General features: G+C 53.7%; 2 protein-coding genes and 1 pseudogene across 6 annotated transcripts; 1 reads left to right on the top strand and 2 right to left on the bottom strand.

Moving 5' to 3' along the window:
* Positions 1–45,607: 45,607 nt before the first annotated feature.
* HDAC7 (histone deacetylase 7) lies at positions 45,608–103,539 on the top strand. Of its 4 annotated transcripts, none has more exons than XM_079329274.1 (25): positions 45,608–45,776; positions 88,857–89,047; positions 90,469–90,559; positions 91,159–91,270; positions 91,670–91,782; positions 92,287–92,409; positions 92,865–92,971; positions 93,429–93,545; positions 93,733–93,916; positions 94,185–94,390; positions 94,687–94,896; positions 95,749–95,959; positions 96,319–96,452; positions 97,008–97,128; positions 97,223–97,272; positions 99,039–99,146; positions 99,457–99,512; positions 99,645–99,732; positions 100,206–100,325; positions 100,818–100,915; positions 101,287–101,405; positions 101,600–101,733; positions 101,993–102,077; positions 102,339–102,477; positions 102,985–103,539. In XM_079329274.1, the coding sequence occupies exons 1-25, from the start codon at positions 45,758–45,760 to the stop codon at positions 103,019–103,021; spliced, it is 2,973 nt and encodes a 990-aa protein (XP_079185400.1). In that variant the 5' UTR covers positions 45,608–45,757; the 3' UTR covers positions 103,022–103,539. The 4 variants fall into 4 exon arrangements, with proteins under 4 accessions (XP_079185400.1, XP_079185401.1, XP_079185399.1 ...); XM_079329275.1 differs by lacking the exon at positions 45,608–45,776 and adding an exon at positions 62,758–62,876; XM_079329273.1 differs by lacking the exon at positions 45,608–45,776 and adding an exon at positions 69,100–69,522.
* Positions 103,540–105,550: 2,011 nt separating this feature from the next.
* On the bottom strand, positions 105,551–109,958 carry LOC306813700 (twist-related protein 2 pseudogene; annotated as a pseudogene). The gene is made up of 2 exons (XR_013777864.1): positions 109,109–109,958; positions 105,551–105,689 (listed from the first exon to the last, which is right to left on the bottom strand). The product of XR_013777864.1 is annotated as a twist-related protein 2 pseudogene (transcript).
* Positions 109,959–110,945: 987 nt separating this feature from the next.
* On the bottom strand, positions 110,946–120,971 carry SLC48A1 (solute carrier family 48 member 1). Its single transcript, XM_079329233.1, has 4 exons — positions 120,785–120,971; positions 117,072–117,239; positions 116,397–116,575; positions 110,946–111,204 (listed from the first exon to the last, which is right to left on the bottom strand). The coding sequence occupies exons 1-3, from the start codon at positions 120,921–120,923 to the stop codon at positions 116,439–116,441; spliced, it is 444 nt and encodes a 147-aa protein (XP_079185359.1). The 5' UTR covers positions 120,924–120,971; the 3' UTR covers positions 110,946–111,204; positions 116,397–116,438.
* Positions 120,972–123,703: the final 2,732 nt, after the last annotated feature.

Here is a 123,703-nt window from a genome sequence, read left to right on the forward strand (position 1 = left end):
ACATTGGCACTTTTCGCTTTGAAAAAATACTCACCCTCCCAGTTTTCCCATACCAGTCTGAAGGAGGTCTTTGTCACTCTAAAGGTAGCAAGTCTTCTAAGTGGTGGCAGCTGGGGTTTGGGTAAACACCAGATTTGTTAATACTTGCAGAAGACAGAGCCCACTCTCGAGCACAGGGACCTGGACACAAACAGGGGCTGATTTCCCTGAGAAATAAAGCTCACATCGATACTTTGGTAATGTCAGTTTAGAGCAGGTGTTTGGCACTGAAAAAACAGCCAGGCTTCTAAGTGGTGCCAGATTGTGCTTGTGAGAGACCCTGAACTGTTTGGAATTTTAGCAGGCAGAAGCCATGTTTAATTCACTGGGCACTGGAGACAAAGAGAGGCCTATTTCTCTGTGAAATGCAGCTCACTTCACCACTTTTGTAAGATTTGTTTAGAGCAGGTGTTTGGCAATGAATGAACAGCCAGGTTCTAAGTGGTGCCAGATGGTGTCTGTGAGATCCTAAATTGTTTGGCATATGAGCAGGCTGAAGCCCAGTCTCGGGCACAGACAAAAACGGGGCTTATTTCACTGTGAAATAAAGCTCACATCATCACTTTTGTAATGTATGTTTAGAGGAGCATTTTGGTACTGAATGAACTGTCAGGGTTCTATGTGGTGTGTCTGTGGGTGATCCTGGACTGTTTGGAATTTTAGCAGGCAGAAGCCGTGTTTAATTCACTGGGCAGCTGGAGACAAACATGGGCCCATTTCTCTGCGAAATATTGCTGAATTCAACACTTTTCTAATGTCTATTTAGAGGAGGCTTTTGGCACTCAGAGAACTACCAGGGTTCTAAGTAGTGACAGGTTGTGCCTGGGAAAAATTCTGATCCGTTCGAAAATTTAGCAGGCAGAAGCCCAGTCTCAGGCTCAGGGCCCTTGGCAAGAACATTGGCACTTTTCGCTTTGAAAAACTACTCACCCTCCCAGTTTTCCCATACCGGTCTGAAGGAGGTCTTTGTCACTCTAAAGGTAGCAAGTCTTCTAAGTGGTGGCAGCTGGGATTTGGAGAGAAACCAGATTTGTTAATACTTGCAGAAGACAGTGCACAGTCTCAAGAACAGGGACCTGGACATAAACAGGGGCCTATTTGACTGTAAATTACAGCTCACTTCGACACTTTGGGTCATGTTAGTTTATAGCAGGTGTTTGGCACTCAAAAAATAGCCAGGTTTCTAAGTGGTACCAGACTGTGCTTGTGAGAGACCCTGAACTGTTTGGAATTTTAGCAGGCAGAAGCCGTGTTTAATTCACTGGGCACTGGAGACAAACATGGGCCCATTTCTCTGCGAAATATGGCTGAATTCGACACTTTTCTAATGTCTATTTAGAGGAGGCTTTTGGCACTCAAAGAACTACCAGGGTTCTAAATAGTGACAGGTTCTGCCTGGGAAAAATTCTGATCCGTTCGGAAATTTAGCAGGCTGAGAACCAGTCTCAGGCACAGGGCCCTGGGAAAAAACATTGGCACTTTTCACTTTGAAAAACTACTTACCCTCCCAGTTTTCCCATACCAGTCTGAAGGAGGTCTTTGTCACTCAAAGGTAGCAATTCTTCTGAGGGGTGGCAGCTGGGGTTTGGGTAAAATACAGTTTTGCCAATATTTTCAGCAGACAGTGCTCAGTCGCAAGCACAGAGACCTGGACACAAACAGGGGCCTACATTCACTGTAAAATAAAGCTCACATCATCACTTTGGTAATGGCAGTTTAAAGCAGGTGTTTGGCACTGAAAAAAACAGCCAGGCTTCTAAGTGGTGCCAGATTGTGCTTGTGAGAGACCCTGAACTGTTTGGAATTTTAGCAGGCAGAAGCCATGTTTAATTCACTGGGCACTGGAGACAAAGAGAGGCCTATTTCTCTGTGAAATGCAGCTCACTTCACCACTTTTGTAAGATTTGTTTAGAGCAGGTGTTTGGCAATGAATGAACAGCCAGGTTCTAAGTGGTGCCAGATGGTGTCTGTGAGATCCTAAATTGTTTGGATATGAGAAGGCATGAAGCCCAGTCTCAGGCTGACACAAAACAGGGGCTTATTTCACTGTGAAATAAAGCTCACATCATCACTTTTGTAATGTATATTTAGAGGAGCATTTTGGTACATGAATGAACTGTCAGGGTTCTATGTGGTGTGTCTGTGGGAGATCCTGGACTGTTTGGAATTTTAGCAGGCACAAGCCGTGTTTAATTCACTGGGCGCTGGAGACAAACATGGGCCCATTTCTCTGAGAAATATTGCTGAATTCAACACTTCTCTAATGTCTATTTAGAGGAGGCTTTTGGCACTCAGAGAACTATCAGGGTTCTAAGTAGTGACAGGCTGCGCCTGGGAAAAATTCTGATCCGTTCGGAAATTTAGCAGGCTGAGGCCCAGTCTCAGGTGCAGGGCCCTTGGCAAGAACATTGGCACTTTTCGCTTTGAAAAAGTACTCACCCTCCCAGTTTTCCCATACCGGTCTGAAGGAGGTCTTTGTCACTCTAAAGGTAGCAAGTCTTCTAAGTGGTGGCAGCTGGGGTTGGGGTAAAAACCAGATTCGTTAATACTTGCAGAAGACAGTAGCCCAGTCTCAAGAACAGGGACCTGGACATAAACAGGGGCCTATTTGACTGTAAATTACAGCTCACTTCGACACTTTGGGTCATGTTAGTTTATAGGCAGGTGTTTGGCACTCAAAGAACAGCCAGGCTTCTAAGTGGTACCAGATTGTGCTTGTGAGAGACCCTGAACTGTTTGGAATTTTAGCAGGCAGAAGCCCAGTCTCAGGCACAGACAAAAACAGGGGCTTATTTCACTGTGAAATAAAGCTCACATCATCACTTTTGTAATGTATATTTAGAGGAGCATTTTGGCTACTGAATGAACTGTCAGGGTTCTATGTGGTGTGTCTGTGGAGAGATCCTGGACTGTTTGGAATTTTAGCAGGCAGAAGCCGTGTTTAATTCACTGGGCACTGGAGACAAACATGGGCCCATTTCTCTGTGAAATATGGCTGAATTCACACTTTTCTAATGTCTATTTAGAGGAGGCTTTTGGCACTCAAGAGAACTACCAGGGTTCTAAGTAGTGACAGGTTCTGCCTGGGAAAAATTCTGATCCGTTCGGAAATTTAGCAGGCTGAGGCCCAGTCTCAGGCACAGGGCCCTGGGCAAGAACATTGGCACTTTTCGCTTTGAAAAAGTACTCACCCTCCCAGTTTTCCCATACCGGTCTGAAGGAGGTCTTTGTTACTCTAAAGGTAGCAAGTCTTCTAAGTGGTGGCAGCTGGGGTTTGGGTAAAAACCAGATTTGTTAATACTTGCAGAAGACAGAGCCCACTCTCGAGCACAGGGACCTGGACACAAACAGGGGCTGATTTCATTGTGAAATAAAGCTCACATCGATACTTTGGTAATGTCAGTTTAGAGCAGGTGTTTGGCACTGAAAAAACAGCCAGGCTTCTAAGTGGTGCCAGATTGTGCTTGTGAGAGACCCTGAACTGTTTGGAATTTTAGCAGGCAGAAGCCATGTTTAATTCACTGGGCACTGGAGACAAAGAGAGGCCTATTTCTCTGTGAAATGCAGCTCACTTCACCACTTTTGTAAGATTTGTTTAGAGCAGGTGTTTGGCAATGAATGAACAGCCAGGTTCTAAGTGGTGCCAGATGGTGTCTGTGAGATCCTAAATTGTTTGGCATATGAGCAGGCTGAAGCCCAGTCTCGGGCACAGACAAAAACAGGGGCTTATTTCACTGTGAAATAAAGCTCACATCATCACTTTTGTAATGTATGTTTAGAGGAGCATTTTAGTACTGAATGAACTGTCAGGGTTCTATGTGGTGTGTCTGTGAGAGATCCTGACTATTTGGAATTTTAGAAGGCAGAAGCCGTGTTTAATTCACTGGGCGCTGGAGACAAACATGGGCCCATTTCTCTGTGAAATATGGCTGAATTCACCACTTCTCTAATGTCTATTTAGAGGAGGCTTTTGGCACTCAGAGAACTACCAGGGTTCTAAGTAGTGACAGGCTGCGCCTAGGAAAAATTCTGATCCGTTCGGAAATTTAGCAGGCAGAAGCCCAGTCTCAGGCTCAGGGCCCTTGGCAAGAACATTGGCACTTTTCGCTTTGAAAAACTACTCACCCTCCCAGTTTTCCCATACCAGTGTGAAGGAGGTTTTTTTCACTCTAAAGGTAGCAAGTCTTCTAAGTGGTGGCAGCTGGGGTTTGGAGAAAAACCAGACTTGTTAATACTTGCAGAAGACAGAGCACAGTCTCAAGAACAGGGACCTGGACATAGACAGGGGCCTATTTGACTGTAAATTACAGCTCACTTCGACATTTTGAGTCATGTTAGTTTATAGCAGGTGTTTGGCACTCAAAAAACAGCCAGGCTTCTAAGTGGTACCAGATTGTGCTTGTGAGAGACCCTGAACTGTTTGTAATTTTAGCAGGCAGAAGTCCAGTCTCAGGCACAGACAAAAACAGGGGCTTATTTCACTGTGAAATAAAGCTCACATCATCACTTTTGTAATGTATATTTAGAGGAGCATTTTGCTATTGAATGAACTGTCAGGGTTCTATGTGGTGTGTCTGTGAGAGATCCTGGACTGTTTGGAATTTTAGCAGGCAGAGGCCGTGTTTAATTCACTGGGCACTGGAGACAAAAACCGGCCCATTTCTCTGCGAAATATGGCTGAATTCAACACTTTTCTAATGTCTATTTAGAGGAGGCTTTTGGCACTCAAAGAACTACCAGGGTTCTAAATAGTGACAGGTTCTGCCTGGGAAAAATTCTGATCCGTTCAGAAATTTAGCAGGCAGAAGCCCAGTCTCAGGCACAGGGCCCTGGGGAAAAACATTGGCACTTTTCGCTTTGAAAAAATACTCACCCTCCCAGTTTTCCCATACCAGTCTGAAGGAGGTCTTTGTCACTCTAAAGGTAGCAAGTCTTCTAAGTGGTGGCAGCTGGGGTTTGGGTAAACACCAGATTTGTTAATACTTGCAGAAGACAGAGCCCACTCTCGAGCACAGGGACCTGGACACAAACAGGGGCTGATTTCCCTGAGAAATAAAGCTCACATCGATACTTTGGTAATGTCAGTTTAGAGCAGGTGTTTGGCACTGAAAAAACAGCCAGGCTTCTAAGTGGTGCCAGATTGTGCTTGTGAGAGACCCTGAACTGTTTGGAATTTTAGCAGGCAGAAGCCATGTTTAATTCACTGGGCACTGGAGACAAAGAGAGGCCTATTTCTCTGTGAAATGCAGCTCACTTCACCACTTTTGTAAGATTTGTTTAGAGCAGGTGTTTGGCACTCAATGAACAGCCAGGTTCTAAGTGGTGCCAGATGGTGTCTGTGAGATCCTAAATTGTTTGGCATATGAGCAGGCTGAAGCCCAGTCTCGGGCACAGACAAAAACGGGCTTATTTCACTGTGAAATAAAGCTCACATCATCACTTTTGTAATGTATGTTTAGAGGAGCATTTTGGTACTGAATGAACTGTCAGGGTTCTATGTGGTGTGTCTGTGGGTGATCCTGGACTGTTTGGAATTTTAGCAGGCAGAAGCCGTGTTTAATTCACTGGGCGCTGGAGACAAACATGGGCCCATTTCTCTGCGAAATATTGCTGAATTCAACACTTTTCTAATGTCTATTTAGAGGAGGCTTTTGGCACTCAGAGAACTACCAGGGTTCTAAGTAGTGACAGGTTGTGCCTGGGAAAAATTCTGATCCGTTCGAAAATTTAGCAGGCAGAAGCCCAGTCTCAGGCTCAGGGCCCTTGGCAAGAACATTGGCACTTTTCGCTTTGAAAAACTACTCACCCTCCCAGTTTTCCCATACCGGTCTGAAGGAGGTCTTTGTCACTCTAAAGGTAGCAAGTCTTCTAAGTGGTGGCAGCTGGGATTTGGAGAGAAACCAGATTTGTTAATACTTGCATAAGACAGAGCACAGTCTCAAGAACAGGGACCTGGACATAAACAGGGGCCTATTTGACTGTAAATTACAGCTCACTTCGACACTTTGGGTCATGTTAGTTTATAGCAGGTGTTTGGCACTCAAAAAACAGCCAGGCTTCTAAGTGGTACCAGATTGTGCTTGTGAGAGACCCTGAACTGTTTGGAATTTTAGCAGGCAGAAGCCCAGTCTCAGGCACAGACAAAAACAGGGGCTTATTTCACTGTGAAATAAAGCTCACATCATCACTTTTGTAATGTATATTTAGAGGAGCATTTTGCTACTGAATGAACTGTCAGGGTTCTATGTGGTGTGTCTGTGAGAGATCCTGGACTGTTTGGAATTTTAGCAGGCAGAAGCCGTGTTTAATTCACTGGGCACTGGAGACAAAAACCGGCCCATTTCTCTGCGAAATATGGCTGAATTCAACACTTTTCTAATGTCTATTTAGAGGAGGCTTTTGGCACTCAAAGAACTACCAGGGTTCTAAATAGTGACAGGTTCTGCCTGGGAAAAATTCTGATCCGTTCGGAAATTTAGCAGGCAGAAGCCCAGTCTCAGGCACAGGGCCCTGGGAAAAAACATTGGCACTTTTCGCTTTGAAAAACTACTCACCCTCCCAGTTTTCCCATACCCGTCTGAAGGAGGTCTTTGTCACTCTAAAGGTAGCAAGTCTTCTAAGTGGTGGCAGCTGGGGTTTGGGTAAACACCAGATTTGTTAATACTTGCAGAAGACAGAGCTCACTCTCGAGCGCAGGGACCTGGACACAAACAGGGGCTGATTTCCCTGAGAAATAAAGCTCACATCGATACTTTGGTAATGTCAGTTTAGAGCAGGTGTTTGGCACTGAAAAAACAGCCAGGCTTCTAAGTGGTGCCAGATTGTGCTTGTGAGAGACCCTGAACTGTTTGGAATTTTAGCAGGCAGAAGCCATGTTTAACTCACTGGGCACTGGAGACAAAGAGAGGCCTATTTCTCTGTGAAATGCAGCTCACTTCACCACTTTTGTAAGATTTGTTTAGAGCAGGTGTTTGGCAATGAATGAACAGCCAGGTTCTAAGTGGTGCCAGATGGTGTCTGTGAGATCCTAAATTGTTTGGCATATGAGCAGGCTGAAGCCCAGTCTCGGGCACAGACAAAAACGGGCTTATTTCACTGTGAAATAAAGCTCACATCATCACTTTTGTAATGTATGTTTAGAGGAGCATTTTGGTACTGAATGAACTGTCAGGGTTCTATGTGGTGTGTCTGTGGGTGATCCTGGACTGTTTGTAATTTTAGTAGGCAGAAGCCGTGTTTAATTCACTGGGCACTGGAGACAAAAACCGGCCCATTTCTCTGCGAAATATTGCTGAATTCAACACTTTTCTAATGTCTATTTAGAGGAGGCTTTTGGCACTCAGAGAACTATCAGGGTTCTAAGTAGTGACAGGTTGTGCCTGGGAAAAATTCTGATCCGTTCGGAAATTTAGCAGGCAGAAGCCCAGTCTCAGGCTCAGGGCCCTTGGCAAGAACATTGGCACTTTTCGCTTTGAAAAACTACTCACCCTCCCAGTTTTCCCATACCGGTCTGAAGGAGGTCTTTGTCACTCTAAAGGTAGCAAGTCTTCTAAGTGGTGGCAGCTGGGGTTTGGGTAAAAACCAGATTTGTTAATACTTGCAGAAAACAGTGCCCACTCTCGAGCACAGGGACCTGGACACAAACAGGGGCCTATTTGACTGTAAATTACAGCTCACTTCGACACTTTGGGTCATGTTAGTTTATAGCAGGTGTTTGGCACTCAAAAAACAGCCAGGCTTCTAAGTGGTACCAGACTGTGCTTGTGAGAGACCCTGAACTGTTTGGAATTTTAGCAGGCAGAAGCCGTGTTTAATTCACTGGGCACTGGAGACAAAAACCGGCCCATTTCTCTGCGAAATATGGCTGAATTCGACACTTTTCTAGTGTCTATTTAGAGGAGGCTTTTGGCACTCAAAGAACTACCAGGGTTCTAAATAGTGACAGGTTCTGCCTGGGAAAAATTCTGATTCGTTCGAAAATTTAGCAGGCAGAAGCCCAGTCTCAGGCACAGGGCCCTGGGAAAAAACATTGGCACTTTTCACTTTGAAAAAGTACTCACCCTCCCAGTTTTCCCATACCAGTCTGAAGGAGGTCTTTGTCACTCTAAAGGTAGCAAGTCTTCTAAGTGGTGGCAGCTGGGGTTGGGGTAAAAACCAGATTCGTTAATACTTGCAGAACACAGAGCCCATTCTCGAGCACAGGGACCTGGACACAAACAGGGGCTGATTTCACTGAGAAATAAAGCTCACATCGACACTTTGGTAAGGTCAGTTTAGAGCAGGTGTCTGGCACTCAAAAAACAGCCAGGCTTCTAAGTGGTGCCAGATTGTTCTTGTGAGAGACCCTGAACTGTTTGGAATTTTAGCAGGCAGAAGCCATGTTTAATTCACGGGGCACTGGAGATAAAGAGAGGCATATTTCTCTGTGAAATACAGCTCACTTCAACAATTTTGTAATATCTACTTAGAGGAGTATTTTGGCACTCAATGAACAGCCAGGCTTCTATGGGTTGGCATCTTTAGTCTGGGAGAAATCCTGATCTGTGCGGAATTTCAGCATGCAGAAGCTCAGTCAGGCAAAGGATCACAGACATGAACATTGGCCTTTTTACTTTGAAAAAATATTCACCCCCCAGTTTCTCAATACCAGTTTCGTGAAGGCCTTTGTCGCTCCAAAAGCAGACATAGTTCCAAGTGATGACAACTTGCGTCTGGGAGAAAGATTGATTTGTTTGTTGTTTGAGCAGGCGGAGTAAATCCTCAGGCCTTGGGCACTGGACACGAATACTGGCCCTTTAACCTGTGAAACAAAAACCCCGCCCCCACATTTGTAATGTCAGTTTAGATAAGGTGATGTCACTCAAAGAACAGCCAGGCGTCTAACTGGTGCCAGTTAGTATATGGGAGATTTTTCAACTCTTTGGAATTTCAGAAGACAGAAGCCCTGTCTCAAGCACAGGGCCCTGGACACAAACAGGGGGCTATTTCTCTGTGAAATGAAGCTCTCTTCACCAGTTTGGTAATGTCTATTTAGAAGAGGTGGTTGGCACTCAAAAAACAGCCAGGGTTCAAAGTGGTGCTAGTTTGCATCTGCAAAATATGCTGATAGTTTGGAATTTTAGCAAGCAGAAGCCCTGACTCAGGCACAGGAACCTAGTCACAAACAGGGGTCTATTTCACTGTGAAATAATGCTCACTTCACCACTTTTGTAACGTCTATTTAGAGCAGGCTTTTGGCACTGGAAAAACCTCCAGGGCTCTAAGTGATGGCAGTTTTAGTCGGGGAGAAATACTATTTGATTTACAATTCTAGCATGCAGAAGCCCAGTCCCAGGCAAAAGGACATGAATAAGATCATTGGGCCTTTTAGCTGTGGAAAAAAAACTCACCCACCTAGTTTTCTGATACCAGTTTGTAGGAGGCCTTTGTTACTACAAAGGTAGCAAGCCTTCTAAGTGGTTGCAGCTGGGGTTTGGACTAAATCTGGATTAGTTCATCCTTTTAGCAAACAGAGCCCAGTCTCATGAACAGGGACCTGGACAAAAACAGGGGATTATTTCACTGTGAAATAAAGCTAACTTCACCACTTTTGAAATGTCACTTTAGAGGAGTATTTTGGCACTCAAAGAACTACCAGGGTTCTAAGTAGCTCCCATTTCTATCTGGGAGAAATCCTGCTCCGTTTGGAATTTTAGCAGGCCGAAGCACAGTCTCAGGCACAGGGCCCTGGGAAAAAACATTGGCACTTTTCACTTTGAAGAAGTACTCACCCTCCCAGTTTTCCCATACCGGTCTGAAGGAGGTCTTTATCACTCTAAAAGTAGCAATTCTTCTGAGGGGTGGCAGCTGGGGTTTGGGTAAAATACAGTTTTGCCAATATTTTCAGCAGACAGTGCTCAGTCGCAAGCACAGAGACCTGGACACAAACAGGGGCCTACATCACTGTAAAATAAAGCTCACTTCAATACTCTGTTAATGTCAGTTTAGAGCAGGTGTTTGGCACTCAAAAAACAGCCAGGCTTCTAAGTGGTGCCAGATTGTGCCTGTGAGAGACCCTGAACTGTTTGGAATTTTAGCAGGCAGAAGCCATGCTTAATTCACAGGGCACGGGAGGCAAAGAGAGGCCTATTTCTCTGTGAAATAGAGCTCACTTCAACAGTTCTGAAATGTCTAGGTTCTAAGGTTCTAGGTTCTAAGAGGAGGATTTTGGTACTGGGCTCGATGTATAGGTACAGGATTCTAAGAGATTTGTCTGTGAGAGCCCCCGAACTGTTTGGAATATTAGCAGGCAGAAGCCATGTTTAATTCACTGGGCACTGGAGGCAAAGAGGGACCTATTTCTGTGAAATACAGCTCACTTCACCACTTTTATAAGATGTACTTAGAGGAGGTGTTTGGCAATGAATGAACAGCCAAGTACTAACTGGTGCCAGATGGTGTCTGTGAGATCCTGGACTGTTTGGGATATGAGAAGGCAGAAGCCCAGTCTCAGGCTGACACAAACAGGGGCTTATTTCACTGTGAAATAAAGCTCACATCATCACTTTTGTAATGTATATTTAGAGGAGCATTTTGGTACTGAATGAACTGTCAGGGTTCTATGTGGTGTGTCTGTGGGAGATCCTGGACTGTTTGGAATTTTAGCAGGCACAAGCCGTGTTTAATTCACTGGGCGCTGGAGACAAACATGGGCCCATTTCTCTGAGAAATATTGCTGAATTCAACACTTCTCTAATGTCTATTTAGAGGAGGCTTTTGGCACTCAGAGAACTACCAGGGTTCTAAGTAGTGACAGGCTGCGCCTGGGAAAAATTCTGATCCGTTCGGAAATTTAGCAGGCTGAGGCCCAGTCTCAGGTGCAGGGCCCTTGGAAAGAACATTGGCATTTTTGCTTTGAAAAAGTACTCACCCTCCCAGTTTTCCCATACCGGTCTGAAGGAGGTCTTTGTCACTCTAAAGGTAGCAAGTCTTCTAAGTGGTGGCAGCTGGGGTTGGGGTAAAAACCAGATTCGTTAATACTTGCAGAAGACAGTGCCCAGTCTCAAGAACAGGGGCCTGGACATAAACAGGGGCCTATTTGACTGTAAATTACAGCTCACTTCGACACTTTGGGTCATGTTAGTTTATAGGAGGCGTTTGGCACTCAAAGAACAGCCAGGCTTCTAAGTGGTACCAGATTGTGCTTGTGAGAGACCCTGAACTGTTTGGAATTTTAGCAGGCAGAAGCCCAGTCTTACAGACACAAGCAGGGGCTTATTTCACTGTGAAATAAAGCTCACATCATCACTTTTGTAATGTATATTTAGAGGAGCATTTTGGTACTGAATGAACTGTCAGGGTTCTATGTGGTGTGTCTGTGGGAGATCCTGGACTGTTTGGAATTTTAGCAGGCAGAAGCCGTGTTTAATTCACTGGGCGCTGGAGACAAACATGGGCCCATTTCTCTGTGAAATATGGCTGAATTCACCACTTCTCTAATGTCTATTTAGAGGAGGCTTTTGGCACTCAAAGAACTACCAGGGTTCTAAGTAGTGACAGGCTGCGCCTGGGAAAATTCTGATCCGTTCGGAAATTTAGCAGGCTGAGGCCCAGTCTCAGGCACAGGGCCCTGGGCAAGAACATTGGCACTTTTCGCTTTGAAAAAGTACTCACCCTCCCAGTTTTCCCATACCGGTCTGAAGGATGTCTTTGTTACTCTAAAGGTAGCAAGTCTTCTAAGTGGTGGCAGCTGGGGTTTGGGTAAACACCAGATTTGTTAATACTTGCAGAAGACAGAGCCCACTCTCGAGCACAGGGACCTGGACACAAACAGGGGCTGATTTCCCTGAGAAATAAAGCTCACATCGATACTTTGGTAATGTCAGTTTAGAGCAGGTGTTTGGCACTGAAAAAACAGCCAGGCTTCTAAGTGGTGCCAGATTGTGCTTGTGAGAGACCCTGAACTGTTTGGAATTTTAGCAGGCAGAAGCCATGTTTAATTCACTGGGCACTGGAGACAAAGAGAGGCCTATTTCTCTGTGAAATGCAGCTCACTTCACCACTTTTGTAAGATTTGTTTAGAGCAGGTGTTTGGCACTCAATGAACAGCCAGGTTCTAAGTGGTGCCAGATGGTGTCTGTGAGATCCTAAATTGTTTGGCATATGAGCAGGCTGAAGCCCAGTCTCGGGCACAGACAAAAACGGGCTTATTTCACTGTGAAATAAAGCTCACATCATCACTTTTGTAATGTATGTTTAGAGGAGCATTTTGGTACTGAATGAACTGTCAGGGTTCTATGTGGTGTGTCTGTGGGTGATCCTGGACTGTTTGGAATTTTAGCAGGCAGAAGCCGTGTTTAATTCACTGGGCACTGGAGACAAACATGGGCCCATTTCTCTGCGAAATATTGCTGAATTCAACACTTTTCTAATGTCTATTTAGAGGAGGCTTTTGGCACTCAGAGAACTACCAGGGTTCTAAGTAGTGACAGGTTGTGCCTGGGAAAAATTCTGATCCGTTCGAAAATTTAGCAGGCAGAAGCCCAGTCTCAGGCTCAGGGCCCTTGGCAAGAACATTGGCACTTTTCGCTTTGAAAAACTACTCACCCTCCCAGTTTTCCCATACCGGTCTGAAGGAGGTCTTTGTCACTCTAAAGGTAGCAAGTCTTCTAAGTGGTGGCAGCTGGGATTTGGAGAGAAACCAGATTTGTTAATACTTGCAGAAGACAGTGCACAGTCTCAAGAACAGGGACCTGGACATAAACAGGGGCCTATTTGACTGTAAATTACAGCTCACTTCGACACTTTGGGTCATGTTAGTTTATAGCAGGTGTTTGGCACTCAAAAAATAGCCAGGTTTCTAAGTGGTACCAGACTGTGCTTGTGAGAGACCCTGAACTGTTTGGAATTTTAGCAGGCAGAAGCCGTGTTTAATTCACTGGGCACTGGAGACAAACATGGGCCCATTTCTCTGCGAAATATGGCTGAATTCGACACTTTTCTAATGTCTATTTAGAGGAGGCTTTTGGCACTCAAAGAACTACCAGGGTTCTAAATAGTGACAGGTTCTGCCTGGGAAAAATTCTGATCCGTTCGGAAATTTAGCAGGCTGAGAACCAGTCTCAGGCACAGGGCCCTGGGAAAAAACATTGGCACTTTTCACTTTGAAAAACTACTTACCCTCCCAGTTTTCCCATACCAGTCTGAAGGAGGTCTTTGTCACTCTAAAGGTAGCAAGTCTTCTAAGTGGTGGCAGCTGGGGTTTGGGTAAACACCAGATTTGTTAATACTTGCAGAAGACAGAGCCCACTCTCGAGCACAGGGACCTGGACACAAACAGGGGCTGATTTCATTGTGAAATAAAGCTCACATCATCACTTTGGTAATGGCAGTTTAAAGCAGGTGTTTGGCACTGAAAAAACAGCCAAGCTTCTAAGTGGTGCCAGATTGTGCTTGTGAGAGACCCTGAACTGTTTGGAATTTTAGCAGGCAGAAGCCATGTTTAATTCACTGGGCACTGGAGACAAAGAGAGGCCTATTTCTCTGTGAAATGCAGCTCACTTCACCACTTTTGTAAGATTTGTTTAGAGCAGGTGTTTGGCAATGAATGAACAGCCAGGTTCTAAGTGGTGCCAGATGGTGTCTGTGAGATCCTAAATTGTTTGGCATATGAGCAGGCTGAAGCCCAGTCTCGGGCACAGACAAAAACAGGGGCTTATTTCACTGTGAAATAAAGCTCACATCATCACTTTTGTAATGTATGTTTAGAGGAGCATTTTGGTACTGAATGAACTGTCAGGGTTCTATGTGGTGTGTCTGTGGGTGATCCTGGACTGTTTGGAATTTTAGCAGGCAGAAGCAGTGTTTAATTCACTGGGCGCTGGAGACAAACATGGGCCCATTTCTCTGCGAAATATGGCTGAATTCACCACTTTTCTAATGTCTATTTAGCGGAGGCTTTTGGCACTCAGAGAACTACCAGGGTTCTAAGTAGTGACAGGTTGTGCCTGGGAAAAATTCTGATCCGTTCGGGATTATGGCAGGCAGAAGCCCAGTATCGGGCACTGGCACCTGGACACAAATAATGGCCTATTTCTCTGTGAAATACAGCTCACTTCACCAGTTTTCTAATGTTAGTTTATAGCAGGTGTTTGGCACTCAAAAAACAGCCAGGCTTCTAAGTGGTACCAGATTGTGCTTGTGAGAGACTGCACTGTTTGGAATTTTAGCAGGCAGCAGCCACATTTAATTAACTGGGCAGTGGACACAAACAGGGGCCTATTTCTCTGTGAAATGCAGCCTTAGACTGGGCTTCTGCCTGCTAAATTTCCGAACGGTTCCGGATTTCTCTCAGACTAAAGATGCCGCCGCTTAGAACCCTGGCTGGACTTGGGCTGCCAAAACCCACCTCTAAATGGACATTACAAAAGAGTTGAAGTGTTTCACAGAGAAAGTTCTAATCCTTAACCTAAATTTCTGACCGCTTTTCTTCGAAAGATACTGTACAGTATGTTGTCCAATAATTAAAAATTGCACAAAGAATAAGATTCCCAGACCAAACCCAACCACCCCCTTCACTGCTCCATCTTAATTTTGGGAGAAAGAGCTATAGAGTTTATAAATGCTCTCCTTCCATGCTATTCAGTCCTTTGCTGCACATCTCCAGAGAGGCTTTACTCCTGCTTTTGTTCCCAACACCACCTCTCTCTCCAGCACAAATCCCACTGGTCAGACAGAGATGGAGCAGACCTAAGGCAATGGTTCTGGCAGCACCTGCAATTCCCAGCTCCCTGTTCCCTGGAATGCTCATCCAAGCGCTCGTGGCAATCTCGCTTCAGCCCAGACTCCCTCCTCCCCAGAGGGAAACGCAGCCTGATGGGACACGGCTCTGGCACCCCATTTCCTCTTGCTGGAAAGCCCTAGGTAAACGTAGTCCCTCAGACCTTGCATCCCTGAACACCAGGAGAGCTGGCATTTCACCCAGATCCAGGATTCCCTAGGCAGCCAATCCCAGCAGGGAGGAAAAGAGGAACGCAGCATCCCTGTGACTTACCCCACAGCACAGACAGGACCAGGAGCCCTCAAGCACAGACCCCTGATGCTGAAGTCTCTTGGCTTTGGCTGTTCAACCACCACAGCTTTTGGCAAAGATGCGAGCAGCGTAATGATTTTTCCTGTCCTGAAAGAGAGGAGGAAAAGAAAAGAAAATTAAGTCCCCTGCAGAAGTCAAAGAATCCTGGCTTTCACATTTCTGCTCTCATTGCTCACTAAGGGGTTTTATCCAGGTGACACCAATTCAAATGCAAAAGTGCCTTTTCCCAGCATTTTTATTCCAAACTATTTCAGAAATTAAAAGGATGCTCATCTTTCTTATTGCATTCTTTGCTTGATTTTAACAGAACCATTTTCATCCCAGACCCTGCTTGTCAGTCATTCAATCCTTTACCACTGGACTTTGCACAAAGGGACACCCCAGGTGCTGCATCACAAGAAATCCCAAAGAGAAACCCCCCCAAAACCTGACAGAGAAAGGTTTCGAGGCACTCCAGAACACAGCTGTTCATTCCTTGTCAGGCCACACCAATCCTGTCACATCCACCTGAGCTGTGCAGGTGAGACAAAGGCTCCCCTTCCTCCTAGGGAATCACTGTCTGAGACCACACATGTCACTCCAGGGCAGGACCTGAAAACAACGTGGGAAAGGAAAAATGAATATGTTTTCTGTCAAAAAAAAGTGTAATAATAATCATCATCATCAGAATCTATGGATACATTTAGTAACATCACTTTCATATGATAAATACAGGCCATGCCCATCCTTCCAGCCCAGGTGAAAGCAGGAAGGAGAACTACAAAAAGAGTCCCTTTTATGGATGCATTTCCTAAACAATCTTCCACATTGTAAGCTCTTTGTGTTCTTTTAAAAAATGGATTGCTGCTAAAAACATCTGAGGGGCCAGAGGCACCAGACAACCCAAAACTATCAGCATTCACACCGATTGCTACTGCAGATATATTCACAGTCCATCTTTGGCCAAACAAATCCCAGGATGGTTTTGCTTTCCTGACAGACTTGGCCAATTTAATTCCCACTTAGCAAGGCAACAGACCCTGTGTGGCTTGGGGGTCAGAGCCCCCCTCTGGCACAAGAACTCCAAAAAAGATGGGAAAGAAGAATCCAAGAGCAAATTGAAATCCCACCTATGCAATGAAGGCCTGCTTCTGGCAGGTTCCTTGTGGCTTTTGGGGCACAAGAAAAGCCTTTAGACCAGAAAAACTGACATGAAAACCCCAACCCGAGCACGTGTCAGAAAGATGTAGCGCTTAAGGTGACAGATGTGGCACTGCTTTCACCGGGACCCGGGCGAGGGGAAGCGGCGCGGAGCAGATGCCGGTGCGGGGAGGGCGGAGATGCCGAGCGGGAGGCGGCGCAGAGCGGCGGAACGGGACGCTGGCGCGGAGCCGAACCGAGCGGAGCGGCGCCGAGCCGCGCAGCGCCGAGCGGAGCCGCGCGGCGCCGAGCCGCCGAGCGGAGCCGAGCCGACCCGCGGCGCCGAGCGGCGCCGAGCCGAGCCGACCGCGCGGCGCCGAGCGGCCGAGCCGAGCCGACCCGCGCGGCGCCGAGCGGCGCCGAGCCGAGCCGACCCGCGCGGCGCCGAGCGGCGCCGAGCCGAGCCGACCCGCGCGGCGCCGAGCGGCGCCGAGCCGAGCCGACCCGCGCGGAGCCGAGCGGCGCCGAGCCGAGCCCGACCCGCGCGGAGCCGAGCGGCGCCGAGCCGAGCCGACCCGCGCGGAGCCGAGCGGCGCCGAGCCGAGCCGACCCGCGCGGAGCCGAGCGGCGCCGAGCCGAGCCGACCCGCGCGGAGCCGAGCGGCGCCGAGCCGAGCCGACCCGCGCGGAGCCGAGCGGCGCCGAGCCGAGCCGACCCGCGCGGAGCCGAGCGGCGCCGAGCCGAGCCGACCCGCGCGGAGCCGAGCGGCGCCGAGCCGAGCCGACCCGCGCGGAGCCGAGCGGCGCCGAGCCGAGCCGACCCGCGCGGAGCCGAGCGGCGCCGAGCCGAGCCGACCCGCGCGGAGCCGAGCGGCGCCGAGCCGAGCCGACCCGCGCGGAGCCGAGCCGACCCGCGCGGAGCCGAGCGGCGCCAGGCGAGAGAAGCCGTTGCCGAGCCGCAGCGGCTCGGCCCCCGGGGCTAAGGCTGCTCCTCTGGCGGGGGCTGCGCCGGGAGAACCGCGCCTGCCCCTGCCCACCCAGCGGGGCCGGCACCGGGCCCGGGCGGCCCCCGAGCCCCCTCCGGAGTGGACGAAACGAGCTCGGTTCTTGCCGCCGCTCCCGCCTGCCGCTCTGGCACAGCTCGGCTCGGCTCTGCGACTCGGCTCTGCACGGTTCACACTCGCCCGCGTCTGTCAGTCCCCTTAAAATCACAGCTGGAGGACTATTTCCCGCAGTTTAAACACATACAAAAATGGAAGAAGTGCCTCTCCCCTCAATTTAAATTTCTTTTGTCCCCATAGCCCCCCTTTTTTTCCTGGGGGCACCAGGGAGGGATAGCCAAGAGAAAGCTGACTAGGGAAAAGAGACAAGTTCCCACTACAAAGCCACACTGGCTCACCTGTTCAGCAGTTGCTTTGTCGCACAGAAGTGTCCCTCAGCACCTCGCTGAAGCAGTGCTCCACATCCCAGCATTTCCCCAGATCCTGTGAGGTGCTCTCACCTCCGTTCCACGAGGTACCCCCGGGAACCCACCATAAACTGCTCTCCCCCAGCAGCTCCATACCGAAGAGAGCAGTGAAACCCTCCCCCTAAAACAGCCCCCAGCAGGACCTGCTCATCCTCACTCTCATTGTGAACACCTGGGACTGCTCACCCTAAGTGCTCACACCTGGGGCTGCCCTGTTCTCTCATCACCTTAAGTGCTCACACTGGAGGAGAGGCCACACTCACCGGGGAGGGGACCACGCCCCCAGGAGAGGAGATCCCTTCCACCCCCAAGGAAGGTGGCCCCGCCCACCAGGGAATAGCCCCTTGCCTCAGGAAATGAGACCACGCCTACAAAGAGGCCATGCCTATGGAAGAACAGCCCTTGCCTTCCAGGAAAGTAGGCTGCACCCACCAGGGAGGGGACATGTCCCATAGTCTGGGGGGCGGGGCTTCACCCCCAGGGGCAGGGCCTCCTCTGCTGGAGGTGGGGCCTCTGGCTCTTGGGGCGGGGCCTCTTTTCCTGGGAGCGGGGGGGGTGGGGTCACTGAGAGACATAGAGAATTAGAAAAAGAAACACAGAGACAGAAAGAGTTAGGGTGAGAGAGAGAAAGCAAAATACTTAGGGGTTGAAGGAAAATAGTAATACACAGTTAGAGAAACAGAGAAGAAACAGACTTACAGGGAAAGAGTGGTAGAGGGAAATAAGGATATAGTGATAGACTTAGAGAACCAGAGAGACGCAGAGAGTTCAAAACAGAAAAGCAAAGCCAGAAATAGACTGAAAAGTAAAGTGAGAAGCAAAGCAAGAAAGACAGTGAAGAAAATGAATAAATCATACCAAACAAAGACAGGAGCCAGGGGAAGAGGGGGGAGAAGGACTGGGGTATCTTTATTATATTCAATTTTATTGAATGAATTTTTTTTTTTAATTTACACTTCATCAAACACAGCCAAACAATGTATACAAAGGCAAGTACAGATACAAATTGATTTACAAACACAATCCATATACACGCTGTTAAATGCAAATTTACATATAGAGCAATACCTGGAAATGCAGCAGCAAATGCACAATAATACCATTGACTGCAAGTCAAATACATATTAATGCAATATATCCATCCTCCTATTTCAAAACTGCTCACCGTAGTTTGCTTTATTTATACAGGAAATCCAAAGGATAGTCAGCACACAGAAGACTCTCATCTGCCACATGCACCTCCTTATGCTTACCTGCGACTCACCGTTGCTCTCCTGGTTCTGTATAATGTGTGCTTTATTAATGTATTAGTTATCATCAATAAAGTATACATATATATTATGCTAAAATATAGTTTGCACAGATACCTTTGTAAATTCTGAAAGAAGCTGGCCATTAGGTAATGCTGAACAATCAGCATTCATCTGGATAAAAACCCCAGGAGCAGAGCTGAAACTTGTTTTCATTGGCAGCTGTACCTTCCTGCAAGTTGTGTTATCGTACCTACGTAGCACACACAAAGATTTCACCCTGCTTATAAACCTTCATGTACTCCCCCCTGCCCCCCACTTGTGTTGCTACAAAGATGGAAACTGCTAATGGAAGGTTTCAGAAATACAAACCAGCACCATCTGTATTTTTCACCAGGTATGAATGCAGGATGAGCATAACTTCATCACATATGACAGGTGCTAAAATTCCAGATGCTCCTTCAACTTTCTGACTATGGACTAATCTAAGATGCTCCTTGAGCTAGAAACCAACAATTTATGCTAGAAAAGGAAACCAGGTTCAGAAGAAATTATTTTCTTCTATTTTGCCCTAATGATAAACAGGAAGGTTACTGAAACACAGTAATGCACATCATGCTAAAACTCATTTTGTTCCTATTTTCCATCTCTTACTAGCTTAGCAAAAAGTGTGTCCACAGATAGAACAAGATTGCTTAAAATGAAAAGGACAAAGAACTCAGATATTTTAAATGAAGAGGCTAAAACAAAAATGGTTCACGCAGAATGTTTTAGGTGGAATAATTCTGTTCCATTACTTCAACTTCTTTGCGCTTTGAAAGGACAAGGACTAACAGAGTTTGGAATGTAGGAATCACCATGTCATTATTCAATTTTATTGAAATAAAACTGATTTTTTTCTCCAGTACTAGAGAATCTCAGCTGCTTATCAATGACAATCTATTCATATCAATAGTAAATACTTTTTTACAAACCTTCACAATAGCTTCCCCACAGCTGGATCTCTGCAAACACTTTTGGAAAATATTTGTGTTGATTCAAAATCCCAGAGCACTGCCTGGCTCCGTTCTCTAACCTGTCACCTGGAGGAGAGGCCTCCAGCTGGGGCAGCCCTGAGCTCCTGGGGCAAAAAGGAAAGTCCCAATCCTAGAAAAAATTCCCCTAAATGAATGCCCCAAAAAAAGCCCAACCACAACTAAAAAACTTCCTGCCCCTAACCAAATAAAACAAAAAAAGAAACCTTTAAATACAGAAAACTTATACCTATTTCAATATTTAATTTCTGGTCCTATTCATATTTGACATTATATATACTACATATATTACTCAATAAATTTTATGGAAATTACATTACAACATATACTACACTTTTATTATTTATTATCTACATAATGTTTACATTACTAGATCTTTTTTCTATTTTATGTATATATATCTTTACATATATTTGTATGTTTATATTTTTAATATTATTTTTTAAAAAGCTCTGACTCTAACCAAATAGAAACAGAAAAACCCTTTAAGTATATTTAAATGTATTTTTCTATATTTTTTTCTATTTATATATATCATACTCATATATATTAAGTATATTATACACTATAATATATATTATATTATTTATATAATATCCTACATATATACTTCTATTTGTTTATATTTTTATTTATATATATTTACACCTACACCAGAAATGGAGACCTCGGCAAAAACAGCTGCTTCTGTAAACAGGTCACTGCTCACCTTGCCCACTTCAACTTCACTGCAGATAGCCAGCTTTAATTCCTATGAAAAGAAGACAAACAAAATGCTGTAAACACACTCATCATTTACTCTAGCCCCGGTAAATGCAAACGGTGACTGACCTTCTCAGGGGTGCAGCCTCAACTGCGATGGGCCCTCTGCCTCAGATTGAATCCATCTGCAGCTGAAAAATAGGTAAGACAAAAGTCAAACCCCTGCAAAACAACTTACTACCTCCAGACATCTTGGCTTTAATCTGCATATTATCTTCTAGAGCCCAGCTAAACCCCACTTTACATACTGCAGATCCCTAGGACCGGTCCTATCCCACCTATGCCCAGACTACGCAGCAGGGCAGAACAGCTCCGGCCCAAATAAGTGCGGGCACCCTTTGACACGCAGGACATGACAAAGGAGGGGAAGATGCTAGCTAAGATAAAACTCTGACTGAAGAATGACTGAGAAGAAGAGAATGCAAAGCATATCACTGAGGGGAGACTGAAAGAGAGCCATTGAGACTGGAAAAGGATGCTAGCAGAAGCGTTTACTCCAAGAACTGCAGAGATGGATCCCGAAAAGCTTCTCCCTATCTTCGCATTTTTTCAAGCCCCAATTTGATGGAATGGATCTTTGCAGTGCACAGTTGTCAATACAGCTCAGAAAAAGGTCTTGAAAGACATCTGACTGGATGCTTCAAAATAGAGATGAGATTCAGATGGCTGTCCAAGCTCCTGAGTCAAAGGCTCAAAGGCACAGGTGCCGGGCCAAGGAATGAAGATAGTGCAGGTGCTATGAATGACACCAGGATGTTTGATACTGCACTCAAAGGGCTAAGGCAAGACACGTACAATACAACACACACACAAGACGCAGACTGCACCACGGACAAGTGAGGTGACACCCACCGGAGCTGCTCTACCCTGTGCACCTCAGCAGGGAGATCAAATTGAGACTTGCCCCTTATAGGGCCTAAGGGGCTGCTTTATGGATACCCCCGCCTCTATAGCTGCCTTAAGAATCCCTCCTGACAAGTCCAGACCCAGCATCCCCCTTTCCTCCCCTCAGGAAGTCATGCCCCTTCACTTATCTGTCTCATATCCAGGGAACCAGGGAAGAGAATCCATGTCAGGTGTGAGCAGAAGCCTCTTGCAAGCTGGAGAATTCCTGCCAGCACCAGGATGCTGCCTCTTAGTCAGCTACGAAAAAGAAAAGTAAACATCAGTGTATCCTCTTAGCAGCACATTGACCAACACCAGATAATGCCACTACTCACCGCCTCCCAAAAATGCCCAGGTCCTAGGGGCGCTTTAGCCGCTCTCAGTGCCTGATGCCATCTTCACAGGCTAGACCTGCAGTAAGAGGAGACAAGGTGATGTGGCAGGGCTGAAACTAGACCGGACCCACGCTCCGCCCCCCAAACTCCCCGACTCACCGCAATAGCTCGGCCGATGCCAAAGGCTGCCCGGGTGGCACCTCCAAAGAGGAAAAGGCAAAGGGTTCGTCAGACATTCTTCTGATACTTCTGGAGAGCTCCCATGAGCGGTGAACAGAGTCTGTTGCCAGGTCAGTGAGGAGATCTCAGCTTAATAAAAGAGCAAACACAAACACTAATGGATACTTAGAGTCACACCAGAAATGGAGACCTCGGCAAAAACAGCTGCTTCTGTAAACAGGTCACTGCTCACCTTGCCCACTTCAACTTCACTGCAGATAGCCAGCTTTAATTCCTATGAAAAGAAGAAAAACAAAATGCTGTAAACACACTCATAATTTTCTCTAGCCCCGGTAAATGCAAACTGTGACTGACCTTCTCAGGGGTGCACCCGCAGCTGGGATGGGCCCTCTGCCTCAGATTGAATCCATCTGCAGCTGAAAAAAAAGGTAGGACAAAAGTCAAAGCCCTGCAGGAGAACCCTAACCCTAACCCTAACCCTAACCCTAACCCTAACCCTAACCCTAACCCTAACCCTAACCCTAACCCTAACCCTAACCCTAACCCTAACCCTAACCCTAACCCTAACCCTAACCCTAACCCTAACCCTAACCCTAACCCTAACCCTAACCCTAACCCTAACCCTAACCCTAACCCTAACCCTAACCCTAACCCTAACCCTAACCCTAACCCTAACCCTAACCCTAACCCTAACCCTAACCCTAACCCTAACCCTAACCCTAACCCTAACCCTAACCCTAACCCTAACCCTAACCCTAACCCTAACCCTAACCCTAACCCTAACCCTAACCCTAACCCTAACCCTAACCCTAACCCTAACCCTAACCCTAACCCTAACCCTAACCCTAACCCTAACCCTAACCCTAACCCTAACCCTAACCCTAACCCTAACCCTAACCCTAACCCTAACCCTAACCCTAACCCTAACCCTAACCCTAACCCTAACCCTAACCCTAACCCTAACCCTAACCCTAACCCTAACCCTAACCCTAACCCTAACCCTAACCCTAACCCTAACCCTAACCCTAACCCTAACCCTAACCCTAACCCTAACCCTAACCCTAACCCTAACCCTAACCCTAACCCTAACCCTAACCCTAACCCTAACCCTAACCCTAACCCTAACCCTAACCCTAACCCTAACCCTAACCCTAACCCTAACCCTAACCCTAACCCTAACCCTAACCCTAACCCTAACCCTAACCCTAACCCTAACCCTAACCCTAACCCTAACCCTAACCCTAACCCTAACCCTAACCCTAACCCTAACCCTAACCCTAACCCTAACCCTAACCCTAACCCTAACCCTAACCCTAACCCTAACCCTAACCCTAACCCTAACCCTAACCCTAACCCTAACCCTAACCCTAACCCTAACCCTAACCCTAACCCTAACCCTAACCCTAACCCTAACCCTAACCCTAACCCTAACCCTAACCCTAACCCTAACCCTAACCCTAACCCTAACCCTAACCCTAACCCTAACCCTAACCCTAACCCTAACCCTAACCCTAACCCTAACCCTAACCCTAACCCTAACCCTAACCCTAACCCTAACCCTAACCCTAACCCTAACCCTAACCCTAACCCTAACCCTAACCCTAACCCTAACCCTAACCCTAACCCTAACCCTAACCCTAACCCTAACCCTAACCCTAACCCTAACCCTAACCCTAACCCTAACCCTAACCCTAACCCTAACCCTAACCCTAACCCTAACCCTAACCCTAACCCTAACCCTAACCCTAACCCTAACCCTAACCCTAACCCTAACCCTAACCCTAACCCTAACCCTAACCCTAACCCTAACCCTAACCCTAACCCTAACCCTAACCCTAACCCTAACCCTAACCCTAACCCTAACCCTAACCCTAACCCTAACCCTAACCCTAACCCTAACCCTAACCCTAACCCTAACCCTAACCCTAACCCTAACCCTAACCCAAACCCTAACCCTAACCCCTAACCCTAACCCTAACCCTAACCCTAACCCTTGACCCTTTACCCCTGACCTTTGACCTTTGACCTTTAACCTCTGATTCCTGACCTTTAACCTTTGACCCTTGGCCTTTGCCCTTTGACCCCTGACCTTTGACCTTTGTCCCCTGACCTTTGACCTTTCACGCTCCTGACCTTTGACCTTTGACCCCTGACTTTTGACCCCTGACTTTTGACCTTTGACATTTGACCCCTGAACTCTGACCCTTGACCCTTGACCCCTAACCTTTTACCCCTGATATTTGACCTTTGACCCCCTGACCTTTGACCTTTGACCCTTGACATCTGACCCTTGACCTTCGACCTTTGACCCTTGACCCCTGATTTCTGACCCCTGACCTTTGACCTTTAACCATTGTCACCCTGACCCCTGACCTTTGACCTTTGACCCTTGACCCCTGATCTTTGACCTTTGAAAAACCTCCAGGGCTCTAAGTGATGGCAGTTTTAGTCGGGGAGAAATACTATTTGATTCAGAATTTTAGCATGCAGAAGCCCAGTCCCAGGCAAAAGGCCATGAATAAGATCATTGGGCCTTTTAGTATTGAAAAAAAACCTCACCCTCCCAGTTTTCTGACACCAGTTTGTAGGAGGCTTTTGTTACTCTAAAGCTAGAAAGCCTTCTAAGCGGTTGCAGCTGGGGTTTGGGCTAAATCTGGATTTGTTCATCCTTTTAGCAAACAGAGCCCAGTCTCATGAACAGAGACCTGGACAAAAACAGGGGATTATTTCACTGTGAAATAAAGCTCACTTCACCACTTTTGAAATGCACGTTTAGAGGAGTATTTTGACACTCAAAGAACTAGCAGGGTTCTAAGTAGTGCCCATTTCTGTCTGTGAGAGATCCTGAACTGTTTGGAATTTTAGCAGGCAGAAGACCAGTCTCAGGCACAGGGCCCTGGGAAAAAACATTGGCACTTTTCACTTTGAAAAAATACTGACCCTCCCAGTTTTTCCATACCAGTCTGAAGGAGGTCTTTGTCACTCTAAAGGTAGCAAGCCTTCTAAGTGGTGGCAGCTGGGGTTCGGGTAAAAACCAGATTTGTTAATACTTGCAGAAGACAGAGCCCACTCTCGAGCACAGGGACCTGGACACAAACAGGGGCTGATTTCATTGAGAAATAAAGCTCACATTGACACTTTGGTAATGGCAGTTTAGAGCAGGTATTAGGCACTCAAAAAACAGCCAAGCTTCTAAGTGGTGCCAGATTGTGCTTGTGAGAGACCCTGAACTGTTTGGAATTTTAGCAGGCAGAAGCCATGTTTAATTCACTGGGCACTGGAGACAAATAATGGCCTATTTCTCTGTAAAATGCAGCTCACTTCACCACTTTTGTAAGATTTACTTAGAGGAGTATTTTGGCACTCAATGAACAGCCAGGCTTCTATGGGTTGGCATCTTTAGTCTGGGAGAAATCCTGATCTGTGTGGAATTTCAGCATGCAGAAGCTCAGTCAGGCACAGGGTCACAGACATGAACATTGGCCTTTTTACTTTGAAAAAATACTCACCCCCCCAGTTTCTCAATACCAGTTTCGAGAAGACCTTTGTCGCTCCAAAAGCAGACATAGTTCCAAGTGATGACAACTTGTGTCTGGGAGAAATATTGATTTGTTTGTTGTTTGAGCAGGCGGAGTAAATTCTCAGGCCCGGGGCACTGGACACGAATACTGGCCCTTTAACCTGTGAAACAAAAACCCCGCCACCACATTTGTAATGTCAGTTTAGATAAGGTGATGTCACTCAAAGAACAGCCAGGCGTCTAACTGGTGCCAGTTAGTATATGGGAGATTTTTCAACTCTTTGGAATTTCAGAAGACAGAAGCCCTGTCTCAAGCACAGGGCCCTGGACACAAACAGGGGGCTATTTCTCTGTGAAATGAAGCTCTCTTCACCAGTTTGGTAATGTCTATTTAGAAGAGGTGGTTGGCACTCAAAAAACAGCCAGGCTTCTAAGTGGTGCCAGATTGTGCTTGTGAGAGACCCTGAACTGTTTGGAATTTTAGCAGGCAGAAGCCCAGTCTTACAGACACAAACAGGGGCTTATTTCACTGTGAAATAAAGCTCACATCATCACTTTTGTAATGTATATTTAGAGGAGCATTTTGGTACTGAATGAACTGTCAGGGTTCTATGTGGTGTGTCTGTGGGAGATCCTGGACTGTTTGGAATTTTAGCAGGCACAAGCCGTGTTTAATTCACTGGGCACTGGAGACAAACATGGGCCCATTTCTCTGCGAAATATGGCTGAATTCACCACTTTTCTAATGTCTCTTTAGCAGAGGTTTTTGGAACTCAGAGAACTACCAGGGTTCTAAGAAGTGACAGGTTGTGCCTGGGAAAAATTCTGATCCGTTTGGAAATTTAGCAGGCTGAAACCCAGTGTCAGGCACAGGGCCCTGGGCAAGAACATTGGCACTTTTCAACATCCAGGCTTCTAAGTGGTACCAGATTTTGCTTGTGAGAGACACTGAACTGTTTGGAATATGAGCAGGCAGAAGCCCAGTCTCAGGCACAGACACAAATAGGAGCTTATTTCTCTGTGAAATACAGCTCACTTCAACACTTCAGTAATGTCTATTTAGAGGTGGATTTTTGCACTCAATGAACAGCCAGGCTTCTGAGTGGTGGCATCTTTAGTTTGGGAGAAATCCTGGTCTGTTTGGAACTTCGGCATGCAGTAGCTCAGTCTCAGCCACAGGGTCACAGATATGATCATTGGCCTTTTTACTATGAAAAAATACTCACCCTCCCAGTTTATCAACACCATTTGGAGAAGGCCTTTGTCGCTCCAAAAGCAGACATAGTTCTAAGTGATGGCAATTTGCGTCTGGGTGAAATATTCAGTTGTTTGTTGTTTGAGGAGGCGGAGTAAATCCTCAGGCCTGGGGCACTGGACATGAATACTGGCCCTTTAACCTGTGAAACAAAAACCCCACCACCACATTTGTAATGTCAGTTTAGATAAGGTGATGTCATTCAAATAACAGCCGGGCGTCTAACTGGTGCCAGGTTGTGCCTGGGAAAAATCCTGATCCGTTCGGGATTATGGCAGGCAGAAGCCCAGTATCAGGCACTGGCACCTGGACACAAATAATGGCCTATTTCTCTGTGAAATACAGCTCACTTCACCACTTCTGTAATGTTAGTTTATAGCAGGTGTTTGGCACTCCAAAAACAGCCAGGCTTCTAAGTGGTACCAGATTGTGCTTGTGAGAGACTCTGTACTGTTTGGAATTTTAGCAGGCAGAAGCCACGTTTAATTCACTGGGCAGTGGACACAAACAGGGGCCTATTTCTCTGTGAAATGCAGCCTTAGACTGGGCTTCTGCCTGCTAAATTTCCGAACGGTTCCGGATTTCTCTCAGACTAAAGATGCCGCCGCTTAGAACCCTGGCTGGACTTGGGCTGCCAAAACCCACCTCGAAATGGACATTACAAAAGAGTTGAAGTGTTTCACAGAGAAAGTTCTAATCCCTAACCTAAATTTCTGACCACTTTTGTTCGAAAGATACTGTACAGTATGTTGTCCAATAATTAAAAATTGCACAAAGAATAAGATTCCCAGACCAAACCCAACCACCCCCTTCACTGCTCCATCTTAATTTTGGGAGAAAGAGCTACAGAGTTTATAAATGCTCTCCTTCCATGCTATTCAGTCCTTTGCTGCACATCCCCAGAGAGGATTTACTCCTGCTTTTGTTCCCAACACCACCTCTCTCTCCAGCACAAATCCCACTGGTCAGACAGAGATGGAGCAGACCTAAGGCAATGGTTCCGGCAGCACCTGCAATTCCCAGCTCCCTGTTCCCTGGAATGCTCATCCAAGCCCTCGTGGCAATCTCGCTTCAGCCCAGACTCCCTCCTCCCCAGAGGGAAACGCAGCCTGATGGGACACGGCTCTGGCACCCCATTTCCTCTTGCTGGAAAGCCCCAGGTAAACCTAGTCCCTCAAACCTTGCATCCCTGAACACCAGGAGAGCTGGCATTTCACCCAGATCCAGGATTCCCTAGGCAGCCAATCCCAGCAGGGAGGAAAAGAGGAACGCAGCATCCCTGTGACTTACCCCACAGCACGGACAGGACCAGGAGCCCTCAAGCACAGACCCCTGCTGCTGAAGCCTCTTGGCTTTGGCTGCTCAAACACCACAGCTTTTGGCAAAGACGGGAGCAGTGTAATGATTTTTCCTGTCCTGAAAGAGAGGAGGAAAAGAAAAGAAAATTAAGTCCCCTGCAGAAGTCAAAGGATCCCGGCTTTCACATTTCTGCTCTGATTGTTCAACACGGGGTTTTATCCAGGTGACACCAATTCAAATACAAAAGTGCCTTTTCCCAGCATTTTTATTCCAAACTGTTCCAGAAATTAAAAGGATGCTCATTTTTCTTATTGCAGTCTTTGCTTGATTTTAACAGAACCTTTTTCACCCCAGACCCTGCTTGACAGTTATTCAATTCTTTACCACTGTTCTTTGCAAAAAGGGACACACAGGGTGCTGCATCACAAGAAATCCCAAAGAGAAGACCCTCCAAAACCTGACAGAGAAAGGTTTCGAGGTGCTCCAGAACACAGCTCTTCATGCCTTGTCAGGCCACACCAATTCTGTCACATCCACCTGAGCTGTGCAGGTGAGACAAAGGCTCCCCTTCCTCCTAGGGAATCACTGTCTGAGACCACACATGTCACTCCAGGGCAGGACCTGAAAACAACGTGGGAAAGGCAAAATGAAAATGTTTTCTGTCAGAAAATGTGTAATAATAATCATCATCAGAACTTATGGACAAATTTAGTAACATCAGTTTCATATGATAAATATGGGCCATGCCCATCCTTCCAGCCCAGGTGAAAGCAGGAAGGAGAACTACAAGAAGAGTCCCTTTTATGGATGTATATCCTAAAGACTCTTCTGCATTGTAAGATCTTTGTGTTCTTTTAAAAAATGGACTGCTGCTAAAAACATCTGAGGGGCCAGAGGCACCAGATAACCCAAAAGTATCAGCACTCACAACCACTGCTAGTACGGACGTATTCATGGTTCATCTTTGGCCAAACAAATCCCAGGATGGTTTTGCTTTCCTGACAGACTTGGCCAATTTAATTCCCATTTAGCAAAGCAGCAGACCCTGTTTGGCTTGGGGGTCAGAGCCCCCCTCTTGCACAAGAACTCCAAATTCGATTGGAGAGAAGAATCCAAGAGCAAATTGAAATCGCAGCTATGCAATGAAGGCCTGCTTCTGGCAGGTTCCTTGTACCTTTTGGGGCACAAGAAAGGCCTTTAGACCAGAAAAACTGACATGAAAACCCCAAGCGAGCACTTGTCATAAAGATGTTGTGCTTGAGGTTACAGATGCAGAATTGCTTTGGCATTTCCTGCACCCACACAAACACATTAAAATAATTAAGTGCAGAGTCCTGAAGCTCAGTTCTTCCAATCCTATTTTGGTGGTGTCACTTGACATACCAAAATCCACAGCAATATTTCAAAAAATGGAAAGCAACTCCCACCCTGTTCCATTTTCCAGTTGAAGAGTCCTCTTAAGAACAGGTTAAAAAAAAAAAAAAAGAAAAGCCCAAGACCTACTAGCAACTGGTGTACCAGCCACCCACTTTCAGTAAGTTTTCATTACATCTGCTGGCTTTGCTAAGAAAATTAATTTGTATGTGTAAAAACCCATCCAGAAGGGGCAAGTGTTTCTGAGCCCACAGCTTGCAGGTAAAGGATCAGAGGGATCCAAAAGTGCCCAAAAAAGATTCAAGTTCACGGGACTGGGGCAGCATTATTTGAAACCAAAGTGCTCTGCAGCTGTCCCAAGCCAGGAGTTCACAAACAAAATGAGCTCCTCGTCCTGCCTCCTCTTCCCCTTTCTTCCCTTTCAGACACGCACAGTCTGAAGCTGACTAGCCCCAGGTGTCCCTAACGTCGCATGCTGGGATTCGCTCTGGGGCGGGCGTCGCTCCGCGGTGTGGGGGGACCGTGGCAGAGGCGGCACTCGGTGCCTGGCACGGCCCCGCACTCGCGGCGCCGGGCGGGAGGCGGAGCCGCGAGCAGCGCGGGGCGGGAGGCGCGCGGCGGGGGGCGACGGGGGGCGGGACCAGGAGCGGCGCGCGGAGGGGGGGGGGGGGGGGCGGGATCGCGAGCGGCGCGCGGAGGAAGGGGGGGGGGGGGCGGGATCGCGAGCGGCGCGCGGAGGAAGGGGGGGGGGGGGGCGGGATCGCGAGCGGCGCGCGGAGGAAGGGGGGGGGGGGGGCGGGATCGCGAGCGGCGCGCGGAGGTGGGGGGGGGGGACCCCGAGCGGCGCGAGAGAAGCCGTTGCCGTGCCGGGGCAGCGCGGTCCCCCGGGCTAAAGCCGCTCCTCTGGCGGGGGCTGCGCTGGGCGAACCGCGCCCGCCCCTGCCCGCCCAGCGGGGCCGGCACCGGGCTCAGGCGGCCCCCGAGCCCCCTCCGGAGCGGACAAAACGGACTCGGTTCCTGCCGCCGCTCCCGCCTGCCGCTCTGGCACCGCTCGGCTCTGCACGGGTCGCACTCGCCCGCGTCTGTTAGTCCCCTTTAAATTACAGCTGGAGGGCTATTTCCCGCAGTTTAAACACACACAATAACGGAAGAGGTGTCACTCCCCTCAATTTAAATTTCTTTTGTCCTCATAGCCCCCCTTTTTTATGGAGGCACCAGGGAGGGATGGACAAGATAAAACTGACTAGGGAAAAGAGACAAGTTCCCACTACAAAGCCACACTGGTTCACCTGTTCAGCAGTTGCTTCCTCGCACAGTTTGTCCCTCAGCACCTCACTGAAGCAGCGCTCCACATCCCAGCGCTCCCCCAGATCCTGTGAGGTGCTCTCACCTCGGTTCCACGAGGTACCCCCGGGAGCCCCACACCGAAGAGAGCAGTGAAACCCTCCCCGTAACACAGCCCCCAGCAGGACCTGCCCCTCCTCACTGTCACTGCGAACACCTGGGACTGCTCACCCTAATCGCTCACACCTGGGGCTGCCCTGTTCTCTCATCACCCTAATGCTCACACCTGAGCAGAGGCCCCGCTCACGGGGGAAGGGGCCACGACCCCAGGAGAGGAGATCCCGTCCACCGGGTAAGAGACCTCCGCCCCCAAGGAAGGTGGCCCCGCCCACCAGGGAATAGCCCCCTGCCTCAGAAATGAGACCCTGCCTACAAAGGAAGAGGCCACGCCCACAGAAGAGCGGACCTTGCCTTCCAGGAAAGGAGGCCCCACCCACCAGGGAGGGACCACGCCCCACGGGCGGGACCTACTCTGGGGGGCGGGGCTTCACCCCCAGGGGCAGGGCCTCCTCTGCTGGAGGTGGGGCCTCTGGCCTTGGGGCGGGGGCTCCTTTTGGGTGGGGTGGGGTGGCTGATTAAGGTCCCTATATGGTATATATAAAAAGATTATTTTTTTTTTTAATTTAATGTTTTAAAAAGTGCCTGGTGCAGCAGTAGAAACTTTCAGGCTCTCAGGGAGTAATTTTTTTTTTATTTAGATGTTTAAAAGTTTTTTTAATTTACTCCCAGGGAGGCTGAAAGTATCTAATGCTGTTTTTTTAATGCTAGAAAGGAAAAGAAGGTTAGAAAGAGAAAGAGAGAAAGGGAAATAGAGAGAGACAGAGAAGGAAAGAGTTAGAGAGAGCAAGAAATAGGGGGCAATACAGTGAGAGGGAACTAGAGTTATAGGGAAACAAAGGGAGAGAAAGAAATATAGTTACGGAAACAGAGGGGGAGAGAAAGAAATGCAGGATATGTTCTGTCTGGATTTTAAACAAGATTGCAGCCCTGGGAAGAAAGATTCCACTAGAGAGAATAGTAGAAAATACTTTTAAAAACAAAAAAGTAGCCTCAAGTAGTCTCTAAACAGAGAAGGAAGAAACCACCAGCCTTAGAATCATATTCCTTCCAGCAAAGAAGAAAAAAAAAACTCCCTCAGGGTGCTGATGAGTCACTGCAGCAGCACAAAGGAAGGAGGAGAATTTACTGCTGGAGGAGCAGGGTAGATGCTTGTATCCTCTGTGTTTATTTTTTTTCTGTTGTTGACAACCTTAAAAAGAAAATTAGTAATTTGGCTATTAGTGTTAGCACTGCTGGATGAGCAATGAGTGATTGATTAGGCTGAAGCATTGATTAGACATCCAATAACATGTAATTCTTGAATCCTCACGTCAGCATCTTCTTTCAAGATCTTTCAGCATCTTTCTGTACATCCGAACTCCACCAAGCTGCTTCTCTCTTGCCTGACGTGGCCAGGATGGGGCTGTGGCAAATGTTTTGGCTCCCTGGGCTGGGGCAAAACTGAGAGGATGGAGGAGAAAATTCACTGCTGAAATCCCTCAGGCCTTGACAACAGTTCTTGGCTACTCCTGCTAATATTAGGGCTGGATTGAGGATGATTACAGTTCTGTGCAACAGCTATTAATATCATACAAAGCTTGGATGGAAGTCAAAAATAACAACAAATGAGAAAACTACCAACCAGCAGCCAAACAGGAAGCACAGGCAAGGCTTGGTGTTGTGAAAGATAAATGGTGGAAGGAAAAGCAAAAAAACTGCAATAAGATGCAGAGGGGAAAAAAAAAAAAGACAAGTATTTTTGTTGGTGATTTGACAACATAAAACATTCTGTTACATCAAATATTGCTGATCAAATTCTCAGCTGATTGAAAGGAAATCCTGGTTTATTTGGGCAGAAAACCACCTGTTTGTTGTAAAGTTCCTTCAGCTGATTCTGGGTCACAAGGAAGGGGCTCTGAACCACCACAGTGAGCTACAACACGGAGCAGGGAAGAAAAAACCTGGAAATGCTGCTCTGCAACCTTCAAGAAGCTCCATCTGAGTAGCCAGAACTAGAAATAATTCGAGGTGTGGCTGCAGAATTTCCCTGGCAGAGTTTGAGTTCTGGCTGAACATCATAATTCTTTCCCTGTTAATTGTCTGTAACTTCCTTGCTGGCATTCAGGTGCAGGTGAGGCTCCTGTGAGTAAGAAGACAGGGAATGAGGAGGTGTTTTCAGTTTGTCACAGTTTCTATTGCACTTTTTCAGCTCCCAGTGCTCACTGCTCTGCAGGTGAGTGCAGAAACCTCTCTGAGGGAAGAAGGTGGCAAAACCAGACTTTAAACCTTATATTGGTACTTATGAAGAGATGTTTAATTCATGGCTTTGTACAAATCCCTGGGGAAACCTGGCTTTTTCCCCGTCTGTGGAAACTTGTGGAGAGAATGCTTCCCTACCAAGGTGCTGAGGCACTGGCACAGGTCACCCAAAAAGCCATGGCTGTGTCTATATCCCTGGAAGTGTCCAAGGCCAATCTGGATGAGATTTGGAGCCACCTGGTCTGGTGGAACTGGATGATTTTTAAAATCCCTTCCAACATAAACTTTTCTATGACCTCAGTATTTTTGGTGAGACCAAAACAAGTCATGTTCCTCCTAGAAAAGGGCTTATAAACTTCAAAAACGCCCCTTTCCCCCTCCTGTCTGTTCCCTGAGTCTCTCCTAAGTGCAGGATTTCCTGCAGATGGCAGAGGCTTCCCACAGATGACACTGCGATGCTTTTGCACCACTTTTTTTTTTTTTTTTCTCCACTTTTAGATTTCTGCCTCGCAGCTGAGTTATTGCTTAACAATATTCCAACCTCCATCATTTTATTTGGATGAAAACGTCTGTATTTGGGAAAGTGGTGATTTCTGGAAACAGGGAGGGAAAGCAGAGCTGGACTTTAGAGATCATGTGCTGCCTGGGGAGGGTGCTCATCCTTCTCACAACTGGGCTGAGTTTTCAAAGGGAAGGACTGCGCAGCATTTAAAATTAAAAATGAAATAAAATATTTTTTCTGTAATACAGACAGAAACTGTGAAACCAATATTATTGCCTCAACACAATATTTGCCCTCCTTGTTTGCAAACGTTTTGGATCTGCAGCCTCTGCGCACACCCTGTTTTTCCTCACTCTGACAGTGGGACTTGGATCTACTGATTCCTCCAGGTAAAGGTGGCCTGGACTTTGTGCCCTGCTCACAGCTGAGTGTGAGTCAGGTGCCACAGAGCCACCAGAACCTGGATTTGGGGTGAGGCGGGGAGCTCTGGCTGGGGCTGGCAGGGAACATCTGCACTCCAGACACTCCCACCTCCCCCCAAACCAGGCAGAGGATGATTGTGATGCTTTTCTGTCCTGAAACCTGCAGTGAGAGCTGGGCAGCCACTCAAGCAGAAAACAGAGCTGCATTTCAAAACCTGAGGCTGAAATACCTTCCTGAGGCGCCTTTCTCTCCTGAGCCAATCCATCTCCAAAAACCACCACGAGGCTTTTTTTGCCTGTTTACAGCTCAGTGAGGCAATGAGGTCACTGCAGAGGCTCGATCATCACGACAGGAACGATCCCAGGGAGCAGAGCAGAGATGATAGCAAGGGCTTCAGTTAATGCCCAGGGACCCAGGGTGTGTCTGCAGGGGCTGCAGGTCCCTGAGATACCAACGGCCTCCCCTGGCTGCTCAGGGAGGGCAGCTTATCTCCCAGAGCAAAGCCTTCCCTGCTATCAGCACCCCAGAGACACTCAACTGTCTTCCAACTGCTCTGATGGGTTGATAAGCCTGGAGAATTTGCTGCTTAGCCAGGCTGGGAAGCTCCAGAGCACCGAGGGCTCATCTGGGGCAGGGAGAGCAGCAATATCCTGGTGGTGAGCACTGGGAGAGGTTGGGATGTTGAGAGTTCTTCACCCTTCTTTTTGATTCAGCTCCTGCCTTGTGAGGGGCTGTGGCCTTCAAACTCATCTGTGCAGTCAAAGTTCAAGAAATTCAAAAAGTTAAAAAAGGCAGTGAAAATTCAGGAAGAGTTTCTTCATGGAAAAGGTGGTTGGGCACTGGAGGTGTCCAGGGAATGACTGGTGTGGGTGATAAGGTGGCATCAGGCACAGCTTGATCTCAGAGGGCTTTTCCAACCTGAATAATTCAGGGTTTCTGTATGAAATGCTGGAAGTGGCTCCTACAGCTCCACTTGAATTCTGTCCCTGGATTCAGACATCACTCGAGGGTGTCAGCGTGGTGGGAGCATCCAGGACCTGCTCAGTCATTCTCATGGTTCAACTGGTATTTTCAGCTCAAGCTGGGAGCTCAAGCAGGGCCACAGAGAGAGTGTTGTTCACTCCAATAATGAATAAATGAGGGTACAAGAGAATCCATGGCATTTTTGGTGTTGTTAACTAATGAAAGCCAGAGCACCAGGGAAAATCAGATCCTCTGATCCCAGCAGCTGGTCCAAAGGCACGTGGCCCTGCTGTCATGGCATAAAAATAATGAAAAATTGCAGTATTCAGATTTTGATAAGATTGCGGCAACAGCAGTTCTTAATGGAAAATAATGGAGGAGTTTCTGCATGTGGAAGGAATCAGTGGATCTCAGTCCTTCTCCAGACAAGAAGCTGATGGGGGGTAATGCCAAGAAAGCTGAAATATGTCAAAACTTCAAAGGGTGATGGAACAGATGAGGATTATAATTGACAGGGGGAAGAAATCTCAGTGTAGTCAAGAAAAAACAGGGTAGAGATGCAGTAGAATTCATGGCAACCTTTCAGGTGATCTGGGCAAGATTAAATTCACTCAGCAGGTGCCAGAAAGCCAAGAAAGGAACTTTAACCCAGAGAGGGTGGAAAATGGTCAAGGAAAAATGCCAAAGCTTTCTCCTGAAACAAAGGCTGAAGATCAGAGAGAATTATGTGGTGCTGGGATCTGGGAAAACAGTGGAACAAGCTCTTAACCATGCTGTTTGTCAGCACCAAAGGGAATGAGAAACTGCAACGGTAATTGGGCACGATCCAACCATCCCAAGCAAAGATAATTGAGCTAATTTACATCTACAACGAGGTTCTGAGCACTGTGCTCCCAGAAGAGGCTGTAAATACATAAAGTTTTATGGCTTTTGGTAATGTTCCACATGGCCCATGAGGAAGAGAAAGAAACACTTTGGGTAAAATCATTACAGAGCGTATCCAAGACTGCGACAAGCTCTGCACAGAGGAAAATTGTCTGTGGTTGCCTTGCAGAAGAGAAGGGTGGAAATAAAGTGTGGTTTTGAGAGGCTGCAGAGTTGGATCAAGAATGGTGAAACAGATCCTGGATTGGGCAGGAGAATGCTTCCTCCTCACCTCTATTGGTGGAGGCTTCTGGACACAGCTAGGAAAAGAAGGTAATTTTAATTGTCATGAAATAAATAATAAATAATTGCCCTCCCAATTGGGTATTTCTGCAGATTGATCTTGAAAAATCCCTGCTCCCTCAAACTCTGTGTTTCTCTTGGGCTGTTGCTCCCTTCTGAGGAGGATTTTATCCTTTGCCAAAGTCCCAAACAAGAGATTACATGATGTGATTTCCTGTGCGAGCAGGACTGGCTCTAACGACCCACGGAACCTCTCGGCCTTGAAGGTTGAGGTTTTGTTTTCTTGAGCTTTAACTTGGCACCAGCCCAGCCAAGCCTTTGTGTCCTGACTTTTATCTAAACACGAGCACAAAGAAGGGGGAGAATAAAAAACACACGGTGTCTTCTAGAAAGAGAAAACAAACTGCCTAATTCTGAGTTTTCCTCCATCAGCTTTCAGGAAACAAAGGGACAGAGGTGAGTTGTTTTCTCCAAACTGTGATTTTCCCCCAGTGAGATGACAGCTCGCTGCTCACTCCTCTGTCAGGCAGAGCTGGAGGTGGACTTCTCACCCAGGCACATTTAACAGCCTCACCCATTCTTTTCTTGTGGCCTTTTCTCCTATTTTCCAGCTCAGAGCACCTGAAGCTGTGAGAAGGCTTCAGGAACCTTCCTGAGTGGTTCATTTTTAGCACACTCCAGGCCCTGGGGAGTGCCATGAGTGATGTAAAAACACTTGAAAATACCAAACTCTCCCTTTTCCACACAAGTGAGCTCTTAAACCTGCCCAGACTCCCTGATGGCTTCATCCAGTCCTTGAGGTCGTATTTCATTCTGCAGGGTTTTATTTGATGTCTCAGTCCCGAGATGTTTCTCCCCACTGAAATGTTTATCAGATCCCTCCAATCCCTCTGCCTGAAGCACCAAAATCCTGAAATTTCTTGCTTTGAGTCCCATGGCACTGGGCTGGTTTTGGCCCCAGTGACCCCAAGGAAGGAGAGCCCCTGATTGTTTTCCCAGGGAAATGTTTCCAATTTGTTCCTGGGGAGCAGCTCCTCTTCTGTGTAGGCTTTTCATTTCATCATTTCACTGTTTTCATTTCATCATTTCACTGCTTGTATTGCATCATTCCATCATTTCAGCCAAGCAGAATTTCCTTTGAGCTGAAGATCCTGGTGATAGGGAGGGCCCTGCTCGAGCAGCCCCTGGGGTTCCAGCTTTAAGAAAAGCCTGGAGGGCTGGAGGGGAAGAAAGTATTTAATTCTGTGGATATAAAAGAGAAGAACAACACCCAGAGATGCATCAGCTTTAAACATATTCCCTGAGCTGCCCAGGGCATCCCAAAGAATTTTTGGCATTCCAAAGCATCCATGGAGCTGCAGCTGGGTTTTCTAAGGCTGTGTCTGGTGAGAATTTCTCAGCAATTGGCAACAAAGAGTCAGCAAGCCTCGATCAGCCGTGGAGAAAGCAGATCAAGTATTGAAAAATCAAAGTTTCCTTTGTGAACAACATGAGTGATCAGATTACAGAAAGCAAGTCCCTGGGGAAAAAAACCCAAACAAACAAAAAACAACGAAAAACCAAAACAATTCCAGGCTCTTCACTGAAATGTGTCACGGCATGCCCAGCATTGCTTCTTAGAAATCACAGCTCTTCTCAGCATCAGCGGAATTTAAAAATGTCATCATTTCCATTTCCAGAGAGCAGAGGGAAATGACACCCGGTGTCATTGGAAAGATGGACAGGATAACAAAGCTGTGGTCAAACCTAGCAGAAAATGCTTTTGGTCAGATTGGTCCTCGAAAGAAAATCTTAGAAAAATTGATAATAAATCAAGCCCAGAATAACAAACCAACACCCCAGCAGAGGTGACAGAGGGTGACAAACCTGCTGAGCTTTTTTGCTTATTTGTCTTGTTTTATATTTGGATTTAGATGTTTATTTACATTATAGTTCTACAAATAGTGAGATTTATAGTACTTTAAGCTAACAAATTGAAAATGGAATTTTAGTTTTTATAAGGTCTTTTAGGGGTAAATTGTTAAATTATGAAAGACTACTTAAATAATTTTTATTTTTAATTTAATAACTAAGTACTTGTGACCTGCAATGTGGATTTTTTTATTTAATTGCACAATATTACTTAAACTTATAAAGAAGAAGGTGAAGAAGAAGGATTAGCTTTTTCATTAAAACTTTTATTTTGCTTTATACATATTATATTTTAACACTAAACTTTTTTTACTATGTGATATTATACACTTTTATTTAAACTTTACACTTACAATTTTATTTCTATTGTTTAATTTTGGAAGGGTTTTTTATGACTTCAGTTTAAATGTAGTGGGGGTCAGTGCTTGTTTCCACTTAGGAAAGGAGAACTATGGATTCATAACCTTGACTTTTCTGGAAAGGTTTATTTGTTCTGTTTACTTTATAAATAACCCAGAATGCAGCAGTTTTGTTTTTCATGGTCTCAAACCTCATCCAAGCTTTGGTCCTGGCCAGGGAGAGCAGTCCCTGTGTTTGTTTTATGTCTCAGAATTAAACAAAATAAATCCAAACACCCCATGAGATAAGGGCAGGGAGTGGAGTCAGGGACTCTGTGGTTATGGGGACAGCACTGGGGACCCCCTGCTCCTCCTGACCCTGGAGTCTCACCAATCATCCTCCATCCCTTCTGGGGATCCTCCTCATGCTGTGGCTGGACCTCACTGTTGTGTCTGAAGGGAGGGAAAAAATGGGTTAAAAAGAAAATGGAGCAATTTAGTGGAGAAGGAAAAAGGTTTGAGTTCAAAGAGCAAAGTGTTCCCAGAGGGATTCACCAAGGGAACCTGTGGAGACACCAAAGAGAAACCAGAAAGGGAGAGACAAACCCTGAGAGGGAAATTAACCCTGTGCAGGCAGGCAAACCTGGCATTTTAAATCTGGCAGCTGGGATGGTGCTGCAGCAATCCCGTTCTGCAGGGATGAGGGACCAGGGATGTTGTGGCAGCAGAAGTCATTGCTTGCCCCACTGAAGGCTCCTTGCTGCTCCCACTCCCAGCCCTGGAAACACCAAAATCCCTCCTGTGCTCCATTCAAGTGTGGGGACAGAGAACAACCTCAATGAGGATAATTTTTATCACAAGGGATGGTCCCAATATCTCCATCACACAGTTATTCTCCTTTTCACAGGAACAGCTCCAGCTGCTTCTTCTTTAATTGCAGAACCTGAGTGCTGGAAAGTGGTAAAGATTCTTTTACACCAAATGATGCTGAGAAACCTGGGCTGGGCAAGGTCTGACAGAGATTCTGCAGAGCTAATGAGCCTGGAAACCCTGCCAACCTGAGTGGAAAAAAGGCAGGGGGGTGAATAGAAAAACCATGCCCAGTACTTGGGGGATGCTCAGCCTCCCTCTCTCTTTGCAAAGGGACCTTCCCCAGGTGGCTTTGCCTCCCCCCAGCCTGATCTGCAGAGCACTCAGGATTCCAGCAATTCTGGAGAACTGGATACTTTCCTTGCCCAGCCCACTCTTCCTTCAGCCCTTATCTGCCCTTACCTGTCTCCACTAGGTCGCTTTAAAAGTCCCAGACACTTCCTTCCTTTGTTTGTCTTGGCCTGAAAGGGAAATGTCTTGTGTGTCAAAGGTTTAATGCAAATTCCTGTCCAAGCTCTTTACTACCTCTGGCCTTGGTAAATCAAACTCCTTCTCCCATCTGGGAATTTGCACAGTGAATCAGATTCTCTCCCTCTCCTGCCTGCACATGGGATTCAGATGGAGCAGCAAAACAAGGGGTTAAATGCCTACAGGCTGCTGCAAATTTGGGATGGAAAAGAAGTTCTGGGTTTCAAAAGTATTTGCACAGCGTTTCTCAAGGGCTGTGCCACTGTCCCAACTCTATTTTCTCTTGGGGAAAATCACCTGGGCTTGGAGACCCAAAGCAGGACATTGGTGAGCAGGGGGCACAGCCCTGCTGAGCTCTGCCTGGACTCTGAGGAAGAATATCTCCATGGAAAGGGTGCTCAGGCCTTGGAAGGGGCTGCCCAGGGAGGTTTGAAGTTCTTGGAATGTCCATTGAAGGATGGGATGTAGGGCTGGGGACAAGGTGGGGACTGGACACAGCTTGGATTCCATGATCCTGCAGAGTTTTTCCAGCCTCAGGGATTTTGGGATTCTGTGACTTCTCCAGGACCCACAGAGAGAACCTGACAATTCCTGTCCCCCTGAAAGAGTGAAAATCATGGCAAGCCTGAGACACCTCCTCCAGAGGGAACCTGCTCCCCATCTCCACCCTAAACCTCTGCCTTCGGCTGAGGAACAAACCAGGAGCTGTGGCTGTGAGCAGGTGCAGAAGCAGAGCGTGGGGCCGGGGTTGCTGCTGCCAGCGAGAGCTGGGCTGGGTGGCCACAAGGCAACCACGAGGGGTTGGGAGCCCCTTCCTCTGCAGATGAGCACCTTGATGTGAGCTCCCCACCTGACTGCAGCTGCACAAACCACAGCCTGGGGGAAGCCAGCTCCCTGTGCTGCATGAAAACAACCCCAGCCCAGCCCTTCCCACCCCAAGCTCACCGGGCAAACTGCAAAATACCAGCAAGGGTGGAAGGGCTCCAGGAATGGACCCCAGACCTCACCTGTTTTCCAGATCAACTTGGGTTTATCTGGCCAGCTTCATGCCTTAAATTTGAAGTTTTTCTGTTCTGCTTGGGTGTGCTTTTCTGTTGTGCTTGAATGCTGAAGGCAGAGCAGTTCTATTCCAGCTGAGGACTCAAGGACAATTTCCTCAAACTTCAGGCCCTAAGCATAAACAACATGAAAAGAGGAGGGTGGGCAAGCAAGGAGGACAAAACTGCATGATTTGAGGCTATAAATTGGACAGTTGTGCACAAATGGACTAAAACCTATAAAAATGTGAGATCTTGTGACCAAGCTCTCTTTTGCTTCCATCTTGGAGCCATCCAGGCAGTGGCACTGCTGCTGCCAGGGAGTGGCTTTTGTAGACCTCTCAGAAAATATCAATTTTATTCCCCTAAACTCTGCCTAGCCTCTGTCCCAGCTCCTGTAGGCATCAAGTGCAAAGCAGGGCAGGAGCTGGGCTCTGACATTGCCTGCCCTGAGCTGTGCCTTGGTTAAAACGTTGAACTGTGGCAGCACCTGCCTGCTCAGGTGCCAGCGCTGCCGTTAGAGCCACCAGGAAAACTGGAGAGGAGCCAAGAGCTGAGGCCGGCCCTGGCATCTCCATGCCTGTACCAGGGCTCCAGAGTCACTCACATTCCCTCTCGTCATCCTCAGTGCCCCTCCCAACTCTGAACTCCTCCAGGAATGTGGAATAAATCATAAAATCTCAGAGTGGTTTGGGTTGGAGGGGATTTCAGGCTCATCTCGTTCCATGTCCCTGCTACAGACAGGGTCAACCCAACTATACCTGGGTGCTCCAAGCTCAGTTTAGCCCAGTTTACCAGTTTTGCCTGGTTTAGCCCCTCTTTGATAGCTCCAAAATGAACCAGGATGAGAAAGAAGAGCCTCACCTGCTGCTCTATGCCAGGATCTGTGGCTGGAGGGGACAAGAAGAGGACACTGATTCTCAGCAAGGCACCTCCATTATTTTTCCACCTCTATTTTTCCATCCTGGTCCTGTCCTGCACTCCCTTAGCCCATGGGAATGTTCAGTGTGTTTCACCACCACTGTTCAAAGCTTTCCATAATTGAAATTGCCAGAACCAGCCCTGGAGCTCCGTTGGTTCTGCACCTGCCTGTTGGTGTTGTCTCATCCCTCCGTGGTGATTTGGGTCTGGCACAATGGCCCAGCAGGACGTTGCCGATGGCAGTGCAAAACCAAACAGCGAAACTTTTGTGACTGTTCCTTCTGAGTCCATCCTGAGATGCCCCTGGCACTCAAAGGCTGTGGCAGGAGCCAAAAGCCACCAGGGGACAAAAGGGACACAGGGGGTATGATGGATTAGAAAAGTGGCCGGGAAATTTCTCATACATTTCCTGCAAGATTTGAAGTCAGTCCTCCCTGTATAGTACCTCATCCCTCCTCTTCACAGCTGCTTCTCATTTCCCAACCATAGCCTTCCTGTTTTCTTAGCTTTATACTCTTTATTTATTTAAAAAATAATTTTTGGGAAGGTTGGGGGCTGTGTTTAACAGCTGCACACAATTCCCCCAGCCATGCCTACCCATCACTATATATAGCCTCAGACAGGCCAAACAAATGAGCAGGGCTGGGGTTAATAATCATAAAATGGAGTTCAGTTGTCTCTGAACTGTGATTTACTGGGACCCAGGCCAGGCAGGATCCTCCTCACACCCTGGCTGCAGATCTTCCACAGGGACCAGCCCCTTCAAAAGAGGAGCAGTGATTTGAAATGCCTTTCCTCCAGCTGAAACTCGAGATGGGAAATGGCTCAAGCAGATTTGCTGCTGTGTGAGGCCTCCAGGGCAGCGCTGGATGTTGGTGATGCCTCCTCCACCCCTGGAAGCTCAGAGCAGGAGAACAGGTGAATTCATCCCCGTGGTGGCTGAGCAGATCCACTGGGAACACAAAACCCACCAGGAATTTGTGTAAGGGCTGCTCCTAGTCAATAAATGCACCCCATTGGGGAGGTCTCTGGAGTCAGAGGTGTGAGGGGCACAAACATTTCATAACCAAAACCCTCTTGGTGTTTGTTGTTGCTATTGGGCTTGGAGAGCGGTGAGAAGGATTCAGCATCAATATTTCCTTCATGCAGAAGGAAATCCTTATCCTTCCCAACAACTGGGCTCTTGCCAGCACATCAGGGCAGGTGAGATGGGTCTGGCTGGGCTCAGGACCCTGAGACTCTGCAGTACAACCTGGACTGGAAGGTAGGAAGGAGATCCTGAAGGAGATTTGGGCACTGGGGTTTTCAGCAAAGTTCAAACTCTTACATAAAGGTTTTCCAAAATCTATCTGCCCCTTTTCACTCCTAAACAGCACCTGGGACCTGCTCTGGGCTTGTTGGTGACAGGAATAACAGTCTGGATTTTCCAGCATATGAGCAGGACCTGCTCACCCCAGAACAGTTTGGGTTGGGAGAGACCTGGGGGTCCATCTAGCTCCTGGGCAGGGGCACCTCCCAGCCTCCCAGGTGAGCTTTCCTGCTCTCTTCACCTTTCAAACACAAAGATTTTCATCTTTCACCCTCTTTCTTCCTCCTGGGAGACTTTGGTCAGTCATCTCAATTAGCCAGGGTTGCCTCACTTCCTCAGGCCTGGAAAAGTCTCTTTGTTCAGCAGGGCAGTGTCTCTTATCTCCCACTGGCCTTTGAGCAGCTCCACTTTCAGCAGTTCCTGCCTGTCCTTACACCTGACATGCAAATGATGCAAAGGTCCAAGTAGGCAAAAGTTTGTGGCTCTTTTACAGGGGCTGGCTGAGCCCTGGAGCAGCAGTGACCCTGTCCTGGGCACTCAGTCCTGTGTGGCTGCTGGCCAAGCTCCTTCCTCAGCATAGCCACTGCCTTTCCCCCCGTGATCCTTATTTTATTTTCTTTTTTCCTGTTTCATAATACCAGCTTCTTTTATCTGAGAACAGTGCCGTTAAAATGCCACGAACAAGCTTTTTCACCATGTGCAGAGCTGCCATCACTTGGCTTTTAGAGGTGGGGGAAGGATGAGCACACTTCTTTCCCACTGCCATTGTTCCCATTGGCATGAAAGGATAATTAGTGCTTGGGCTGGAAATTGCCAGGACAGGTTGAGTGTGATTCTCCAACCCAGGAGCAGGGCAGGGAGCCCAGCTCCTCTCTCGGGAGAGTTTCTGTACTCTGTGCACAAAGCCTCGGAGGAAGGGGTGGGGTCCATCCCTTGGAAGGCTCCCGGGAGGATCCTCCTGGCTGCTGGAGGTTTTCTTTCCCTCGGACAGAGGCAAAACCTGAAGCCAGACCCACACGAGGCCAGCTGTGGATGGAGCTGGGGTGAGGCAGGAAGAGCATCAGGGCTCAGAGCTGAACCCTGAAGGTCCTTCAGCAAGGTGAAGGGAAGGTTTTCACCTTGGAAAGGTTTTGGGGGGTGGGAATTCCAGGTGGAAGGAGCCCCTCCTGGAAAGACTCAGGTTTGCAAGCCTTGCAGGACAGACCCTCGGTTTCCTCCCCACTCTCCCGTTTTCCTTCTCTCACTCATCATCCTCAGGGACTATTCCAGGCTGTGCTCCCAGCGGGAGAGCAAAGCTCAGAGCTGCAGGGTCTGAGCTGCGGCCCCAACTCCCGGCAGATCCAGCAGATGATGCTGTGTCCCTGTCCCTCAGCATTTCTGTCCTGTGTCCCTGTCCATCAGCATTTTTGCAGATCCAGAGCAGACGCTGCTGGAAGAAGCTGGACCCAGGATTGTTGCTGTTTTGGGTGGAAGTTCCCATCCCAGGCTGAGCCTCAAGATTGTCAGATGAGGAAACCGCATTTTTCTGCCCCCAAAATCCCCAAACTGAGCAGTTGTGCTGCAGGAGCTGAGCTCTGTCCCTGGCTGTGCCCTGGGATGGGCTTGGAGTCTGATTTAATGGCAGGGGTGGAACAAGATGAGCTTTAAGGCCCCTTTCCACCCAAACCATCCCGGGATTTGGTGTCTTTATTTCTCTCTGGCTCTCATTTCCCACCTGCTCTCTCCGACTGCCCCGTTTCCCTTCGTTTCTCACCGAACAATTTCCCTTCCCTTGGGGCCGGGAGCGCCGGGTTAATGCCACCGTCATCGGGTGTCAGCGCTGCACAAGCACTTAACCCTCTCCGGGATGGGAAAAACAAAAGGAAGAAGAGGAAGTACCGAATTCTGTACCGATGTCGCTTTCTCCCGGCCAACAAACAAAAGTTTCATGAGCTGAACCCTTTGGATGCTGCATTCCAGCTTGGTAACATTTCGGTAACACATTGCAAACGTTTGACTCATAGAAATTTGGACGGCTGGAGCCGGGGGAGGGGGAAGAGCGTCACATTCCCATTCCCGGGCAGGGTTTGGTTGTCTGATTTGTGGTTTTTGTTTTTTGTTTTGTTTTTTGGGTTTTTATAAGAACGGAAACTTGCCTCTGTTTAATTAAAAAAAAAAAGAAAAAAAAAGAAAAAAAAAAAAGTGTTTGAGCCTGACGGACGACTTCCACTGGCACTCACATTGTGTTTGGGAGTGAGGGGCTGGGTGGGGGGAGGGCTCCGCTGCCAACGGAGGGACCCAGGGCAGCTGAATTCGCTTTTCTTCTGCAATTTTTTTTGTTTGTTGTTTTTTGGGGGTTTGGGAGTTTTATTTCTCCCTCTGTGTTCCCAGGGCATGGTTGGCTTTCTAGGTTTGATAAAGCATTTCCTTCCATTGTCATTCTATACAGCCTCTGGGACCTGCGCTGGTCCCTCCCCTTTGCCGTCCTCTCTCTCTCTCTCTCTCTCTCTCTCTCTCTCTCTCTCCCTCCCTCTCCTCCTGAACTTTAGTGAATCTTGAGATATAAAGAAAGCAGCTGCCTCCCTTAAGCAGAGCTTGAACAATGAGACCTCGTCTCCAAGGGCTTTAATTCCTCTGGATGCAAGGACAAAGCCAGGGTGAGTAGCCAGGTCCCCGGTGTCCGCTCCCGCAGCTCCGGCTCCTCTCGCTGTCCCCGGCTCCGGAGGGATCAGGTAGCTCAGGAGCCGATGCTGCGAGTGTGAAATCCCCAAGAACTCAGCCAGCACCTCCCGGGCAAGAGCTGGCATTGTCCCCACGGACGCTGTCCCCATGGATGCTGTCCCCAGCTTTGCCACCCGGCCGTGCCCCTGGATTTGGGTCACCAGGGGTAAAACCTGGCTCTGGGCAAGGTGGGAGGAATCCCGACCTCCAAAGCAAAGGAAAAGAAACATGATGCAATCAGGCGTGACTGAGCCGAGCTGCGGGAGGGGAAAATCGGGGGCTGCGCTCTCCAGGGATGCTGAAGTGGAATTTGGGAAGGTGCTGAAGGGAAAACACCTCGTGCGGGTGCTAAGGGTGCAGGAGGAGGGCAGGAGTCGCTGCGTGTGCCCTGGGGTCTGACTTTGCCCCGGGGATCTCTTTGCATCGTTTCACCCGCAAAAAAAAAAAAAAAAAAAAAAGCAGTAGGCGAAATCCGGGACAGTTCGGCAGGAGCTGGCTCGTGTTAATGAAGGGAATTCGGGACAAGTGATGAAGCTGCTGCTGGATGTGCCTCTCCCAGGACGGGATCCCTCTCTTCACTGTCCCAGAAAACTCGAACTGGTTCCCATGGGGGTCTGTATTGTGCTGGTTCATCACATAGTCCGAGTGGGATGAGCTCCAGGCTGAAAAGTGAATTTTGTGCAGCCAAATCCAGCCCAGATGTTGTTATCTCGTGGCTCCCCCCTCCTCTGAGTTTCTCCTCTTCATCCCGTGTGTCTCCAGCATCTGGTGGATGGGATAAAACATGATTCACAGGATCCTGGGCCTCGTAAACAGGGAATGATCAAACAGGGCCTAAAAGAACATTTTTATTGCTCATTAGGGCTTTGCTAACCCCGTCTGGGGCTCTGTGTTGGTTCAGGTGGCTGCTGGAGAGCGGCGTGTTCTTGTGGTGCAAATGTCAAAATTCTCCTGTGTTCTGCAGCACACAACTGCTCAAAACATGACTGGAAGTTCTCTGCAGAGCTCGTGGTTTGTGCAAAGTCCTTAGAGTGCCTGTGCAGTCTGTCATGGTGCAACTCAGAGTAGGTTTGATAGAGTTTTGAGTTTTGCTCTGCAATTTCTGCTCTAACTGGGACCAGTTCCTTCTGTCCCAGTGCAGCTGTGTTTGTTTGTATTGCTTGTTCTTGATCTCTACTAAATCCAGCTTTTTTGGGCAGCTCTCTGGTTTCTGGTGTTATGGGATTTAAGGTGAGTGTGGCAGGTTGACCTTAAATCCCATGGACTAAGCTGAAGGGCGTGGATAAAACTGTACTTTAAAGCAGGATGAGGTGGGTGAAAGGAGTGTGTCCAGGTTTAGGATCGACCAGAGCTCAGCTCCATGGCTGGAGGAACTCTCCAAAACTGTTGCGACTCGTGTCTCCAAAACTGAGGTGACCCATGTTAATATAAATGCAATATAAACCTTCAGATTTAATGAAGCTTTTCAGAATTCTGTTCAGAGGCAGAATTCTGTTCAAGGCAGAATTCTCTTCCCTCACTTTTCGGGAGGCAATGAGAACCTCACCACCAAATTCCCCCCACCTCTGTGCCCTGCTCCCCTCCAGGAGCTCATCCACGCTCCTGGCACTCACACAATGAGGCCAGCATTTCCGTATTAGCAATCATCTTTCCAGGAATGCTGCATGGATTTTCCAGCCAGGGGTAGAACACCATCAGCCACACTTGGATTCACCAGGCCAGGGCTGAGGTGCTGCAGAAGGACTATATGAGGTTTGGGGAGCCTCAGATGAGGGTTCAGGGGGCAAATACCCCCAGAGACCATTCCTGCACAGCACCTCTGAGTTCCAACAATGTCCTGGTACTGCCAGGACCTTGGGTGCTGTCCCTGCTGGGCTCCCCATGCCTGGGAACACTCAGGGTCCCACCTTGGGGAGACTCTTGAAGGACAAAAAGGATTTTGTCACTAATTTTTGTGGCTTTTTGGCCACATTCCCATGGTGAAGCTGAGCTTGGGGTTGTCACATGTGGATGGGAAATGGGGACAAGGCACCTGGAAATGGCCACTGGGAGTTGGTGGCACATTGGGGTTGATAGGAGGTGTCTGAGCACCCTCATGCTGCACAGGGATAGGAGGCAACAGCTGCCCAGCTGTGATATCAACAGCTGGACTCAGTCTTGGGGGCTTTTTCCAGCCTAAATCATTCCATGATTTAATTTCCACCTGCCCCTCCTGGGCAGACACAGGCACGCTTTGTGTTTGCATCATCAGGAAGATGCACTTTAAATAAAAATTAATTGGGCTGGGCTAATTCATCAGGAAGTTTACTTTCAAAGCAAATAAAACCAGAACACAGCCAGGAAACAGGTAAGATTATTTATTGCCTCAACAAACCAGGTGAGTGAGGCAACAAAAATTCTGTCTGAGCTCAGCCTTTGGTGGTGGCTGCACCTGATGGTTCTCAGATCAGCAGCAAACTGCTAAATAATGAGGTTTTGTGTGGTGGCCACACATTAAGACCCTTGTGGCCACAGGCATTCCCCCATTTTTGGGATTGGCTGTCCAAAGCTCTTGGTGATTCTGGAATTGTTATTCCCTCAGTCTGGACCTGGATCTGCTTTGCTGTTGTTTTGGCATCTTTTAAAAGTAAAACCCCCAGAGAAGAACTCCTTGTGCCTGTAAAAACCATCCTGGGATGAAGCTATGGCAGAGCCAGTGGGATTTGGGGGGGCTGCCCTTGCACCCCTGGATTGAGGGTGGAGCAGGAGGAGATGGAGCCTGGGGGTCACCAGGTGCAAAGATGCAAACACAGCCCCAGGACAAGCTTGGATTTCCCATTCCTTTCTTTTTGTGCTCATTTCCAGGCCAGTGGGGAGGAGGAGTTTTTCCAACCAGCCTGGATTTGGGAAAACCCAGAGCGCTGCAGGCGTGGGGAATGAGCAATGGTGGAGATCTGGGGATGGCTTGGGGGACCTGGGGATGGACAGATGGACATGGAGAGGGATGGACAGACAGAGGCATGAATGAATGGATGGATGGATCTATGGATGGATGGATGGATGGATCTATGGATGGATGGATGGATCTATGGATGGATTTATGGATGGATGGATGGATGGGTGGATGGATGGATGGATGGATGGATGGATGGATGGATGGATGGATGGATGGATGGATGGATGTGCTCCTTCCCCAAGCCCAAGAGCAGGACCCTCCTCCACACCCCTCAGAGCCACCACTGCCTGGTTCTGCCCGTTCGCTTGGGCACAGCGAGGGGCAGGGGCTGAAGGCCCTTCCCAAGGTTCCAAACCTCTTATTTTATTTTTGGCCACATTTCCCTGTGGCTGGAGCCGGCCCAGGCTGGAGCTGTTGAAGTTTTCGGTGCTTTGTTTGTTTAATTGAAGTGCTGTTTGTTTTTGATCACAGGCATGAGATAGGCGCTTCCTCTGCAGGCAGGAAGCAGTGATTTCCTGTTCTGTCCCCAGCCAACTCTCACTGTGCAGGAAATCTCGCTCTGCTGAGTGGCCACTTTTCATGCAGCATTTTTGGAAGGTTTTACGTGGCATTGTTTTGGGCTTTTTCTCTTTTTATTATTTTTTTTTCCCCTTTCAGCCATGAGCGGCGCTGGTGTTGGGTCCCTATGGGAAGGATGTGTGGAGAGCCTGGAGTCTGCACCCAGCAGGTTGGGGATGCTGTTTGACAAAACTTATTCTGTTTGGCTTCAGATCTTTTGGTTCTGTTGAGAGGTTGTTTGGTTCACCTTGAAGTGAACCTTTTTTGTTGGGTTTTTTGGGAGGAACACTGTAGGAAGGTGTGTTTGTCCCGGGTTGTCCAAACCTGATGTCACATGGAGAGCCAGGGCAGGACCTTAATCCACACCTGGGTCCCCTTGGCAGCTTTACCTCTGTGTCCTTGCTGTGCTGGAGAACCTTTAGGCAGAATTGGGGTTGTTCAATCCGGAGAAGAGAAAGTTCTGGGCTGACCTCATTGTGGCCTGAAGGAGCTGCAGGAAAGACAGAAGAGATCAGGACAAGGGACAATGGCTTTAAACTCCAGAGGGCAGGGTTAGAGGGGATTTTGGGAAGGAATCCTTCCCTGTGAGGGGTGGCACAGGCTGTCCTGGCACAGGGTGTGGGAGCCCCATCCCTGGGAGTGTCCAAGGCCAGGTTGGACCGGGCTTGGAGCAAGCTGGGATAGTGGAAGGTGTGGAACAGGATGGTTTTTAAGATTCCTCCAACCCATGTGCCCAGGTGAGTCCCACAAACCACCAGAGAGGAGTCAGGGATGGCGTTTGAGCTGTGTGGGTGTTTTAGGTTTTCCCACTGGATCCCAAACAGGTGGAGCCACGGCTCCGGCACGCGCAGATGTTGTTACAGGGATGTAACAGGGATGTTGTTACTTACGGATGCTGTTACTCAGGGGCGTAACAGGGATGTAAGGGAGATGTTGTTAGTCAGGGATTTTGTTACTCAGAGTTATAACAGGAATGTTGTTACTCAGCTTGTTCATCCTCCAGCAGCAAACTCAGCCAGGCTCTCACTCAGCATCCAGAGGTGAAGTGCTGCAATATCAGATGGCTCCAGCCACAGGAAGCCCAGACAATCGGACACTGCAGCATGTGGGAGCCCCAGGGCAGCAGATGTGACTACGAGCAGAAAGAACTTCCCTGCTCCAGGTTTGAATAACCTGGCTGCTCTAAAAGAGCTCCCCGGTGGGGTTTGTGATAGGAAGAAGCAGCGGCTTCAGGAGCAAAGCAGGGAGGGGAATGGGTGAGCAGAGCTGCTCAGAGCCTCCAAAATCCTGAAAATGGCCCTGAATGGAGAGGGATGGGCAGGAGGGGATGGAAAGGGGAGGGGACAGGCAGGAGAAGGGATGGGGTGGGAAAGGAGATGGGCAGGAGAGGACAGTCAGGAGAGATATTCAGAGGTTTTAGCCAGAGTTGTGCAAGAGCAGCTGGCCAGGCGCTTGTGGCTGCAGGGGGATGAGAGGGCTGGGGATGCACAGAGGGAGGGCTGGGAGCTGCAGGGGGAGGGAGAGGCCAGGACGCTCTCGTCTGCAGCTGCTCCAGCCACAATTTGTGCTCATAACCATCCAAGGAAAACTTTGTTTGGGCTGCTCTCATGCAGCCCCAGCCCCGTGCAAGCCCATCCCCTCATCCCCCTCTCCTGCCCTATTCCTGGAGAGCTCTCTGCTCCCCCGGCCCCTCCGGATCACTGCACCGCTGACATCACCGCCGGTTGCCATGGAAAAGCCAGGTTGTCCAAAACACGACCCCTTGGCCTCATCCCATGTGTGTGAGGAAATGAAGGTTTTATTGCACATCTCTAAATGGAGCAGAAACAGCCAGAGCAGGAACTCCAGAACCCCCCGGGCACAGCTGCCTGGTCTGGGACTCCCTGCTGGGGAAACTGGGGCCTTCTTTGGGCTTACGAGGCTGATTTGTGTATTTTATTATTATACAATAATATAATATTATTACTATATTAATAATAGAATAGATTTCTGAGTTATTTCTGGTCTCTGAGCTTTCTGTTCGGAGAACACCCTGAGGAGAGGCAACCTCTTCCTTTAAATTCCTCCCTGTGAGGGTGGAGAGACCCTGGCACAGTTTTCCAGAGAAGCTGTGGCTGCTTCTGGATCCCTGGAAGTGCCCAAGGCCAGGCTGGATGGGATTTGGAGCAGCCTGGGACAGTGCAAGTGTCCCTGTCGTGGCAAGGGTGAAATGGAAGCTTTGAGGTCTCTTCCAACACACGCTGTGACTTTATGACCTGAAGCATTTTGGGGAGAGGCAGAGAAGCTGTGAGAGGCAGAAAATGGGAGGAAAAGATCGCCAGGTTGTGCCTGGGAGAACCAAACTCTGCTACCACCTGAGCTGGGCTCACACTGCCTTTGGAGGGACCGTGGCATGCAGGGACAGAGACTTTCCTAAAGCTGGAAAAAGCTGTCCCAGAAGTGATGGAACCAAAGGCCTCACAGATGGTTTCGGGAAGGAAATCTCAGGAGTTGTCCCCTGGCAGGAATGGGACTCTGCTCTTCGAGGCAGCCTTTGTTTGGCTAGGGTCAGATTTGGGGGTTGTGCTGGGAAATGGAAATTTGGTTTTGCACACCCCATGTGCTGCACAATGCTGGGTATGGCCAGTGTCTGCAGGGCTTGTTCTGTTCTGGTTTTGGCTGAAAATTTGGCAGTGCCACAGCTGGATCACCCTGGTAAGAGGCACCAGGAGCCAACTTGGGGCTGGCAGTGCCACCCTCTTGTCCCCACGGTGCCAACCAACCCCACTGCAGCCCCCCCTTTTTGCATTGGGTGTTTTGGGGTTAAAAATAGACTCCAGATTTCAGTTGGTGCAGGCGGAGACAGGGAGCAGGAGCTGTTTATCAGTGCCAGGGTTTCCCCTGAGCCGCTGAAATGAGTCAGATAAGAGATGGGCACAACGTGCACGTCCCCCCTGCACTGCTGCTGGGGCTGCTGCTCCTTCCCACAGCTTTTGGGGTGTCCTGGGAGACAAAGACCCTGTGGATGCTCCTTGGAACTCCTGTTCCCACCAGATCTGGGTTCTTTGCAGCATCCTACCCTCAGTCCCTTTTGGAAATATTAATCCAGAGAATGGAACCATGGAATGGTTTGGGTTTGAAGGGACCTTAAAGCTCATCCTGTCCCAGACACAGAACCGTAGGATGATTTGGTTTGAAGGAACCTTAAAGCTCATCCTGTCCCGGACACAGAACCGTGGGATGATTTGGTTTGAAGGGACCTTAAAGCTCATCCCGTGCACATCTCTTTCCACCATTCCAGGTTGCTCCAAGCCCTGGGCTGGAGCTTTCTGATGCTCCAGAGCCCTTTCCTCATATTCAAAAGCAGCAGCTGGGGCCTCAAAATCAGCCAAATCTCATCTTTCAAAGGGGGTGGCACAGCCTGGCAAAGGAGGAGCTGCAGGAACCAAAGCCTGACATCCCCTGGGCAGCACCCTGAGCTCCCCAGGTGGGTCAGTGCCAGGGGCAGGGCAGGGTTGGGCACTGCCAGTGCACCCAGGACATTTTTTCCCTCTGAACCCCTGTCTCTGCTCAGCAGCAGCAGCAGCAGTTTCCTGTTTGACTCACACCTGACACGAGCCGGGGCCCCTCTGGAGCTCGGAGCTGCTGAATGGGGCTGTTTACAATTAGAGAACGTGGGATTCCCAGAAAGAGGCTCAGACCGGACGTCCTGAAGCGAAATACCCCGGGCGTCACCAGCTAAAAATAACCAGAACAGCCACCAAACAAACACCAGGGCAGCTCAGACCCTGTGGCACAGCACCCAAATTCCAGCTTTCCATCCTCCCTCCCCCTGGGCTTTTTTTGGCAAAACTTGGTCCTCCGCATGCTGGTGGCAGTGATTTCTCCTGGTTTCTGTTTTATTTATGGGATTTGGGGGAGTAAGACAAGGGTTAAAATGTGAATAATCTGAGTTTCAGCCAGAAGTGGCTGCTGGGAATTAGTTGAGCTCATGGAAGGGCTGGGTGTGGGGGGGGAGTGAGGCAGGAGCACCTGCTCGGGGCTGGGGACTTTGCTGGGCAGCCCTGGGCATGCAGCTGGTGTCCAGTGGCCACATGAGGTCATGGCCAGCACCAGGGAGGCTGAACAGTTCAGAGGCTGAAATTTTCCAGGACCTGAATCAGAGCTGGATAAGGGGAAGGTGTTAAATTCAGAGAATTACAGAATAGAATGATTTGGGTTGAGGCAGGACCTTAAAACTTCCCCAGGTTTAAGGACCCCTTCCCCTGTCCCAGGCTGCTCCAGCCTGGCCTTGGGCACTTCCAGGGATCCAGGGGCACCCACAGCATCTCATGTGGAGGAATTCCCTCCAAATACCAAACCCAAACTCCCCCTGTTCCAGTTTGGTCCTTGAAACAGGGCTCAGAAAGGCACTGAGCTCATCCTGAGCTGAGCTTTGCCCAAAGTTGGGCCCTGCTGCTTTTGTGCCTCTCCCCAGTGCTCGTGGGCTGGACAAAGAGACAAAAGATGCGTGAGAGCAAAAGGGCAGAGGAAGGATCCTGCAGAGGCAGCCCTGCTGCCCAGTGACCCCTTCCTAACAGAGATTTCGGAAGGCATGAGCTCCCGTTAAGGCACTTATGCAATAGGTTGTTACCAGAGGAAGTTTCTCTTTAACCCCAGGCAGTTGGTGGTTGATTTATGTCCTGCAGCTTTAGATTTTCTAGGTTGCAGTGGTGTTGCATAAGAAGATAATTTGACTCTACATTTCTTAAAACTATTTTTTCTTCTGTTGGGGATTGCCTCTTTTGTCTGCCTCTTGTGTACCTGGAGATGCAAAACAAAGGAAATTTTACGGCTTAGATTGTAAGTGAACCCCTGAGTTTTCTCAGAGGCAGGGCTGCATTTGGACCCAACTCCTTGGGTGTCCTTGGACACTTTTCCTTGTGATTTTACCCCCATAATAAGAGCAGCTCCATCTCTGTTTGTGCCTTTAATTTCTCCTGTTCTGTTGCAGCCAGTGAGTTTTGCTCTCCAGCAATAAACACAGCAGTGGGGAATACTCCAGCTATGGGATGCAGGGATGGACTGCTGGGGACAATTTGGCACCAATATTTTTCCTCAGTTCGTGTAGAGATCAGTCCTGGACTTAATGACCAAGCTCAGGTCCTTCCTAGGGATGAGCTGTCCTCAAGTGGGACTCAATTCTCCTCATGGCAGGGGGGAGAGATGAGTCTTGTGCCTTATGGCAGCTTCATTTGGGCTCTCTCCTGATTTGCCATTTGCCTTTAACCTGAACTAAAAGTTATTTGAACTTAGAACACGCATTAGTGTTTGTGAACAGAAGGACAATTACAGGGAGAAAAGCAGTTTCCAGCAGCGTGGTGGGGACAGACACGGCGCTGTTGTCTGAGCGACAACAGAAATACCAGTCCAGGTTTCCCTGGGACAATTCCTGCTCTTTTCCAGCCTCTCCTGGTGCCCTTCAGGTGCCTCGTCCTTGCAGAACTGGGGGAACAGTGACCCCTTTCTCCTTCCACCTCTCAGGAATCAGAACCATTCCTGGTGTCTGTGGGAAATCTGAGCTGAACTTCTCCAACTGAGGGATTTTTCCCTTCCTGGGTGAGTGTGGGTGGCTCCAAAGCTGCTCCAATTTTAGCCTCCCTGCACCACCCAGATGTTAAACTGGGCATTTTCTGCATCTGCTCCCGGGATTTTCATTGTCCTGGAATCCCCGGGTGGCCAATTTTGCCAGCAGGAATTTTCATGGAAACAACTCAGGGTTTTTTTTTTTCAGTGGCAGCTCCAAGTGTTTGCAAAAGGCTGGTAGAGCTCGTGGCAGCTTCGTTTTATTTTGAAACCAGCCAGTCCCCAGCTGGGTGTGAGAGTAAAACAAAAGGATGGGAGATAAAGCCGGAGGTGCAGCGAGCGGGGCCCGTCATTCTGAAACCGGGCATGGAAACTGTGCCGGGGAGAAAAGCTCGAGAGCTGGGCTGGGGCTGCTGGGCTCAGAGCGGGGCTGGGGCTGCTCAGAGCGGGGCTCAGAGCGGGGCTGGGGCTGCTCAGAGCTCGGCTCAGAGTGGGGCTGGGGCTGCCGGGCTCAGAGCGGGGCTGGGGCTGCTCAAAGTGGGGCTCAGAGCGGGGCTGGGGCTGCTCAGAGCTCGGCTCAGAGTGGGGCTGGGGCTGCCGGGCTCAGAGCGGGGCTGGGGCTGCTCAAAGTGGGGCTCAGAGCGGGGCTGGGGCTGCTCAGAGCTCGGCTCAGAGCGGGGCTGGGGCTGCTCAGAGCGGGGCTCAGAGCGGGGCTGGGGCTGCCGGGCTCAGAGCGGGGCTGGGGCTGCTCAAAGTGGGGCTCAGAGCGGAGCTGGGGCTGCTCAGAGCGGGGCTCAGAGCGGGGCTGGGGCTGCCGGGCTCAGAGCGGGGCTGGGGCTGCTCAAAGTGGGGCTCAGAGCGGGGCTGGGGCTGCTCAGAGCGGGGCTCAGAGCGGGGCTGGGGCTGCTCAGAGCTCGGCTCAGCGCGGGGCTGGGGCTGCTCAGCTCGGCTCAGAGCGGGGCTGGGGCTGCTCAGAGCTCGGCTCAGAGCTCGGCTCTGCCGGGGCAGCGTCACGGGCAGGACGTGAGGACAGCAAGCGGAGCCTCGAGGGCAGCGCTGCCTGCGACCCATGAGCGGCAACAACAGAGGTACAGACAGAGCCCTGAGCTGTGCAGCTCCCCCAGTCCCACCCAGATTTTGTGTTCAGTTATCTCTGAGGTGTCCTGTCCAGCTTCTTTCATCCCACCTAAATTTTGTGTTCAGATGTTTCTGGGGTGTCCTGTGCAGCTCGCCCAATCCCACCCAAATTTTGTGTTCTGGGGCGTCCTGTGCAGCTCCTCTCATTCCACTCAAATTTTTTGTTCAAGTATTTCTGGGGTGTCCTGTCCAGGCTCCCTTCATCCAATCCATCTCCTGTGTTCAGATGTCTTTGGGGTGTCCTGTCCAACTCCCTCGGTCCCACCCAAATTTTGTGTTCCGATCTCTCTCTCTTTATCCTCTGCTCCCTGCTGAGCATCTCTGCCCTCTTGCTCTCCGTCACTGTGAGGGAATTTGGGATCTCCAGGCCTGAGCTGCTCTGGAGGCTGAGGAGAGGTGGATGTGGATGTGGAGGGAACTGAGTGCTTTGTTCAAGAGGAGGCCCTGATGGGTTTTTGGGGTGCTGTCCACTCCCTTTGCTGCCTCAGGGCCTGGCTGGTGTTTGCCAGGGGACACGAGCACTGTGCCTGTGGCCCTCACACCATCCCAGAGCACGCAGGGATTTAGGAACCTTCATCCTCAGAGGGTTTGGGCTGGAAAGAACCAAAAATCCCCCAGTTCCACCCCTGCCATGGACCCGTCTGTGCCTGGTTTGTGCCTGGGGGCTCCTGCCTGCCCAGCCCAATGTCCCCTCTCAATGGTTTATGCACCAGAGGCAGCTCTGATGGGCAGTGAAGGGTTGGATGCAGAGATTTGGGTGACACCAGCCACAAAAGGGATGGGTGACAGAGCAGTTGCTCATTGTCACCCTCATTTTGTCACCACCCAGCTCATGACAGTCCTCACCCAACTCCCCTCACTCTGGGGACCCCCTGGAGCAGGGACGGGGGGGGAATCTCCGCTTCCTTCATCCCACAGCTGGTGATTCCAGCTTTTTTCCCTTCTCTTGCCACCCCCTGGCACCTTCTGGCTCTCTCTCTGTGGATGGGAAATTGCACCAAGACAGAGAAGTGCAGCCCACACCGCCACGGCTCGGGGAGGGACACTGTGATGGAAGAATTGAGTTTTGTCCTATCTCAAAAGTGCTGAAATTGGTGAAAATGCTGCCACACCCCCTCCTGGGAATTTCCAGCTAAACCCAACTGGTTTTGGTTCTCTGGGCTATCAAAAAAGCTGAGCTCAGGCTGGGGGGGATCTGGCTCAGAAACCAGGACAAGAACTGGAGGATTTGGCGCTGTTGAAGTGTCAGAGCTGAATCCCGTGACCTGCAGAGCTCTGATTACAGATTTGGAGTTTTGTGGTGTTGATTCGGCAGCACAGCTCTGTTTGCAACACCTCATCCCCTGGTTTGAGGGATGGAGAGGGAAAGGGAGGAGAGGGAAGGACACAGCACAAGGACAGAGCCTGTCCTGGGATTCTCAGGGGGAGAAAGGGGAGGCACTTCACAAAATGTGACAGGAAAACTTTCAATCCCAGACTGACAAAACACCTCCAGAGCTGTTCTCAACAGCTGGGAACAGGATGGGAACCTGGTGATGGCCAGCAATTAGTACAAATTAGGGTCAATCACAACTGTTTGGCATGAGCAGATGAGGTGTAGCCGAATTTCTCCTCTTTCATCCCCTTCTTCCTCCCGTTTCAAAGTGCAGGAGAGGCAGCAGGGATGGGAGGAAGACTGGAGGTGGCCAGGGAGGTGGTGTCACCCCCGGGGGGGTGACAGCCTCTGATGCCAGCACACCCAGCAGTGCCCAGAGTGTGCTAGATGTTTTTGTTCCTTCTCCTGGTGTTTAGAAAAAGAGTTTTCCTGGTTATTCTTCCCTTCTCTGGCTACAAATCCTCTGGGTTTTAAACAAAGGGAATTAATTCCCAGTGACTTTTGCAACGCTTTCCAGTGAAGCTGTTTGGTCTGAGCTTCTCTAAAGAAAAAGGTGAGGAAGAGGAGGGAGTGGTCGATGTGCAGGTGTAATGGATTTCCCTGGCTTTGCCATGTGGAAGCTGCTTTTAGATAATATTAAAAAGGCAGAAATCTATAAAAAACTGATAAAATCCCTGTCCAGCCTGGTCTTGGACACTTCTAGGGATCCAGGGGCAGCCACAGCTCCTCTGGGCACCCTATGCAAGGCTTCACCATCCTCACAGGGAGGAATTTCTCACAAATAACCCATCTAAATCTTCGTTTGTGAATTTATTCCGCCTGTCCTGTCACTCCCTGCCCTTAGGAAAAGCCTCTCCTTGGGCTCTGCCTTGCTGAGGGTGCAGAGAGTTTTTCTCTGGTTTTTTTCTGTGCCTGAAAACCCCGTCGGGGATGCCTTGGGGTGGGTTTCGTACCCCGAATATCGGGGAGATCTTTATTAATGGTTCATTAAAAGCCACCGAGTCCCGGCTGGGGCCGGGAGAGGGCGCGGGGCCACCCGGGCTTGCTGCAGAAACTTTGAGTCACTCGCTGGGTGTTTCGGAGCGAAATTCGGAGCCGCCGCGGCCCCTTCCCGGCCCATTGTTGTGGTTTGACAATCACATTTTCCTGTTTTTAAAGCAAATGTTTTTCTCTCCTCTGGGGACGTAACTGAAGCCCCGCGAGCGCAGCGGGGGAAGGTGCTCGGGGGGCTCCGGAGCTGAGAGACCCCGGGGGGCTCCGGACATGGGGAGATCCTGGGGGACTCTGGATCTTGGGAAATCCCGGGGGGGCCTCCGGAACCTGAGAGATCTCGGGGGGCTCCAGACCCAGGACGAGCCCCTCCCCCTTCCCTTTCATCCCTTTTCTCTTTGCGCAACGGTGGCAGCAGGAGCATGAAGGAGGCAGAAGTGTGTTTATTTTTATTTTTATCTTTTTACTCTTTTTTGGTTTTGGTGTTGTTTTTTTTTTTTAAGTCCATGGTTCCTCTTTGCTGCGCTGCGGTTTCACGCCCGGCAGCAGGACACGGGGGTATTTTTGTAGGTCTTATTCAAGGAGTATCTATTTAAAATAAACTCTTGAGTCGCTGAGCACGTTACCCCTCAGTTCAAAGCAGAGGACAGGGCTGGTGGGGAAATGGGGTGGCTGGTGGCAGCCCCCAGAGCCACTTGGGCTGTCTGGGGGTGCTGAAGCCCCCACAGAAAGGTGGATCCACCATGATGTGGGCAGAGGTGGGGCAAAACAAGGAGAAAATCCATTTATTATTCAAGTTCCCGTGTGCAGAGTGTCTGCACGCTCCCAGATTTGCATTGAAATAGGAATCATTTGACTTTTACTGAATGGAAATCAAGAAGTTTTAATGCTGAGTGGCAGCTCTGCAGCCGTGCCTGGTGTTTCCAGACAAGATTCAGCCAGGGCTACAAACCACCAGGAGTGGGCTAATGCTTGTCCAGCATGGCCAGAACCTGCTCAGCTGCTCTGGCCCCTTTTCCTTCACTCAGAGCCCCTGGGATGTGACACAAACCCCTCGTTGCTCCCAGAGCTCAGTCCCTGTTTCCCAAGCATCATTGCCCAACCCAGGGCGTGAGCTGCTCCTCTCCTTTCCTACATCAGCAAATAAAAAAGGCACCAAACACTCTTGTGCCCCAATCAGCAGTTCGCCCACCTGCCTGCCAGGCCAGCCCATCCTGCTGTGCCTGGCAGGATCAGCAGCTCAGCCTCCAACCCTTGCGCATACCCCAAATTCTGTCCCCAGCAGGGATAAAATGGAAGGAAAAAGGAGAAAATCTGTGTGTGTTAATCCCTGCCTGAGCACCAGGTGGGCTCTGGGTAAACATCCAGGTGTTCTCCTGCCCACTGTGGAGATCCTGGGGCTCCAGGTGAGCCAGCCCCGTGCCAGGAGCTCTCTGGCTGCATCCCAAATTCCCAGCTCCAATAAGCTGGGTGGGCCTGGAACACTGCAAGAGCCGAGTCCCTCCTCACCTGGCACAGTCACCACCTGCAGGGCCTCTCCTGCTCCAGGTGCAGCAGGAAAGGGGAGCCTGGGGAGGGGATTGAGAAGGTTTGGAGCTCAGGGGGTGCCCGGGGGTCTCTGAGAGGTTCCTGGATGGGAAATGAATGTTGGGAGAGCTGCCAAGCACAGGGTGCCCCCCATGCCCACACATCCTGGTGTCTCCTGCCCTTTGGGAGGCCAGGCCAGCCCTGCAGACATCAGCAGCCTCATCCTTGTACTTTCCAGCTGTCTGTGTGACTCAGGAGCAGGGCTGGGAAGCAGCAAAGCACAGAAAAGTCTTTGCTGGGGTACTACCACCATTCCCCACCCATTTCCCCCCTCCCAGGCAGTTTGAGACCTTCTCCTGACTCTTGTCCCCCTCTCCTATCAGGGCTGAGCTCTTGGGGTGCTGTGGGAGCCTCCCCACTCACCCTGGGCAGGCTCTGGATGAGCCCAGGCAGCCTCGAGTGCTTTTGTCTCCTCCGCTGAGGTCTGAGAGTTGCACAACGTGTGGGGGTGAAGCTCATCCCTCTCCATGGATCCAAATAACCTCTCTCTTTCCCAACCAGCAGCAAATTCTGTAACATCCCCCTTGGCTGGCACAGCAGAGCCCGGCCTGGCTCAGCCACAGGAGGAGGGACTCAAGAGAGGGAAGCAGAGTCTCGTTTTCCAGGCTAAAAATACCGGCTGTGCTTCCAAAATAATCTTGGTTCAATGGCCTGTGTTGCTCCCCAGGGCTGCTGAAATTCCCCAGAAACTCAGCCTGAGCTCCTCACCCCGATGGAGGAAGGTCTCCTTCATCTCCTGTTTGCTGTTGGAGGCAGGTTTGGCTCTTCACATGCGTGTAATTTTTGAATGGGATTGTAACAGGAGGAGCCAGGCTTCTGCTCCCACTGCTTCTGTTTCAAAATGGCATTGGGAAAAATTCACAGATTTCCCAGTGGAATACAGAGACCAGGAAAACTCTGGTTTTCCAACCCATCTGAAATCCAAGCTGTTACTTTGTAGGAGAAAACCAGCAGATTCCTCCAGGATGTGCTGGGGTAGACCCCATGGGTTGTGCTGTGGTTTTTGACCCCTGTGCAGAGGCTTGGACTCAATGATCCCTGTGGATCCCTTCTCACTCAGGCTGTTCCACGATTCCATTCCATGATTCTGCACCAGAAATGTGCAGGAATTCCGGGTCAGGCTGAGCCCAGCTTGTCCTTCCTGATGAGTTTGAGCCCTTGGAATGATGGATTTAAGGGAATTCAGGGCAGTAAGTAGCAGGAAGAGCTCGATGGGGAGGATGAATCCCGTTCTCCAGCTGCTGTGCAGTGAAACCATAGACTAGTCCCCACCACTCTCACCTCTGCTTGGCTCCACTCAGTAAAATGCAAATTTATGCAGAGTGGGGCCCGTTGGGACTTAGCTGTGAAGTTATTGACTGTTCTCAGAATGAACTGTTAGTCACAAAAACCTTGTCAGGGCGATTTGGGTGTTGCTGGGGCTCTGAAGGGACCAGGGCTGAGACTTCAGTTCTGTTTTGCAAATCAGAGAGGCTTTAGGTGTAACCCTGGTAATTCATTATTATTAGAAACGCTCTGGACTGAACTGTCAGGTGCTGTTTGAGGGCTGTGCCTCTCCTCAGCTGAGGTTTTGCCAGGTTTCATTGTGGATCAATGAGAATTTGGAAATTAAAGGGAAGGAAAAGCTGATCTTGGAGTGGACAGACACAAATTAAAGAGAGAAAGAAAGCCCCAGAGGTGGGTGAGAGGCACCGTGAAACCTCCCAGCTTCAGGGGGTGCCCAGAATATCCGCTCTGTGAGCGGGGTTACGGATGTGCCGGCCCGTGAGCTCGGTGTGTAACTTCCCAGAGCTGTTTTGGTGACATAAAAGTGAGCAAAATAACTCAGCAAAAGCACATCCCTGCCCACCCGTGTTCCGGTGCTGTCTCATTGCACCCACTGACCCCAGAGGCTCCGGGGCTGCAGCTGAGCCGGGCTCCACACCCCGGGCCTTTGCTCTGGGTCTGAAATGATTTCTTCCTTGGAAAAGAGAAGCGCAATTCAGTGCTAGAATCCCCGCGTGCTTGGGATTTCCTGGAAGAGCTCCCTATGCCCGAGCAGCCTCCTGCACTCCCACAGAGGTCTCACTGTGATTTTGGACAGGGTTTGAATCCCCTGAGCCCACTGAACCTCCCTATTTGCTCGGTTCAGTTTCTTTCTTTGCGGTGCTCAGTTTGCCTGGTCACGGCGTGGGGATGTTCCCTCTGTCCTGTGCCGTGCTCATCCCTCGGGATGTTCCCACTGGGGATGTTCTGTCTGTCCTGTGCTTAGCCCTGCTCATCTCTCGGGATGTTCCCTGTCGTGCGCTCACCTCATCCCACTGGATGATCCCGCTGTCCTGTGCTCAGCTCAGCTCATCCCTCGGGATGTTCCCACTCTCCTGCCCCCCACTCATCCCTGCTGGCCCCTTCTGGTTGGAGCTGCCTTGTCCCGATTCCCCCGGCAATCAGGGAACCCAGGCAGGGAGCGGGAGCCCGGGAACGGGCCGGTGCCAGGGGGGAGCGCTCGGCTCCACCTCGGCGCACGAACCCTTCCCCAGGTTCAGCCGCTCGGCCGCCCCTTTCTCAAAACTTGGGTGGCTCTGCCATCACCCGGGATGAATGGGCTCGGGGTCAAGTTTGCCATCCAGCGAGCAGCACGGCCCGGCTCCCACCGGCCGCTGGAATCGCCTCTCCCGGTCCCTCGTGTCGCGGAGCTCTGACCCATAAGGCGCCGCCCGCCCCCGGCCCGTCCGGTCCGGCCCGTCGCGGGGGCGGAGCGGCGCCGCCCGCAGCTCCCGCCGGGGCCGCTCCGCTCCGCTCCACCCGCCCGGGTTCCGGAGCGGCGGCGCAGGTGGAGCCGGAGCCCGCGGAGTCCCCGCGCGGCCCGGCCGCGGCCGCCCCCGCCGGAGGACGCTCCGGCATCGCCTCGGTCTCCGCCGCCGGCCCGAGGTAGGCACAACGACAAGGGGACACCGGGACAAGGGGACACCCGGGCCGGCCGCGGGTCTGTCACCCCGGCGGGTTTTGGGATCCCCATCCCCTCTCCGCAGCCCCCGCTCCGAGGGACTCCGCTCGCCCCCTCCCCAGTTCCCGCAGCTCCCGGGGCTGGCAGGCTCCTAGGAGGGGTGGGGGGGCTCTGGGGGCCTGGGGGCTCCCCGCAGCTGGGAGCGGGTGGGCTGGAGGGAGAGCGCCCATCCTGGGGGTGTCAATTCCTGCCTGCGCTCTGCAGCTCCCGCCGGGGGTCGCTGGGTGGGAGACCCCATTTCGAGAGGGCCCAGGGAGGGGCTGGCAGGGCTGTCACCCCCGGGACCGGTGGTGCTGTGGCATCGGGGGATGGCGATCCCCAGATCCAGCCCCGAGGAGCCCGTGGCCCGTGGAATGTGCGCCTGTGGCTGTGGGGCTCAGCCCGGACAAACTGCCGGAGCTGAGAGACAGAGCTCAGCCTCACGAGTCCCGGCTCACCGGGTCCAGCCAGGCCCCGTGGCTGCCTCGGAGAGCAAGTGCTGGGATGTGGCAAAGCCGAGCCTGTGGTTTGCTGGAATGTTTTTGTGCTGATCCGGTTGCCTTTCCCTTCGGAAGGGCCGGCAGGGCTGCGAGGGCAGAGGAGCAGCAGCACTGCTGGGTTTGTCCTTGGTGCATCTGCTGCAAAGGCACCTCTCTCTCTCCCCAAATACTTTGTGGGAAAAGGATGTGTGCTGGGAAAAGAGCTGTGGATGCCCCAAATTCCTGGGAAAGGAGTTGTGGATGCTCCAAATCCCCCAGATCCATATCCCAGAGCCACGAGCCAGTGCAGCCACAGATCTGTGCACCATCCAAGGTTTCCCCCATGCTGCCAATCCCTGGGCTCCCAAAAAGCAGCTTCTCACCCCTTTTATGGTGGAGGTGTTATCTGTGGTGTGGAGGCTTTGCTGGGTGATGGGATGTTGGGGAGTTCCTCCAGAGGAGCTGTGGGGTGTGCTGGACTGGAATCAGGCAGGAGAGGAGGTGTCACTCACGGGACAGGGAGTGGCCGCAGGGTTTGGATTCTGCATTTTCCCTACGGGATGAGCTGTGAAGGGTCCTGCCCGGGTTTGTTCCAGCAGCAGAGCTCCGGGAGGATGAGGGTCTGGATGCAATGCCTCTGACAAGATGTTTGCAGAGGGTTCCAGGCTGAAATCTCAGCCTTTCTCATGAGATCTCAGGCCCTTCCTGGTTTGCAGCGAGGGTCAGAGGATTTCAGCACTTCTCACTCTCTGCCTGATGTGAGCAGGAAGTGGGAGCACGAAAATGGCAGCGTGAAAATGGGAGCTCAGCAGGGAGTGGCAGTGGGGTGGCACTGAGGTGGCAGTGGGGTGGCAGTGTGGTGGCAGTGGAGGTTCCACCTGTCCTGACCCCTTCCCACGTGTCCTTTGGGAAGGGACAGGTCCCAGTGTCAGGGCTGCTCCAAGGGATGGTGGTGAGCGTGGACAGGCACAGGTGAGCGTGGACAGGCACATGGGAGCTTTTCCTGCAGTTATTCAATGGCTTCATTGGGAACCTCCCCGGGGCAGGGAGAGGCTCTGGCTGGGTGCTGGCTGCTCTCCTGAGCTGGCAGGGACGTTTCAGCACCGACACTGTTCTCAAAGACAGAAACTCCCTGTCTTCCTGCAACTTTGGGCCTGGGTTTGTGTTGGGACATGGGGAATCTGGGTGGCTGCAGCACGAGTGACTGGCCTTGGGTTTTTTTCTGTTCACATTTTGGAATTGGAATCAAGGCCCAGCTTCACCAGGGCCGGTGGCCCAAAATCCTCTGAGGTTCTGGGGATGTGAGTGGCCACATCAATGGCTTTGAGACACTTGATGCCAAAAAAGTTCCCCCTGCATGGGACACTGGGACAGGAACAATTCTGAGGAGGCTGAAAGGCAGTGCTGCAAAGCTCTGAACCATTTAGAAACTGTTGAAAGAAAAATGAGGTTTGAAAATGTCAGTTGTAAGGAGACCTTGTGTGTTTGGAGTGCATGGCTCAGATTTTCAGGCTTTTTCCTGTTCCAGCAGTGGGATACAATGGCATACGTGCTTTTTCAGTGAGTCTGGGAAATCCTGCAATCATGGATTTAACAGCTGGGACCTTGAGGAGGGGAAAAAACAAACAAGTGTGCTGGCAAGGCTCTGAAATGAGAGGCAGCTCCTTCTGCCCCGCTGCCCGACTCCGGCAGGGGAGGTGGCGAATCTCCTCTTCCATCTCTGGTTCAAACATCGAGCTGGAGTTGTTCTGATCTGATTTATTACCTTTTGATCTCCATCCAGCCCCGTCGCTGCTCTCCGGGACAGCGCAGGAGGGAGGTGAGTCAGCCGCGGTGTCTGTGTCTCATTGCCTTGCTATGCTCCCCGAGGGCAGGAATGCGTCCGTCCCGTCCGGGCTCCGCCGGCTGCGCTCTCGCAGCTCCTCTGCTGACTCTGAGTCCCGCCGGGGCGGGGAGGGGACACACGGACACAGCAGAGCGTCCTGCCCCCCCTGGGCTGGGCTCTGCGACCACGGTCCTTGGGTCAGCAGCTCTGAGCGCCCTAAAAAACCCTCGGGAAGCGCTGCTGGGAGCAGCCCCGCGGCCCCGGGATGATTTCGTGCCTTTGTTGGCGCCTTCACGCTCCGGGTTTGGTTCTGGTCATCTCCTTGGGGCTGTGCTCTGTTCCAGGTGCTTTTCTCGAAGGGCAGGGTCGGGGTTTTTAGGGAAAATTCTGTCACCCAGAGAAGGTGTGAGTTGGCACATTTGCTGTTTGATGCGATGGAGTCGTGAAGCTTCCGAGGGAGTGTCCAGAGTTCACGGGCATGCAGGGCTGTGAAATTTTAGCAGAAAAACCCGGGGTTTTTTAAGCCAAGCCAAGGAAATTTAGGAGAGCAGTGCTGGCCTGCAGACTGCAGGCCAGGGATTTGTTTTCTTTCTCTGTCTTGGAGAGCTGTCTTCCCTCGGAGCTGCCTTCCCGATATAGCAGCAGCTGCTAACTCTGAATGAATGTGCCGAATTCCAGCAGCGCCGAGCAGGATTCGGCCACTTGGATTCGAGTTTGGGCACAGTTTGGGAGGCCTGGGTGGCACTGGCCCAGTCTTTTGTCACACTAAAAATAGCAAATAGAGCCCAAGTTTTGCTCTGGGAGATTTCCTAGCCTCACCTCAGTGGGGTTTCGTGGGGCTGGAGGCAGGATTGAGGTGGCAGAGCCGTGACAGATCCCTGTCACCATCCCTGTCACCATCCCTGTCACCATCCCTGTCACCTCTTGGGCAATATCCGAGGGTGCTGAGGAAAGATCTTTGAGTCAGTGCCACGCTGGAGGCCTCCAGCAGGGAGGGGACATCCTAAGGGTGGGTCCCCATGGAGGTCCCAGCCCCACAGAGGGACTGGAGTGTCACACCTGATCCCAACCCACCTTTGCATTTTTGTCTCCTCAACCTCAAATTTCAGTGTCAAGGCCAGGTGTGGTCTGCTGGAAGAAGAATTAGGATGGTGTTTGTGGGCTTTTCCTCGGGGCCTGGCTGCTGTGCCCCCCACGCCCGCTTCCATCGGGTTTTGTCCCAGGAGCTGTTGGTATCCAGGAGCAGGAATGGTGCCAGTGGGGAATTGGCTCTTCCACAGAGCTGCATTTGCAGAGCTGGATCAAAACACAGCTCACAGCAGTGCAAAACAAACCCTGCTGGGCTGGGCACGCTCAGGGCTTCGTGCTGGAAAGGTGGGACCAGAGGCAGGGGACAGGGAGACAGAGGTGCAGGAGTTGGGGGAAGAGCCAGGAGCTGGGGGTGGCTCCCACTGGGCTCCAGGAGATAATTTTTACATCTCTGGGGTGTCCCTGTCACCCCAAAACGTCCTCCCAGTGTTTATCTGGGTTCTCCCTGTTTCATTTGGGCTCTCTGCTGCTTTGGAAGAAAGCAGCGTGTGTGAGGAGCCTCTGGAGCATCCTGGAGTTCTGGAAGTGCCTCGGAGTTCGGCTCCAGGGAGTTTTTCCAGGCAGTTCTCCCAGGAGTCAGGATTTGGTGCTGGGATTGGTTCTCTGGGGATGTTCTTGAGGCTTCAGGGAGGGAGGACCTCCCAAGGAAGGAGGATCTCTGATGGAAGGAGGTTCTCTGGTTCAAGGGAGCGGAAAGCTGTGGATGCTGAGGCTGCTTTTTCACAAGCTGCTATTGCGTAAGGGGAGCCTTGGGCAGCACAGAAAATGTGGAGAACTTCCTCACGGTGCTGGAGACAAAGCCAGGATTGCTCTCCCTGTTCCTTTCTTCCTTTATGCTTCCCTAAATTTCAATTCTTATGTAAATTCCTTGGGTTTGCCCGAGGCTTGATGCACTGATGATAACTTTCATATATTGCCTGGGGCTGCAACTTCCACATGAAAAAAATAATTGTTTCTTGTGCTCCTGCCTTGGCCTCTGCTCCATCCAGCTGCCTTCAGCAATTCTGGGGGGCTGTTGGGTTTGTCTTGAGTGGTTGCAGGGTGGGAATATTCACAGCAGAGCTGTCCCTGCTCCCTCCTTGCTCACTCCCAGGTTTTGCTGTGTCCTTCCTTCACCTCTGTGTCACGTTTGGAACTCAGATCTTGACCTGGCATCTCCTTGCTGCCCCACAATGGAGGCACCACAGAATTCCTAGGTGCAGGAACCTCTGCTGAGCTCAGCATCCCTGCCTCGGCCTTTTCCTCCCTTCAAGGCTGCACCAGCCCCTCTTTGCAGAGATGGACACAGAGGGGCGGTGGCAGCCTCCCAGGGCGGGTCCCCACGCTTTGGGACAGTCCCAGGGTTTGTCTCACCTCCTGGCACGGGACAGCAGAGCTGGGCCACGCTGGGATAGTTGAACTGCAGGTTAAGCAGATCTGTGTCTGTGATAGTTATCCAGCCTTTGGAAGCAGGGTTTAACTGGGAGGCCTCTCTTGGATGTCGCTGTCTGGGTGAGGGATGGGATCAGAGGTGCCCTGTATAAGTTTTGGGGAGTGTTTTCAGAACTCGTCTGTTTGGGAAATTCAGTTATTTCATATAATTATGGGATGGTTTGGGTTGGGAGGTGCCTTAAAGCTCATCCAGTCCCACCATCCATGGATGTCCTTACACCTTCCACTGTCCCAGGTTAATCCAAGTCCTGTCCAGCCTGGCCTTGGACACTTCCAGGGATCCAGGGGCAGCCCCTGCTTCTCTGGACACCCTGTGCCAAGGCCTCATCACCCTCACAGGGAGGAATTTCTTCCTAATTAGCACTGCAGACTGTCAACCCCTGCTGGTGACTTACTCCTGCCCAAAAACCCAGGAAAAAGCAAATTTCTGGGCAGTGAGTGAGCTGGCAGAGCATGCTGGCATCACGAGGATTCAAATGCAGCTGCTGGATGGACACACTGTGAACTGGCAGGGACTAGTTTCAGGTGCTGAGTTTGATCTACAGAAACTTCAAATTGTGTGTTTGTTTTCCCGGTATCTAAGGGTTCAAGTAATTTATATTTTGCCTGTGTTAATTCTGATGCTGGTTGTTAAGCAGGACCAGATCTTTCCTCCCCACATCTGGTGGCTGGGTGCGATCCCAGCCTTTCCTTCCAGGGGTGAGCTGAGCTGGGAGGGGCTGTTGGTGCAGAGCTGGGTTTTGGGCTTTAGGCTTTAGGCTTTGAGCTTTTGGGTTTGGGTTTTGAGCTTTAGATTTTGGACTTTGGGCTTTGTGTTTTGTGTTTGGGTTTTGGGGGTGCTCTAGTTGCATCGGTGCTGCCAGCTGCCTTTGAGACCCTTTTGGATCTCTGCAGTTCCTGCTGCACGGAGGTGCCTGGGCAGGCTGAACCTGTGGGGACAGGCTGGGCTCCACCAGGGCTGTGCGGGAGGCGGCTTGTGCTGGGCTTTGGCCACATCCCAGAAGCCGTGGCCTCGCTGGGCTACTGGGCTGCAGCTCTGCACCTCCCGGTGGGCTCAACCCTGGCGATGTTCGCGGCAGTTTGGGGCTGGGGACATCCCTCTGGGGGTCCCGGTGTGCCGACGTTCGGGGTCGGGAGGATCAGGGGTGACCTCGGGGGCTGTGACAGCGTTGGGCTCTCCCCAAGGGCGCTCTCAGCAGCCCTACCTGCTGCTCCCCGAGTCAGTCTCGCTGAGGTGAGAGTTGTTGTGCAGAGTTTCCTCTTTTATATCCTCTTATGTCACGCAGCCCCGGCGGCTGAGCGCGCCCGAAATAGCTGCCAATCCCGGGAGGTTTCACTTCAAGGTCTCTATTCTTGGCTCGCCGGCGTTACTCAGTCATGAGCTCAGGGACCGCGGCGTGAGGACCGGCAGGGCGAGTGCCATGCGGAGCTGCTGGCCCGGGGTGGCTGCGAGGACTCGGTGTGGGCACGGCCCAGCTCGGCAGGAGCTCTGAGCGGATGAAATAAGCGCTGCCGGAGCCGCTGCGTTCCCGACCGCTCCGGGACGGGATGAGTCAGTTCTGAGACGCTGCTCCGCGGCCTCGGTTGCGTCTGACCCAGCTCGGCACAGCTCAGATGCTCTCCCTGCTGATCCCAGCATCGGCTGGGCGGCAGGGATGAAGCAGAAGTGAGTGTGGGATGCGGAGCCGCGGCTTCCCGGCAGCGGAACTCTCTGGATGTTCTCGGGGCTGGAGGTCGCCGCCGCGCTGGGGATGTTCAGCCCGTCCTGTGAGTGCCTCTCTCCCGTCCCTGGGGATTTGTTCCTTGGCGGCGGGGCTGGGGGAAGGTGAGCAGGGAAAGTCCTGCAGGATGGGCACAGACAGGGAGCGCCGGGCTCACTCCTTGGGTGGGGAGGGGTCCCAGGGTGTGCGGTGGGCACGGCCGGAGAGGGGCAGGGTCGGAGCATTGAGGCTTGTGGCCACCAACGGGACAGGGTGAGGGCACTGAGGATTGGTGGCCACTAGCGGGGCAAGCTCAGGGCACTGAGGGCTGATAGGCATGGTTAGAGCAGGGCAGGTTCAGGGCATTGAGGGTTGGTGGGCACCAGCAAGGTGGATGATCCTCATTGTCAATCCTGCTCATAGTGGGTTCCACGTTGTGGAGAGATCCTCATCCTGGTGGAATCCTGGCTGCGGTAGGATCCTCAGTCTGGTGGGATCCTCAAGGCACTGAGGGTTGGTGGGCATGGCCACCAGCAAGGTGGATGATTCTCATTTTAGTGGGCCCCTGGTCATGGTGACCCTCATCTGATCACTCTCATGGTGACTCTCACTGGGACCCTCATCCCAGTGAGATCCTCGTGGTGATGGGACCTTCATCCTGATGGGATCCTTGTGGTGCTGGGGTCGTCAGGGCACTGAGGGTTGATGTCCTGCAGGAGGGTCCCAGCTCGGGTTGTTCTGCAGCCCTGGAGCCAGGGGAGGGGAGTGACAGGGTTGGTGCCAGCTGCAGCAGCTGGCACAGGACTGGCTCTCTTGGCAGCTGCATTTTGTGGCTGTTTCAGAGTGAACTCAGCAGCTCTGCTTGGATCTGGTGAAGGCACTGCCTGGGGGAATGCAGGGGAACCCCTGGGTGGTATCTCCACAGGACTTTGGCTGGTATTGAGGGTGTTTCTTGGGACTAACCTCATTTTCCAGACTCCCTTTAACATTTTTAGCTATTCTGACTCCAGCCTCGCTGGGTTAGGTGTATTCCACGCCGGAGTGAGCCATGCCCAGCTTGGGGCACAGACAGCATCCGCACCTGGGGGATTTATGGCACGGGGGGGAAGAACGCCCGTGCTGGGTGGAGAAGGTGCTGGTGGTGGCTTTGGCCGGGCTGGGAGGTGTTTGGGGCTCTGTACGTGGGGTTGCTGGGGAGGAGTGTTGTGTTCCGAGCTCGCATCCTGCCTGCGCTGCGGGGAACGGTCACGTGCGCTCGAGGCCTTTGTCCTGCGCCTCGCTGCTTTTTTTAAAATTTATTTTTAGGTGCTCTCCAGCTTCCTCTTCCTCCTGCGCCGCGCTGCACTCCCTCTTTCTAACTCCCTCTTCTAGGATTGCTTTTTTGAAAGGCAGTTCCTCCTTAAAGTCATTTTTGCAGGCCTTTGTCTGGGCTTGGGAGCTGGCCCAGTTCAGCATTAGCAGCTGCTGGCTCCTCTGGGTAAGCAAGAACAAATAAAGGTTTTACACTGAATGAATCATTTGAGCCTTATCTGTCCTTCCCAGCCCAGGACAGCTGTGCAACTTCTGCTGCAGTGCCTGCAGGGCACAGAGGCTCCTTGGATGCCTCCTCCTGCCCCTGGCTGGCCTCAGTGGGTTTGTGCTGCTCATCCTGGGCTGTCTCAGTGAATCCTTGCTGTGTCTTGAGCTCTGTCCCACGCTTGGTTAGGAAGCTGTGCTCTGGAATGGTTCCCTCTCCATAAAATCTCGGCTCCTTCAGCCTTGCCAATGCTTGGGGTGGTTTGGGTGAAAATGCAGAAGTGTCGTGGTGGGAGCCACATCCTGGTGGGATTGTCGTGGTGGGATCCTGGTCATGGTGGGATCCTGGTCGTGGTGGGATTCACATTGTGGTGGGATCCTGATCATGGTGGGATCCACATTGTGGTGAGATCCTGGCTGTGATAGAATCCTCATGGTTGTGGGATCCTCGTGGTGTGATCCACATTGTAGTGAGATCCTGATCATGGTGGGCTCCTCATCCTGGTGGAATCATGGTCCTGTTGAAATCCTCATGGTGGTGGGATGCCGGCTGTGGTGGGATCATCATCCTGGTGGGATCCTGGCTGTGGTGGGAACCTGGTGGTGGATGAGCTTTGTAGGCAGACAAGGTGTGTGGGGATGATATCCTGGGCAGTGGCACTCAGGAGCTGTGCTGTGGCTTTGCTGGGTTAAGAGGCAGGATTTGCAGATAAGTAGCCGGAGTTGGTTTAATAACAAATGTGGGAGAAGGGAGGAGACAGCAGATAAAGCCTTGGGCTCATGCCTGGGAGGTTTGGATCTGACACTAAGGCGAGGAGTTGACCAGAGCTTGTGTTGGATCCTGGGCATGGAGGGTTCTTGAGGGATACCCAGGGGCCTGGATCCATCATTGCTTCCCCTCTCCCTGACAGCCACAGGGATCTGGATCCATCATCCCTTCCCTTCTCCCTGGCACCCCCCAGGGATCTGGATCCATCCCCCCTTCCCTTTTCTGGCACCCCCAGGGTCTGGATCCATTCCCCCTTCCCTTCTCTCTGGATCCATCTCCCCATCCCTTCCCCCTGGTACCCCAAGTTCCCCTGCTGGGCAGAGCCCACAGCACCCGCACAGCCCCATGAGGCTGGGTTGCAATCTGCTTTTCTCCTCTGGCAGAGCAGCTCTCAGCCCCTCAGAGCCTTTTACCACCAGCCTGCTCAGCCAGCCCTTGGCTTCTCTGCCCTTCACTCATTTTATAGTCATTAATTTGTGGATGGGGCAGAAGTCCTGCTGGGTTTGCTCGTGGAGCTATGGGGGTGGGATGGTTGTGGTGCCTCATCTCCTGTGCTGGGTCCATCCCTGGCAGTGCAGGGATGCTGGATCCCCCCTTCCCCACCAGCTGCAGGCTCTGTGAGGTGAGCAGGAATGATTCACCTGGATTAAACCACAAATCTTCCCTCTTCTTCCAATTCTCTGCCGCCGTAAACAGCCCCAGTCTGGGATAGGTGAGCAGAGGCAGCACAGCCCTGCCAAGGCCTCGTGTCCACAAATTACTAAATCCTGCCTGAAAAGTCGAAGTATGAAAACATTATTTTTGGGGTTTGGCTGAGCCTCGTGGATTGCTGGGATCGAGCCACCTCAGCTGTGTCTGGACACTGCCTGCAGCTCTGCCCACCTTGCAGCCCATGAGGAGGGTGGAGGAAGGCTCAGGGGGGCTCTGGGGGTTTGGGGGTGCTGAGTCAGGAGCTTTGCTGGGTCCTGAGGTGGGTCTGGGCTTTGTGAACCTGCTGCTTCACATCCCTGCACCCAGATTGCTTCTCCTTGCCTGGGCTGGGGAATTTCCTGCTGCTGGAGATGGAGATAACTGATGTGGGGCTTTGAGTCGCATCACAGCTCCCCCGGGGGAAGCTGAGCTGATTCCCTGATTGCTGAGCTCTGGCAGGGGCAGTGCCCAGTGCACGGGTGGTTTGTGGGTGGATTTGGGATCCCTGGTTTGATTTGGGATCCCTGGTACCCGGAGCTGCCAGCACAGGGCTGGCAGCTGCTGAGCCCGGCGGTGAGACGCTGGTATGTGAGATGTAAACTCAGTCCCAAAGTTTAGATTACAGCCCTGTGAAAAACATCAGCTCCCCTAAATGGAGCCCAGATGGTGGCGGAAGCCTGGAAGCCTCAGGCCAGGAATTGCAGGAGCAGTGTGAGCAAAGGGCTCGGGGCTGTGGGGGAAGGAGAGGGAGGGAGGTGGGGGCTCAGCATCCCAAACCCAAATCTCCTCCACCTCGTCCCCTTGAAACAGCCGGGGACGACCAAAATCTCCCGGTTGCATCACAGTGAGTGCAGCCTTTCCAAAGCCGAGCTTACCGCAGAGCTGAGCTCAAGGGTTGGACACACGAGCTCTGCTCACCCAGGAGCTCGGCCAGAGGAGGAATTTCCCCGTGCTCTCATCTGGGCAGGTCCAGAGCTGAGGGGAGAGCTGGGCTGGGCAAGAGGAGCTGCCCCAGGATGGTGGGGACAGTTTAGGGGAGCCTGGACACTGTTTCAGGGTCCTGCTGTGGTGACAAGATGTCACAATAGATGTCCCAGGGCACTGAGGGGATCTGAGGGCTCCTTCCTCCTGTGTCACAGGGCTGAACTCAGCTGAGTCTGTGATTGTAGGGGAAGGAGGGAAGGAGGGAAGGAGGGAGGGAAGGAAGGAAGGAAGGAAGGAAGGAAGGAAGGAAGGAGGAAGGAAGGAAGGAAGGAAGGAAGGAAGGAAGGAAGGAAGGAAGGAAGGAAGGAAGGAAGGAAGGAAGGAAGGAAGGAAGGACGGAAGGAAGGAAGGAAGGAAGGAAGGAAGGGAGGAAGGGAGGAAGGGAGGAAGGGAGGAAGGGAGGAAGGGAGGAAGGGAGGAAGGGAGGAAGGAGGAAGGGAGGAAGGGAGGAAGGGAGGAAGGGAGGAAGGGAGGAAGGGAGGAAGGGAGGAAGGGAGGAAGGGAGGAAGGGGGGAAGGGAGGAAGGGAGGAAGGGAGGAAGGGAGGAAGGGAGGAAGGGAGGAAGGGAGGAAGGGAGGAAGGGAGGAAGGGAGGAAGGAGGGAAGGAGGGAAGGAGGGAAGGAGGAAAGGAAGAAAGGAGGAAAGAAAGGAGGAAGGAAAGAAAGAAGGAAGGAAGGAAGGAAGGAAGGAAGGAAGGAAGGAAGGAAGAGGAAGGAAGGAAGAAGGAAGGCAGAAGGAATAGGAGGAAGGAAGGAGGAAGGAAGATAAGAAAGGAAGGAAGGAAGGAAGGAAGGAAGGAAGGAAGGAAGGAAGGAAGGAAGGAAGGACTCGTGACTCTCTGATGCTCTCAGTGCAGTGGCAGCACTGTACTCCCCACTTCAGAAAAGGCTCAGAGCTGCAGAAAGGAGCCCTGCCCTGCAGGGAGAGGTGATGGTGGAGCCCAGGCCGCTTGGCTGGGGACAGGACACTCAAGACCTCAGCTCCTTTGGGGGCTGGAGCAGAGGAGTTGTGGTTTGTGCTTCAGCCTCATCCACCCTGTGTGAATCTGATGTCAAATCAGGGAGTCCCTGGAGAAACATCTGCAGTGTCTCCAGCCCTGGCCAGGGCTCTGTGAATCTCACCCAGGTCTTGACAGGTCTCAGCCAGAGCTCCATGGGTCCCATCCAGAGCTCCACAAGTCTCATTTCCAGTTCCTGAGGGTTCCTTGGCCGCCTCCTTGTTTGTGCTCGAGGTGTGGATCTGTCTCAGCGCTGATGATGAACCCTTGAAAGCTCCACCAGGAGCAGAAAGCTGGGAGGGTTTGGATTCTTTTTACCTTGGTGGGACCCTGCTGCATTCTCAGCGTTTCTCTCACACAAACTGTGCCTGGGTGGAGGTTCTGTCCCAGCTGGATGGGCTGGATCAGTCCCAGTGCTGGGGGGATTTTGGCTCCACCACAGCCAGAACCAGCCCAGCCTCATGGTGCCAGGAGAGGCAGGAGGGTGCAGGGTGTATCTGGGAGGGGCTCAGGGTGTTTGACGGGGTGCTGGCACAGCTGGAGGTGGGATAGAGAAACTCGCAGAGGAATTTGTGGAGCTGGGGCGTGTGCTGGATCTGCAGGGATCCCTGTGTGCTCCCTGCTCCTCCTGCCTCTCCTGGCGTGCAGGGGGAGGCTGGAGCAGATCCCTGCCTCCTTCCCTCTCTCCACGTGGCTTCTGTGGTCATCCCCCCGCAGCAGCTCTTGCACATTCCTGACCCTGGAAATGAGAGATGAGGCTTGGCCGGAGCTCTGCCCCTGTCCAGCCACGCTGACCCCACAGCCCAGCTCACAGCAGAGGTTCCCATCCCCATGCTAGGCATCTTTTGGATGTGCTCAGCATCAGCCCATGGATCTCACAGTCATGGGGATGGGGACGCCCCAAAGAAAGATCCCTGGGATGAGCAAAGCTCCCAGATCTCATCACAAAACCCAGTGGGTTTTTATTTTGTCAGATTATCCAAGTTAAAGGCAGGAACGCTCTGACTTCATGGCAGGGAGGGGGAATCACACCCCAAAGGTCTGGCTGGGAATTGTTGCTTTCGTGCAGGGGGAAAAAAATCTCCGTGAGGCAAAGGCTGAGAAGGGAATGGGGTTTGGGGCTGGGTCTGTGGATTCAAGCCTGGACTGGGGGCTCTGGGGAGGTTTTGTGCAGCCTGTGTTGCTCCTCCTGGCTCAGGCTGCAGCTCTGGCAGGGCTGGGCTGAGAGGGGCGGCCAAGCAGCTGGGAGGGAGAGGAGCAGCAGCTCCAGGAGCCAGGCTTGTGGGAGCTGATTGCTCCCATCCCCTGTCCCTGCTCCCATCCCTGTTCCCATCCCCTTTCCCTGCTCATGTTCCCTTTCCCTGGTCCTGACCCCTTCCCCTGCTCCCCAACCTCATGCCCTGCTCCCATCTCCTTTTCCCGACCCCTTTTCCCTCTCCCATCCCCTTCTCCTTCTCCCATCCTTTTCTCTGCTCCCATCCCCTGTCCCTGCTCCCAATCCCCTTTCCCTTTTCCCCATCTCCTTTCCCTACTCCCCTCCCCTTTCTGGGAACATCCAAAAATCTTTTATGTCACCGCAATCCCTGTGAGGCAGGGGCTGAGCTCCAGACCCTCCCAGCTCTGCCAAAGCAGGAATTCACCTTGTCCTGTGTGAGCAGCCAGAACCCCTCCAGATTCCCCTTTTTTGCTGCCACCCCCTGGGGTGCTCCCAGCTCCTCGTTTGCCCTCCAGCAGCAGCCACAAGCCCCTTGCACATCCCACCCAGTTTTTGTGGGGTTGCAGGAGCCCTGGGATGCCAGAGCAGAGCTCCTTGCCAGGGTGGAAGGACCAGTTTTTCTCCTTCCCTTATCACCCTGCACGACCACCAAAGGGGTTTTAATTTCTGGCAGCAATTGTGGAGTTGTTCAGATCTCCATCATCATCAGGTTCAGCCTCTGAAGGGTTGCAGGGTTGGCAGCAAACAGGGATGAGCAGAGAAAATAAGCAGGGAAAAGTCGGCTGCTGCTGAAACCCCTGCAAGGGGAGAGGTTTTGCTGAGGAAAATTAGGAAGCATAAATGATTTACATCCTCCATCCTCCATCATCATCCCCCTCCCAGCCCTCGTGGGTTTTCAGGATCTTGGGAGAAGAGTTTTGGTCTGGTTTTGCACAGAGGCTGAAAGGAGGCCTGGGGTCCTCAAAACCAGAGAGGTTTTTAGAGGAGATTTACAGAGCAAACTAAAATTGTTTTTCTTGCCTCTTCTTCCATGGTGTGTCTTAAATCTTCCTGAGAAGGTTTTTAATTGGAACACGCCACATTAAAAGAATAATCCCAGGTGTGAGTGGAGTCTGGAAACTGGAAAATTCTCCGTTTAGCTGGAAATGTTCAGCAAACAGGTGAAGTTATGCCAAATTCTCCAGGGGCCTTTGGACAGCGCTCCCGGGGATGCCCAGGGTGGGATTTTGGGGTGTCTGTGCAGGGCCAGGGGTTGGACTGGATGATTTCTGTGAGTCCCTTCCCACTCTGAATATTCTATGATGGTGTGATTCTATGAAAACATTTGTTCCTGAAATTGGAGTCATTCCTGGGATTGCAACACCCGGGCTGTGTTTCCAATTAATCTGCTGAAGTCGTCATGTATTTCCAAGTGCATTGGCTCAGCACGGAGAAATCTGGCACTGGCTGGGGGCTGAAATGCCAGCTGGGATGAGCACGGAATGAAATGAGGGAATGGCCCCGGGGGCTGGCCCAGGGCACCTGGCCCGGGACCTCCGAGGGACTCTGGTGGAGGGGGGGATGGGGAGGGGGCAGAGCAGCCTCCCCTGGGAATGGGACAGCCTGGAATTGCTGTGGAGTTGCTGCCGGGTTTTTCCTGAGCAGTTCTGGGTGTGTGTTTTGTTTTGGGGGAGGAGGGGAGGGGGTGCAGGGTGAGTTATGCTCTGTGCATTCCCTGCTCTCCATCCTGGGAGGGGACAGGGGGAAATTTTGGGATGGTGGAGAGACCTCCCCATGGCAGCCCCTCCCAAGGGCAGCTCCTGCAGGGTTGGTTTGGGAGGGGAGGAGTCCCTGGGGTGCTGTGGGGCACAGTTTGGGGTTCAGAATTGGTTTGGTTTGGGTCCCTGGGGTGCTGTGGGGCAGAGTTTGGGTTCGGACCCGGCTCGGTTCCCTCGGCCATGGGTTTTCCCCTCCCTTGCAGCAGCTGGATGTGACCCTGCCGCATTCCTGCCCCTCTCCCGGGGGTTTCTGGGGAATAAAGTCGGAGCTGGAGCCGGGTCCCAGCTGGGTGGGAGCGGCCCCGAGCGCTGAGTAGGAATCTTCCCTTTCCAAAAACCGGGGTCAGGATGAGGTTCCCCCTCCCTCCGGAGCCAGCGGGGAGGAGGATGGGAGCAGGAAAAGGGGATGGGAGAAGAGGAAGGGAGCAGGGGAAAAGAATGGGAGAAGGAGAGAGGGATGGGAGAAGGGGATAGTAACAGGGAAAGGGGTCGGGAGAAGGGGATGGGAGCAGGGGAGGGGGTCAGGGAAAGGGGATGGGAACAGGGAAAGGGGATGGGAGCAAGGGACAGGAGCAGGGAAAAGGGATTGGAGAAGGGGAGTGGAGTAGGGAAAGGGAATGGGAGCAGGGGAAGGGAGCAAGGAAAGGGGTCAGGAGCAAAGGATGGGAGAAGGGGAAGGGGATGGGGATGGGAGCAGGGGAGGGGTCGGGAGCAGGGGAGGGGTCGGCGAGGCTCAGGGCGCCTCCTGCTCTGGGCTCAGCGCTGGCTCTGCCCTTTAGGGGGAACCCTCCGAGCTGCTTTTGGGACAGGAACGTGCCGGGTGCCCGGAGCTTTGAGAAGCAGAGCAGGGATGGGATTTTCCTGCTGGGGCAGGGACGGTGCTGACAGGATCCCAGACTGGATCGGGTCCGTTCCCGTCTGCCAGGGCAGCGCCGGGAGTGTCGTGCGAGCCCGAGCAGCCTCCCCGAGCCTGAAATCCTGAACAAAACCCCGGGGAAGCCGAGGCAGAGGAGGGGGAAGGCGAGTTTTCCGCGGGTGTTGAACGCTGCAGTGTGTCAACATCACAAATTTCAATTTTTTTCTGCTCTGACTTCCCAAATTCCCCGCTCCCGAAATAGCGAGCTCTGCCCTGTGCCTGCGCTCCGAGAGGTCCCTGCTGGGCCGTTTTTCAGCAAGGGAGGATGTGAGCTTTCTATATTTGCTAGCAGGACAATAATACTAATGATTTCTATTTTAAACCCGTCAGCAGGGCAAAAATGCACTTGGGAATGTTCAAATGCACTTGGGAATATTTAAATGTTCAAATGCACTTGGGAATGTTCAAATGTACTTGGGAATGTTCAGGGAGCTGAGCAGCCCCAGGGGCCACCAGTGGCTCGAGAGGGCCTGGCCCCAATTTTTGGGCTGGTAAAGAGGGGCCAGGAGGAGCTGGGGTGTTCCCCCTCTTCTGGGGAGCTATGGGGGACTCTGGGGGTGCTGACAGGAGAAGGGACAAGTGGCATCGTCCATCCTCCTCTTCCTCCCAAAGTGTGGCTCTGTGGTGTTGCCACTCCTGAAATCACAGCCCTAAAACCACCTCAGACCTTTAAAATATCCATGTTTTTGGGGTGTTCTGAAAGAAAAACAGCTTCTGTCACCACCTCGATGGTGCAGGCCATAACCTGCCCTCCCAAAGCCCTCAGAAATAGGAGGTGAATACCAAAACCTGCAGCGACTTGAGAGGCAACCCCAAATTTGGGGCTGGTTGGTGGCTTTGAGATGTTCTGCTCCTGCTCAGTCCTGGGCAGGCCAGGCTTGCCTGGGTCCTTGCAGAGTCCTTGCAGGGTTTTCCAGCTGGTGATGTGAGCTGGAGCAGCTGAACTGCACCTCCCATCTGGAGGAGAGAATTGGGATTTAGGGAGGAACCCGTTCCCTGGGGGCTTTGTTTCACCCCCAGAGCTGGGTCTGGAGAAAGCGCCTGCTGCCCTGAGGGTGTCCTGGCTTTTTCTCTGTGCTGGAAAATCCTCCCCAGTGCTTTTTGGGGGATTTTGAGGTGCTCTGAAGTCCCTGATTTCTGAGGCTGAGCAGTGACTGCAGCGTGTTGAGGGCAGCCGGAGGATTGGGATTGAACCTGGCCCTTGTTTGGGGTCCCAGGTGAAGGTGCAGCCTGGCCCCTGACTGGTGCAGCAGGTTTGGGGCCACTCATTTGGGGCAGTCTGGGGGCTCTGTCTCTGCTGTTTTGGGGCTCTGTCTCTGCTGTTTTGGGGCTCTGGCTCTGCACTTTGTGGTTCTGGCTCTGCTGTTTTTGGGGTTCTGGCTCTGCTGTTTTGGGGCTCTGGCTCTGCTGTTTTTGGGGTTCTGGCTCTGCTGGTTTGGAGCTGTGTCTCTGCTGTTTTGGGGGCTCTGGCTCTGCTGTTTTGGGGGCTCTGGCTCTGCTCTTTGGGGGTTCTGGCTCTTGCCTGCACTGTCCTGGCCGGACAATGGCCGGAAGGTGGGACCTGTGGCCACTCCCGTGGCCGCTGCTGCTCCTCCCGGGCTATTTCCATCGCATTGTCCCCGCACAGGAAGGATGGAGGATGTCTCCAACCTTCTTCCTCTCTGCCTCCAGGGGATGTGGGGCGGGCAGGGAGAGGGGATTTGTTGTGCAAGAGGCGAAATCGCTGCTCCTGAGGCTCAGGAGGAGGGAAGGGGGAAGCTCCTCTTGCTTTGGGATGGAGAAATGCAGCCACAAAAGGGAATTCTGGATTTTGGGGGTGTTTTTAGTGTGGGCAGGGCTGGGATGGTGACCAAGGAGCGCTGCAAAGTCCCTCCTGTGTTTCTGCACTGCAGAGGAGGAGGCAGAGCTCCCACGTGCCAGGAAGTGAAAGTAGAACTAATTAAGGATGGGAAATTATCTTAATTTGTTCTGGTTAAATCCCTTTAGCAGCAGTAAACACCAAATATCTGAAGCAAAGCTCTGCGCAATCTTTGGGGTTTGTCTGAGTGGCGCAACCTCCCCCCTGTTTTTGTTTGGTTGGTTTTTTTGTTTTTTTCTTTTGGTTTTTTGTTGGTTTTATTTTTTTTTTTGCGCTTTACTGCTTCCTGGTAGCAGCCAGGCTGGGAAATGCCCATCTCTGACTGACCTGGATCCTGCTGAGCCAGGATCATCCAAACCCAGCTCTCACATGAGCTGGGACAGCTCCAGCTGATTTTTCCATGGGGGAACACAAAGATTTAAGGATCCCCTGCGGCTTTTTCTTTGTCCCATGGATGGGCATGGAGTGGGGTTGTTTTATCCTCCTCCAGCAGCGTCAGCCACGTGTGGTTTCCATCCCACCCTTGGGATTCCCTCCCTGCCCCACTCTGGAGCTTTCTGGCAAATTCCAGAATCAGAGACAGCCCTGTGACCTGCCAGGAATGCCAGGAGATCCCAGATTGGCTGGAGGTGTCCAGCACTGCCAGGGCCATGGAACAGCTTTGGTGGCCATCAGGGAAAATCAGAGAAGCTTCAGCCTCGTGGGCCCCTGGGGTTTGGGGTGATGTCCTGCCCCAAAGGTGTGGTTTAAACCTCCCCAATTTATGTCCTGGGGTCCCCAGGGGAGGAGGGATGGTGTGGAAGGAGGAGGGGATTGGGCAGCTCTGCTGTCCCAGATTTGGGGAGGAGGTAGAGGAGCAGCAGCTCTGAGAACAACTTCATGAAAAAGTAGAAAATGTGCTGATAACGAGCTTCAAAGCAGTGCTGCAACAAAATTCTGCTTTGGGTTGGGGTTTAGGAAGCTTTTCCATATGTTTTTAAATCCCCGTGAGAATGGGAGGCAGATTACTTTGGTTCCATGTTCCTGCTTGGAAAGGGGCAAGGGTCTAGTGCTCTTTTCCAGTTTAAGGGGGTTAGAATGGGCACCCCTGGGAGCAGAAGAGCTGGAATTGAGGCTGGGCACTGATTCACCCCTGACTTCCTGTTCTCCAGGCTGAGGGGGGCTGGAATGGGCACTCCTGGGACCTGGAATTGTGGCTGGATGTTGATTTACCCATGATTTCCCTTGATGGGAGGGTCTGGTGCTCTTCTCCAAGCCAAGGAGTTTGGAATGGACACCCCGGGAGCTGGAGAAAATATGGAATCGTGTCTGGATATTGATTCACCCGTGGCTTCCCCCGGGGAAACCTCAGCGTTTCCACCTGCTGCTGCTGCCCGGTGCCAGCACCTGCCCGAGCCCACGCAAAATCTCCGTGTTTATTTTGTCTAAAAGCAAAATATCCCCCAGAGCGGGGGATGGGGAGGGATGCCCGCTCTGGTTTAATTGCACTTAATGAGCCTGAGGAGGCCGGCTGCCAGCGAGGGCTCTGCCAAGCTCGAGCTCGCCCGTGAGAACTGCAGGGCGTGGTGGGATCGGCGATCCCGGCGCTCCCGGCGCTGCTCTTCCCACGGCCTCGGTGGGCACCGGGACCCCCGGCAGCAGGAGGGACACGATGCCATCCCTGGGTGAGTGTCCCGGGAGTGTCCCTGAGCACGGAGAAGTGGAACAGAGGGATTTGTGTGAGGGGAACCTGCAACATCCCCCATCCAGAGCGGGTCCGTGTGGGTGTGCTGCGTTTTTGGGGGGCCTGGATGTGTCTGGGGTTGCATTGAGCTGACACCAGCTCTGATCCTGAGAGGTTCTGAGGGCTCAATCCCCGGCTGATTCCTTGTGTCCATGTCCTTGCTGCTGCTCTGGGCTCAGCCGGAGTTTCTCTGCCGGTTTTTTTTTCCTTTTCCCCCATTCCCGAGCGGCTCAGCAGCCCCAGCAGCAGCAGCAGCAGCTCCTTTTTCTGGGTTAAGCCCCCAGGGCAGTGTTGCTCCATGCGCGTGGAGCGCTCGCACACCCAGCTGCACCCTCGGTCCCTGCGTTCTGCCTCTCCCGACAATTCTCGGGCTCTTCGGGGCTCCTGGCGTTTCTTCAGAATTCCCGCCGGGTGCTTTTCCCCCAGCTGTTCTCCGTCCTGGATGGAATTCCCTGGCTCCAGCAGCACCGCGGGGTTCTCCCCAGCATCTCCCCACAGCTGCCTACAAGCGCCAGCACGGAGCCAGGTTTGTCCCAGGATGGTGTCCCCCCTGTCCCCGCTGTCCCTGTCCCTGCTGTCCCTGTCCCTGCTGTCCCCAGGGTGTGGCCCCTCGGATCCAGGCAGGTTTCATCCTCCCCTGCACCGTGGATTTGACTCCTGCACCTTTCCCAGCTCTGCTGCTGCCACCCCTGAGCTTTCCCAGCTTCCTCCCGAGCACCCCGGGAGGGGAGGGCACCCCAAGAGTGTTTGTGCAGGAAACTGAAAATGTTGTGGCTTCCTCCTTGTGACAGAAATAACTCTCACCCTGGGCCCCAGGTCTGCCCTGGGGAGCTCCTCGGCTCCTACTCAGACACCCCAGGGCCAGCACGGGGCAGGTTTGGGGTGAGCCCCAGCTGGGCCCTGGCTGGTGGTGGTTGAGCAGTCCTTGGATTGAATTTGTGCCTCTTTCCTTCGTGCCCGTGCAGCTGGGACTGCCCGGGCTTCTCCCAGGGCCTCGTTGTTTTCTTTTTTAATTTTCTTTCCTGCCCTCCAGCTCAGCCCTGGCTCCGCACCAGCGTTTTCCAAAGGGATTTCCTTCCCTGGGGCTCTAATTAAGGGGCATCTCCTCTTGAGCCGCCACTTGCCGGGAGTGGGTATTGAGAGTTTCCAGCTTTGTTTTGTCTCCAGATCAAGCACGGAGCCGCTTTGGGCAGCTCTGAGTCTTCCCCGGGGGGATTGTGACTCAAGTTGGGCTCTTGCACGCAGCGATTAAAATAATTAATTGGTGCCGGGGCCGAGTCCCGGGGTCCAGCCGGTACCGGAGCCGCCCCCGGTGATGCCCCGGGCGGGGATGCGGGCTGCGGGGAGGGAGGAGCCGCCGGAGCCTTTCGCCCAAACCGGTTGGGAGCGTTCTTCTGTTCTTGGGTAACTGAGGAGAGAAATTCTGCAATTGTTTGATCTCGGCTTCCCTCGCCGCATCCTCCCTCCTGTGCCGATGGAATCGCTGCGGGAAGAGCACCGAGCTCCCCAGGAGCTTCCAGGGCTTCCCGGGAGCTCCGGACACCGTCCTGGCAGTGTCCTGTCAGTGTCCTGGCAGTGTCCTGGCACTGTCCTGTCAGTGTCCTGGCAGTGTCCTGGCAGTGTCTTGGCAGTGTCCTGGCACTGTCCTGACACTGTCCTGTCAGTGTCCTGGCACCGTCCTGGCAGTGTCCTGGCAGTGTCCTGGCAGTGTCCTGGCACTATCCTGGCACTGTCCTGGCACTGTCCTGGCACCGTCCTGTCAGTGTCCTGGCAGTGTCCTGGCAGTGTCCTGGCAGTGTCCTGGCACCGTCCTGTCAGTGTCCTGTCAGTGTCCTGGCAGTGTCCTGGCACCGTCCTGGCAGTGTCCTGGCACTGTCCTGGCACCGTCCTGGCAGTGTCCTGACACCGTCCTGGCAGTGTCCTGGCAGTGTCCTGGCACTGTCCTGGCACCGTCCTGGCAGTGTCCTGGCACCGTCCTGGCACCGTCCTGGCAGTGTCCTGGCACCGTCCTGGCAGTGTCCTGGCAGTGTCCTGGCACTGTCCTGGCAGTGTCCTGGCACTGTCCTGGCACCGTCCTGGCAGTGTCCTGACACCGTCCTGGCAGTGTCCTGGCAGTGTCCTGGCACTGTCCTGGCAGTGTCCTGGCACTGTCCTGGCACCGTCCTGGCAGTGTCCTGACACCGTCCTGGCAGTGTCCTGGCACTGTCCTGGCACTGTCCTGCCCGGAGAGCAGCGAGCTCTTTCTTGCCAGGAGCGGGGTCAGAGCCTCCCTGCAGGGCAGATCCGGGCAGGAGGTGATGCCGAGCTTCGGGCTGGGCTGGTGCCCCGCGGGGAGGGCACTGGGATGCTCCAGCTCAGTTTTGGGCTGCGCTGGTGCCCCTTGGGTGAGGCTGCAGGAGGCGCTGGGATGCTCCAGCTCACCAGACCCGCGGGGTTCCCCTTGCTTCGTGTCCCCACCTGTGTCCCCACCTGTGTCCCCACCTTTGTCCCCACCTGTGTCCCCACCCACCCCCGCCTGCAGCTCCGGGCGCTGTCGGAGCTTTTTCCCCCCGAGCCCTCAGGGGAGCAGCTCCAGCTCCCGTGGGGTGTTTGCTGCAGGAAAAGGGGGTCGGGAGCGGCAGATTTGCCTCTCCACCAGCGCGGGGCCATTTTGGGGCTCTGGGCAGGGAGGAGCCCACGGCTTTTCCCGCTGCTCCTCAGGAAACCGCGGTGGTTTTTGTGAGGTTTCCTGGGGATTCTCTCCCTCCTCTGCATTCAGGATGGGCTCGGTGACCCCTGGGGGCGGCAGGGGGCAGGAAATGACAGCCAGAGGTTTCCAGATGTGCCAGGGATGTGGTGAGGTGAGGATGGAGCCGCTCTCGCTGTCCATTCAATTCCCCCCTTGTCCCTGCCCACGCTCAAACCACAGTGAAAAACGAAGGTTTTTTTCTGGGTTTTTTTTGGGTAAAATTTTAAAAGCTTTATAAAAGATAATAAGAGAAAAATAATAAAGTAAGTTATGTAAAGTAAGTTGTATTGGTTATAGGAAAATAAAATAAGAGAAAAAAAGATTAGAAGAAAAGATGATAAAAGATAATAAGAAAAGATAACAAGAGAAAAATAATGAAGTAAAAGTCAGTTATATAAAGTAAGTTATATTGATTGGGTGTTTGGTATTTAGTTCATAGTACACTTGTTGCATTGAATTTATTATTATATTATTATTATATTATAATTATATTTACTTTATTATATATTATTATATGTGGATTTATATATTTATATACTTATTCGTAGGACCATCATTTTCAAATTTTTCTCCAAACTCTTTTCTATATTCCAAGAATTGTTTTACACTAATTCACCTTTTCAGAGTATGTGTGTTTTTGGGTTGTAATATTTGAAAAAGCCAATACTATAACATGTATTTATAACATTTATTTATTTGTAATGTGTATTTATTTATTTTGTGGGACCCTTTTTTTTTTTTTTTTTTTTTTTTTTTGAGAGAAGTGGGAAAAAATTGTTTATTTAACATCCAAGGAAGAAATCCAAGCATCAGGGAGCAGCGTGGTCCCCTCGGGTGGGAACAGCAGAACCAGGATTTGGGCTGGAATGGGGAGTGTTAAAAGCAGCAGCACATCCAAAGGTGTTTCCTCCCTGTCCCTGGACTCTGGGCTGGCCCTGAGGTTTTTGAGTTTCAAAACGAAATGTGGGGAGAAAATTCCAGGGAGGGCCATTAAGTGTCTGACTCAAAGGTCACGAGAGAGATTAATCAGGGAAGCGTCTCGCCCTGATCTGCCTCCCCAGGCCTGATCTGTGCTCGTTTTTAGGCTCCAAATGGGAATATTCTCATTTTTTTGGTGCTAAATAACTGCTCTGCTCACAGGTGCACGGCGTGCTTGGAATCCTGCTTCGTGCCTTTGCTTGTGGGAAGGGGTTTGTGCTGCTCTGGTGACTTTGCCAAACTTTAATCATCTTCTGTCTCAATGGTTTTTTTATGTTTTTATTTTTCTGGAAACTTTCTGCAGAAGGAAGTTTGTAAGAATCAGAGCACAAAAATTTGAGTTTACCCTGGTGGAAAAACTCTCAGGGGGGCTTTTCTTGGAGCAGCATCAGCCTGGTGTTGTTCTGAAGCAGGAATTTGGTGTCTGGTGGGGAGGGGAGGGACCCGGACCCACCCACATCTGGCCGAGGCATAAAGCCCCGAAGCTCCCAGTCCGTGAGCTCCAGAAAGAGTCATCACAACTTGGCACCCGGCTGCTCCAAACATGACACCTTCCCTGAGCATCTGCTCCTCAGGGCTCCTGCGGGACGTGGCCGGGGCTGGCTGCGTGCGGGGACGGCCGGGGCAGTGGGGGCTTTCCCTGGAGCTGCTTTCCTTTGAGATCCCATCCCCAGAGCTCCCACCCTGGAGCTGCATTTCCCTGGAGCTGCATTTCCCTGTAACTCCCAGCCCCGGAGCTCCGTGCTAAGGAGAAAAAGGAGGAAGTTGCCCCAAACGCTGGGATTTTGTAGGATCCTGCGAGGAAACCCCTCGGGGACACTCGAGCAGAGGGATGTAGAACACAAAGTGATGCATGGGCACCTGTGGGGGGGGTTCCTGCTGTCCCCCCAAAAGCTGGGGCTGGGCAGGTCTGGGTGGGTTTGGTGATTTTTCTCTCGTTCTGGGGAGCAGAGTTTGGTCCCTAATTAAATCCAGCGCTCCAGGGGGTTAAACGGGGTCCCCAGCTCCGGGATTTCCTATTTCTCCAGTTCTCCCTTTGTGATCTTTGCGTTCTTTCAGCATCATCCTTTTGGTGTGGTTTCTTATTTAAGTGTTTTTAATTTGAGCAAACTCCCTCCAGCTCATTCCCGCTCCCTGCAAAACCTTTCCCCTTTTATTAGAGAGGAATGTTTTTAATCACCCGCATTCTTCAACCCGCCTGAACTCTGAACCTTTCACAGCAAATCAGCAGAGGATGGGAAAGGCTTTGATAAAAGAGATGGTTTATTGGAAAAAGCAATAACCAGCCTGGCTTTAAGTGCTGCTCCACCTCAGAGCGAGCTGTGGGCAGGCAGGGAGGAGGGCAGGGATGAACAGAGATGCAGGCAGGGATGCAGGCAGGGATAAATTAATGCAGGCAGGGATAAATGAATACAGGCAGGGATAAATGGATGCAGGCAGGGATGAACAGAGATGCAGGCAGGGATACGGGCAGGGATAAATGGATACAGGCAGGGATAAATGGATGCAGGCAGGGATACAGGCAGGGATAAATGGATGCAGGCAGGGATAAATGGATGCAGGCAGGCATGCACAGAACAGCAGAGCTGCGGTGCTGCTGCTTTGTTCCTCAACAATCTTCCCGCCCTGCTTTGTTTGCCTTTTGATCGATTTCCCTCTTACATAAGCCCAGCTCTGCCGACGGCTGATTCGCCTCTTTAAAAACAATCAGGAAATGCCAAAGCAAAGATTTCTATGCTGGATGTTTTTTTTTTTTTTTTCTTTTCCGGGATGGCTGCTGGGAGCAGCCAGTGACACCAGGGACACCAGCCCAGCACTGCCACCCCCAGCCTGGGGATCTCGCTATCCCAAAATTCCCCAGGAGGTGCTGGAGTGCAGAGCGGGGCTCCCCCCTGCCCTGGGGTGTCCCAGCCCTCCCTCGTGTCTGTCCCAGCTCGTGGCCCAGCCCGTGGCCCCTCGGCCGCGTTCCCTGCTCCGTTCCGTGCCGGCAGCCTGGAAAATGCTGGTAACTCGTGCCGGGGCTGCAGCACAGAGCCCTCATTCATTCACGGCTGCAGCTTTCCCAGGGAGCTGCCGGTGGAGGCTCCGTGTCGCAGCCTCCCCTCCCCAGGGAGCACCCACGGCTGGGTCTCCCATGCCAAAATGTGATCCTGAGCCCAAACTGTGATCCTGGTAACAAACTGTGATGTGTATCCCAATCCCAAACTCTGTTCCCAATCTGCCTTTTCTCACCCCCCCTTCTCCAAACCCCCTCAGCCCTGCCCGGTGTGGGGTGGGCAGAGCTGGGGCCGTGACCGGAGCGGGGTCCTCTCCCAGCCTGGCTCCCGGCCCTGGGGATGCTCGGCAGCTTTTTCCTGGCTCCAGGCGAGTTTCATTGAGGATTTGTTTCTCCGGCTGCTGCTGCTGCCCGGCCCCGCTGTCCCCCCGCGCCCCCCGTCCCTCCCCACTCCGCGGTTTGTTTTTATAGGGACTGAAACAAACGATGGAGAGAGAGATTCCCAGAGCCCCGCCAGCGCTTCCCCCTCGGCCCCGCTCCCTCCCGGAGCAGTCCCTCCTTCACCTGGCGTGCCCCAAACCTTTCCCACCCCTTTTTGCCTTTCCTGCCCTTTTTCCCCACCCCAAATCCGTCCCACCCGTTTTTTTCTCACCCCTAATCCTTCCCACCCCCTTTTGCTCTCCACCCCAAGCCCTTCCCACCCTTTTTTCCTCACACGATTTCAGGAGTGTGACTGGCACTATTTTGGGGGTGTAACAGATAATTTCGGGTGTGTAGCTGGCGCTCTTTTGGGGTTGTAACAGGTAATTCCAGGTGTTTAACTGGTATTTTTGTGGGGATGTAACTGGCACTATATTGGGGGTGTAACAGACAATTTCAGGTCTGTAACTGACTCTGTTTTGGTGTTCTCAGGGGGCTGTTTTAGGTGTGTAACAGACAATTTCAGGTGTATAACTGGCACTGTTTTGGGTGTGTAACAGATAATTTCAGGTCTGTAACTGGCTCTGTTTTGGTGTCTCCGGGGCCTGGGGTTTCACCCCTCAGCAAGGTTGTGCAGGGAACATCTTCCCTCCAGAGCCCTTCTCCACCGTGGTGTCACAGAGACACCTGCAGCACCCTGCAGCCTCTCCAGAGTTGGGATTTCCAGGATTCTCTTCTCCCACCTGCTGGAAGAGGCCCTGCAGCCAAATCCCCCCAAATGTCCCCTCGGTGGCAGGTCCTGCTGCTGTCCCTGCCACCCTGTGACTCAGCCGTGTCCCTTGGTGTCCCCACAGCTGCTGTGACCCCGTGCACCTCCCCACGGGTGCCCCAGGCCGTCCCCATGGACCTGCGGATCGGGCAGCGCCTGGTCAAGCCCCAGGACACGGCGCTGCTGGCCCTGAAGCAGCAGCAGCTGCAGCACCAGCTCTTCCTGGCCAGCCTGCACCAGCAGCAAGTGGAGCAGCTCGCCCACCAGCACGTCAGGGTATGGCACAGCCCGGGGCGGGACCCACACCCCGTTTTTGGCACAGTTTGTGGACCCATACCACATTTTTGGCACAGTTTGGAGCAGAACTGGCCACTTTGGAAGGTGAATTTTGCACCCTCAATGCACACAGCACCAGAATAATGGCTGGCTTTGAGATTCCCTGTGGCTATTACAGGCCCAGGGAAAAGTCTTTCCAGTCTAACTTTGTCAAGCTCAGCTGAAGTTTTGTTCCCAAGCTAAAAACCTTTCTCTAATTTAAACATAAGAGAAAGAATTATAACAAAAAACAAACACCGTTAAATCCCTAAAAAAGCCTAAAACAAAGTGTTGTTTCTCTAACCAATAAATGCTGTTCTTTTTTCCTCACCTTCAATCCTTGCCATAAATATTAAATTTAAATTTTAATATACTACTGTCTTTCTTGCTGCCTGCAAGAAAGTGCCATGTTGCTGTGTGTCCTCTCCCTGCTCCTCAGCCCTGTAATTCCCCTCTCTGGGCAGGGATTCAGAGGAAAGTGCTGGGAAATCCCAATGCCAAAATAACATTCCCAGGTGAATTCCTGCTTTTCCCTGAGCTGGAACATCTGGAGGGGTTTCCAGCCAGCCCAGGGGAGCTCTGTGACACAAGGAGGCTGCTCAGGGAGGCAGGTGGGGGTTGTGTCAATTCCAGGCCAATCTCGGTGCTGCCAAGGCCAGGGGTGTCCAGCTGTGCTCCGTGTGAGGAGCCGGAGCCAGAGCGGCCGCGGGATCCCCGCGGGCCCGGGCGGCCCCTCCCCGGCCGCTCTGCCCCGGGGGCACCCGGTGACACCGAGCTCCGAGCAGGAATTCCCTGCCAGCTGTCACTGTCACCAAAAAAACAGCGGGGGCTTAGCGGGGGTGGCTCCTCCGGGACATTTGGGAGAGAGGGAGGGAGGTGACATTCCCAGGGTGGTGTGACAGGTACAGGGAGCTGTGATCGTGTCCAGAGAGCTGTGCCAAATCCAGGGAGCTGTGACCATCTCCAGGCACCGAGATCCCCCAGCCTGTCCCCAGGGCTGCTTTGTTCAGACGGGATTTCCCTCATATCACCGATTTTATTGTTTTTCCTTTCCCCCTCGTGGCGCTCAGCAAATATTTTTATATTTTTGCTGCATTTCAACACGGCCCAGCTCCAGGTGTGTCCCAGCATGCTGAGAAGAGGCAGCGAGTGGGAACAGACAGGGTTTGACTTTTACGATGCCCCCAGGGGAGAGCAAAGCGTCCCTGGAGACCAAAACGTGTCGGGTTTGTTGTGATGGAACAACCCCACACGTTCCCATCAGCCCAAGTGACACAAGGGATGTCCCAAATGTCACCTGCCTCGGGCTGGGGAGGGGTCAGAGCGTTCGGGAGGGGCTGGGTGGGTTTGGGGGGTCCCGTGCCCATGTCCCGGTCCCACAGGTGGCCATGGAGTCCCCGCACCGCGAGGCTGAGCCGGGGCAGCAGGAGCAGGAGCTGCGGCAGATCCTCAACAAGGACAAGAGCAAGCGGAGTAAGAGCCCCCTGGACCCGGGGGGGATTTTGGGAGGGGACTCGGGGGATTCTGCCCTTACCCAGAGCAAGCTCTGCCTTCCCATGGGGGAAAGGGGTGAGAGAACATCTGCAGAGACCCCACTGGGACCCCCGGGCTGGTTTAGGGACCCCCTCAGGTGTCAGACCCCCGGGACCCCCGGGCTGGGTGCAGCCCCCTCCCATCCGCGGTCTCCCGGCGCCCTCTGGTGCCGGCGCTGGAGGAGCTGCCGGGGGCTCGCTCCCAATTTTGGGTCGCAAGGGGGCTCCACATCGCCCCTAATTAATTATTAATTAATTAATTAATTACCTTGTGCTCGGAGGTGCCGAGTGCCGGCGCAGATCCCTGGAGCGGTCCCGGATGGGGAATGGGGGAGGGGCAGCCCCAGCTGTGCCTCTCGGGGACCTACAGCATCCCTGGTGCTCGGGGGTCGGGGTCCTGCCACAGAGACCCTTTAGGGCCCTGTGGGTCACTGTGGTCACCACTGTGGTCACTGTGGTCAGCACTGTGATCACCACTTTGATCACTGTGGTCACTGTGGTCACCCTGTGGTCACCACGGTCACTGTGGCCACCTGGCAGGTGCTGTGGCCAGCACGGTGGTGAAGCAGAAGTTGGCCGAGGTGATCCTGAAGAAGCAGCAGGCGGCGATGGAGAGAACCTGCAGCGCCCCCACAGCAACCCTGCCCTACAGGTAACACACCTGAGCACCTCTGCCCCGCCCCCAGTGGGCACAGGGTGTGACACCTGCACAGGTGTGTGACAGACACCTGCACAGGTGTGTGACAGACACCTGCACAGGGATGTGACAAACACCTGCTCAGGGGTGTGATAAACACCTGCACATGGATGTGACAAACACCTGCACATGGGTGTGATAAACACCTGCACAGGGATGTGACAAACACCTGCCCAGGGGTGTGACAAACACCTGCACAGGGGTGTGACACCTGCCCAAGGGTGTGGCAAACACTTGCCCAGGGGTGTGACACCTGCCCAGGGGTGTGGCACCCGCCCAGGGGTGTGACAAACACCTGCCCAGGGGTGTGACACCTGCCCAGGTGCCGCTGTGCAGGCTCTGGTGTCTCCCCAGGTCTCTGGAGCCGCTCGAGGCCGAGGGCCCCTCCCCCGTGCTCAGCACCTTCCTGTCCCCCGTGCCCAGCGCCTCCCTCGACCCCCCCGAGCATTTCCCGCTGCGGAAAACAGGTGAGGCCTCGGAATGAACCCGTGTCACTCCAGGTGTCAGGGACCTGGGGACCTGTCACTCAAGACTTTGGGACTGTCCCCGTGTCCCTGGTCCCCAGCTGGAGCTGGGCATTGGCCCCACTGAGCCCCAGACAGGTGGGGCCAGAACTCACCTGTCCCTCGCTGTCCCTCCCTGTCCCTCCCTGTCCCTCGCTGTCCCTCCCTGTCCCTCCCTGTCCCCTCCTGTCCCTCCCTGTCCCCCACTGTCCCTCCCTGTCCCTCCCTGTCCCCTCCTGTCCCTCCCTGTCCCCCACTGTCCCTCCCTGTCCCTCCCTGTCCCCTCCTGTCCCTCCCTGTCCCCCGCTGTCCCTCCCTGTCCCTCCCTGTCCCTCCCTGTCCCCCACTGTCCCTCCCTGTCCCTCCCTGTCCCTCCCTGTCCCCCGCTGTCCCTCCCTGTCCCTCCCTTTCCCTCCCTGTCCCCTCCTGTCCCTTCCTGTCCCCTCCTGTCCCCCGCTGTCCCCGCAGCGTCCGAGCCCAACCTCAAGGTTCGCTGCAAGCCCCGCAAGTGCCTGGAGCGGCGCAAGAACCCGCTGACCCGCAAGGAGAGCGCCCCGCCCTCGCTGAGGCGGCGCCCGCCCGACGCCATCGGTGACCGGGGCTGGGGACCTGTGCCACCTGTGTGCTGTGTCACTTGTGTGCTCTGTCGCCTGTGTCACCTGTCACCTCTGTGCGGTCACGTGTGTCACCTGTGTGTCACCTGTGTGCTCTGTCACCTGTGTCCTGTGTCACTGGGGTTCAGTGTGTTCTCCTCAAGGGGCAGGGATGGGTGGGAGGGGTTGGTGCAGCTGCTCCCGCTGTTGTTGGGGTCCAGGATGGAATTAGAGTCTAGGCCAGGCTGGAGGTGCCCCAGTCCTGGTGTGGGGGTGGCAGCTCAGGGCTCCCCCCATGGGCTGGAGCTCCCCACGCTGCGGGGTTCAGCCCCGGGAGGGTGGGGGGCAGTGCTGGGGGGCTGGGCAGGGGGCAGCGATGTGGGGCTGGGCATGGGATGGTGCTGGGGGGCTGGGCAGGGGGGCAGCGCCCTCACCCGTGCCCGTCCCCCCCAGACTCGTCCCCCAGCAGCAGCAGCACCCCCGTGTCCGGCTGCAGCTCCCCCAACGACAGCCTGGCCCCCGAGCACGGGGCGCTGCCCGCCGCGGGCGGGGCGCACGAGGTGAGAGCCGAGGGAACCGGGGGATTGGGAGATTTGGGGGGATTCTGGGGGGATTTGGGGGGACCCCTCTGGGCTCAGGGGCAGGACACAGCCCCAGCCCTAAACCCCCTGCCCCCCTGCAGAGCTGCCCTGCCCTGCTCCCCCTGCGGGGTGGGGTGTCCTGGGATCATCTGGGGTGTTCTGGGATGCCCTGGAATTCTCTGGAATTCTCTGCCCACGGATGCTCTTCCCAGCCCGACATCCGCCATCCTTCAGGGTGCATTTCCCCTCTCCCAGCGGTGTCCTGCCCCATGGGCGTCCCCATGAGTGTCCCCATGGCTGTCCCCACTGTCCCATGGCTGTCCCTGCTGTCCCAGAGCTGTCCCTGTCCCCACTGTCCCTGTCCCCGCTGTCCCTGTCCCCGCTGTCCCTGTCCCCGTCCCTGCCCGTGCCCAGCTCTGACCCTCGTTCCCCGCAGGCTCCCCTGGCCCAGCGGCTGCTGATGCAGGAGAGTTCCCTGGCCCAGCTTGCCCTGCAGAGCGCGGCCTCACTGCCGGCCATCACCCTGGGGCTGCCGGCCCCCGCCGGGGCCAGGGTGGGTGCCCGGGGGTGCCCCCTGCACTGGGGGTTCCTCTGGGGCTTTTCTGTGGGTTTGGGGTGCCTGGTGCTGCCCACAGGCACAATCCTGGGGGCAGTCCTGGGCTCTCCTGGTGCCCTGTGCCTGTGTCCCCTGTCCCTTGTGTCCCCTGTCCCTGTGTCACTCACGCTGTCCCTGTCCCCAGGGCGATGCCGAGCGCCGTGCCGTGCCCGCGCTGTCTCACCGTGTCCCGGTGCTGCCGGCCCCGCACTCTCCCGTGTTCATCCCAGCCGGCCTGGAGCAGCCAGAGGCCGGCGCCGCCCTGTCCCCCCGGCTGCAGCCCCTCATCATCCTCGAGCCCTCGGTCACCCACGCGCCGCTGCTGGCGGGTGAGTGTCCGGCTGTGGGACAGCAGGAGTGTCACCCTGCCACCCCTCAGCTGTCCCCACTGTCCCCTCAGTGCCAGGCCTGGCACAGCAGCAGTGCCACCCCTGCCACCCCTCAGCTGTCCCCACTGTCCCCTCAGTGCCAGGCCTGGCACAGCAGCAATGCCACCCCGGTCACCCCTCAGCTGTCCCCACTGTCCCCGCAGTGCCAGGCCTGGCACAGCAAGAGTGTCACCCCGCCACCCCTCAGCTGTCCCCACTGTCCCCGCAGTGCCAGGCCTGGGCACGGTGCCCTTCTCCTTCGCCCCCTCACTGGTCCCCGCTGAGCGCCTGTCCCTGCCCCACCACAAGCCCCTGGGCAGGACCCGCTCGGAGCCGCTGCCCCCCAGCCCCAAGGCCGTGCAGCAGCACCTGCTGTTCCAGCAGCACCATGCGCACTTCCTGGAGAGGCTCAGGCAGCAGACGCACCTGGGCAAGGTGAGACCTCACCTGGGGGAGGTGGGACACAACCCGGGGGTGGTGGGATCCCCCCGGGCAAGCAGGTGGCATTGGGAGGGCGCAGGGTGACATTGCCACCGCTGGGCGGTGGCTGGTGGGCGGCCCAGGGGAGGTGGCCTAGGGGAGGTGACACCGTGTCCGGGCTCACAGAGAGCACAGCTCAGTTTCCCGGCTCCCTCCTACTCCTGTCCCACCCCTGTCACCCGTGCTCCTGTCCCCTGCCACCTCCCCTGTCACTGTCCCCTGCCACCCCGCGTCACTGTCCCCTCCCTCAGCGCATGGCCAAGCCCAGCGAGAAGCCCCGGCTGCGGCAGATCCCGTCCTCGGAGGACATGGAGGCCGAGGGGACCCTGCCGGAGGTGGCGGCCGAGGGCGGGGACAGCAGCGGGACACGGGGGGAGCCGCCCCGGGCCGGCGGCAGCGGGAAGGAGCCCGAGAGGCCGCACAGGGCGGGGCAGCCCCAGGAGGAGCTGGTCCTGCAGCAGGTACGGGGGGGAGGGGACACGGGAGCACGGGGACAGGGCGATATGGGGACAGCGTCTGTGCCTGCCCGGAGCCCGCCCGGGGCAGCTCACAGGGACAGGGGCAGAGCTGCGGCCACCCCCGGTGTCAGCACAGCCGGGATTTGTCCCCGAATTGCCGGGATTTGTCCCCAGGTTGCGGAGCTTTGTCCCCAAGTTGCCGGCTCGGCCCCATCGCTGCTGTCATTGCGGGGCTGAGCCGGCAGGTGGCAGCAGAGCTGGGACAGTTCTGTCCTGTCCCATCCCGTCCCATCCCGTCCCATCCCGTCCCATCCCGTCCTGTCCCATCCTGTCCTGTCCCATCCCATCCCATCCCGTCCTGTCCCATCCCGTCCTGTCCCGTCCCGTCCCATCCCGTCCCATCCCATCCCATCCCGTCCTGTCCCATCCCGTCCCATCCCGTCCTGTCCCATCCTGTCCTGTCCCATCCCATCCCATCCCGTCCTGTCCCATCCCGTCCTGTCCCATCCTGTCCTGTCCCATCCCGTCCCATCCCGTCCCATCCCGTCCTGTCCCATCCCGTCCTGTCCCATCCTGTCCCATTCCGTCCCATCCTGTCCTGTCCCATCCCGTCCCATCCCGTCCCATCCCGTCCCATCCCGTCCTGTCCCATCCTGTCCCTCCCGTCCCGTCTCGGTTCAGAGTCTGGAGCAGCCAATGGATCCAGCTCTGGACACAGCGAGAAGGCCGCTGCCCCTGTCCTCGTCCCTTCACTATGTCCCCTGTCCCCTCACACTGTTCTGTGTCCGCTGTCCCTGTCCCCTCACTGTGTCCTGTGTCCCTGTCCCTGTCCCCTCACCGTGTCCTCTCCCCCAGGCCCTCCTGTGGGACTCCTTCCAGCGGGTCCAGCAGCAGCTCCTCAAGCGCCAGCCCTTGGCTGACCCCCCCGTGGTGGCCGCTGGCCACCGGCCCCTGTCCAGGGCTCAGTCGTCCCCAGCCACGGCCACCGTGTCCCTCCCTGCCCAGGACACCAAGGCTCTGGCCCTGCCCGTGCAGGAGCAGCCGCCCAAGCCTCACTTCACCACAGGTGAGGTCACACCTGGTGGGGCACAGGGGACAGGAGGGGACCTGGGGGTGTTCTGGGGCAGCTCCACATCCATCCTGGTCATTCCTGGACTTCTGGGGGTGCCAGGAGGGGTTTGGGGTGGTCCCTTCTTGTCTCAGGTGGTTTTTGGGGGTGCCAGGAGGGGTTTGGGGTGGTCCCTTCTTGTCTCAGGTGGTTTTTCCAGGCAGGATTCGCCCTCCTGGCCGCATTCCTGGGCTGCGTGTCCTGGGCAGGACAGGATGGGCTGGCAGCAGGTTTGGGGCAGAGTCTGGCAGGTCTCAGGGGGGTTTTGGTCAGTATTTGGGGTCTGGGAGCTCTGCAGCTCTGTTGGTGCCTGGCAGGGCTGGTGTATGACTCGGTGATGCTGAAGCACCAGTGCTCCTGCGGGGACAACAGCAACCACCCCGAGCACGCCGGGAGGATCCAGAGCATCTGGTCCCGGCTGCAGGAGCGGGGCCTGCGCGGCCGCTGCGAGGTGAGGGGGCTGCTGCACCCCTGAGCCACCTGGGGCCCTCCTGAGCCCATCCCATCCAAAAATCCCATCTCAAAATCCCATCCCAAAATCCCATCCCATCCCATGGATCCCACCCCATCCCAAGATCCCATCTCAAACTCCCATCCCATCCCATTCCCCCTCTTCATCCCATCCCTGCTGCCCCCTCCCCTCCCCACCCCCTCCATCCCCATTTTTTTGGGTCTGTCCATCCCCATCTTGGGCTCTGCTGGAATTTGGGCACAGGAAGAGTCTGATCCCCCCCAAAAACCAGCGGAATTTTACCAGGCCCAGCCTCATTACACCCATCCTAGGGCCTGTCCCTGACTCCTTGATTGCAATTTGGGGCTGCTCAAATTCCAACCTGAGCTCTGGATGTGCCACCCTCACCCCCCATTTGGGGCACCCCCTGCTGTCCCCCCGGTCACCCCGTGTGTCCCCCCATTTGGGGCACCCCCTGCCGTCCCCCCGGTCACCCTGTGTCCCCCCATTTGGGGCACCCCCTGCCGTCCCCCCGGTCACCCCGTGTCCCCCCAGTGCCTGCGGGGCCGCAAGGCCACCCTGGAGGAGCTGCAGAGTGTCCACAGCGAGCGCCACGTGCTGCTCTACGGCACCAACCCCCTGAACCGCCTCAAACTGGACAACGGCAAGCTGGCAGGTGGGGGCTGCACCCGGGCCCCTGCCCCGCCTCGGGGGGCTCCCCGGGCCACTGGGCCCCGCCCTGAGCTGGCCGCTGTCCCCTCTCTCCGCAGGGATCCTGTCCCAGAGAACGTTTGTGATGCTGCCCTGCGGGGGCGTGGGGGTGAGTGCTGGGTTTGGGGGTGGGGGCAGTGCTGGGTTTGGGGATGGGGGTGAGTGCTGGGTTTGGGGATGGGGGCAGTGCTGGGTTTGGGGATGGGGGTGAGTGCTGGGTTTGGGGATGGGGGCAGTGCTGGGTTTGGGGATGGGGGCAGTGCTGGGTTTGGGGGTGGGGGCAGTGCTGGGTTTGGGGATGGGGGTGAGTGCTGGGTTTGGGGGTGGGGGCAGTGCTGGGTTTGGGGGGTGGGGGCAGTGCTGGGTTTGGGGATGGGGGCAGTGCTGGGTTTGGGGGTGGGGGCAGTGCTGGGTTTGGGGATGGGGGTGAGTGCTGGGTTTGGGTGTGGGGGCAGTGCTGGGTTTGGGGGGTGGGGGCAGTGCTGGGTTTGGGGATGGGGGCAGTGCTGGGTTTGGGGATGGGGGTGAGTGCTGGGTTTGGGGGTGGGGGCAGTGCTGGGTTTGGGGGGTGGGGGCAGTGCTGGGTTTGGGGATGGGGGTGAGTGCTGGGTTTGGGTGTGGGGGCAGTGCTGGGTTTGGGGGGTGGGGACAGTGCTGGGTTTGGGGATGGGGGCAGTGCTGGGTTTGGGGGTGGGGGCAGTGCTGGGTTTGGGGTGTGGGGGCAGTGCTGGGTTTGGGTGTGGGGGCATTGCTGGGTTTGGGGGGTGGGGACAGTGCTGGGTTTGGGGATGGGGGCAGTGCTGGGTTTGGGGGTGGGGGCAGTGCTGGGTTTGGGGTGTGGGGGTCAGTGCTCCATCTCTGTCCTGGATTTTTGGGGTTAGAGGTCAGTGCTCTACCACTGCCTGAAATTTGGAGGGGTGAGGAACACTGTTCCATCCCTGTCCCAGATTTTGGGATTGGAGGGGTCAGTGCTGCATCACTCCTCCAGATTTTGGGACTGGGGGGTCACTGTTCATCCATGCCCCACTCTTTGGGCAGGGCTGCTCCTTTTTGGGGGTCTCTGGCACCCCCCAGATCCCCCATGCTGCCCGGGGGGGTGTTGGATGGATCAGAGCTGCTCCTGGACCTTGGGAAGCTCTGAGCACCCCAAAACGAGACAGGATCCTGGATCCAGAGCCCCCGACCCAGGAGGGGCTGTCAGGACGGGGGGAGGGCAGAGGTGACATGGGGACAGCAGTGGCAGGGACAGACACTCATCCTTTCTCTTCCCAGCTTTCTACTCACAGCTTTCCCTCCTGGATTCTCTGCATTCACTGCCTTGTCCTCTGTCCCTGTCCCCTCCTCTCCCTGTCCCCTCCTCTCCCTGTCCCTGTCCCTGTCCTGTCTCTGTCTTGCAGGATCCTCTCTCGGTGCTTTCTGCTCTCCTGGTTCTGCTCCAGCTCTGCTTTCCCTGCTCTGCCTCCCTGCCCTGCTCTGCCCCCCCGGGCACGGGGGGCTCACACCTGCCCCTACCTGAGGAGAATTTGGGGAGCTCACGCCCCATCTGTGGCCCCCACCTGAGGAGAATTTTGGGGTTTTCAGTCTGTGACGTGGCGCTGATCAAAGCGAGATGTTTGGTTAAAATAAAATAAAATCAAGAAGGTAAAGGAGGGGGATGGGCAGGAGGACGGTGGAGGGTGGCCCAAAGTCACCTTGGGCTGGCACAGACACCAGCCAGGGGCACCAACCCTGATGGCTGCGGTTACAGAGGTGTCCCCTGGTGCTGTGTCCCTTCTGAGCCGTGTCCCCATCAGTGAGATGTCCCCTGGTCGCTGACATGTCCCCTGGTGCCCGAGGGGTCCCCTGCGTCCCCTCTGAGCCGTGTCCCCTCCCCAGGTGGACAGTGACACCATCTGGAACGAGCTGCACTCGTCCAATGCTGCACGCTGGGCCGCTGGCAGTGTCACCGAGCTGGCCTTCAAGGTGGCCACCAGGGAGCTGAAGGTACAGGGGGCCTGGGGGGGCAGGGTGGTGACTCCCCAACGCTGGGGGGTCTCAGGGTGATGTCACCTCATTCTTGGGGGTCCCAGGGCAGTGTCACCTCATGACCAGGGGTTCCAGGGTGGTGTGGCTGTGTGACCCTGGAGACGCTGGCTGTGTGTGCCACCCAGGGGGCTGTGTGTGACCCTGGGGACAGCAGGTGGGCTCTGTGTCACCCAGGGGGCTCTGTGTGACCCTGGGTCACAGGTGGGCTCTGTGTCACTGTCCCTGTGCCCCTGGCAGTGCCAGCTCTCACTGCCCCCTCTGTCCCCAGAACGGCTTTGCCGTCGTGCGCCCGCCCGGACACCACGCTGATCCTTCCACGGCCATGTAAGGATACTCCCCGAGGGGGGACCCCAAAAGTGACCCCAAACCACCCCAAACCCCCCCCTGGAGCCACCCCTGTGCCAGCCCCGGGCAGGGGGCTCAGGGGGGCCCGGGGTGACTCCCAAACCTTCCCAGGGGATTCTGCTTCTTTAACTCGGTGGCCGTCGCTGCCCGGCAGCTGCAGCAGAAGGGGAAACTGGGCAGGATCCTCATCGTGGACTGGGTGAGTGCCCAGTGTCCCCACAGTGTCCCCAGGACACCCCTTTCTGTCCCCACAGTGTCCCCAGAGTGTCCCTCTGTCCCAGAGTGTCCCCAGGACATCCCCAGGGCCAGGAAAGGGGATTTTGGGATTGGATTTGGGAGATCCACAGAGATTTTTGGGTTGGGGGAACCACAGGAGATTTTGGGGTGGGATTTAGGGGAACCACAGGAGGTTTTGGGGCTGGATTTGGGAAAACCACAGGAGGTTTTGAGGTGGGATTTGGGGGACCACAGGAGATTTTGGGGTTGGCTTTGGGCAGGGAGAGGTGCCACTCCCAGGTTCCTGCTCCAGCTCCTCGGGAAGTGGTTGAACCCCTGAGGGGGAGCAGCAGCAGATCCTGGGCTGAGGGACCCAAACCCGGCTGTTTTGGGCTCTGGGAGGTTTTGGGGTCGCCCCAGAGGTGCCAAAATCCTCTCCCCACGCCCTCCCTGCAGGATGTTCACCACGGCAACGGCACCCAGCAGATTTTCTACCGGGACCCCGAGGTTCTCTACATCTCCCTGCACCGACACGACGACGGGAATTTCTTCCCGGGCAGCGGAGCCGCCGACGAGGTGGGAGGGGACGAAGGGGACAAAGGGGACAGCAGGACACGGGAAGGAAGGGGGATGGGCAGGGGCAGCGCCCTGAGGGGGTCTTGGTATTCCCAGGATTTTTGGTCTGAAATTCCCAGGATTTTGGGCTAAAATTCCCAGGATTTTGGGCTAAAATTCCCAAGTTTTTCAGACTGAAATTCTGAGAGTTCTAAGCTTGGAATTCTCAGGTTTTTGAGGCAAGAATTTCAAGGGTTTGGGCCATAAAATTCCCAGGATCTTGGGGCTGAAATTCCCAGAATTTTTGGTTTGGAATTCTAAGACTTCAAAGCTTGGAAGTCCCAGAGTTTTGGGGCCAGAATTCCCAGATTTTTGGGGTGGAATTCCCACATTCTTGAGGCTGAAAGATTTTGAGGCTGCCGCCTCCCATGGCACAGGACAGGGGGCTGGAACCCCCAAACTGGGCTGGGACCCCAAACACCCCCTGGTCTCACCCTGTCCTTGCCCCCCCAGGTGGGCGCTGGTCCTGGCGAGGGTTTCAACGTCAACGTGGCCTGGGCTGGGGGGCTCGACCCCCCCATGGGAGACCCCGAGTACCTGGCAGCCTTCAGGTACTGTCCCCAAAAACCCTGCCCTGGGTGGGGCTGACCCCACTCCCCATCCCCATTTCCCCCCAAGTGGATCTGACCCCCCTGACCCCCTGAGCCCCTGACCCCCCTGACCTCCCTGACCCCTCTGACCTCCCTGACCCTCTGACCCCCCTGACCCCCCTGACCCCTCTGACCCCCCTGATCCCCTTGACCCCCCTGACCCCTCTGACCCCCCTGACCCTCCGACCCCCTGACCCCTCTGACCCTCTGACCCCCCTGACCCCTCTGATCCCCTGACCCCCCTGACCCCCTGACCACCTGACCCCCCTGACCCCCTGACCACCTGACCCCCCCCTGACCCCCTGACCCCCTGACTCCCTCCCTCTCCCCAGGACCGTGGTGATGCCGATCGCCCGCGAGTTCTGCCCGGACCTGGTGCTGGTCTCGGCCGGGTTCGACGCTGCCGAGGGCCACCCACCCCCCCTGGGGGGCTACAGAGTCTCTGCCAAGTGTAAGGGGAGGGCTCGGGTTGGGGTGACCCCATTTGGGGTGGGGTGACCCCGAACCACCAAGGCTGGGAGCCCCAGGAAGGGGTGGCCACTCGCAGGGAAGCACGGGAGATTTTGGGGTTGGGTTTGAGTGAACCCCAGGAGGTTTTGGGGCTGGATTTGGCAGGGCGAGGTGACAGTCCCGGGCTGTCCCCAGGTTTTGGCTACATGACCAAGCAGCTGATGAGCCTGGCCGGGGGGGCCGTGGTGCTGGCGCTGGAAGGCGGCCACGACCTGACGGCCATTTGTGACGCGTCCGAGGCCTGCGTGGCTGCGCTGCTGGGCCACCAGGTGAGGCCAGGGCCACCACCCGGGTGGGCACAGCCCCTGGGACACCCTGAGACCCTCAGGGCCACCACCCGGCTGGGCACAGCCCCTGGGACACCCTGTGTCCCCTATTGCCACCACCCCCTGTGTCCCCATATCCTCAGTCCCCCTGCTTGTCCCCCAATGTTCCCCAATGTCCCCATTGTCCCCCCAGTGTTCCCAATGTCCCCAATGTCCCCAGTGTCCCCCCAGTGTCCCCAATGTCCCCAATGTCCCCCCGCAGCCGGAGTCGCTCCCCGAGGACTCGCTGCGCCGGCCGCCCAACGCCAACGCCGTGCGCTCGCTGGAGGCCGTGATCCAGGTCCAGAGTGAGTGCCCAGGAGTGGGGGGCACTGGGAGGGACCTGAAAGGGCATCAGGGTCCTGGGGGTCTCATCATCATCATCATCATCATCATCATCATCACTGGAGGGGGTTCCTCAAATGTGCATCCCCTGCAAAGGGAGCCTGGAAACCTGGGACACCCCAAACCTGGGACACCCCAAATCTGGGGTACCCCTGTCCTGGGCTGTCCCTGTCCCAGGCCACCCCCTGTCGCAGTGTCCCCAGCCCTGTCCCTCTGTCCCGCAGGTAAATACTGGGTGTCCGTGCAGCGTTTCGCCTCCAGGCTCAGCTGCTCCTTTCTCGAGGCTCAGCGCCACGAGGCCGACGAGGTGGAGACGGTGACGGCCCTGGCCTCGCTCTCGGTGGCCGTGATGGGGGACAAGAGGTGACACCCCTGGGGGGACTGTCCCGTGCTGGGGGGGTGGCAGCAGGGCGGGGTGAGGCTCCCCCCAAACCCTGGGTGACATTCTGGGGGTCATTTCTGGGCTTTTCCCGAATGAAAACCCCCCCAAAGCCTCCTGACTGTGGGGCGGGGGGTGTCAGATCCTGCCAGCAGGTCCCCTGGTGTCCCCTCCCTTCTCCCAAGGTCCCCATGTCACCGCGGGTCCCCTGGTGTCCCCTCTCTTTGTCCCTGTCCCTTTTGTCCCTGTCCCGGGATCCCTCCCTGTCCCCTCCCTTTGTCCCTGTCCCCGCGGGTCCCTTTGTCCCTGTCTCCTCCCTTTGTCCCTGTCCCCGCGGGTCCCTTTGTCCCTGTCCCCTCCCTTTTGTCCCTGTCCCCGCGGGTCCCTCCCTGTCCCCTCCCTTTGTCCCTGTCCCCGCGGGTCCCTTTGTCCCTGTCCCCTCCCTTTGTCCCTGTCCCCGCGGGTCCCTCACTGTCCCCGCTCCCCCGCAGGGCACAGGAGGAGCCGATGGAGCAGGAGGAGCCGTGAACCAGTGACAGGATCCCGGTTCCCGTTTGTCCCCCTCGCTCCAGATTCCTGGAAGGGACGTTCCGGCATCCATGGAGACCCCCGAGTCCCCCCGCTCAATTTTGGGACCCCTCGGGAGGGGTGAAACCCCCCGGCCCTGCGGCACAGCCCCCCACCCCGATTCGGGACCCACCTCACTGGGAAGGGTCGGACATTGGGATGGACGCTCGGGACCCCCTGGGGGCGGCCCCCAGAGCCCCCCCAGTGCCCGGGAGGAGCAGCCCGGGGGCTCCAGGAGCTCCCTAAAAACTTCCCGGTTCCCCTGGCGCTGCTGGGACACCGGGACTGAGCGGCAGTGACGGGGCCGGAGCTGGTTTGGGCACGGGGGGAAATTCGGAGCGTTCTGAGGAAATTTGGGGCATCCTCTGGAAACCTCGGAGCGCCCTGAGGGGAATTCGGAGCTTGCAGAGGGAAATTCGGAGCGTTGAGGAAAATTCGGAGTTTCCCGAGGAAGATTTGGAGAGTGCCGAGGAGAATTGGGAGCGGGGCCGGAGCTCGGGCGGTGCCCGGGGGTCCCTCCGGCCCCCGCTGCCCGCGGGCTCGGATTTGCTCTGCGGGCGCTGCCGATGTGAGCCCGGCTCCATCCCGACTCCATCCCGGCTCCATCCCGACTCCATCCCGGCTCCATCCCGGCCCCGGAGCCCTTCCCGAGGCCCTGGGGGGGGGTCGGCCACCCCCAAATCCCCTCCCCAGCCGCGGTTCCCCCATTCCCGCTGCGCTCACGGGGGGTCCAAAGCCCCTCGGTCCCCTCCCTGTCGCTGTCCCTGTCCTGTCGCGACAGGGACGGAGCCTCCGAGAGCTCCATCCCCATTTCCCGATTTCCCGGTTTCCCTTTTCCCTGCATCCCGAGGGTTTTATTCCCCCCGGGGGATTTTGGGGGACAAAGCCCTGGCTGAGCTGGGGGGGAGTGGGGAACAGCTCCGGCTGCTGCAGCGGGAGGAGATTTTGTAAAAAAAAACCAAACAAACAAACAAAAAAAAAACAAACAAAAACAAAAAGGATAAGTTTTAAAAGAATCAGAACCCTTCGTGTGGCCTGGGGGGGTCCCGGGGTTGGGGACCCCCCAAGCTCGTGGATTTTACCAGCAGGAATTCACCATGCACAATTTCCGGGGGGCTTTTCCCCCCACAAAAGGGTCAGAAGGGTCATTAGGATGAAGTTTTGCTCATTTTAAAGGATTTTTTTTTTTGCTCATTTTAAGTCTTTTTTTCTCCTCATTTGAAGGGGGTTTTGCTCATTTAAAACACAGAGGGTCAAAAAAAAAAAAAAAAAACAAAAAAACAAGACACACCAAAATACTTGAAAAATATATTTTTTTAAATATATTTCACTTCTTTTTTTTTTTTTTAATTTCAGTTGGAAGCCAGAGTCTCACTCCACAGACAGGTTTTTTTACCCTTTATTTTTCCAGCACAATTTATTACTATTTGAATGAAGATTTTAACTCCTGAAGTCGATTTTATTTCTCAGCTGTAAAATCCTTCCCACGAGGTGCCAAGCGAAGCTGCCTCAGCCCCGTTTTTAATCAAGTTTTGATTTTTTTTTTAAACCCCTCCAGATATTTTTGAAGGCTGCAGTCAACTCCTCAGAGCAGGGAATCCACTCCCACTGCACAGAGAAATGGGGAATTGGGTGGGAAAAATCACTCTGGGTCTTCCTGTGGCTCATCCGTGGATTCTCTGGGTACCCCAAATTTGAACTCCTTCCCCATGGAATATTTGGGGCTCAGCCTCTCTGAAAAGGGTTTTTTTTTCCCCCCATCTTTTTCTGCCAAAACAGGCCAAAAAATCCTTTTTTTTTTTTTTTTTTTTTTTTTTTTTATGGTTCCCATAAAAATGGCTCAGCCAAGGGAGGTGCAGGGAATTGTAGGGAATGAGGATTGAACCCTGAAAAATTCCCTTTTGCTTTACTGGGGGCATTTTTGGCACCCCAACATTTCCATCGTCCTTTCCCAAAACCCCCAAACCCCCTCAGAATTCCTGAAATGGCCCCAAAATCCCACGGGGTCCATCTTCAGCTTCGATTTCTGATCAATCCCGAGGAATTGGAAGGTTCCAGCAGGGCAAGTTTGGAGGGGCAGGAGTGGCTGGGGGGGTCAGTGGCCCCCAAATCCCCCAAATCCTCATTGTGCTCATCCCTGGGATCACCAAAATCCACAGAAACAAAACCCATGGGATCACATCCCTAGGATCTCAGGATCACAATCCATGGGATCACCTCAGTCCATGGGATCACAGTCCACGGGGTTTCAGGGTCTCATTCCTTGGGATCACATCCCTGGATCTCAGGATCTTGTCCCTGGCAGTGCAGAACCTCCGCAGGGGGATCCAAGCTCGGGACCCCACGAGGTCCTGGTGGGGCTCCAGCCCTTCCCCTGATCCCACAGGAATTCTCCTGCCCGCTCCCGGCTCGGGGAGGGCTCAGCTCAGACCAGGATCGTTCCTTACCTGGAGAAATTTTAACAAATTCCAGCCCCGAGTTCCTCCAGCCCAAAGCCGCTCCTGCTGCGGCTCCCCAAATTTTCCCAAAGTTTTTGGGCTCGTGGAGGGTTTGGGGTCGTTCCCTCCTTTCTCCAGGGAGGCTCCTGGGGTTTTTCGGGTGCTGGAGCTGCTTCCATGGAGGTGGAGACCTGGGGGGAGACAGCGGGGTCAGGCTGGGGTAAGGAGGAGCCTGAGGAGGGATAAATCAAATAAATCCTGCAGGAATTCGCCCTCGGGGGTTGGGGGACAGAGGGAAAAATCCCCCAAAAGCTGAAGCGTCTCAGGGCTGCCCGAGGGCTGCAGGAGCCTCGGGAGGGTTTGGGCCAGGTTTAACCCAAAAAAAACTAAAAAAACCAAACCAAAACAACAACAACAACTAAAAAAAAAACTAAACAAAAAAACCAAAACAAAAAACGAAAAAACCCAAAGAAAAACCAAACAACCAAACAACCAAACAAATAAAAGGCTGCGGGAGCCTCCGACCCTGCAGGATTTGGGATGGAGAAGCTCCCGGAGCTCCCCGAACCCATCCTCGCCTTTGTCCAGCCCAGGGTCGGGAATTGCAGCCGGGCTCGGGCGCTCCCGCAGCTCCGGAGCCTCCCCTGACAGCCGGGGTGAAAAACGAGGGTGAAAAACGAGGATGAAATACGAGGATGAAAAACGAGCTCGCTCCAGACGCGCTCCCGGCAGCTCCAGCGAGCTCCGGCTCCTTGCAGGGGCCATAAACCCGCAGATATTTCCGATATTTCCACATTCCCGAGGGTGGGATCCGTGATTTTATGTCTGGATTAATTTTAACTAATCCTGAGCAGCGCGAGGACTCTGCCATGGAGAGCGGCTCTAACCCCCTGGGTAGTTTTTTTCTCTTTTTAATTAAAATGTGGAAGGGTTTTTTAATGGAGAAATTAATCGAGCCGCTCTGGTCGCGCCTGTGACAATTCCCTGCGAGCAACTCGGGATTTTGGGGACTGTCCCACACCCCTCACCTGCCCCTCCAACACCTCCCCGTCCATCCCGAGTGAAAACAGCAGGGAAAAGCAGATTTCGGGGAACCCTCCCGCTTCCAAACCTACTCTGTTCCAGGAGAAAATCACCCAGAAACAGATTTTCCAGAATTTGAGATTGCCGAAATTGGGATTTTTCGGCAGCTCCTCACCTCTCCTGAGAACCCAGCCCCCAAATTTGGGTCCAGGACCAGCCCGACCAGTTTAACCAGGGGCTGGATCCGCTTTTAAAGGATTGATTTGGGGTGGGGAAGGATCCCTGCTCTCCTGCCTGCCTGCGGAGCGATCTGGGAGGTTTTAAACCAGCTCGAGATGGATTTTCCGAGCAGGAAAATAGGAAATAGGGAATAAAGAATAAATAAAGAATAGGGATGGGAGCTGCTGCAGTGCCCCGGAGCAGCCAGGGGTGTTTATAAATAAAAAGCAAATGGAGCAGCCGCCAGACAAAGCCGATTCCAGGCGAGAGCAGCAATTCCCAAAGGGAAGATTTATCCAAGGTCTTTCAGGAGACACAATTAAGTGAGGGCAACGCGAGAGGGGCGATAAATCCAGCGAGACAAATGAAGGGCGAGGAACATCAGCCCTCAGCCTCTCCCCCCGGCACTCCCAGCCCGCTTTTTCTCCTCCAGCAGGGAAAGAAACCATTTTAATGCGCTCAAGATTCCGCCGAGAAAAGCTGAGCTGGGGGCGGCTTCAGAGGTGATTTCTCTCGCCTGAGGGCTCCCATCGCTCTTTGTCTCCTGGCTGACATCCACACCTCGCTGTTCCACCCCCACTCGGATATTTCATAGTTTCACCATCGCCGTTTCCGTAGGAAACGCGAGGATTGAACCCTGGAAATTCGCCCTGGGTTTTATTTGGGGTCGTTTTGGGCACCCCAACATTTCCATCGCCCCTTCCCCCTCCCTCTCCGCGCCCCCTAAAAAGAGTCTAAACCCCCTCAGAGTTCCCGAAACGGTCCCAAAATCCCCCAAAATCCCACCGGGTGCATCTCCAGTCTCGATTTTCGATGGATTCCAAGGATTCGTTATCCAGGGGCTGCTTTCCGTGTGGAAATCCCAGCGGGGTTCCTTCCCCGGAGCCTTCCCAGCCCGGCGCCGCTTCCCCCGCGGCTCTTCCCCGGTTTTGGGGTTTTGCCGGGAGAATTCCCCTCCCTCTGCCCCCTGCCATTGTTCAGGGGGACCCCAAAACGCGTAGGGTGTCCCCGGGAGGGGGATTCCCTCCCCAGCTGGAGGATGGAGCCGCTCGGGATCAGTTTTTAGGGGACTGATGATGCCGGGAGCTCTCCAGAGTGTCTGCGGGGTTTTATAATCTCTGTTCATCACGAGAGAGCAGCTCCTGCCAAAAACCCGGCTTAAATAACCAGCTCTGGGAGACGGTGACAGCTCCGGAGCCGCGCCAGGAGCAAAAATGGGTCTGGGGGTGCGGGGGAGGGGGCTCAGCCTCGTCCACACCCCCGGGGCAAAGGGATTTTAGTCAGGTTTTGCAGAATTCGGCAACTCACCCCCCAAACCCCCCCCAAAACTGGAGAAACCGACCCCAAAGTGCCAAACACAAAAGGGGGAGCCCAGAAGAGGGAGGGGGTCCGGAGGGTTCAGAATCCCGACAGGTCCTGGAGGATTTTGGGGCATCCCAAAGTGAGGAGAGGGGACACCCGAGGGGAGGTGACACCGGCGTCACCCAGTGAAGGGCAAGGACAGGATTTAATGTCTGAAACAACAGGATCTGCTCCCAAAAATTGATATCTATACGTGAATTTCCAGATTTCCTGCTGGTTGGGAGGGATCTGGCTGGGAAAGGGAGTTTAAATATATTTTTTAAAAAATCCCCTGGGAGTGCTCAGCACCCCGAGCCAGAGCTGGCAGCTCCGCGGCCCCGAATTTGGGGCTGTTGAGTGCCCGAGGAGAGGCAGGAGGAGCCTGGGGACAGCGGGACTCCCCAGGGTGTTCCCGGAGCTCCTGGGAATGTCCTCGGAAATTTTCTGTTCCTGCTCTGCGGGAAGTTCCGGCCCCTCGCCGACCTCGCTCCTCCTGTTCCCGATTCCTCCCAGCCCTAAAACTCTGACAATTGGATTTTCCCCCCTCTCAGCATCCCGAGGGAGGTTCAGGATGGAGCTGAGTCCGTAAGAGCGGCATTCCCGCGGGATCGCGCATCCCGTCCTGCCTCTGAGCTCGGGCACAGGACAGGACACGCGGCACCCCAGGGCAGGGCGGGTTTGACACCTCGGCAGCCCCAGCAAGGCCGGGACGGGTCTGGAAATAAATCAGATTTCTAACGCCCCTTTTAAACCTTCTCAGTTCGAGGATCAGTCCCTCCAGGGGTTTGGGAATAAGTCAGATTTTTAAACCCCTTTTAAACCTTTCTCGTTTCGGGATCAGTGACCCCAGGGCAATTCGGGAATCGCCACCTCCTCCCTCTCCGGGGCCCGGTGGGACAAATCCCCCAACCCTGGAGCGCCAGCACCGAGCCGGGACACGGCCGGAGGCCGCGGGGACACGGGGGGGACACGGAGGGGACACGGGGGGGACACGGGGGAGACATGGGGGAGACACAACCACACGTACCCAGCTCAGTGCGACGCCGACATGGACCAGGCGCCCTCCATCCTCCACACGGAGAAGGCGTAGCTGAGCCTCTCGTGGGCGAGGAAATTACAGCTGCTGGCGACCTTGTGGTCCAGCTGGTCGCTCTGCAGCACCTGGCACAGGAAGTCGATGTAGCGGGCGGCCAGTTTGAGGGTCTGGATCTTGCTCAGCTTGTCCGAGGGCAGCGTGGGGATGATTTTGCGCAGCTCGGCGAAGGCGTCGTTGAGGGACTGCGTGCGCTGGCGCTCCCGCACGTTGGCGATGACGCGCTGGGCGTGCGCGTCCTCGGGGGGCTGCGGGGCCGGGCAGCCCCGGCTGCGCTTGCCCTGCGCCCAGGGGGCTCCTCCGAGCGCTCGCCCGCCGCGCTTGCGGCCGCTTTTCCTGGGCAGCCGCTCGGCCTCGTCCTCGCTGGTGGCCGCGCTGCCCTCGGGGGAAGGCGGGGAGAGGTTTTCCTCCTTCATCTCCGGGGTTCTCGGCGCTGAGGAGGAGCCCCTCGGGGGTCCCCGAGGAGCGCCCCAAAGCCCCGCGGAGCCTCCAAGGAGCTCCTTGGCTTCTCCTTTGGGCCAGCAGAGAGGAGGCGCCGGGATGGCTTTGGGAAGGGCTCCTGCTGATAGGGCGAGCGAGCGGGGGCGGACCGGGCTCAGACCAATGCAGGGAACGCTCAGGAGCTTATGGGTTCCAGATTTCCTCTCTCCTCCCGGCGCACCCCGAGCCCCCGGCGCAGATGCTCCGGCTCAGCCCGGATGTCGCGGGGACGCGGCCGGTGCCAGGCGGGCCCGGCCAAGGAGCTCGGCGCTGCCTTTGCGCCTTGTTAAAACAATTCTTTTTCGTCCCGATTGACCCCAAAATATTCGTTTGGGTGGGGGAGGAGGATTTCACCTGTGAGGGAGGCAGGTGGGGCCGCAGGGGCTGCGAGGAGAGAGCGGGAAGTGCCAAAATGCAGAGGAAGGAGCGACCAAAGGGAGGGCGGCGCCTGTAGGGCCCTTGAGGAAAGGCTCCGGTCAAAAGGAGCTTGAGGTTGTGCCCATTTGTCCATCCGTCCATCCATCCATCCATCCATCCATTCATTCATCACTCATCCAGCCATCATCCATCCATCCATCCATCCAGCCATCCATCCATCATCCAGCCATCATCCAGCCATCATCCATCTGTCCATCCATCTGTCCGTCCATCTGTCTGTCCATCCATCTGTCCATCCAACTCTCCATCCGTCCATCTGTCCATCCGTCTGTCCATCCGTCTGTCCCTCCATCTGTCCATCCGTCTGTCCATCCGTCCATCTGTCCATCCGTCTGTCCATCCATCTGTCCATCCATCTGTCCATCCGTCTGTCCATCCATCTGTCTGTCCATCCATCTGTCCATCCGTCTGTCCATCCGTCTGTCCATCCGTCTGTCCATCCCCCCCCTGCCTCCACTCCTGGCATCCCACGGCGCCCTCAGCCATCTCCACATTCCTGACAGGTAAATCCAGCGGCTCCTGGGGAGAAGGGAAGGGGAGCAGGAAGAAGGAGAGGAATAGGAAATGGAAGAGGAAGAGGAGGAGCAGCAGGAGGAAGAGCAGCAGCTCTCTGCTCTCTGGGGACGGGGCTGGATCCAGAGCTGCCGCCTACCCCTCATTCCTTCATTAATTCTCTTTTTCTTCCTTTGTCTTTATTTTATTGTTTTCCTCTTAAAAGAGAGACTCAAACAGAACTGAGTTTTGCCAGGGGAGGGGAGGTTGGGATGGGGATCCCAGAGGCAGGAACACAATGAGCTTTGAAGTGCAGGAAGGAGCAGCAGCCCCACACCCCGAGGGGGGTTTTGTCCCCACATTTGGAGGCTTTTGTGGCTTTTCCCTCAAACATTTCAATTTGTTCTTTCAGCCAGTGTTTTTTGTCTTTTTTTTCGGGAGGATGTTGATCCAAACTTCTCATGGAAAGGTCACGAGGCACCAAAGTGGTTTCAGTGACTCCTCCAGCCTGTTGGGGTTTTTGCGATATTTTGGTTTTGGAGGGTTTTTTTTGCTTTTTTGTTTTGTTTTTTGGGTTTTTTTCTGGTGCTGCTCTTGACACATCGGGGAAAATTTCAGGCCTTAAAAAAAAAAAACAAAACAGCTTAAAGCCCAGGTCACTTATGGATGGGAGATTTGAATTCCCCGTTCCCACCAATTCCTGATCCCTCTGGTTTCCCCTCATCCATCAATCCCCCAGGAAGATTTGGGGGTTTTGGGGGGGGGAATCTTGAAAGATTTTGGGGTTTTTTGGGGGAAAAAACAGGACAGCAGGAAACAGCCCCGAGTGGTGCCACCAAAAGTTGAGGTCGGAGTTTGTGAAAATTCCTGCTGGGAAGGGGCAGGGCAGGGGCGGCGTCCCCATCCCGGGGGTTAAGAGTGGAGGTGGCACCTGGGGACACGCAGGCAGTGCCAGGGGCATTTGGTGCTCCCTGAGGGTTTTGTTTGACTTTGCTTTATGATTTTTTAATTGTTTTTTTATTTCAACCTAATTTTCTTTGTTCTGGAGGATAAAAATAATCCCTGTGAAGAAAAAAAAAAAAAACAAACCAACTCAAAAAACAAAACAAAACAAAACACCACACAAAAAACCCACAAAAAACTCCAAATACAAAAAAAAAAAAAAAAAAAAAAACAAAAAAAAAAAACCCACCAAAAAACCCAAAAATGAGGATAATGCTGATAAATAAGGAAGTGAAGAGCTTTGGGACCCACAGGTTTTTCCAGTTATGGCAGCCTCGAATGGAAACAGCTGTGGGGAGGCCAAAAATTCGGAGCATTTGGGGTTGCTGAGACAACCGGGGGGAATTTGGGGTGTGGGGAGATCAGGGGAACTTTGATCTCCAGGCTGATGGATGGGATCCAAAATATCCATCCCAAAAAATTCATCCCCAAAAAATCCATCCCAAAAATTCATTGCCAAGAAATCCATCCCGGCCTCTGCCTGCCCCACGCTGAGCCATGGGATCCTCAGGAAAAAGGAATTTGTGGGAATCAGGAATTTGTGGGAATCCAAGAGGAGTCCAGGAGTGCCCTTAGCAACCAGACAAACATTTGTGGGTTCCAGCCAGGGGGAAAATCCTTCTGGAAAAATCGGGGAATGGAGGTGTGGGGAGGGCAGGGGGGCAATTTTGTCCCTTCCCAGAAAATCCTCATGGATCAGAGACTGGAGGTTGATCCCACAGCTCATCCCTCGTGGTCCTGCAGGGAATTTGGGGCTGGGAATTGGGAAGGAGGAAAATTGGGAATAAAAACTGTGTTTTTTTAATCCTGGGGGGAGCCAGAGCTGAGGAGACCCCAGAGCACCCACAGGATATCCCAGATTCCCTTTGGATGTGATCCCAGTGCTGAGAGGGGAGGGGGAGAGGAGAGAGGGAGGGAGGGAGGGAGGGACAAGGGAGGGATCCACAGATGGATGGACACAGGATGGACACAGGGATGGGCACAGGATGGACACAGGGATGGACACAGGATGGACACAGGATGGGCACAGGATGGATGGACAGATGGACACAGGGATGGACACAGGATGGGCACAGGGATGGACACAGGGATAGGCACAGGGATGGGCACAGGATGGACACAGGATGGACACAGGATGGACACAGGATGGGCACAGGGATGGACACAGGATGGACACAGGATGGACACAGGATGGACACAGGATGGACACAGGGATGGACACAGGATGGGCACAGGATGGGCACAGGGATGGACACAGGATGGACACAGGATGGACACAGGATGGATGGACAGATGGACACAGGATGGACACAGGATGGGCACAGGGATGGACACAGGGATAGGCACAGGGATGGGCACAGGATGGACACAGGATGGACACAGGATGGGCATAGGATGGACACAGGATGGGCACAGGATGGACACAGGATGGATGGACAGATGGACACAGGATGGACACAGGGATGGACACAGGGATGGGCACAGGATGGACACAGGGATGTCCCCAGGGCCTGGGGTCCCGTTTGGGGTCCCTGGTAGGACCCCACTGTCGATCCCAGAGCCCTTCCCAGCCCCCAGCACATCTGGACACCTCTGGAACCTTCAGAGCCACATCTGGGCACAGAGCAAAGGCTCGGCTCAGCTCCTGGCCGGAGATGAAAGGAAAAATCTGAAACTTCCCTCGGCGGCTGCAACGAGATCCTGGTGCTGGAGCGGGGCCCGGGCCGAGGGGCTGGGGGCTTTGGGGCTGGGGGGCTGAGGGGCTGGGGGGTTTTGGGGCTGGGGGGTTTTGGGGACTGTGGGGTTTTGGGGCTTTGGGGTTTTGGAGCTTTGGGGTTTGTCCTGCAGCTCCTTTGCAGAGGGTTCCCAGCAGAGGGATGCTCCAGGGGCTGTGGGATGGGGAGGGAAAAGCTCCTCCAGGATGAGCCCGGGCGGATGAGAGCACCAGATTTTCCTCATTTTGTCCCAGGAAATTCTTATGGAGATTAAAAAGTGTTTGATCTGCACGGAGCGGGGGGAGGATGGGGTGGGGTTGGGTTTCTCTCCCAGGTTTTGGGGGTTTTTATGGGGCTGGTGAATCGGCTGAAAGATCTCAGGGTTTTGGGATGTGAAGTTGAATTTTTGGGGGTTTGGGAAAAGGTGGAGGAGGAAGGGATGGAGCCCCCCAGGTTCCTCTCCTGCTGTTCCAATCCAGCTCCTCCATCAGGAATAAAAGGATTTTTTCTTTCAGACTGGAGGAGTGAAATTGTCACAGAGTCGTGGTGGGTTGGGGGTTTGGGTGGAATTTGGGGTTTCCCAAGGGCTGGATTTATTCGGGATTTATCAATATAAAAAAGTGGTAAAAAAAAAAAAAGCATAAAAAGGGGTAAAAAGGCATTTTAAAAGGGGTAAAAAAGCATTTAAAAGGGTAAAAAAAGCTTTAAGAAAGGGTAAAAAGGGCATAAAAAAGGGATAAAGGCCACTTAAAAATGGGGACCCCCCAATGACCCCTCTGGGCTCTCCACAAATCCCAAAAACTCTTCCCAAAATCCCAGCCTGGGGAGTTTCAGCCTCCTCGCTCAGCACTGTGCCCATATTGAACCATTTTATTCCCTTTGGTCGCTCTCCAAGCTGAGAATTGTCCTAAAAATAAAGCCCCAGTAACCATTCCCAGTTGTGGGGTTCCTCCCCTCCCTCGCAGCTCCTGGCTCAGGCCCAGCTCATCCCCACACCCACGGCTCCTTTTGGGAGCTGCAGCCCCAAACCTCACCCAAATCCTTCTCTGTGTGTCCTTGTGTCCCTCCCTGGGAGCCAGGACACTCCTTTGGGATTTTCCTGACTCCCTCCTCAGTGGGAACTAAAAGTTTTATTCTGAGTTTTATTCTTTTTTTCTTACAGTTTCTATTATAAAGATTTTTGGGTTGGTTTGTTTTTTTTTTTTGGTACCATTTAAAGCCGAGCTTGTTTTGCTCTCCTCCTAATCCCACCCCACACCAGGGAAACTGAGAATTGGCAAACCCAAACCACGGCACTCAGGGACTTTTCCTCACCCCCAGACCCTCAGGATGAGCTGGAATTTGGGGGATTTTCAGACTTTTCCCAGCCAGGGAATGAAGGGAAAATCCAGGCTGAGCCAGTGCCACACTCAGGGAGCAGGGACACCACATGTGGGGACATCCCTGTGTCCTGCAGGATTTGGGGACATCCTGGAAAGGTTTGGGGACATCTCTGTGTCCTGCAGGGTTTGGGGACATCCTGGAAGGGTTTGGGGATATCCCTGTGTCCTGCAGGGTTTGGGACACGCTCCCTGTCCGTGGCTGTGGCACTTGTGACCCTCCTGAATGTCCCTCCAGGTGTGTCCCCAAACCCAGCCTGTCCCCAAATCCAGCCTGGCCCCAAACCCAGCCTGGCCCCAAACCCAGCCTGGTCCCAAACCCAGCCTGTTCCCAAATCCAGCCTGGCCCCAAACCCAGCCTGGCCCCAAACCCAACCTGGCCCCAAGGCCAGCCTGTTCCCAAATCCAGCCTGGCCCCAAACCCAGCCTGGCCCCAAACCCAAGGCCAGCACCACCCATGGGATCCTCTGGGAGCCCCAGGACCCTTCTGGGGTGTCCCTGGAGCTGAGTGACACCCCCAGAGCCCCTCTGGGGACCCTCAGCTGGGGGGGGTGTCCCAGCCCCCTCTGTGCCCCCCCAGCCCCCCTCTGAGCCCCCCAAATGCAGCTGGACCCCCCAGCCCCCCTCTGTGCCCCCCAAATGCAGCTGGGCCCCCCCAGCCCCCCCCTGAGCCCCCCAAATGCAGCTGGGCCCCCCCAGCCCCCCCGAGGCGCCGCTCCCGCCCCGGCCACATCTTGAGAGCACATTGGGAAATTCAAACAACCTGTGGGGTTTTGCTGCCTTTGAACCCCCCCAGGGGCAGGAAACGGGATCAGACCCTCAGCAAGAGCCAAACCCCCCCGAGGGCCCCCGTGAGGGGCTGGGGACACGGGGGGCCATTCGTGGGTTCAAACTCCCCCCCAAAATCCAGCAGACCCTGGAGATTCCTCAGGCAGGGAGGAAGGAATGCTGCAAAAACAATTCCGGGGCAATTCCACGGAAAAACGGGGTGGGGATGGGGAAGAATGGGATGGGGGGGCTGGGATTTGGGGGGGCTGTGGGGTCAGGGCAAGGGGAGGGATTGGAGTGTCTGGAGAAGCTTTTGGGAACGTTCCCCGTTTTGGGGTGTCCTCGCTTTTGGGGTGTCCTGGGTTGTTTTGGGGTGTCCCAAGTAGTTTTTGGGATGTCCCAGGTTTTGAGGTGTCTCAGGTGGTTTTGAGGTGACCCCGGTTTTTGGGTGTCCCACGTGGTTTTGGGGATGTTCACCATTTTTGGGAATGCCCCTGTTTTGGGGGGTCCCAGGTGTTTTTCGGGTGTTTCAGGTGGTTTTGGGGATGTCCCTGTTTCGGGGGGGCCCAGGTGATTTTGGGGATGTCCCCTGTTTTGGGTGTCCCCGGTTTTGGGGATGTCCCTGTTTTGGGGTGTTCCAGGTGTTTTTTGGAGTGTCCTGGTTGGTTTTGGGGTGTCCCAGGCGGTTTTGGGGATTTCCCGCGTTTTTGGGGTGTCCCGGGTGGTTTTGGGGTCTCCCGCCCCCGCCCCAACCCGCGCTGTGCCACTGCCGCCCTCTGGCGGCTCCTGCGGGTCCTGCACCCGGGCTGTCCCCAAAGTGTCCCCAAAGCGCCCCCAAAGTGTCCCCAAAGTGTCCCCAAAGCGCCCCCAAAGCGCCCCCAAAGTGTCCCCAAAGCGCCCCCAAAGTGACCCCAAAGTGTCCCCGCCCCGCCCCGCCCCGCCCCGCACCTTTCCCGCGGGATTTTTGGGAATTCCCGTCCCGGGAGAAGCTCAGAAGTCGCTGAGGATGCTGATGTCGGCGAACTCGGCCCGGTAGCGGCGCGAGTAGAGGCTGAGCAGCAGCGCCCACTTGAGAGCCATGAAACTCCAGACGCAGGAGAGGAAATAACTGCGGGGGTCAGTCAGGGCTGCGGGCGAAACCGGGATTCAGGGCAACCGGGATTTAGGGGGAAAATCGGGATTTAGGGGGATGTTTTGGGAATGGAAATGAGGAAATTCCCATTTTTTGGGGGGAATGGAAATGAGGAAATTCCAGTTTTTTAGTGAATGGAAATGAGGAAATTCCAATTTTTTAGTGAATGGAAATGAGGGAATTCCCATTTTTTAGTGAATGGAAATTAGGGAATTCCCATTTTTGGGGGGGAATGGAAATAAAGAAATCCCCGTTTTTTAGTGAATGGAAATGATGGGAATTCCCAGATATTTTTTTTTTTTAATGGAAATGAGGGAATTCCCAGGTTTTATGGGTAATAGAAACGAGGCAATCCCAGCTTTTTTGGACAGATGGGGTGACCTCGATGCCCCAGCAGGGCAATGCAGTGACATCCCTCCAGGTATCCCCGAAGAGGGAGGCGAAGGCAGCCCCCCAACCCCTCCCCGCAGGGCCAGTGCCCCCAGACTCACACTGGCGCTGGGTGATGGCCAGGGCCAGGAAGGCGCAGAAGCCCAGCCCGGAGAGGGCAGAGAAGAGAATCCCCACGGCCAGGAAGAACCTCAGGCCCTTTAACCAGGTCCTCCAGTAATCCTGCAGGTACATCACATGCGTGATTAGGGCCCAGAGCGCCAGCACACCTGTGCAGGTGACAGCAGGAGGTGAGAATGGCACCCAGAGAGGGGTGAAACACAGCTGGGAACAGCTGGGAACAGCTGCACACCTGTGCAGGTGACAGCAGAAGGTGAGAATGGCACCCAGAGAGGGGTGAAACACAGCTGGGAACAGCTGGGAACAGCTGCACACCTGTGCAGGTGACAGCAGAAGGTGAGAATGGCACCCAGAGAGGGGTGAAACACAGCTGGGAACAGCTGGGAACAGCTGCCCCGGGGCAGACCCCGTGGCCACAGATGCAGTCACGGTGGCCAAACGCTGCCCAGGGGCTGCTGAGCCCCCAACTTCTCCAAAATTCAGCTCCCCCACTTCCTGCTGCCCCGGGTTCTGGGGTTTCCAGCCCCACCTTTCCCTCAGAAATGGGGAATTTGGGGTTTGGAGTCAGCAAAAAAAAGCTCCCTGCTGAGCCAGTGTGGATGACTCAGCAGAAGTTAAAATGCTGAGTCAAGGTTTGGTGTTCTCACCCCGAAATACTGAGGGAGTCGAGTTCCCCAAACCCTGACCCAGATCTGATCCAAACCTCACCCAAAACTGACCCAAACCCTGTTCCAAACCCTGATCCAAACCCTGATCCAAACCCTGATCCAAACCCTGATCCAAACCCTGATCCAAAACTGACCCAAACCTGACCCAAACCCTGATCCAAACCCTGATCCAAACCCTGATCCAAACCCTGATCCAAACCCTGACCCAGACCTGACCCAAAACTGACCCAAAACTGATCCAAACCTGACCCAGACCTGATCCAAACCCTGATCCAAACCCTGATCCAAACCTGATCCAATCCTCATCCAAACCCCGAAGAGCCAAGGAGAGAGGAGCTCACAGGGATCAGGACAAATCAACTCCTGGGTAAAACCCAAATTATCCCAGTGCCCTTGGAAGGAGCTGAAATGAATCCCAGAAACTCAAATAGGCTGGAACCCATGGAAGGATTCACTCCCATATTATCTCATTCACTATCATATCTATTATTATTCATTATTATTATTATTATTATTATTCACTATCTCAGATTATTCACATATTTTCCCATATTATTCACTCCCCATATTATCCAAATATTTGGATAATATCTGGGTTGTTTGAGCTTTGAAATGAACTTCCCTTCTCTGCAAACATCCAAACAAAAATTGGGACAAAGCCACAGTTTTGTCAGGCTCCTCCTGGAGAAATCCTTCAATCCCAGGGAAAGGAGGGGAGTTTTTTTGTGAATGAGCTGCAAATCTGCAGCAGAGGCCAAAAAAAACCAAACCAAAACAAAACAAAAAAACCCTCTGAAAAACACAAAAACTGCAGATTTATTTCTATTTTCCATAAGGAGCCCCCTGACTCCAGCATTGGATGCAATCAGCATCCAAATTCCATCTCCAAACATGTGGCAAAGAAAATGAGGGGGGAAAGGAGAAATCACATTAAAAACTCAGTGCAGAGTGCCAGAAAACGGTGACCAATTCCAAGATTTTTTTTATTTTTATTCTGTGTTTACAAAGCCTTCAGTCCTTTTGCAGCTGAACAATTCCCTTTTATCCACTCCAGCTGCAGCAACAGCTGGAAGGAGCTGGAATCCCCAGTTCCAACAGGGAAGTTTTGCCAGTTTTGTGTTTCCCAAATTTTGCCTCTCCTGGGAGATCCCAGGAGCTTCAGCTGGGTTTGGAACAGGTGAAAATTGGGGGTTTCCTGCCAAAATTGGGGATCTACACTGAGATATTTTAGGAAAGCAGCTCTGGGAGGAGAGGAACGTTTGGAATATTCTGGTGTTGTACCAGATCCTGCGTTCAGCTCCCACTCTTTTCATTTTTCAGGAGGTTTTTGGAATTCCAGGAGCATCCCTGTGACTGGGTGGAAATGGAATTAAACCCCTGGGAAAGATGGGGAAGGATTTTTTGGGGTGGAGCTGCAGCAGCCACCAGGAGTTTCTGCCTCCAACAAAGCTGGGTTTGGATTTGGGATGATCCCAAAAATCCCAAATCTGCATCCTGGAGATGCTGGGGGTTGGAGCTTCTCTCTCCAGGCAGAAACTGGGGATTTCTCACCCCCAAATCCAACTGGAAGGACTGGAAGGGCTGCTCAGCACCTGGAATTCCATAATTACAGGGAACTGAGGGCTCCAGTGCCAGCCTCGTCCTCCCTCCATGGAACTGGGATCAAATAATGAAGATTTGACTGTAAAGTAACAGGGAATGAGTGAAATTTAGGGTTGATTCCCAAGCAGGAAAGGTTCTCTGAGAGATAAGGGAAATATCAACACACTGATTGCAGAAATTCCTGGAGATTCCTCAGGATCAGGAGGAATTCTTCCAGCCAGGAAATGTGTGGATAAACATGCTCCAGCACAGAGCCAAAGGCACAGCAGAGGCATCAAAAACGAGATAAAAATGGACCAACAGGCAGAGCTTGGCTTAACCAGGGCACTTAACGAGGGTATGCAAATCCTGCTGTCAAAACTCCCCTGTCAAAATTCCACTGTCAAAATTCCACTGTCAAAATTCCACTGTCAAAATTCCACTGTCAAAATTCCTCCCTGAACACGAACACAGCAGAAAAATTCCCTTTATTTGCTCTTTTTCTTGCATTTCTGGTCAAGTTCTCCTCCAGTTTTGTGCCACCCAGCAAAGCAAATTCTCTGCTGAATCCCAGTTTTAAAACCCCAGGATTAAAAATTAAAAGCGTTTTTTATTATTATTTGAGGGAGAGGAAGCAGAGACAAGCCCAGCCCTGCACCTCACCCCTGGATCCTTTCTAAATTCTCACTTTCTACTGTTCCTGCAGGAATCCAGCCAGGCAAGCCCTGGAGCTGCAGGACTCAAACATCAACCCAGAGCCACAAACCTCCCGAATTTCCCAGATTTTTGGGCACGTTTGTGCAGTTTTACTCCTCTTCCAGAGGGTCTGGCCCAGCTGTTTGCAGCTGGGGAAATCAAGAGGATTTCTTTGCCTCTTTCACATCTCAGTGCCAGGGAAGGGAATCCTCGGCCCCAAATGCTGCCCTGACCCCCCCAAATGCTGCTCTGACCCCCCCCCAAATGCTGCCCTGACCCCCCCAAATGCTGCCCTGACACCCCCCAAATGCTGCTCTGACCCCCCCCAGCTCTGATCCCCCCCCAAATGCTGCCCTGGCACCCCCCAGCTCTGACCCCCCCAAATGCCCCCTCAGCCCTGAGATCCCCCCTCAAACCTCCCCTCATGCCTGGGGAAGGGGTTTCTCGGCTCCTCATGCCCCTCTCGCCCCTGTCACGCCCCCAGCCCCATCCCTGTCCCCTCCCGCCCCCATCCCTGTCCTGTCACACCCCCAGCCCCGCTCTCCGCCCGCCCCCAGCCCCATCCCTGTCCCCTCATACCCCCAGCCCCATCTCTCCCCCGCCCCCGGCCCCTCTGGCCCCGCCGTACCCGAGAGCCCCCCGGCCCCAGCCCCATCTCTCCCCCGCCCCCGGCCCCTCTCGCCCCCGCCCCCGGCCCCTCTGGCCCCGCCGTACCCGAGAGCCCCCCGGCCCCTCTGGCCCCGCCGTACCCGAGAGCCCCCCGGCCGCGGCCGTGCAGGGCTGGCGCAGCGCGGGCACGGCGCTCCAGGCGCAGAAAGCCGAGAGGCCGCTCAGGGCCCCCAAGGACGCGAAAGCGACACGGAGCGCCAGCGCCCCGCTCAGCGCCATGGCGGAACCGGAGCGGCCCGCCCCCGGCACCGGGACACGCCCCGGCCACGGGACACGGCACCGGGACACGCCCCGGGAACGGGACACGGGACACGGGACCGGGACACGCCCCGGGAACGGGACACGGGACACGGGACACGGCACCGGGACACGGGACACGCCCCGGTAACGGGACACGGGACACGGCACCGGGACACGCCCCGGGAACGGGACACGGGACACGGGACACGGGACACGGCACCGGGACACGGGACACGCCCCGGGAACGGGACACGGGACACGGGACACGGCACCGGGACACGGGACACGCCCCGGGAACGGGACACGGGACACGGCACCGGGACACGGGACACGCCCCGGGAACGGGACACGGGACACGGGACCGGGACACGCCCCGGGAACGGGACACGGGACCGGGACACGCCCCGGGAACGGGACACGGGACACGCCCTGGGACACGGCACCGGGGAACGGGACACGGGAACGCAACAAGGACACGCCCCGGGACACGCCCGCAGTCACCGGGACACGCCCACCGGGCCCGGGACACGGAAAGGTGAAATTGACCGGGACACGCCCATCGGGCCCGGGACACGCCCCCAGGCGCGGCCCCGCCCCGTCCCAGCGCGCCCCCTGGCGGGTGGGAGGACCGAGGAGGGGACACGGGGGGGACACTGGGACACGGGAACGGGACACGGGAACGGGACACGGGGGACACAGAACACGGGAACGGGACACGGGAACGGGACACGGGAACGGGACACGGGGGGGACACAGAACACGGGAACGGGGCACGGGGGGACACGGGGGGGACACAGGACACGGGAACGGGACACGGGGGGACACGGGGGGGACACAGAACACGGGAACGGGACACGGGGGACACAGAGAACACGGGGGCCGTGGGCACACCGCGATCCCAGGTGGGGCACTCGGGGACACGGGGAGCGTGTGGCCCTGGGCACATCTCCGAGTGGCTTTCGCTTCCCCCGGGGGGAGTTTTCCTTCCCCCAGCCCATCCTGTGGGATTGCGGTCGGGGCACACCTCATTAAAATCCTCAAAGGCTTTTTGGGGCTTTTCCGTTCCCTTTTCTCTCTTCCCCTTTTTCACTTTTATTATTTTTAACACTTTTTCTGAGCCTTTGGCCTTTCTGAGTCCGGCTCTGCTTCATCCGCAGGGACAAGAAATTCCCAGCGAGGATTGGGGTGAGAAGGGGATTTCCCCGCCTATTTTTCATCATTAATCGTGAGGCACCCCCAGAGCGCCCTCCCTGCTCTAGCCCAGCCCCGAAGGGCTTTTCCCGAATTCCCCGAGGATTGTTCTGGGCTCTCCCGCTCTAGGTGGCAGCAGCCTCCTTCCCTTTCCTGCTCTTCATCCGCCTCCTCCTCTTCTCCCCCCTCTCCATCCAACCCTCCCTCTTTGGGGTTTTTTTTGGCTGGAAATTCTCCTGGCTGGAGACCCCAATAAAGTCCCCCCTGGAGCTGTTCTGCCCCTGAGCTTCCATCCTGCGGCTCCTTTGGGGTCAGCGGTGCTGAATCGCAGCCTGGTTCATCCCGGAGCTCGTCCCAGAGCCTCGGTGACATTCCTAAAACCCAGCGAGATCCCTAAAACCCAGCGAGATCCCCAAAACCCAGCAAAATCCCCAAAACCCATCAAAATCCCAAAACCCCAGAGAGAAAAAAAAACTCAGCGAGAATCCAAAAACCCGGTGACATCCCTAAAACCCAGTGACACCCCAAAAACCCGCTGACATTCCTAAAATCCAGCAAAATCCCAAAATCCCAGCTAGATCCCTAAAACCCGGTGACATCCCAAAAACCCAGCGAAATCCCCAAAACCCCGTGACTGAAACGTTCCTTTAAAAAGTGGGAAAAAACCAACCGAACAAACAAACAAACAAAAAATCCACAAGGTCAAACTCTCAGGATTTATCGGAACAAATCCGAGGACCTTTCTCCTTTTAACCCAAAATTCCCGGCCCCTCAGGATTTTTCCAGGATTCTCCCCTCCTGGATTTTTCCAGAACTTTGCACCTTGCACCTGCTCCGGTTACCCAGAGCTGAATTATAATTTTATTTTTTTCCTGTGCTTGCTCCTGCCCCGAGAGCCGCGGGAACAGCTGGGGAGCAGCCGGGATTTACCGGATGAGGGATCCTTCCTCCTCCTCCTCCTCCTCCTCCTCCTCCTCCTCCTCCTCCCTCCGTGGGGGCTGGAGCGGAGAACAAAAGGAGGAAAATCATCCGGGATGGGACAGCCCTGTTTGCTTCCCGAGAGCTGGGAACAGCCTGGAGCTCTTATCCTCACAGTTTGTCCTTGAGGCTGTTTTGTTGTTGCTGGTTTGGGGTTTTTTTGGGTTTTTTGAGGTTTTTTTTGGGTTTTTTTGTTTGTTTGGGGTTTTTTTTGTTTTTTTTTTTTTGTTTTCCCACTTTTTAAAGGAACATTTTCAGCCACGGGAATAACTGGGATTGAGACCCCACAAATATCAAAGAGCCAAAGGTGAAAGGAAAAAGGAAAAGTTGAGGAAATGGGGATTTCCCAGCTCTGGGTAATGGTTACAAATCCCACTTTTGGCAAAAACATTGATTTTCTTTCTCCTCTCTCTGGGTTACTGGTGGGATTCAGTGACTTTTCGGATTGGAAAAAGAGAAATTTTGAGGCTTTTCCAACCTGAAAATGTCACTTTTCAGTGATTTTCTGGCTGCTCAGCTCTCGCTGCGCTCAGGTCTGAGGTGTTTGCAGCTCCTGGGAATTGTTTCAGGAAGAAGCACGGAAAGACCGG

The sequence above is a fragment of the Erithacus rubecula genome (genome assembly GCF_903797595.1).
Source record: "Erithacus rubecula genome assembly, chromosome: 31".
Lineage (NCBI taxonomy): Eukaryota > Metazoa > Chordata > Aves > Passeriformes > Muscicapidae > Erithacus > Erithacus rubecula.

Bases quoted from the DNA above. Each gene is read 5' to 3' on its own strand.
- HDAC7 (XM_079329273.1), top strand. From the start codon at position 69,471: ATGTTCTCGGGGCTGGAGGTCGCCGCCGCGCTGGGGATGTTCAGCCCG. The intron at 94,391-94,686 runs GTGAGACCTCAC...CCCCTCCCTCAG, and splicing joins AGCAGACGCACCTGGGCAAG to CGCATGGCCAAGCCCAGCGA. The intron at 95,960-96,318 runs GTGAGGTCACAC...GGTGCCTGGCAG, and splicing joins CAAGCCTCACTTCACCACAG to GGCTGGTGTATGACTCGGTG.
- SLC48A1 (XM_079329233.1), bottom strand. From the start codon at position 120,923: ATGGCGCTGAGCGGGGCGCTGGCGCTCCGTGTCGCTTTCGCGTCCTTG. The intron at 117,240-120,784 runs GTACGGCGGGGC...TCACCTGCACAG, and splicing joins CGCGGCCGGGGGGCTCTCGG to GTGTGCTGGCGCTCTGGGCC. The intron at 116,576-117,071 runs GTGAGTCTGGGG...TTTCGCCCGCAG, and splicing joins GGCCATCACCCAGCGCCAGT to CCCTGACTGACCCCCGCAGT.